The following is a 144,179-nucleotide window of genomic DNA, read 5'->3' as shown; positions in this document are numbered from 1 at the left end:
TCAATCTCATTTGCATCACCCCCCCCAATCTGAACCAATGTAGAGGCAGGCAGCCCCATAAAAAAAATGCAGATTGCCCCTCTAGACTAGAACATTCTGCCCAGGTATGTCAGGTCACCAAGTTACAAGCTGTTACTTACCGTATTCCCCCATGTATAAGACCTTAATTTTGGGACCAGAAATTAGAAAAAAATAAAAGTATTACATAAAGTTACTGAATTCAAGTTTTATTTATCATAAAATTCATACAACTCCTCATCACTGTCAAAACTCCCATCCATTAGCTTGTCCTCATCTGTGTCTGATTGCCTCGTCCTCAGTTCCATCTATGGCATTTGAAATGGCACCAGTCACTATATAAGACGCACCCAGTTTTTAGACCTCAAATGTTTTGAAAAAGGCTGTGCCTTATACATGGGGAAATACAGTAGCTGTGCAAACAAAATGTAGCTTCTTTATTATCTTTATTTGAGATCAGATAACCTCACCCTCCAAAGAGGGAAAATTTAAACTTGCTTATTAATCCAGCTTTTCTAGACAAAACAATCTCTAAACAATTCTGTCTCTTCGGATAAACAGCAGCTTGTTCACATTTCCTCCCTAACTTGACTCCTCTATATACAAGGGGGGTCTTCAGTGACTACCTAGCAATGGTGGCTAAGGGCTTTAGAAGTGTGATAAAGGGCATTGTTCTCCCTCTGGGTCCTCTGGGCTCAGCACAATTTCCTCTGTCCACTTGGATACTGGTTTCTGATAGATATGTGTATTCCAAACTGCCCTCTTGATATTCCGCTTATCTGTCAGACCTCACCCTTACTGGACTATTGCCCCTGAGACAGAGGAATTCCAAAAAGCTGACAAGCCGCCCCAAGGAGGAGCTCTGGACATATCAGGACTTTTGATTCAAAAGAACTTTTTAAATACAAAAGAACTTCGTGGATTAGTCTGCGGGCTGCACAAAATTGTTTGGCGGGCCGCATGCGGCCCGCGGGCCGCAAGTTTGAGACCCCTGCTCTAAAGGCTCCAGTGCCCTAAAGGGCTTCATAGAATTCCATCGGGGCCCTACTTCAAGAGTGGAAAAAAGGTCATTGAACTGAAGCCTGCCAAGCTTCCCAGCCCCATCAAGGGACACATCATTGCTGTGGAAAGAGGGACATAAGAAGGTAAGCTGCCCCCTTGCTCCATGGAGGGAGGGTTCAGTCTCTTCTAGCCCTGCTCCAGCTACCTGTGACCTGACCTTGCCCAGCGTGCTGGGAATTGCCACTGAAGGCCCAAGGACATCGCTTACGAGCCTAAGGTATTTCTTCCAAGTAGCAGATAAACTGATCTCATTTCTTGTAAACACAAGGGCCATCTACTATGCCTTGCTTGAATATTTGAGTTTTATTTATCCCTCAAAGATCTCTACTGTGGGTATTGACAGTCTGATTTTGTTACTTTATTTAATGTATAGCATCTCCTTTATTCCTCTTGTCTCAATGCCCCATGCCTATTGTAGGCTGGGACATGCTGCTAATTCCAGCTAGAAGCAGTGGTCTCTAGGACTTAAACTCTAACTGCAAAGTGTAGAAATGTAACCACCCTTTCCCTACGTACTTGCAGGATTTATAGGTTACTCCTCAAACTTCAAAGACTGTCCAAGAGGTGCTTCCAGTATTACATCACCCAAGGACTGACTTTCACATGGACAGGTCCACAGACCGTGATCCTGACAACTCCCACTGCTGCTAAAGTAGAAAAATGGCATAACACCTATATATGTCTCCCTAATAATTGGACAGAAACCTGTAACCTAATCTATCTCACCCCAAATATCAACCTAATCCCACCCCATGAGCCTCTTTCAATTCCTAGTACACTACCCGTCAATCTAAAGACCAAACAAGCTATACAGGTAATTTCTCTTCTTGTTGCTTTAAAAATTTCTATAAAAGTAGATCTAGGGACAGGGGGACTAGCCACACTGCCCTGTCTTATTCCTACTCTCTCCCTCCCTCCCTCTCTCTCTCTCTCTCTCTCTCTGAAGTCCAGCGATTTCGGAAACATGGAGTCAGTGGTTTCGTACAAACTGGGTGTCTTGACAATTGCCTTCCATTGGTCCACTCACTCTCCTATTTATTTTTCTAACTTTTAGACCCTGCCTCTTACATTTGTTCACTAGTTTCTTACAGAACCACATGCAGACCTTCGCCAATCAGAAAATTGGAAAAATCTACCTAACCCTACACACCAACCCTGAAACCTACCCTTGCAAAACAGTTAAATCTGAAACCCTATATCAGCAAACCTCCTAAATCCTATCTTTCAACCCCTATAGGTCCCCTAACCATAAAGCTCTCCCATATCCCTGAAGAACTAGGAGAATGAATAGCATTCACCTCTTAATGCTTCTCAATCTTTTTACCCTTCACATAGTAAGGGGACAAGATCGCTGGGTCTTCTTGGTGAAGAAGAGCCTACAAACGAACATGAAACATTTCTTTTAGCTCAAACTAACTGCTCTCTCCAGGGCTGCCAGGAAAAAAATCTCTAACTTTACCATGGAAGAACTTTCACCCCCCGCTATACAACTCTCCTTATCTCTGCATTCCTGATCTCCAAATACTTGCCTTCTTCTTTATCAAGTTCCTACAGGCCTGGATGAGAGAAATCTCTAGGATTACCTAAAAATCAAATGCTCCTACACTCCTATTCCCCAATACCCCAAGGAGAACTTCACGAGGGAAATATCAAATAGGTAGGGATGACAGCAGGAAGAAGCTGCCCCTCAGCCCGAGAAGTTCCCTCCTGAATGTTCTCCAAACCCCCTTCCTTTTAAACCACACATATTCAGTCCTTCTAAAACTTACACCAACAGGTTCCCTATCTCTAAAAATTCCCACATGTCCTCCCATTCGAGAGGAACCAGACCAGCACGTCTCATGAGGCTCATCCAGGAGACCATGTATCACCATATCACTCTGTCCACTCGGCACTCACAGCAAGCAATGCACAATTATTACCTTGCAAAATTTTTTTACTTTCTCACTCAGATTTTCCAAGGACATCTCCTGGTTCAGACCTCACAGCACGGAAACTGACGACCTCCTTAACTGGATGAGGGAATTGGCTTGGCAAGGTTCCCCTCTTGAGTTCTCTCCAGAAGAAGCAATAATTTTCCAATTTTTCTTCCTCTTTCTCCTCATCACCCCTCATCGTATATTATAAAATTAATAACTGCCTTTCTTTTATATGTAACCACAGAGTTGAGAAATGATAGATATGTGTATTCCAAACTGCCCTCTTGGTGTTCCACTTATCTGTCAGACCTCACCCTTACTGGACTATCGCCCCTGAGACAGAGGAATTCCATAAAGCTGACAAGCCGCCCCAAGGAGGGGCTCCAGACATACCAGGACTTTTGATTCAACACCCACATGCTTGAAATTCTTCTTGACCCCATATAATTTGTCCCCCTAGCTTGTACTGGTGCTCTTCTCCCTGGGAGAAGTGCCCGGCAGGGTTCCTTTCTTCCTTTCAATAAAGCCTGTTACTCTGGTCTTTCGGACTCCCATGGATTCCAACAGTTTCATGTGGACATCTGCCACTGTGGTCCATAGCTGGTACATTTTCAGCCCACTCTGGCTCAGGCTGGTCCTCGTGGTTCTAATCTTAGTGATTCATGCCCACCTTCATTAACCATGGTGTGGAACCTGCTGAATCTCCGCCATATTTCCAATTTGGCCTGAAGTTTAGACTGGCCATCTGCCAGCCTGTACAGTGACACCACATTGCCTCCCCCCAGTGGTGGCCCATTAATTTTCCACGCAGCTACCATGTACGTGCTGTGAAGCATGCAAGAACATCTAGGTCTTTTCCATTCTACATGGGGACCTGGAGTGCACCAGCTCAGGTCCTGCATCTAAGTAACTATCCCACGTGGACATTTGCAGGGTCTGTCCCCATTTGTCAAGGTCACCCTACACATCAGCCTCTTCCCAGAGTTCGACACAGGGAATAAGGTAGAAAGCCCTCTGCTTTCTCCTTAGCTACTGGTTTTCTCCTTAATCTACTTATTCTAGACAACGCTTTCACCAGATGTGGGGCAGGAAAAGGAAATGCAGACATACCTGTCTGACCTCTTGCTTCTCCTGTCTCTCTGTTATTCTTCCTATATCCCAGGGGCCAAAGAAGTGAGCTGCCTACCGCCAGTCTGGTTGAAATCCATCTTATATCCTATCCCCCTTCTTTTCTGGGGGAGCTGGGAGGGGATGCCGTGGACTGGATGAGAGCCTGACTTCTGTATGGGAGAAGCTTTCACGTGAGTTCACCGGCCTTGAAACGAGAACCAGAGGATGGCTAAGTAGAGGTTACCAAAGACACTGCTCTAAGCACTACCTTCATCCCCACAAACCAGCGGGATCTCAACAGGCCAGAGAAAATGGTCGTGGGTCAGATGAAGGACAGGTCAACTACTAGAATAACAACATGTCTTCCATCTTGGTAAATTTAAAGAAAGAGGAAAAACAGAAAATGAAAACAAAAAAAGTAAAATAACAATGAAAGCAGAGGTGAATTCGGTGAAGCCAAATGTCTTCAAAACTTCTGGGCCTGACTCTCCCTCGGGGTTGTCATGGCTGTCACTGAAATGAGATGATGGGAACAGTAGAGAAGCTGGGCTGGAACTGGTCCGTGTCTGCAGTCACAGGCCAGAGGTGCCAGCCCCCTGAAGCTCTGTTCCTGGCCTTCCCAGGATGCAGCCAGGACCACTCTTTGATGGGGTTTCTTAGCACTATCCAAGCCTCACCTCTTGTTGGGTTTCTCCTTCCTTTCAGAAACAACAGGAGCCACAGAGCGAGCTCAGCAAAAGCAAATGAAATGGATTAGTTCTATAGAACAATGTGGCTAAGCTCAGGGGAGGAATCCCAGTATCTAGAGGTCGGCAGGACACAGGGTGGGGCAGTGACTTGCTGCTAAAACCCCTGTACTGTTAGGTCTGGCTTCTCAAACTTCCCCCTGACCAGGGCTGCTCTCTGAGCCCAAAGGAGCCGGGGTTGCCCCTTCATTGGTCACCACTCCGAAGCTGGCCTCCGTGTGTATGTGCGGGGAGGGCTGGGGGGAGAAGGCAGGGCTTTCAGCCACAGCCTAACTCCAGGCAAGCACCCTGGCCCCCAACCAGAACTGGGATTTAAACAGAGCTGTTATTAGGATTTAAGCCCAACATGCCCCCTCCCCGACCAGGTTATTTCATTTTGTCCTCTCACTTGGAAAAACTTCGTCTTTCTTGGCCAGATTGTGCCTTTAGGCACATTGCTCAGATGCAGCCCTTCTGACCTGTGGTTGGTCACAAGGAACCTTTCGGGAATCACTGGGGACTCACATGCCGAGGGAAACAGGCCTAGGAGGGCTTCCAGGTGGGGCTTTCACGTGAGGTGGAATGGAATAGCCCAGGGACCAGCACTGGACCTTCAACACTCTTGACAATATTGAAACCTGTTATTTCCAGGAAAAATCCATTCAAGAACACCCTGAGACACAAGTAGTGGGAACAAGATCCTGCCCCAATTACTTACAGTTCTGTGGACCCACAGACTCATGAGCAAGCATGGGGAAGGGAGTGTACATTCAGAGATCGTGGTCCTGGCCCTTCTCTGGGCCTCGACATCCCCATCCATTCGAGTTGGGTACAGCTGGCCACTGTGTCTCTGTGCCTCAGCAAAGTAGAGCAGAGAAGAAGTATGCCTTGCCCTCTCCACAGAGCATGGCATCTCCCAGCACACAAGAGCCAGAGAAGTACAGGACTGAGTCTTGGGTGCAGAGCCCTAAGGGCCTTGGTGCTTGCGCCCCACACCTCCACCACCACCACCACCACCGGTGGAACGTGCACTGTGAGCTACTGCCCTCTAGTGGCCACAGAGGGAGGGAAGGTGAGAGAACTGGATAGATGGACAAAGTTGGGAGAGGGAGACAGGCCTCAAAGCAAAAGCCTGGTAGAGGGACATGGAGAAGGGATGATGGGGAAGATGGGGGGAGCTGAAGGAGAGAGCCCTTTCCCATGAGCATCCCCATCCCCTGGGAGGTGCTGCTTCTCACCTTGCAGTCGGTATCTCCACTTGCTTTGCATATCAGACACTGAGAGCTCTGTCAGGGTGTGTGTGAACAGGGTGCCCACTCGACTGCCAGCTGAGTTGGAATTCCCGAACCCACTGGATTGTGCTGATCCACATGCCCTGTTACCTGAGGACCCTCTATGACCCAGCTGCCCTGTGAATCAGCTCAGCTTTCATCTCTGACTCCAGCTGCCCCATCCACTCCCCTGACTTCCACTCTACTTTGGTGTTTTTGCTAAATCTGTACTTCTGTCCTTGACCTTCCTCCAGACCTTCAGACCTCTATACCCACTGTCCACTGGATAACCCCTCCTGCCTATCCCTTAGACACCTCAAAATCAGCATGTCCAAAGCAGAATTCATCACCTTCCCTGAACCCACTCCTCTATGAGCTCGACCACATCTCCTTACTGTGGGGGACACTGTGACAGGCCCCCGAGGTCCCCTCAGGAATGAGGAGTTTGTCCCCTGGCTGCTGGGAGTGCTGCGGGCAGAAAGCCCAGCTGTCAGGGTCCCTCTGGGGTTTATTTCCTCAGGTACAGAGAGCCGCCTCGACTAAGATCACTCCCTCCCCAGGGTCCCTCTGGGGTTTATTTCCTCAGGTACAGAGAGCCGCCTCGACTAAGATCACTCCCTCCCCAGGGTCCCTCTGGGGTTTATTTCCTCAGGTACAGAGAGCCACCTCGACTAAGATCACTCCCTCCCCAGGGTCCCTCTGGGGTTTATTTCCTCAGGTACAGAGAGCCGCCTCGACTAAGATCACTCCCTCCCCAGGGAGGTTCCCATCCAGAGGCCAGCCGGGCGGGGGGTGGACATAAAGGCCGGCCCGTTGCCCAAGCTGGCACAGCTCTGCAGGGCCACCCTGTAGGGTCAGCTGAGCTTTCCAATGAGGCTGAATTGTAGCTCAACCCCTTCATATTCCCAGTCTTGCTCCCTTCCCTGCCCTCCCATAGGGATCCCAAGAGAACTGCCTAATCAGCCTTTGGGATGTGAATCTTTTTCTCAGAGACCTCTTTCCATGGGACTCCATTTACAACCCCTGATAATCCAGCTCATACTCTGGATCATGGCTGACATCCCCTCCACACCCACCACCAGGAAGCAGGCTGGTCCTCCCTTGCTGTGGTCTCAGATCCATCCATACTCCTCCTGTAGTCCACCTGCGACTACTACCCAGGTCCCCTGGTAGCCACTCATCCTCAGTTCCGTCAGCACAGGAGCCGGACTCACCATCCAGAGCACTGCTCCCCTCTCCGAAGCTGCTGAATGCCTCACTTGGGGACCCCCATTATCTGAGCCGAATGGCCCTCACGTGACCCCACACATTCTCCCTGGACCACCAAGTCAGGTCCTATCATACTAGCTGGACAGGCCAGCCAGGAGGACGTCCCCAGTGATGGAGCATGGTGGTGGTGACTTTAGAAGGAACCGGTTGCCCATAGAAACAGGGTGGAATCTCCCTGTTTGAGGCTCACACTCAGGAGGCCATTCCCTGGGCTGAGATGATTAACAGACGTGAGTGGCGCCAGGATCAGTGACTCTCAGAGACGGGCCCTGCAGCAGGGTCGCCACACAAAGGCAGTAATTCAGGGTTTCCCAGTCCCCTCTGTGCCCCACATAACACCCAGGGCCTGTTGGGCCCGCCTGTGCCCAGTGAGAAGTGTGAGTGAGGCCAGGTGCTCTTCTCTGCCACGTGGCTCTTTGTTCTTCTCCCTCATCTAGACTTATCTCTAAGAGTGACTCAGCGACACTGACTAGGTGATAAATTTATCTGATTGTCCCTTATGTGAAATCAAACCCATAAATACTATTTACTCTTTTTTTTTCTTTTTTCTTTTTAGATTTCTTCAATTTATTCATTTTAGAGAGGGGAGAGAGAGAGAGGGAAAGAGTGAGAGAAGGGGGAGGAGCAGGAAGCATCAATTCCCATAGGTGCCTTGACCAGACAAGCCCAGGGTTTCGAACCAGTGACCTCAGTGTTCCAGGTCCATGCCTTATCCACTGCACCACCTCAGGTCAGGCGCTACTTACTCTTAAATTCAGAATGTTTCCCTCCTTTTTATATTTTTTAGTTTTTGAAATTTTTTTAGTTTCTAGCATCTGGTAGGTGTTTAAGTTTGTTTTTATTTTGCCCTTTCTGCTGTGTTTTTGAAAGGATGATGTATTTGTTCTTTGCTCTGTATATTTTGAGATAAAATTCAGACACAACTATAAAATTCTGCCCTTTTATTATTTTTTATTTTTATTTTTTTTTATTTACAGGGACAGAGAGAGAGAGTCAGAGAGAGGGATAGATAGGGACAGACAGGAACGGAGAGAGATGAGAAGCATCAATCATCAGTTTTTCGATGTGACACCTTAGTTGTTCATTGATTGCTTTCTCATATGTGCCTTGACCACGGGCCTTCAGCAGACCGAGTAACCCCTTGCTTGAGCCAGCGACCTTGGGTCTAAGCTGGTGAGCATTTTTTATTTGCTCAAGCCAGATGAGCCCGCGCTCAAGCTGGTGACCTCGGGGTCTCGAACATGGGTCCTCGGCATCCCAGTCCAATGCTCTATCCACTGCGCCACCGCCTGGTCAGGCTAAATTCTGCCCTTTTAAAAATTAATGAATATTTGTTTTTCACCTTCAAAAATTATCCAAACTTTCCTTTCAAATCTACACTTTATTTTAAAGTGATTTTCAAAGAGTTATGTGCCTCTTTATTTATTTCACTTTTTTAAATGTTTTAATGTATTTACTAACTTTAGAGAGAGAGGAAGGGGGCAAGAGAGAGACAGAAACATTGATTTGTTCTTCCACTTACTTAGGCATTCATTGGCTGATTCTTGTATGTGCCCTGACCGGGTATCCAACCTACAACCGTGGTGTATGGGGATGATGCTCTAACCAAATGAGCTATCTGGCCAGAACTATTTATTTAATTCTTAATGTTGTTCCTAAATATTTTAGATTTTTTCCCCCAAGAGCTCTGATTCCATGTTAAAATTAGGGGTTGAAGTGATCTGCTTAAGAAACCCAGTCATTAAAAAAAAGAAGACAGAAACTCAGTCATAGTCTTCCATTGTCACTTAGAAAAGTCACCAGAGAGAGAGAAGAAAAGAAAAAAGGAAAGTCACCCAAATAGAGCTCCTTTAAATCAATGAGCAAACAAACTAATATTCAGTGTGACCCCATTTGTTTTATACACATACCTACACATACACACAAGCTTGTATGTTTGTGTATGTTTGTAAACTTTCTGGGAGCACATAGGAGAAAATGTTAACTGCTGTTGTCTCTGAGGAGGGAGATTGGGAAGTGAGGACGTGCTGCTGTGGTTGCTGGCGTTCCTCTCGCACGCGTGGTCCAGGGGTGTTTGTTTTTTCTGTGGCTGCAGAAACAGAAATCTCAGTGGCGGGCGCTAGCTTTGTGGTGACAAAGAGACGGAGCACAGTTTTTTCATGTGAATTGCAGTGGAGGTGGTACATCCTCAGGCTGGGTGCTGAGATCATGGTTTCCGGGGCAGGGGAGCCATGCCTGGAAGCTCAGCCTCCTGCCCTCTCAACAACTTTTACTCACCTAAATCCCCATATCCTGTTTCGGCTTCAGTTGTCCCAAGTCATTTTCATTAAGTATCTTGAACCATACCTTACACTGACACAGGGGGCGGGATTACACATCTCAGAGCAGCTCTGCCTATGATATTACCAATGTCTTCCTTTGTTTAATTTACTCCCCAGGGATGAACTCAATGCCTTGACCCAGATCCTTTCTTTGCACAGCAATGCTGATCCCTTGCTCGCCCTAGTTTCTCCACCTCTGCAACCAGATATGTGTGTCTGCGCATTCACCAGGACTATTTGGGTGTAAGTGACAAACTGTTAATTCAATCTACTTTAGACTAGAAATATTACTAATATGTATAGTATTAGACACAACCAAGCAGAAGAAAGGATGAAATGAATTTGTCTTCCCTTCTCTGTCTCCTCCCACTCTGTTCCTCTCAGTCTCTCTGTCCCTGACTCTCATCATGCAAATTTCTGCATGTTAGCTGTCCCGGACCTAAGTGTAATTATGACTGCTAGCAGCTGTAGGCTCATATCACAATTTGTAAGAGGGACTTTCCTCCCCCAACTTCAGCTTGAAAAAAAAATGCTGGAGAAACATTCTGACTGAATTAGCTTGGTTCATGGGTTTGTCCTTTGGATAAATCACTGTCATTGAGAGTGGCTTGGCTTGGTTCAGGCAGGGTCTGTTACTGGAAAAGACCAAAGTATGCTTTAAAAAAACAATGAACAAAAAAAAAAAACCAATGACCACTACAGTGTGAATCCTTGACTGCCCTGCACATCCACAACCTATCTTTATATACATACATACCATTCCAATAATGGCTATGCTTGAAAACTGTTGCTCTCAAATATATGTATATATATACAGTGTGTCCGTAAAGTCATGGTGCACTTTTGACCGGTCACAGGAAAGTAACAAAAGACGATAGAAATGTGAAATCTGCACCAAATAAAAGGAAAACCCTCCCAGTTTCTGTAGGATGATATGGCAGCATGTGTGCATGCGCAGATGATGACGTAACACTGTGTATACAGTGGAGCAGCCCACGGCCATGCCAGTCGAGATGTGGACGGTACAGAGGAAAGTTCAGTGTGTTCTGTGGCTCGCTATATTCGAATCTGTGACCAAAGTGCAACGTAAATATCAGTGTGTTTATAACGAAGCGCCACCACATAGGAATAACATTACTCGGTGGGATAAGCAGTTGAAGGAAACTGGCAGTTTGGTGGAGAAACCCCGTTCTGGTAGGCCATCAGTCAGTGATGAATCTGTAGAGGCTATACGGGATAGCTACCTAAGGAGCCCTAAAAAAATCTGTGTGTGAGCCCACATCGAACTGCACTGAATAGGTATGAAACTGGGAGAGTTTTCCTTTTATTTGGTGCAGATTTCACATTTCTATCGTCTTTTGTTGCTTTCCTGTGACCAGTCAAAAGTGCACCATGACTTTACAGACACACTGTATAAGACCACATTCACTATGATAGTTTAAAACAGCTGCAATAATTTCTCTTTGTGTACCCATGTCCTCACATAGTTCTAGTGACATAATGGTAAACTGATTCTCTGGGGGGGAAAAAAAAGAGGGGGGAAAAAGCCCTGGTTTGTGGCGTTTGCCAATTTCTGTGTGTATATATCCCACCATGGCCAATTTCAAGCCATGAGCAGTTTAACAAGTGGCATGCACAATTCCTGGAAATGTAACAGTCAGCTCTGAAGCTCCTATACCATTTTCCCCTTTCATACTATGCCAGGGTTTGGTCTCATGTCACATCATGTGGCAATAGCAAATTTGAAGCAAGCAAAGACTTAAAAAGTGCTTGCGCAGTGAAGTTTGCCCTCTTTCTCTCTACTTGGAACCCTGATATCAACCATGTGAATGAGCTAGGTGAATGAGCTGGAGGGGGAGAGAGACATATAACCAATTGCCCTGTTCATCCCTGCCAACAGCTAGAAATGTAAGGGGGGGGTATAGAAATCATTGACTGAAAGCCTCTGAAACTGAAGGAGGCCACAGAAGCTTGAGTGAGCCCAGCCCAAACCAGTGGAACTCACCCAGCCCAAATTGCTGACCCAGAGAAACATGGACTAATGAATGAGTACCATGGTAAACCATGCATGTTAAGGTATTCTGTTATACAGCAAAAGCTACTTGATACACCTAAAATATTCCCCAAAGGGAAACCACCAAGGGTTATAGTCCGTCACTACATTCTGCTGAGTCCAGGATTTCTTTATGATCTTCATTCTTCTCTGAACATTTAAGATGTTGTTCTTCATCATACAGCAACCCACACATTAAGTGAGAAATTTAATCATCTCCAAAACACCTGGTAAACAACGCTGGAGAATACAACAGGACAACACAAAGTCCCTTTCAGGAAAGAGAAAAAACAAAGCCAAATATCTAGCATACTGACGTTGCCATTGTTTTTGGCTGCCCAGCATTTGAATGCCTTTCTGGCTATGAGACCCTCACCTGATGAAGCAGAACATGTATTTCACTGAAGAAGCTAAAATACACTTCTCAGACTCCCTTCCAGCTTGGGTGTGGGGGCACATGGCCTCGGTTCTGCCAATCAGATGCATTTATATTCTGAATCAGAAAATGGTGATGTAGAGAAGCAGAAAACCCACTTGGTTAATGAGTGTGGCAGTGATGGAAATTCTAGGGATCGTGGCTAGCGCCAGCATCAGTGGGATGAGAACACAAGCCTCAGGGTTTCTCCCACTGCCTTCACCTGTTGGCGGTGAGACGGCACCAGGTATTATACCTGGGTTCGCCAACCTCGGTACTTGAGTTCTGGCTAAGAAAGGATTCCGAGCCAAGACTCAAACTATAAGAGAAAGTTTATTTAGAAAGTTACAGGCCTGACGAGGTGGTGGCGCAGTGGATTGAGTGTCGGACTGGGATGCGGAGGACCCAGGTTCAAGACCCCGAGGTCACCAGCTTGAGCGCGGGCTCATCTGGTTTGAACAAAAGCTCATCTGGTTTGTACAAAAGCTCACCAGCTTGAGCCCAAGGTCGCTGGCTTGAGCAAGGGGTTCCTCGGTCTGCTGAAGGCCCACGGTCAAGGCACATATGAGAAAGCAATCAATGAACAACTAAGGTGTTGCAACGAAAAACTGATGATTGATGCTTCTCATCTCTCTCCGTTCCTGTCTGTCTGTCCCTGTCTATCCCTTTCTCTGACTCTCTCTCTCTGTCTCTGTAAAAAAAAAAAAAAAATTAAAAATTAAAAAAAGAAAGTCACAGAGATAGAAGAAGCGAGTGTAGAAGAAATGGGCTCAGGAAACAAATTATAGAGGCAAAAGAAGGGCCCTTGGAGCTAAGGGGAGAGAGAGAGAGATGCACGCCTTGAGAAATGAAATAGGGAGGGAAGGCGTGCCCTGGAAAGAGAGAGAGAGAGAGAGCTCTCAAGTGGAACCAGGGTCTAGTTTGTATGTTATGATCTGGAATGTTGTTTCCGCCTTCATATTCTCCAGACCTCATGTTTAGTCCTTCCTCCCTCCAACATACCCCGCACCCTTATCACCAGCTCTGTGGAGTGTGGTAGGCATTTACAAAGCTCTGAGGTTCAACTGCCTGGGTTTAAACCCTGGCTTATTAGCTGTGTGACCTTGGGCAAGTTTCTCTATTTCTCTGTGCCATTTTCCCCTCCAACACATAGGGTTAATCAAAATATCAATCGCAGAGGTACTATTATCATTGTTATGAAGGTTGTGAAAAGGATTACCTGAGTTTCATATATGCAAAGAATTTCAAACAATGCTTGACAAAGTGATGATTAATTAATATTAACTACTGTTATTTTATTACTTACCATATATTAATAAATTTCTTTTTCTGCATAAATCAGTCAGTTTTTCTTGCTTACTACTAAGAATACCGCCAGATACATTTAGTCACCAATATAATTTTATATCATGTCCTGCTAACCAGGAATTATAAGATACATTATATTCATTTCTTTTTTAATTCAATTTATGGGGGTGACGCATTAATTTCAAATGAAGCACTTTGGTTGCTAAAGTTCTTATTGACCATGGGGATTCGCTTTGTCCAGGTCCTCCACAGCCATTCTTGGAGTGTGTACCGCCTAACAACCAGCCCGCTGCTGGTACAGGCATAAGGAGCGTGGGGAACGGTTTGATACTCTGAACACCACTCTGGGGCCACGGGAAACCAGAGAGGGTGTCTTGAGGCACTTTGTCTAAAGATACCATGCCAATGTTTCTACATTATTATCCTACATTGTGCTGCCTTGCACAACAGGAGAATTCTAGGACCTGACATGCTTCCCAAGGGTCTTCGCCTTGGGTATAAGCACAGGTTTTTCTGCCCTCAAATCCCCAGATATATCTGGAGCTTCTCTTGTCTCTACATGACTTTTGTCATAACACAAGCACACCTCCTACACATGTATGTTACTGTGGGTCCTCCAAAGAGCAGACGCCAAGACCAGATTAAATGTGCAAAAAAAAGCCTGACTGGTGGTGGCACAGTGGATAGAGTGTCAGCCTGGGGCACTGAGGTTCCAGGTTCGAAACCCCAAGGTTGCCGGCTTGAGCACGGGCTCACCAGCTTGAGTGTGGGATCATCGACATGATCCCATGGTCACGGCTTGAGCAAGGGGTCACTGACTTGGCTGCCTGTCAAGGCACGTATGAGAAGCAATCAATGAACAACTAAAAAAAGTGCCGCAACTGCAAGTTGATGCTTCTCATCTCTCTCCCTTCCTGTTTCTCTCTCTAAAAAAAAAAAAAAGAAAGAAAGAAAAGAAAATAGATATTTTCATGACCTTTACAGAGAACTGTATGCAACTTTTTTTTTTTGCAAGGCATATGCAACTTTATTGATAATATTTTAGAACATACATAAATGGAGAAATATACTATGTTATTGTATATAAAGACTCAAAAATGTAAAGATGTCTATTTTCCCCAAATTAATCTGTAATTCAATGCAATTTCAGTCTAAAAAAGTTGGGGGGGGGGTGAGAGGAACAAGGTTAGGAGTCTTGGCTTGAATAGCAAGATGTATAGTAATTAAGAGTGTGCTACCTGACCAGGTGGTGGTGCAGTGGATAGAGAATTGGACTGGGATGCGGAGGACCCAGGTTCAAGACCCCAAGGTCACCTGCTTGAGCGCAGACTCATCTGGTTTGAGCAAAGCTCACCAGCTTGGACCCAAGGTCGCTGGCACGAGCAAGGGGTTACTCAGTCTGCTGAAGGCCCGCGGTCAAGGCACATATGAGAGAGCATCAATGAACAACTAAGGCAGGGGTCGGGAACCTTTTTGGCTGAGAGAGCCATGAACACCACATGTTGTAAAATATAATTCCGTGAGAGCCATACAATGACCCATGTACATTACACATTATCCAATAAAAATTTGGTGTTGTCCCAGAGGAAAGCTATGATTGGCTCCAGCCACTCGCAACCATGAACATGAGCGGTAGGAAATGAATGGACTGTAATATATGAGAATGTTTTATATTTTTAAAGTTATTATTATTTTTATTAAAGATTTGTCTGCGAGCCAGATGCAGCCATCAAAAGAGCCATATCTGGGTTGCCAGCTTGAATGTGGGATCATTGACATGACCTCATGGTCCCTGACTTGAGCCCAAAGGTTGCTCGCTTGAAGCCCGGGGTCTCTGGCTTGAGCAAGGGGACACTGGCAAGGGGAACTCCCTGATCAATGTACATATAAGAAACCAATCAACAAACAACCGCAACTATGAGTTGATGCTTTACATCTCTCTCTCTTCCTATCTGTCTGTCCCTGTCTGTTCCCCCCAACCCACCCCCTCACAAAAATAAATAAATAATTAAATTTTTTAAAAAAAGAGCCATATCTGGCTCACAAGCCATAGGTTCCCGACCCCTGAACTAAGGTGTCGCAACAAAAAACTGATGATTGATGCTTCTCATCTCTCTCCATTCCTATCTGTCCCTATCTATCCCGCTCTTGAGTCTCAATCTGTTCCTGTAAAAAGAAGAAAAAAAAAAAGAGTGTGCTGTTGGTATGAAGAAAGAAAGAACACAAAGGAACAGACCTGAGCGCCCAGAGATGGACATATGCATCCGTGGAAATGTAACATATATATCAGCAGTGCATTGCCAACAATTGGTGCTGGTAAATAGCTTAACCATATTTAAAAGTAAAATAAAATTCAATCCAGCTTCTTACCCATATCAGATGTCAATTCTACATGGATTAAAGCCCTGAATATGAAAAATTAAATTTTAAAATGTTAAGGAAAATAACATAGAAAAATAGCTTTCTAGCGTGCGGAGGACCTGGGTTCGATTCCCGGCCAGGGCACATAGGAGAAGCGCCCATTTGCTTCTCCACCCCTCCGCCGCGCTTTCCTCTCTGTCTCTCTCTTCCCCTCCCGCAGCCAAGGCTCCATCGGAGCAAAGATGGCCCGGGCGCTGAGCATGGCTCTGTGGCCTCTGCCTCAGGCGCTAGAGTGGCTCTGGTCGCAATATGGCGACGCCCAGGATGGGCAGAGCATCGCCCCCTGGGGGGCAGAGCGCCGCCCCTGGTGGGCGTGCCGGGTGGATCCCGGTCGGGCGCATGCGGGAGTCTGTCTGACTGTCTCTCCCTGTTTCCAGCTTCAGAAAAATGAAAAAAAAGAAAAAAAGAAAAATAGCTTTCTGACCTTAGGTTAGGAAAGTATTATTTTTTTTAAACAGGACCCAAACAGTATTAATTATAGAAGAAAAGATTGATAAATATTATTACATATTAAAATTAAACTTTTTTTTTTTTTTTGTATTTTTCTGAAGCTGGAAACGGGGAGAGACAGTCAGACAGACTCCCGCATGCGCCCTACCGGGATCCACCCAGCATGCCCACCAGGGGCGATGCTCTGCCCACCAGGGGGCGATGCTCTGCCCCTCCGGGGCGTCACTCTGCCGTGACCAGAGCCACTCTAGCGCCTGGGGCAGAGGCCAAGGAGCCATCCCCAGTGCCCGGGCCATCTTTGCTCCAATGGAGCCTCGGCTGTGGGAGGGGAAGAGAGAGACAGAGAGGAAGGGGGGGGGGGTGGAGAAGCGAATGGGTGCTTCTCCTATGTGCCCTGGCCAAGAATCGAACCTGGGTCCCCGCACACCAGGCCGACGCTCTACCGCTGAGCCAACCGGCCAGGGCTAAAATTAAACTTTTAAAATCAAATGGTACCTCCTCAGCTGTGGTGGTTCAGTGGATAAAACGTCAACCTGGAAACACTGAGGTTGCTGGTTCAAAACCCTGGCTTGCCTGGTCAAGGCACATATGGGAGTTAATGCTTCCTGCTCCTCCCCCTTCTCTCTTTCTCTCCCTCTCTCTCTCTCTCCCTCTCTCTCTCTCTCCCTCCCCCTCCTCTCTAAAATGAATAAATAAATAAATAAATAATTAAAAAAAAAACATTTAAAAAAAAAAAAATCAAATGGTACCAATGAAGAACAAGCCCAGACTGAGAGAAGATATTTCCAATTCATATAACTGACAACAAATTAGTATCCAGATTATGTAAGATATATAAATCAACATTCATAAATAAATAAGAAAAAATTAGCCCAAGTGAAAGTTCGGCAGTAAGTTATAAACAGGCTATTCACAAAATAAGGGGAGAGGGCCTGACCGGTGGTGGCGCAGGGGATAGAGCATTGAACTGGGATGCAGAGGACCTGGGTTTGAGACCCCAAGGTGGCCAGCTTGAGCACGGGCTCATCTGGTTTGAGCAAAAGCCCACCAGCTTGAACCCAAGGTCGCTGGCTCCAGCAAGGGGTTGCTCGGTCTGCTGAAAGCCTGTGGTCAAGGCACATATGGGAAGGCAATCAATGAACAACTAAGGTGTCACAAACGCGCAATGAAGAACTGATGATTGATGCTTCTCATCTCTCTCCGTTCCTGTCTGTCTGTCCCTGTCTATCCCTCTCTCTGACTCACTCTCTGTCTCTGTAAAAAAATAAATAAAATTAAAAAAAAAAAATAAGGGGAGAGGGAGAATGAATGGTCAATTAAAACTTAAAAAGATTCTCCACCTTAACAATAGTTATAGGAATGCAAATTAAACTTTAATGAAACAAGATTCATTTTAAGCATTTTTAAACTTTCCTGATGGAGACTGAAGAAAAGAACCACAACAAATGGAAACTCAAAGCATGATCTAGGTTAAGAGATTAATTTTTAATTAATTGTAATTAATTAGACATGCTGATTCTAAAGTTCTTATGGAAAGTAATCAAACAAATAAGAATGGCCAGAGAAATTCTAAAATTAAAAATTATAATAAGCCAGAGTGGGGAAGGTAGAGGAGGGTACAGAGGGATAAATGGTGAGTTGGAGGAGTGAACACACAATACAGCGTGCAGAGATGTGTTATGGAGTTGGGCACCTGAGACCTATATAATTATGGTAACCAGTGTCATCCCAATATATTTAAACTAAAAAGAAAAGAATATGATAGAAGATTAGCCTTATGGGATATGAAAATATATTATAAAGCTAAAATAATTAAAAATGTAATACTGACACATGACTAGACAATAGAACAAAATTAAAAATCCAGAAACATACAAATGTAGATGGAAATATAATGATAAAGGTGACATTTCAAATCAATGGAGGGAAGATGGATTCTTCCATAATTGGTATTGAGACATCTAGGTAGCCCTCTGGGAAAAAAATATTAAGATATATCCATATTTCAAGATGATTAACAAATCATCTTTTACCAAGATGATTAACAAATGAATCAAGGATTTCAATGTAAAAGCAATAATCCTAAAAGGACCTCAAGAAGATGTAGAAGGCTTCGTTTTTATATCACAAAACCCAGAAGCCATACGTATCTGTCAGAGTCCAACCAGGTGACAGAAACCACACAGCAATTTTATTAACATAAAAAAGCTAACATAAAGAATTGAGAGAAAAAAAGGAATTATCAACTGCAAAAAAAACAACGGAAGAGCAGAAACAAACGGCATATGTGAAATAAGACGAAATATATATATATATGTATATATATATATATATATATATATATATATATATATGTATGTATGTATTGGTCTCTGCCCCAGTGTCTGCTACTATTTGATCTTTGACCCCAGCTCCTGACACACGGTTCCTAAAACCTTCCTCATTTTCTGATAAAGGTGTTAGGAGCACCTTTTGTTCTAATGTCTGGTCTTTGACCCATTCCTGACACAGAACGCCTAAAATCCTTGGAATTTCCGGAGTGATGAGATGATAAGAGACTTAGGCAGAACTAACCCCCTCGGAACTTCTTGGGTGATAAGAGTCTTGTTTGCTCTAATGCAGTGACTCTTGGTGGGCTCTTGGCTGGAGGCCCTCACAGGAAGGACTAACGTGATTAGAAGCTGAGAACATTTATCCCCAGCCCTTACCCTCCAGGGAGAGAATAGGGCACAGAGATGGAGTTAACAATCCGTTAAGCCTATGTGATGAAGCCTGCATAAAATTCCCTAAATATGAGCTTCATAGAGCTTCTGGGTTGGTGCAGGGTGGCCCAATTCCATGGGGACAGAAATTCCTGCACTGGGAACCCTTCTGGACCTTGTACTGTGCACATCTTCATCTGGCTGTTCATCTGTATCCTTTCCTACAACCTTTATTATAAACCAGCAAACAGAAGTGTTTCCCTGCATTTTGTGAGCTGTTCTAGCAAATTATTAAACATGACGAGGAGGCCATGAGAACCCCCAATTAATAGCTGGTTGGTCAGAAGTACAGGTGACAACCGGGACTTGTGAATGGCATCTGGAGTGGAGACAGCCTTGTGGGACTGAGCTCTTAACCTGTGGGGTCTTTACTAACACCAAGCAGTTAGTAAAATAGAGTTAAATTGCAGGACAACCAGTTGGTGCCCACCGAAAATTGGAGGATTGCTTGGTGTGGAAACCCCTCACATTTTGGTGTGAGCCATAGTAGAACGAACCGGAGTTCAAAAGAGCTGGAGAGCAGAAATGGACCAAGTGTAGAAAATGAGACAGACCACAGCTTTAAAATTATCTCCTGAAGACACTGGGACACGGAGAAGACAGACAGTGGAGATGCCATAAGCACGAAAGTTGCAGGAAAACAGACGAGGGAACTGAACAGATAGTGCGAGAAAATGTTCCTAAATAAAACTGCGCACAAAATGGTTCTTGCCAAGACTTAATCAGATATTCAAAATATACAACCTCTCTTCCTCTTTCTCTTCCTCTTCCACCCCCCTTTCTCTTCTAATCCATTCAGTCCAAAAGTCACTTGGTGGCCCCAAGCAAATGGGCATGCATGAAGGGAATGAGGGACAGGGTTCCCAAAATACAGTAGTATTGAGTAGTCCTGCCATCGTTCCCAAAATACAGTAGTAGTGAGTAGTCCGGCCATCGTTCCCAAAATACAGTAGTAGTGAGTAGTCCTGAGCAGTAAGGAGGGCATGTGGGTAGAAGAGTGTTTGGACTGTCTGTGGCCCCTACCCCCACAAATCCTTATGTTGAAATACTAACCCCCAATGTGATGGATGTAGACTACAGGAACTTTCAGAAGTGATTAGGTTATGAAAGTGAAGTCTTCATGAATGGAATTAGTATCTTTATTAAAGGGATCTCAGCCCCAGCCTGGTGGCTCAGTGGATAAAGCATTGTCCCTGTGCGCCAAGGCCATGGGTTCGATCCTGGTCAGGGCATGTTCAGGAAAGAAACAATGAGTGCACAACTAAATGGAACTAAGTGGAACAAGTTGATGCTTCTCTTTCTCTCTCTCCCTTCGTCTCTCTCTCCCTCAAATCAATGGAAACATTAAAAAAAAAAACTTCTAAAAATTCAAGCAAATAAGCAATTTAACCTAATTTTTTTAATTTTTTTAAAGATTTTATTTATTCATTTTAGGGGAAAGAGAGATAGAGAGAGAGAGAGGAGGAGGAGAGGAGCAGGAAGCATCAACTTCCATATGTGCCTTGACCCGGCAAGCCCAGGGTTTTGAACCGGCAACCTCAGCATTCCAGGTTGACACTTTATCCACTGCGCCACCAAAGGTCAGGCCTAACCTGATTTTTTGTAATAATGAGATGCTCCTCTACCTCCTACCTCCCTCTTTCCGTGGGGGAAGCCCAGTTGACAGCTCCTCCCTTTAGGCATTTTAAGGCCCCCAGGAATGCTCATGCTGTCTGTGATTTATGCTTCCTTGCCACTAACCAGCAACCCCTGCTTGGAGAACTGCTGTTCAGGTACGTGTCTGCTGCCCAGACTCTGCAAACGCTGAACTCTGGCCAGCCCTGCAGTGTGTCTGGGTTCTCTCAGAAGTCCTATGTAGCCTGACCAGGTGGTGGCGCAGTGAATAGAGCGTCAAACTGGGATGTGGAGGACCCAGGTTCGAGACCCTTGAGCAAGGGGTTACTTGGTCTGCTGAAGGCCTGCGGTCAAGGCACATATAAGAAAGCAATCAATGAACAACTAAGGGGTCGCAAACAAAAACTAATGATTGATGCTTCTCATCTCTCTCCGTTCCTGTCTGTCTGTCCCTATCTATCCCTCTCTCTGACTCTCTGTCTCTGTAAAAAAAAAAAAAAAAAGAAGTCCCATGTACAAATATGCCCTGACAATGACAAAGGCTCGGAGTGTTCTTATGAAGAAACTGGAAAGTCTACATGCCCATGAGGTACATCACTCCTCTCGAGTCAGAGAACAGCAGCGCCGGAAACACCCCCAGAGGTGACCCAAAGCAATGCCAGAACTCAGGATGATTTGTGCGGACCAGGCATGGAGCAGAGAGCACCAAATTATGGAAACCAGATCACATCAGCCTCTGGGTGTTCTTAGCCTTAACCTCCCCCCGCCCCCCGTTCAGTTATACACCCAAGTGTTTGCAGGTGACTTCACCCCTTCTAGCTGCCAGAGAGAAGATCGTCATAGAAGTCCTGATAGTCCCAGAGCCCTGTAGGAAGCCTGAGCTGAGCCTGTGACCCTTGTGTCTCAGGGTGAATGGGCAGAGCCAGCCTGGAAGACCTCAGGCTTGTCAGCCCCCCTCCCCCACAAGATTCTGTGGCTCTCCCATTGCCCCGAGGCCTCCACACCCAGGGGACCTCTGCCAGTGTCAGATAGGCCCTGGGCTCAGTGCTCCTGACAGGGGCTGAGCTCCGTTCTAAACTCCCAGCACCACTGGTTTGTAATCTGGCCCCCTCCTCTCTGTCCTGGAGATTTCCTCACCCAAGTACTTTGCCCTGAAAAAATGTCTTCTTCTATTTTCTGCTTCCCCACTAGGCACAGCCATCCTCCTTGCCCCCAGCAAGCCACTGAGCCAGAGCCTGAGGGTGGCACAGGGAGTGATCCGTCAGCAGGTGGCGCTCTGGGTCCAGAGCACAGGGCAGCAGGTGGTAGAGACAGCCCTTCCTCCCTGGGGGAGTTAGCAGCCATTAGGAGGGGTCCTCCTGGTGAGGAACAGTGATGGGGACCTCCAGAAGCCACCCAGTGCCTCCTGGAGCCACCAGCAGCCTCGGCGACACAGGCAGTGTTGATCCGTGCTGCAGGTGCAGAGGCAGCCTGGCCATCCTCAGCTGCCTTCGCCCCTCCCACCTGGAGGAAAACGGGGTACCTGAACTGGAGGGGGTCGGGGCACTCTCCTGAGCCAACCTCGGCCCCTCCCTGGGGCCCTGTGGTCCCTATCCCAGGACTCTCAGCCCCTGGAACAGTCCTCTAAGGCCTGAAATCACGCGTGGCACCTACTCAGTAAATGTTGCTGAATGAATGGGTGATTGGGAAAGTAAGGCCTGCTTACCTGTAGCTGCTGGTTTCATGGCAAACCAGGGTGCAACTTGTGTATCCTTTTTGCATGGGGACGATGCCCCATTGCCCTCACGGTCTCATTCCCTGTCCCATAGCGAGGACTCTGTGGGTCTGCCAGGGTCCATTGTGCTAGTCTCACTCTGCTTGGGCAGAAGCAAGGCTTTGGAGGCCCCGGGATCCTCTCATTTTTACTAGTCTGGGCAGAATCCTGCCCTCACTCTTGTCCGACTGGTTTGGATGACTCCATTGCACGAGCCTGCACTTCTAAAAACATAAACATTTCTCCCACAGCTCAGCCTTCCTCCCCCGGGGCAGCTGCTCACCCTGGTGAGGACAGAAGCAGGGCCTGATAGCGTGCTCCTTGACTGTGTCTCCGCAGAGGGTCTAGAGCAGGGGTCTCAAACTCAACTCAGCATGTGGGCCGCAGAGCAAGATCACAGCCATTCGGCGGGCCGCACTAGGTCTACAAAAGGCAACTGTTACGCAACAGTTGAAACAAAAAAAATCAGTACAACAAGCACAATCATACATGCAGTTTACTCAGTGTCACAAAATGACCAGAAACTGTAGTTCGCATCACAACTGCTGTTAACTAAGCTAATATCTAGCTAGGATGCTAGAGAAATGAAAAATACAAGTAGGCCCCTAGGCTTACTTAATTTTATCCAAAATATTTTGAACTTTGTGGATTAGTCTGCGGGCCGCACAAAATTGTTCGGTGGGCCGCATGCGGCCCGCGTGCCGCGAGTTTGAGACCCCTGGTCTAGAGGAAATCCTTAGTAAATTTTTTTCCCAGAAATTCTTGGGCAAGTATGAGCAGCCACCTGCCTGTGAGGAGTTTATTCACTCATTCCATACATATTTCTACCTGCTCTCGCCATGTCAGGCTCTGTTCCAGGAGCTAGGGTACAGCAGTGGACACAACAAAGTCCCTATCTTCACAGAGCGTGCCTTCTAGGGTGGGAAGACAGACTATAAATACACGAATAAGGCCCTGGCCGGTTGGCTCAGCGGTAGAGCGTCGGCCTGGCGTGCGGGGGACCCGGGTTCGATTCCCGGCCAGGGCACATAGGAGAAGCGCCCATTTGCTTCTCCACCCCCTCCCCTTCCTCTCTGTCTCTCTCTTCCCCTCCCGCAGCCAAGGCTCCATTGGAGCAAAGATGGCCCGGGCGCTGGGGATGGCTCCTTGGCCTCTGCCCCAGGCGCTAGAGTGGCTCTGGTCGCAGCAGAGCGACGCCCCGGAGGGGCAGAGCATCGCCCCCTGGTGGGCAGAGCGTCGCCCCTGGTGTGTGTGCCCGGTGGATCCCGGTCGGGTGCATGCGGGAGTCTGTCTGACTGTCTCTCCCCGTTTCCAGCTTCAGAAAAATACAAAAAAAAAAAAAAAAATACACGAATAATACTCTGGGAGGTGCTAAGTGCCAAGAAGAAAAATCAATCAGAGTAAGGGGATACAGGGCAGTAGGGAGGGCATTGTGAGCTCCTTATCCGAGGAGGGGTCTTCAGAGAAGGTCTTCCCAATAAAGTGAAATTTGAGCAGAGACCTGGAGGAAGTGAGCTATGTGTGAATCTGCAGAAAAATGGTTCTGGCAGAGGGAATAACAGCACAAAGACCCCGAAGCAAGAGTGTCTGGTGTGTTTGACGGACAACCAAGTGTCCAGAGTGGCTTGAGTGAGGGTAGAGGGGTAGATCTGGTAGGCAGCAGGGAGCCAGCTTACAAAATTCATGACAAAGAATCTAGATTTGTTTCCTGTGGCATGAGAAGGCATGGACCTGATTGGAGGACAGACATGATCTGACTTGAGTTATAACAGGCTGCTGGGTGCAGAATAGATTAGGTCTGGGCAAGGCTGGGGGCAGGGAGACCAGGCTTCGCAGAGCTGAGAGCGGCTGTGATAGAAATAGTAGGAAATGAGTGGGATCTACAAAGCAAGACAGAGCCAACAAGATTTTCCAGTGGGTGGCACGTGCAGCAATAGAGAAAGCGAAAAGTCCCAGATGACACCAGGGATGACTCAAAATGTCAATCTGAGCAAACAGGAGGAATGAAGCTACCATGAAAAAAAAATGCTCACAAGGCCAGGATCTTGTATTTCTCTGAAGAGTAAATGAAAATCAGGAATTGAGAAAGGGACATGCCAAGGAGCTGGACATAGCTATAGTCAACTGAAGAGGTGACCTTGCAAAGGTGTGTGCTGATGTGCACGTGAGCACAGGAGGGGCATAATGAGGACACGACCCCGACAGTGGGCACGTGGGTGCACATGCAGGTGAGCCCGTGCCATATGGAGAGGATGACACTACAGGTGTGCATTGGGGTCCGTATGTGCCATAAGGTACAAGGCACACCCAGACGAGTGTTGGTGAAGTAGCAGCCGGGAATGGCAGTTTACTCATTTCACTTTGACCAATGTATGTACTAGATCTTTGATTTAAATCATCCAGTAATATTCAATCGGGTCCAATATCATCTATGGCAAAACCTTGAGGTTTTATTTGGGACTTTGTGTAAACATCAAAAGGATTAGTTGAGAATGAGAAGCACATAACCCTGGAATGAGAACCGCAATTTACTCTAAATTCTCCTGGACAATATACTACGTATAAATATGGTGCAGAAGGTTCTGATCTCAGCCTTCAGTTTCTCCTCACTCAGAAGCTGGTGAAAATCCATGAATTAGTGCGGCCAAGAGAACAGTCTCTTACTCTCAGGTTTCCTCATTCCAAGGAGTCTTTCATGTCCTGCTTTGTGGGAACCATGCTGAGATTGTCCCATACGGTGTAGTTTGCTCTGACATCTTTACTTCTTGCTTCAAACTATCAGTTACTATCCCTGGTCAAGAATTCATGGATTTTGCTTGTGTCTGTATTTCAAAGGAAGATTTGCTTCCTTCTAGTATGTGTGAGGCCATATGATGGGGCAGTTCTGTTTTCCATACCATGCTGCTTCCTCTCTGCGATCAACCCACTCTGGGAGCTTTGGTGGTGGGACAGACGTCATAAAGCTGTCCGACACATAACAGCACACAGGGGACCTCACATTGGCAGTGTGTGAATAGGAAAAACTCTCCATTTCCTCTTCTACACCAACTAAAGGGGAAAACACTCTTTCTCCCTTATCTACTCTCTATATTTCACTTCTGGTCACCAAATACAGTGACCACCCACATGAAGCAATTCTCCAGGTCTCTGTGGACATCAACAGGGCGTTCTACAACTCAATTCAAGTCAATCCTGACATTATCTCCCTGGGGTTACACAGAGCCCACAATTTAAGCGCTGGTCCCAGAGGACTTGTTCCCCCACCAACACACACACACACACACACACACACACACACTTCAGAGGCCAACACAAGTCCAGATTGTCACCTGTGCTTCTCACCTGTGGCTGTAAATTGTATTTGATAATTTGCTAGAGAGGCTCAGGGAAATAATCTACCCTCTGACCATCTCTACATGTTCACCAACCCAGACGCTCTCTGAACTGTGCTGTTTAGGGTTTTTATAGAGGCTTCATTATGTAGGCATGGTTGATTGAATTGTTGACAATCAGTGATTAATTCAACCTCCAACCCCTCCCCAGAAATGGGGGATGGGGCGGAAAGTTCCAATTCTCTAGTTACCTGGTTCGTTCCTCAGACAACCTGCCCCTATCCTTAGGGGCTTTCCAAAAGCCACCATATTAATATAAACTCAAGTGTATTAAAAAAAAGATTTGTTATGAACAAAAACACCTTTATCTCTCTTTCACAAAGGAAATTGCAAGGGTTTGGGGAATGCTTTGCCAGGAATGGCAATGAAGACCAGATATATATTTCTTCTTATTGTTGACATAAGAAACATCCAAACCCGTAGAGAATTTTTATAAGACTTTATTTGAGCCAAAATGATGACAATGCCAGGAAGCAAGATTTTTTTTTTCATAATTGAATTTATTACAGTCCGGAAGCAAGATCTTAAATGCTCTGGAGAATGACAATTTTGTAGTTCTTTTATACCTTTCAAATTAAGGATGGACCATAAGAAAGGTTACACGGAGGTGGGGTTATTTCAAAGGTGTGCTAACCCAGGTGCACAAGACAATGGACAGGCCTTGCTTAAACCTTTTACTAAAGAAGTTAGATGCCTGATACATGACTACCCACCATGACCTGCCCAGTTGGGAATTTATGATCAGATCACTCTGTGAGGTCACTTTTGGTTAGCTTTATTACTGCACCTCTTTTTTTGTCCACATTATAAATCCCAAAATCACAATGAGCCTGCTACACTACTGGCACATTTCCTCCCTCCCTCCCTCCCTCCCTCCCTCCCTCCCTTCCTTCCCTCCTTCCTCCTTCTTTCCTCCCTCCCTCCCTCCCTTCCTTTCCTCCCTTCCTTTCCTTTCCTTTCCTTCCTTTCCTTCCTTTCCTTTCCTTCCTTTCCTTTCCTCCCTTCCTCCCTCTCTTTCTTTCTTTCTCTTTCCTTTCTTTCTTTCTTTCCCTCCCTCCTTCCTTCCTTTCTTTCTTTCTTTCTTTCTTTCTTTCTTTCTTTCTTTCTTTCTTTCTTTCTTTCTTTCTTTCTTTTTTACAGAGACAGAGTCAGAGAGAGGGATAGATAGGGACAGACAGACAGGAACAGAGAGAGATGAGAAGCATCAATCATCAGTTTTTCGTTGCGACCCCTTAGTTGTTCATTGATTGCTTTCTCATATGTGCCTTGACCGCGGGCCTTCAGCAGACCGAGTAACCCTTGCTTGAGCCAGTGACCTTGGGTCCAAGCTGGTGAGCTTTGCTCAAACCAGATGAGCCCGCGCTCAAACTGGTGACCTTGGGGTCTCGAACCTGGGTCCTCGGCAACCCATTCTGATGCTCTATCCACTGCGCCACCACCTGGTCAGGCTACTGGCACATTTTCTATAATATTTTGTATATATTTTTTCCTGTGGGAATGCAACTCGAGTTTAATGACAAAATGAGAAAACATAATGTACTTTCAAAATCTCTATTCCTGGCAGTCTATAAAGTACAAGATACCAGTAGATTTTCCTTGACACCATAAACCAATGGTGATTTATTTTTGAATTTATGAGCATAATTTGACTCCATGACTCACCTTCTCACAGCCTCGGAGTCACCTCAATGGTATGCAAGACATACTCTGGGAATTACTAAAGAGTGGCATGTCTGACATAGTGTACTCTCCTGGTCCAGAGTTGCCCTTGTCTTAGAGACATTGGAAAGTCACAGATCTCCCTGTCTCTAGGATCTAAACTCTCTTATTTTAAGCCAAGAAAAGCCCTACTCTCTACCATACCCAACTTAGAGGAATAGCCAAGATTTTTCCCCTGAGAAACCATAACAAGCTGGAAGAACCCCACCCTATCTAGGTATGTTCATATTCAGGGAACTGCTGCTGGTTCTTCCTCTAATATTCAGTTAGTTTCTCCTTCAGGGGTCAACGAAACATTGAAGATGATGACAGCAAGCATTCAGAGAATACAAGCAAACAAACCCATAGCCACCATAGCTTATCTAAGCTAGAATAACTGTTCCCGGAACCCAAAACATACCACAGTCCAGATCACCACTGTTTCACTGCTTGTCACAGGAGAATAATAGTAGTCAAGGTTTAACTAACAGTAGGGTCTTTATTTTGCAAAGGCTCTAGAGCAAGGCAGTGGAATTCAAAGCTGCACAAGCTGTGCTGCTCCTTAAAATATCACCCAAATGACAGAAGGAAATTGTGGAAAGGACTTTGAGATGGAAAAGCTCTGGAGAAATGCTGTTTGAAACTGGACATTTCACTTGGGGTAGCAAGTGATGATTCTGTGTTGTGCAGTCACCAGGCTAAGAATATCTAAGAAAAAATTCTTAATGATTTTAACAATGGGAAATTAATACAAACCAAGCCTCCATAAACTTACAATTCCCTCAGAAATTGGGCTCAGTCTCTCTTGCAATGAAGAAACATGCATATGAGCAGTTGCTTCAGTTATTTCTTTTGTTAAATTCAACACTGTATTTTAAAAATATCACATACAGATTGAGCCTATTCCCGTTAGCATTGCTCTGTGTAGTTCTCTATCCATCCTCTACCTATGTCTATGCAGGTAATAATGGTGTTCACCAAATGTGGCTATTAGTATCTCAGTGATTTTAAAATTGGAATGATTTGAATTTTTCTGTATTTCTTGTTATAAAATAATTATAAAAAGAGCTTATAAGTCTCTTGGGCCCTGGCTGGTGGCTGAATGGATAGAGCGTCAGCCCAGTGTATGGATGGCGTGGGTTCGATTCCTGATCAAGGCACACAGAAGTGACCATCTGCTTCTCCCCCACCTCCTTCTACCCCTTCTCTCCTTCTTCTCCTCCCTTAGCTAGTGCCTCACTTTGTTTGAGCATGGCCCCAGGCTCTGAGGGTTGCTTGGTTGGTCTAAGCGTGTCAGCCTCAGGCACTAAAACTAACGCAGTACTCCAGCATCGGCCCTAGACGAGGTTGCTGAGTGGATCCCAGTAGGGGTGCATACGGGAGTCTGCCTTACTATCTTTCCTCCTCTTACCTAAAAAAAAAGCCTCATGGTAGTTCCAGTGGAAAGGGGGTATTTGCATAGGTAATATTGAAATGGCATTACACTTTACGATGCAATCTATCTAAACTAGTGGTTTTTATTTATTATTATTATTTTTTGTTTTGGGTTTTATTTTTTTTGTATTTTTCTGAAGTTGGAAATGGGGAGGCAGTCAGACAGACTCCCGCATGCACCCGACTGGGATCCACCCGGCATGCCCACCAGGGGGCGATGCTCTGCCCATCCGGGGCGTTGCTCTGTTGCAACCAGAGCCATTCTAGAGCCTGAGGCAGAGGCCATAGAGCCATCCTCAGCACCCAGGCCAACTTTGCTCCAGTGGAGCCTTGGCTGCAGAAGTGGGAGAGAGAGACAGAGAGGAAGGAGAGGGGTAGGGGTGGAGCAGATGGGCGCTTCTCCTGTGTGCCCTGGCCAGGAATAGAACCTGGGACTCCTGCACGCCAGGCCGACGCTCTACCACTGAGCCAACCGGCCAGGGCCTAAACTGGTGGTTTTTAATGGCTACATATTAAAAACCACTGAGGAGCTTTCTAAAAATATCAATATCCAAGCTTTAGCTTATACCCATGAAATCAAAATCTTTGTGGTGGGGCCTGGGAGTTGATATATTATTTTAAGTGTTCCACAGGTGATTCTGATATGCAATTCTGGGTGAGAACCACTTGTCTCAACAGGCCATGTAGACACATTCCTAAGATGCAATGCGTGATGCTGAAGAGTCAGGACACATTCCATCCTATATCTCCTCCAGCCCACAAGACCTACGGTATTGCTAAAGAAGGGAGAATGTATATTCTGGGTAGACTACTAGTATTTTTGGCCACAGTCTGGGCTCCTTGTGGTCATAAGAGGCCTGTCAGCAGGAACTGGGGAAAGGCAACATGCTTTCTTGTTTATATCCAAAAGGAGAGAGATTGGCTTTTTACCCTAGATCAGGGGTCAGGAACCTATGGCTCACGAGCCAGATGTGGCTCTTTTGATGGCCACATCTTTAATAAAAAAAATAATAATGTTAAAAATATAAAACATTCTCATGTATTACAATCCATTCATTTCCTACCGCTCATGTTCATGGTTGCAGGTGGCTGGAGCCAATCACAGCTGTCCTCTGGGACACCAAATTTTTATTGGATAATGCGTAAAGTACACAGGTCATTGTATGGCTCTCACGGAATTACATTTTAAGATATGTGGCGTTCATGGCTCTCAGCCAAAAAGGTTCCCGACCCCTGCCCTAGATGCTCTTAGTTGGCATGTCTGCATCTCACTGGCTCAAAAGGGATGACAGACTCATTATAGAGTCAGTTCCTATCAAGCCAAGTGGAATTACTGTGATCGGTTTACCAATGCTTCTTATACTTTATCTTGCAGAAGAATTGCCCAGGAATCTTGATAAAATGCAGATTCTGAATCAGTAGGTCTGAAGTGGGGCCAAGATTCTCCATGTCTGTTGGGCTCCCAGGTGATTTGGATAGCTGTTAAGCATCAATTACAATGTCCACCTTAACTATCTAATATTTATAGTAGCTGAGGAGTGTATTGTTACTTTGTAGATAAACCTATAAGAGAATCCAATTATAATCAGACAGTGTTTAATGAGCAAGGCCAGATTGCAAAGCATATGGGAAGGCTCAGGGCAAGAATCTGCTCACTGTGCAAAGAGAATCAAGAGCTAGAGATAGGTAGAGTCAGATCATTAAAGGGTTGGGCTTTAACCTGTGTCCTTCAGAGCACAACACCTCTAAGAGGTCTTCCATGAGAAAGGGCTTCTAAAGTCAAATTTGTTTGGGAAATGTTGCATACCATGTCCCTCATTTGGATATTTACAACGCGTATTTTTTTTTTTTTTTTCTGAAGCTGGAAACGGGGAGAGACAGTCAGACTCCCGCATGCGCCCGACCAGGATCCACCCCGCACGCCCACCAGGAGCGAAGCTCTGCCCACCAGGGGGCGATGCTCTGCCCCTCCGGGACATCGCTCTGCCGCGACCAGAGCCACTCTAGCGCCGGGGGCAGAGGCCAAGGAGCCATCCCCAGTGCCCGGGCCATCTTTGCTCCAATGGAGCCTTGGCTGCGGGAGGGGAAGAGAGAGACAGAGAGGAAGGAGGGGGGGGGATGGAGAAGCAAATGGGCGCTTCTCCTATGTACCCTGGCTGGGAATCGAACCTGGGTCCCCCGCACGCCAGGCCGACGCTCTACCGCTGAGCCAACCGGCCAGGGCTGTATTTTGGTTTTAAAAGGTGCAGAGAAGTATGGGAGTAAAAAAGCCTTTTCTCAAATAGTGATAGTATTTCATAAATAGAACGAGCTATATGCTTCCTAGAGCTCAGTGTAAAATGAAAATGAGGGGCCTCTTTTCCAAAAACGATTAAGACTTCCTAGACAGCAACAACAAAGCATTGAGTCAATTGCAGAACTCTTCTAAAGCTTGAAGATTGAGGCCTTGTGAGACTGACTGCACAGGTCACAAGGTCACATACATACCCATGAAGCTGCCCTGCTCATGGGAATATTGGAAGCATTAAATGAGACAGTGTATGGAAGTGCTAAATAACTAATAACACAGCTTTTAGTTAGTACTCTTGGTTGTAACAGAAACTCAATTCATCTAGATTAAACAAAACAAAACAAAACAAAAAAAAACAGAAAATAAGGACCCAGGAGTGTGTTACAAAATTGAAGGGTAGAGTCAGCCAGCAAGTTATAGGAAGAACGGGGAAGAGAAACATTATCCAGACTATCCTTTCCTCTCTCAACTCCACTCCTCTCTAGGGGTTCCCCATCCACCTGGTGGGACAAGTCGGCCCAAAGATTCCAGGTTCAAGAGACTTCCCAGAGGGAGCTTGGGGTATCCTAATCCCACTTTCAAATTCTGAGGGAGGGTCTCTAATGGCTCCATATATTTTCACAGGGAGTAAACAACTATATATAAACTCCTCTGCTATTTTCCATCCAATGGAGCGGGAAGAAGAAAGCAGGCAAAATTATGTACATCCCAGTATCTCCCATACTTACCGGTATTTCCCCATGCATTCAACAAATGATCATTCCTTTTCCTTTTCAACGCATGACTATTAAACACAGTACGATGACCCAGGCACTGGGAAACTCAGCATGGACAAAACATAACCAGTTCGTGTGGGCCCTTCCTCGCCCTAGGAAGACTAGCCAAGTAATACCAGGATACTCGACGTTTCCGAAGTACAGAATGTCAGGAGAGCCAGCAGTCGTGCAGACCACGGAAAACAGATCGGATACCCTGCCAGCGATCTACCCCATTACAGCTGTGTGGCAGGGAGAGGACACGCGAGTTGGGTCTCAAGCCCGGAATCATCACTACCAAAGCCAGGGAATGAGCGTCTCCAACTGTGCGCTTGGCCAGGACGGGCTGCAGGTGATGAACATGAGCCACGGGTGACAATCCCCGGCTGAGTTTGTGTTTATCCCGGCCGAGCATTGCGGGCCAGCAGTTTGCTGAGCTGGCTCCACTTGCCCAAGAGGGACAAGGAGAGGGACAGTTCACTTGAGGAGTCCACTTTTCCACCCAAAATGCTTCTCCATAGTCTTGCCGCGGGAAAAAGAGGTAAGGGTGAGATCTAAAAGTCTGGATGACTGTCCCGCTCCTGTGGGTACCAGCACCGCGGAAGAGAATGCGAGCACTAAGTACATACATCACAGTTGGGGGAGAAGGAGGAAGCGGCGGGTAAGCGATTTCGGAAGTAGAAGCCCCACGCGGGAAGACAGCCGAACGCAGCGTTCGGAAACACCACGCCCGCGCCTCCCAAGCCCCGCGCGTAGCTTAGTCAGGCGCGGCCACTGAGCCGAAAAGCAGCGACGAGGCTGCAAGGTGAGGGCGGGGAGCGCACGCCAGAGGGACGGCCGAAACGTGAGAGCGGAAAGAGCGTGCGCACGCGCAGAGCTCCCGCCGGCCGGCGCGGGGAGCGCGGGAGAAGCGTCGGAAGCCAGTGAGCAGACCCGCGCCTCGGTGAGTGCTCCCTCCTCCCATCTGTCCCGGAGTGCATTGCGCGCGCCCGGCGGGCGGGGGGAGGGGAGGGGAGGGGAGGTGGCGGCGGCAGCCATGTTGTTGTGAGTCTCTGTGTCTCACCCTCGGTACTTCGGCGGTTCGGAGGAGGAGGGGGAGGAGAAGGAGGAGGTGGGGTGGGGGGGAGGGAGGTAGGTGGAGAAAGAAGATATTGCCGCCACCGAGGGCGGAGGAGGGGAGGACGTCTGAGAGCGACGCCGCCGTGTGCCCAGCGGTCGGTGTCCCCGGCTGAGGCAGCGCGGCCGCAGCAGCCCCGTAAGTCCGTCGCGCTTGGTCCCTGTCTCAGTGCTTTGGCGCCGCTAGGGCTGCTCCCGGGCTTTGTGTGGCGGTCTCTGCGGGAGCAGCCCGCCGGCGGGAGGGCGAACGGGGCCTGCGGGATGCCCGGGGCGGCCGCGGCCTGGGGCCCGCGCGCACAATGCTGGGGGAGGGATGCCGGAAAGGGGTGTGCGCTGGGCGTGGGGGGCTCGCGGCCTCCCCGCTGCCTTCCCTCCCCCACGCCGAGCTTCGCGGCGCGGGGGCCTACCCGGCTCGGGGTTCCGGCGCGCTGGGGTTAGAGACCCAGCGGTGCGCCCCCCCAACCGCTGGGTTCGGAAAGGGGGGCGACGCCGGGTGGATCCGGAGAAGCGTGTGTGTTAGAAGTGGGCGAAGAGGAAGGAGTAGGTTTATGGAAACAAGCGTGGGAATTCTCGGGGCCCGAGTGTGTCCAGGAGAAGCTGGCGGTAGGCAGCTGTGCGTATGCGAGAAACAGCGATTTGGGTCCGACTTGTTAGGTGTCATTAGTAAGGAGTTGTGTTTTTGTTGTTGGAACAGATTTTGATACTCAAAAATATGTCAATTAAAATCAAAGACAAGAAGTATGAAACATTTTAGCAAGTTTTCCATCCGAATTGGCCAGATTTAGGGAAAACAAATTGTTTAAGGTTTTATGCCCAATCGCGCTTGTAAAAAGTTAGTGCTCCATCCGAGAATAACATAGCTAAGGAAAACCCACTTTTCATTCTAACACAACCTTGAGCGCTTTTTGGGGAGGGGCAGTCTGGTGGACATAAATGGGTATAATGAGAATCATGGCAATTAAAATCCGGAGTTGGTACTTTGTGAGGTTTTTAAAAATTGATTTGCGAGAGAGAAAAGAAACATCGATTTGTTCCAGTTATTTATACATTTAACTCATGCATTCATTGGTTGATTCTTGTATGTGCTCTAACCAGGGATCAAACCCACAGCCTTGGTGTAACAGGACGAGGTTCTAACAGACTGAGCTACCCGGCCTGGGGTGAGATTTTTAACTGAAGCAGAATGGTGACAGGGAAAGCTTTATTAGAAAAATGCGTTTAAACGCTTGAGAGAAATATAATACCTATAAAGGTATTGTATATCAGAAGTTTAATAAAAGGATTGCCTAAGGATTTTAAAAACTTGTTTACTGCTCAAAAAGCTTGTTCACTGCTGAGATTTCATGTTTAATAGATAACTACACCACATGACCCTGGAGTAATTAAGGATGATTTAAGGAATTCTGGCTAGGAATCTTGTTAAAATAAAGATTAATATTCTTAATGGCCTAAGCCTCTGTTCTTATTTAATATATTTGTTTAATTATTTGCTTCATCTTCACAGTCATCATAAATAGTTATTGGCATTTTCCTTATTGCAAGAATGTCTTTAAAAGTCCAGTTTTTGGTAAAATTAAGTTATTTAGAATCTTTTGGTGTCCTTGTGGGTGGTTTTTGTTTCAGAAAAGGTTTACTCTAATTTAAGAAATTAATCTGTTAAAATCCTAGTTTTTAAGCTTTTAAGTTTAGGTTATTTTAAAAGTTCAGTTTTCTTGCACAAGTCTAGCTATTTCATCTTTGTTAGGTTTGCTATTAACAAACCTAAATGTCTTCAAACAATATAAATTGTTTAATTTTAATATAGGTTTTTAAACTCATTTTGTCTGAGTCAAAGTGCTCTTAGATGTTCCAGTGCTTAGTACAATTTCTACTTTAAAAAAAAAGTCTGAATGACTGCCATATTTAAATCGGATTTATAAGGTTGTCACTTTAATAGGCCAATTTTTCTTTTCTTTTTTTTTTTTTATATTTTTCTGAAGCTGGAAACGGGGAGGCAGTCAGACAGACTCCCGCATGCGCCCGACCGGGATCCACCCGGCACGCCCACCAGGGAGTGATGCTCTACCCATCCGGGGCGTTCCTCTGTTGCGACCAGAGCCATTCTAGCGCCTGAGGCAGAGGCCATGGAGCCATCCGCAGCGCCCGGGCCATCTTTTGCTCCAATGGAGCCTTGGCTTCGGGAGGGGAAGAGAGCGACAGAGAGGAAGGAGAGGGGGAGGGGTGGAGAAGCAGATGGGCGCTTCTCCTGTGTGCCCTGGCCAGGAATCGAACCTGGGACTTCCGCACGCCATGCCGACGCTCTACCACTGAGCCAACCGGCCAGGGCTAATAGGCCAATTTTTCTTAGTTAAAAGTATATAAACCAAATAATGCAGTGTTAACACAGATATTAGGATTTTGTTTCTCTTAAACCTTTGTACTCATTCTGATGGTAGATAATTTGTCTTCCTGTGTAGGTACTTATCGTAGCTGGCAGGAGTAATTATAATTGTGATCAGAGATTTGGCCAGGTATGGATCCAAAGCCAGTCTTCTCAGTGATCACACTGGCTTCATTTTCAGTGACCAGACTGTTACCTTTTTATAGGTACTGACAGGATCTTCATAATTAAAAATAAATTTTTTTAAATATTTTATTTATTGATTTTTAGAGAGAGGGGAGAGAGAGAGAAGGGGGAGGAGCAGGAAGCATCAACTCCCATATGTGCCTTGACCAGGCAAGCCCAAGGTTTCGAACCGGCAACCTCAGTGTTCCAGGTCGACGACTTTATCCCATTGTGCCACCACAGGTCAGGCAAGATCTTCGTAATTTTAAGTGGTGGTTGGTTTCTGTCTCCTGAACTCAATTTCTACATGCTTCCTTATTCAATGACCTTTAACACTTGCTGTGTTTCTAAGTTAGGAAAGTATTCTGCCTTTTTTCATTTTCTTAAGATTTACCGATATTTTAGGTATCTGAACGTTTGTATCTCATAGCTTTGGCTTTCATTCACAGTTTGAGGCCATTTTTTTTGTTTTGTTTTGTTTTGTTTTTTGTATTTTTCTGAAGCTGGAAGCGGGGAGAGACAGTCAGACAGACTCCCGCATGCGCCCGACCGGGATCCACCCGGCACGCCCACCAGGGGTGATGCTCTGCCCACCAGGGGGCGATGCTCTGCGCCTCCGGGGCGTCGCTCTGCCGAGACCAGAGCCACTCTAGCGCCGGGGGCAGAGGCCAAGGAGCCATCCCCAGCGCCCGGCCATCTCCGCTCCAATGGAGCCCTGGCTGGGGGGGGGGGGGGGGGGAGAGACAGAGAGGAAGGGGGGGAGTGAAGAAGCAAATGGGCGCTTCTCCTATGTGCCCTGGCCAGGAATCGAACCCGGGTCCCCCGCATGCCAGGCCGACGCTCTACCACTGAGCCAACCGGCCAGGGCCGAGGCCATTTTACTTGACATGTGATTGAGATAAAAATTGTATTTATAACTGGGTGAATTGGTTTGTGACATATTAGGTTTCTTGCTGTTTTTAAAATGGCATAAAAATAGACTTACTTGCTCCTACTGACCCACCTCTCCTTCTCTTTCTCTTTGGAAGTCTGCCCCCTGCAGAGACTATTTTGTTTTGCTTCTTCCTGAAGTCAAGCCACCAGGAAGTGACTGCCCCTTTTTGGAGGACTATGGTTGTCCATTGCTACCTGTGGCTGGGTTAGGATAATTATGGGGTGTGGTGTTAGGATGCTTAGATGGCCTAGGTCTAAATTATGCTTTCCTGTGTAGCTATCAGTAATACAGGAACTATTTGGATTGCCAGCAGTCTAAATCCTGTGTCCTGAATTCTGATGTGGTTGTAAAAGGATTTCCTCAAAACTTTACCTCTTCAATGCTAATATTTAGTAGTGATTTTTGTTTAGCAATATAGATAGAAGAAAATTTTCATTTAAAATGTATTGCTTTTTTAGTGAAAAATGAATTTACAGAGAAATAATTTAAAGCTTTGCCAGTGAAACGCTTTATATCATTATTATGTAGGTTGGTACATGATAAATGCTTTTTCTTCTCAGTTCCAGGTAGCAGTATGTTTAGAGACATAAGGTTAGGACTATATTTTTTCCTTAGTGACTTTTTTCTTTTAATAACTCAAAATGAAAAATTGGGAGATTTGTGCAATTAAACATGTCACCTTCTAGAGTCGTTTTAATTCTTTTATTAAAATTTTTTGTATTGATTTTTAGAGAAAACAAGAGAAACTTGATTTGTTCCACTTATTCATGCATTTATTGGTTGATTCTTATATGTACCCTGATCAGGGATCAAACCTGCAGTCTTGACATATTGGGTTGATGCTTAACCAACTGAGCTACCCAGCGAGGGCTCATTTTAATTTTTTTGTTTGTTTGTTTGTTCACCACACCATCATTTGTTTTAATTCTTAATTGTGGAAAATTTTGTCTTTTGGTGACTTTTTAAAAACTTATTATTTTTATTGATTTTAGTGAGAGATAAAGAGGGAGGGAGTGGGAGAGAGAGACAGGAATATTGATCTGTTCCTGTGTGTGCCCTGACAGTGGATTGAACCAGCAACCTTTGTGCTTCAGAAAGATGCTAATCAACCAAGCTATCTGGCCAGGGAAATAATGAAAGGTTTGAAAATGTAATGAAAATTAGGGGATCAGAGAACATGTAGATACTCCAGTACTTTCAAGCCTTTTGTCTAGTGCATTTTCACCAATGAAATAAAAGTTGGTTTTGTATCTCATTTGCATAATTGAACAATTTTCTTTGACTTGTCATTTGCTTTTCTCTGTTCTTGTTTAATAAAAAAAATCAAATGCTTTTTTTATTGCTTCATATTCATTTTGAGATATCCCCTAATTTTTGTGAGCAATATATTTGATCTTTGCCTGGCTCCTTTTTATATTTTTCTAAAGTCCTTTAAGGAATTGAAAAGAATTGGTTATTGAAGCATGTTGACAAATGGATAGTTTCTTTATTCCATTTTTTTAGTATATTGCACTTGTGCAAATTTAGCCACTGCAATCCCATCCATTTTCAGTTCACATATCACAGGTTTTCACTTAAATTATTCTTACTATTCTCTTGTGGAGAGACAAAGGATTTTAGAGTAGACTACTGGAAAACATCCAAGTGTGTACACCTTCCGTTCATATCCCAGGATTTCACCGCAGCTGCCAAGTAGAAAGAAAGGGGACGAAGAGTGAAAGGAGAAGGGAGAGGTGGTAGTTGGAGTGTCAGAATACTTTGCAAATGGGACAGGGAAGGACAAAAGGGCAGTTATTATCACCTGTCTAGGATAAAAGGTGGATGTGAATTTCACAAATCTCCAAAAACCTTCTTCCTGGAAGGGATTTGGTGAATATGACTGTAAAACAACACTGCAAAACCATTTATTCAACACCTGCCTAGGAGAATAAAACCTGCAAGTGACTGCCAGAGTACGTTAAAAAAGGGATGGGGGCATTTGTACCTATTTTCTTTTAGTCCTGAAAAAGCATCAGAAAGAATGTAGAGAACCTATTTTGAAGGTAGGTCTTTCATTTCTGTTGTAATGGACATCTTCTGTTAGAGTAGCAAGTTCTAGCTCTCAAAAGTGGTGATCTCTTGATTTTAGGCAGTTTCTGAAAGACTTCTTAGTGATCAGTGGGAGATAATCTTAACTGATTAAATAAGATGTAGCTGGGTTTTGCCCGGGAGGAGTAGGTCAGTTGGTTAGAGCTTCATCCCCAGACACCAAGGTTGCAGGTTCGCTCCCAGGTCAGAACACATACAAGAAGCAACCAAGGAATGTATAAATAAATGGAACAACAAAATTGATGCCTATCTCTCTCTCTCAAAATCAATCAATAAAAAATTTAAAAAATAAAGAAATTTCAAAGTTTTGTACTAGAAATAAAGTGGCCTCCAAGGAATTGGCATGATTCTTTTCTATGGATAATAAGAATTGCAATTTATTATATTGCCTTTTATTTTTGTATCTTCAGAAGTTAAACTTAAAATTTCCTTTTGTTATTTAATCTTTGCTTCCTTATTTTCCAAAGATTAGTTTTTGTTTGAGTGTGTATCTCCTATGAAATACTTGGTGTGCCTTCAAATTTTTTATGTAAGTGAATATAAAATAAATTTCATTTTAATTATACTCAATATTTCTATTACTGATTCTTTTTGGGGTATGTAACTTAATGCTCCTTGAAACTAACATTTAATTTCTGTTTTCAGACTGCAGTTTAGGTGTTTTTAAATTTTTTATTTTTTTACAGGGACAGAGAGAGGGATAGACAGGGACAGACAGACAGGAATGGAGAGAGATGAGAAGCATCAATCATCAGTTTTTCGTTGCGACACCTTATTTGTTCATTGATTGCTTTCTCATATGTGCCTGGACCGCGGACCTTCAGCAGACCAAGTAACCCCTTGCTGGAGCCAGCGACCTTGGCTCCAAGCTGGTGAGCTTTTGCTCAAACCAGATGAACCCGCGCTCAAACTGGTGACCTCCGGGTCTCGAGGGTCTTGAACCTAGGTCCTCTGCATCCCAGTCTGACGCTCCATCCACTGCGCCACCGCCTGGTCAGGCTAGGTGTTTTTATTTTAATTTATTTTTGTTTTCTAAACAATTTGGAGTTTTTTTAAACTTTAATATCTTTAGGAAATCAGTTTGTCATCTCACTTAAAGTTATTGGGAAACATGGTTACCTACTTAAGGCTTATTGTTGAATATCTGAGGAATTTAAAAAATCACCGTTCATACTTATCACCTGGAAGATTCCTCTTGCTTAATTCAAAGATTTATACAGGTCATATTGTTCTTTCTTAGACTATTCATCATAGTGTTAATAAACTAACATTTTAAAGCTTAACTGTCATAAGTTATGGCTTTTCCTAAACAAAAGTTAAAGTTGAAATGTTACATAACTCATGCATACATTTTTCTTAATTTCCTTGAAAATGACTCAAAATACTGCTTCTCAAAATAACCTTTGTGTTAACATATTTACAGAAGAAAGTTATGGTACTGGGTTAAAGGTAAGCAGTATAATTGTAGGATTGCTCAGTTTTTACTATGCTAATAACATGGAGAGTGCATTCTAGAATAACCATGTGCTCAGCTTGCTGAAGAAAAAGTGGGTGCTGGGGATCAGCATACCTGAAATATATTGGACAAGGCACCTTTCATTTCTAAGAATACTGGGTTGGTGATTAAGGAACATACTTTGGAAAATTAAAAAGGAAAAAAAATTCTTTTAAAAGTGCTTTAACATGTACTGCTTAATGGCTCTTAATTTTTTCCCCAGGTTGTCTCAGACCATGCATTCAAATGACTTCCTTTAGAAAAAAAAGACTTCCTTTAGTTCTCTTTCAACCTAATTAACACTTCTTAAGTTATTTCTCTTTGATGCTATACTGATGTTAATTGATAATGTGTAATAATTAAAAATTAGAGTCTTCAGTTGGGCATTCATTCATCTAGTACGTATATGAAATGAAGATAACACAAGGTCACTTGTATTCTATTCTGTGATAAAAACTCTAACTGGTAATGCACTTAATTCATCTAGTACCTTTAAAAAAACTTTTTTTTTTTATTTTGCTAACGTCAGCAAGCCTTATAACAGTGAAGTACAAAGAGAAAGCCCTCTCTCTTACCAAAGTTGGGTGTTTATTTTTTTCATACTCTTTTTTAAGAAACGAAAATGGGATCATAATGATATATCTTAGGCAATTTGGTATTTTTATTTAATATTATGGATGTTTTACTATATTAGTACATATCATTTTAATAACTTGCAATATTTAGTGCATTGCTCTTTATTTTGGTAAACCATTTTTCTATTGTTGAACTTACATTCAATTCTTATTTTTTAACCACTATTAGCAATCCTGCAGTAAAAATAATCATATAGTGCATCCTGTCATGTTGGTGCTGTGGGGTTTTTTCTGTTGTGGTTTTGTTTTGTTTTTATTTTTGGTGCTGTTGTTTATGTAAGGTAAGTTCCCAGAAGAGAAATGACTGGGTCAAGGAATTTTTTTTTTTTTTTAAGTTTATTTATTTTTTACAGAGACAGAGAGTGAGTCAGAGAGAGGGATAGACAGGGACAGACAGACAGGAACGGAGAGATGAGATGCATCAATCACTAGTTTTTCATTGCACGTTGCAACACCTTAGTTGTTCATTGATTGCTTTCTCATATGTGCCTTGACCACGGGCCTTCAGCAGACCGAGTAACCCATTGCTGGAGCCAGCAACCTTGGGTTCAAGCTGGTGGGCTTTTTGCTCAAACCAGATGAGCCTGCGCTCAAGCTGGTGACCTCGGGGTCTCGAACCTGGGTCTTCCGCATCCCAGTCCGACGCTCTATCCACTGCGCCACCGCCTGGTCAGGCTGGGTCAAGGAATTTTATATTGATTTTTAAACAAATATATATGTATGGTGGGTAATTAATACTCTGGAAAACACTTATGTTTCCATTTCATATATTAATTTTGTCTTCACAGTAACCCTATGAGGGAAGCATTGTTATTCCCAGTTGCAAATAGAGAAACAGGACTAGAGAGTTCAATTGGTCTAAGTTCACTCAGCTAGAGACAAACAGGGAACTATAGTTTACGTTTTTGATTCTGGTTTCTGTTACTCTAATGAATGACACAAAAGTTTTTAATTGGAAAACCATTAGGATGTTTGAAGATCTATTGCTTAGCTATACAGGCAGTGGTATTGTACAAGGGTCTTAAATCAGTCTGCACAGGGAGAGTTTTAAAAATACTAGTAAAAATCTATTCCTATTTCACTGCCAGACAAATTCCAATAAGTTTGGATAGGTGAGATCTGAGTGTTTTTAGTGAAGGTTTGAGAAACAGTGACCAGTTTTAAAATTGGGGTGCTCGTATACTTGAGGGGTAGAGAGTCTCCAGAATGGTAGCACATTCGTTTTCTAGGACTCAGCAGGTCCTTACTATATGTACTAAGAAAGGCATACATACTTCTGAGCCATTCTAAACCTTAACCTGTGTTTTACCCCACGTGGTTACTTCAGAGCAACAGACTAGGTTTTACTTCCTTTAGTAATTAACCCTTTTTTCCCCCACATTGCTGTTAGGATTGAAACAGCACAGAACTGGAGCTTCCATTGGGATTTTCTGAGTTCAGACCGGTGATAGTATTGAGTGGTAGGAGTAATGAATGGAATTTTTTTTTTTTTTTTTTACAGAGACAGTCAGAGAGAGGGATAGATAGGGACAGATAGACAGGAACTGAGAGAGATGAGAAGCATCAATCTCGTATGTGCCTTGACCGAGGGCCTTCAGCAGACCAAGTAATCCTTTGCTCGAGCCAGCAACCTTGGGTCCAAGCTGGTGAGCTTTGCTCAAACCAGATGAACCCGCGCTCAAGCTGGCGACCTCAGGGTCTCGAACCTGGGTCCTCTGCATCCCAGTCCGACTCTCTGTCCACTGCGCCACCGCCTGGTCAGGCTGAATGGCAATTATTTATATATATTTTTTCAGAGAAGAGGGATAGACAGCAACAGACAGACAGGAACGGAGAGATGAGAAGCATCAATCATTAGTTTCTCGTTGCGCATTGCGACACCTTAGTTGTTCATTGCTTGCTTTCTCATATGTGCCTTGACCATGGGCCTTCAGCAGACCGAGTAACCCCTTGTTTGAGCCAGCGACCTTGGCTTCAAGCTGGTGAGCTTTGGCTCAAACCAGGTAAGCCCGCACTCAAACTGGCGACCTCGGGGTCTCGAACCTGGGTCCTCGGCATCCCAGTCTGACGCTCTGTCCACTGCCACCGCCTGGTCAGGCCTGAGTGGCAATTAAAAAAAAAATTTATTTATTGGTTTTTAGTGAGAGAGGAAGGGAGAGAGAGAGAAACATTAATCTGTTCCTTATGTGCTCTGACCAGGATTGAATAGGCAACCTCTGCACTTAGGGACCATGTTCTAACAAACCAAAGAATCTGGCCAGGGCATGAATGGCAAAATTTTTAACCCAGTTTACATCTTTCTTAACCTGTTGTTGAGAACACTTAAGCAAAGAACAATTCTACAAAATACGTGGAAAGCAAAAATAATCATGTTTTATCACCACATACTGTCAAATACATTGAAGAATTTAAATTTATAATTTGGTTGACTCCATTGATTTATTTTACACTGAGGATTATATCAAAGGGTAAGGCAGAACTAACCTAGATAAAATGGTTAGAAAACTAAGTGTAATCAATTCCTTTAAATCAGGTGATGAGGGAATATTTATATCTGCAAATTGAATATTGCTTTTTTTAATTTTATTTATTTATTTTTTACAAAGACAGAGAGTGAGGGATAGAGAGGGACAGACAGACAGGAACGAAGAGAGATGAGAAGCATCAATCATTAGTTTTTTATTACACGTTGCAACACCTTAGTTGTTCACTGATTGCTTTCTCATATGTGCCTTGACCGTGGGCCTTCAGCAGACCGAGTAACCCCTTGCTGGAGCCATTGACCTTGGGTTCAAGCTGGTGGGCTTTTGCTCAAACCAGATGAGCCCGCGCTCAAGCTGGCGACCTCGGGGTCTCAAACCTGGGTCCTCTGCATCCCAGTCCAACGCTCTATCCACTGCACCACTGCCTGGTCAGGCGAATTTTGCTTTTTTTTTTTAAGGTTTTCATAAACAATTTGCAGGCATCCCCAAACTGCGGCCCCCTGAGGCCATTTATCCAGCCCCCGCTGCACTTCCGGAAGGGGCACCTCTTTCACTGGTGGTCAGTGAGAGGAGCACTGCGGCCCTCCAACGGTCTGAGGGACAGTGAACTGGCCCCCTGTGTAAAAAGTTTGGGGACACCTGTTTTAGAGAGAAAGAAGCATTCATTTGTTGTTGTTACACTTACTTGTGCATTTGTTGGTTGCTTCCCATATGTGCCCTGACCTGGGATAGAACCTGCAACCTTGGCATTTCAGGATGTTGCTCTGACTGAACTAACCAGCTAGGGCTGGATTTAATATTTTTAAAACCCAAAGTGTTATAAAGATGTGGCTAGAGATATATACGATAGTAGGTTTTGGGTGTACATAAAAGCTCTTAGAAGTTTACCAGTAAGACTATTCAGAATCTTTCTCTTTTAAGGTTTAGGTTATGTCATAATACCTAGGCATCGCTTAAAAGAGAGATATTCTCAGTAAGTTCCTGAGTTACAGACATCCAACTTAGGTACAACTTGTACTTATGAACGGAGTGCCATAAGGGCTATTGGTAATGCAGTGGGACATCAGTGAAAATGATATCATAGTTACTCGACCCCATGGGAAAGAACTAACCAATGAAGACCTTACAGAACTAAAGCAGCAGATGATAGAGTTTAGGGAAGAAAACTGGGACTGAGAAACTGCAGAACCGAAAAAGTTTTCTCAAAAGAGTTAGCTGATGCTTTTCATCTTATTGAAGCAGGAATGGCAAAGTTAGAGGAGCAAGATCCTACACAGAGAGGTTCACCAGAGTTGACCGTACAGTTACTGAAGGCCTGAGATGCTACAGGGCCATTGATGATGAGAAAAAGAAAAGCTATGTACACACCTCCCCTGATGCCGACTTCAAGAAACTGACCCCAGCAGCAGAATCAAACCCTGACTCTCTAACACCAGTCCCATCCTTTCCAACAGGACCATCACCTTCTGCATCATCCAAGATTGCTTGAGGTTGTATTTGAAAATGGTTAAGTATTTATATGCACAGAAAGGTAAAAACACTGTTAGACAAACATCTAAGTTGCATTTAATAGGTAAATGTACCTGTTCCAACTTACATACATATTCACCTTGAGAACAGACATATAGAACCTATCTTGTACGTAACACGGGGACTGCCTGTATAGGTGTATTTATTAAATATTTACATTCTACAATATATAAGGCCATTGATTTCTGAGCTCACTTGGCTATAATAAGGACTGTATAAATGTGTTGAGTGACTTTTAAACGCATACATTTTATTATTTCTATCCTCTACTGCCTTTCCTTTGGCAACCATCAGTTCTCTGTATTTTTGAGTCTTGTTTCTGTTTTGTTTTCATTTATTTTGGCTTTGTGTAGAGTTCACATATATAAATGAATTCATATAATATTTGTCTTTCTCTGATTTCACTTAGCATAATACCCTCTAGGTCTATCCAAGTTGTTACAAATGGCAAGATTTTATTTTTTCTTAATTAAAATTGATATACAATATTATATTAGTTTTAGTTGTACAACGAATTTCATTCTTTTTTTTGCTGAATAATATTCCATTGTGTGTGTGTGTATACCTGCAACTCCTTTATCCATTCATTTGTCACATGTATTTTAAATATTTTCAAAAATATAAGTAATGAGTGGGAAATATTCAAGAAGTATAGAACTATAAAATGTAAAATAAAAATCATATGTGTTCTTGTGCCAGATGTGACTATAAGTGTCATTCTTTATAGGTTTCCATTTATGCATAAATATGTATGATTGTATTCTGTTTTTACCAAAGTGGGTGATTCACATAGACTGTTTTTCACCTTGCTGTTCTACTTAAGTATCCTGGAATTTTTTCCCATATATGCATAAATACGTCCATCTCCAACTTTTTAATGAGTTCATAGTTGATAACTATCATTTTCCTCCCCATTATAATATTCTTGTATACTTCTGTTTGATCATGTTCCTTATAACTTAACATTTCATAAAACTCTGGTGTAACCAGAACAGGTTCCAAAATTGTGTTCCATGTTTTTTCTATCCTAACTCTGATTTAGAGAAGTAATGGCCATGTCATAGATGATGTTATTAATACATTGAGAGATACCAGCTAAAGGCCATGGTAATTAAGAAGATTGCTTGCACCTGACCAGGTAGTGGCGCAGTGCATTGAGTGTTGATCTGGGACACTGAGGACCAGGTTCGAAACCACAAGGTCACCGACTTGAACAAGGGGTCACTGGCTCGGCTGGAGGACCCTCACCCCCATCAAGGCACCTATGAGAAAGCAATCAATGAACAACTAAGGTGACGCATCTAGGAGCTGATGTGTCTCATCTCTCTCCTATCTCTCTCAAAAAAAAGAAAAAAGGAAGATTTTTTTCATTCAATATTGAGCATTTAGGTGGCTTGACACACTTTCTACCCTCTCTTACCCCAGAGTTTAACTTCTACTATGTCCTTAAAATAAAACAACTGTATTTTTCGCTCCATAAGACACATTTTTTTGCCTGACCTGTGGTGGCGCAGTGGATCAAGTATCGACCTGGAATGCTGAGGTCGCCAGTTCAAAACCCTGGGCTTGCCTGGTCAAGGCACATAAGGGAGTTGATTCTTCCTGCTCCTCCCTTCTTCTCTCTCTCTCTTTCTCTCTCTCTCTCTCCTCTAAAATGAATAAATAAATAAAAACAATTTTAAAAAGACGTTTTTTTCCCCCAAAAGTGGAGGGGAAAATGCCTGCGCGTCTTATGGAGCAAATGTTCATTTTATTTTATTTTTTTAGCTGCTGTGGGTTCCCAGACAACTAAAAGAGTATTTGAACATTAAAGTCTCTTCTCATTTGTTAATAACAGTGCTAATGGTTGTTAAACTGCTGTTGAGTTTACAGTGTTGAAACATTGTGGTATATTTTATTAAATATTTTAACACCATTTGGTTCATTTTTTTTTTCCCTTAAAACCCTAAGTGTGTCTTATGGTCAGATGCTTCTTATGGAGCAAAAAATATGGTAATTATAATATCAAAATGTAATTAGTGTCATACAGTGGTAGACAGTGCTTTAACACCATTTAATGTAGCTCTAAATTAATCACCCCCAACTCATTTTTTATAATAAGCATACGATGAGGAATTGGATCAGATGTTGTCTCAGAAAAATTAGTACTCTTGGCCCTGGCCAGTTTGCACAATGGGTGGAGTGTTTGCCTGCCGTGTGGATGTCCGGGTTCAATACCCAGTCAGGGCACACATGAGAAGAAGTGACCATCTGCTTCTCTTCTCTTCTGTCTCTTCCTCTCTCGCAGCCAGTGGCTCTGTTGGTCTGAGCATTGGCTCCAAACACGGGGCTGGCCCAGTGGATCTCGGTCAGGGCACATGCAGGAGTCTGTGTCTCTATTTCCCCTCCTCTTACTTAAAAATATATATGTATATATTAGTACTCTTAATGATATAAGTGTACTTATTAATGCATATTGGTTCTTCACAGAAACTATGTATTTGTAAACCTTTTGGCTATGTACATTTACTGCATATGAAAATTCACAGTTATTTGTTGTACTTTGTCTATTTTTTCTCACACAATTAGTAATAATGCTGCTTACAGAAAAATTAGCTTCAGGCATACTTTGGAGATATTTTGGGTTCCGTTACAGACCACCACAATAAAGCAATTATCAGAATTGAACAAGAGGTAATCTCTTTGTTGATAAAGGGTCTTGCCTTCAAATTTGTAAAAAAACAATATCTGTAAAGTGCAATAAAGGAAAGCGCAGTAAGATGATACATGCCTGTAATGTATTTTAGAATTTAATAAAACACTTTTTTTGCTAGGAAGCAGAATCATAACCTAGAAAAGTGACTATAATTCAAATTTACCTCGAGATAACACAGGTTCTTGGTAATAGAAAAGTATCTATTATGTATCATCTATTTAGCAAATTCTAATTGTTTATTAAATGAAATAATGAAGTTTTATTTATACCCCAAGTAGTACTGTATACTGTAACTCCTGGATGTATTATCTCTAAGTAAACATAGTTCAATATTATGTAACTGATTACTAGATACTCTGTTGCTTCTTAGAAGAATCTTCCCTGGGATCTAAAGTTGTTAAATTTATGTCCACATTCTGTTCCCACTGTGCACACACACCCTGCCTCCATCAACATTGATACCAACATTTGTAGCTGCATAGGACATAGCAGATTGGCATTTTGCGAAAATTTTGGAGTCCCACATGGTGGCATGTGTGCCACCATGCCCCTTCAACTTTATTATGTGAATATGGAGGTTATTGCAGGAGAGTTGAAACAGTGTATTTTCTTTCTATTTTTTTCCTACTTTGTTCTCCATTCTCTTCCTCATGTTTGAAATGAATGCACGGTGACACCCTAAACCAGCGATTTTCAACCTTTTTCATCTCATGGCACACATAAACTAATTAATAAAATCACACAGCACACCAAAAAAGGTATAATTTTGATTTATTCATACCAGATGGCCATTGTTGTGTCGGCTGTTGTCAATTTTTTTATTTGACTATCTTAAGAGAAAAGAGGTTAGTGCTCCAGACTAGTCAGGTATTGCATGTTTTAAAAATTCTTGTGGCACACCGATTGAAAATAGCTGCTTTAAACTGAGGCTGATTGAGTTTTGTTTTTGTTTTTTGGGGGAGAGGTTGGCGGAGCGGGGGAGAGGAGAGATGAGAAACATTAACTCGTAGTTGCTTTACTTGTTGATTGATTGCTTTTCATATGTGCCTTATGGTGGGGGGGGGGGGTTGTCAAGCTGAGCCAGTAACTTTTGGGTTTCTAGCCAGCGACTTTTGAGCGCTAGTCAATGACCTTGGGATCATGTTGATGATCTGTGCTCAAACCAGCAACCCTGAGTTCAGGCTGGCAAGCCCATGCTCTAGGTAGTGACCTTGAGGTTTTGAACTAAAGTCCTCAGTGCCCCAGGCCAACACTCAGTCCACTAAGCCACCATCAGTTAAGCTGATTTTGAATCTTGTGGAGGTTTTTTTTTGTTTGTTGGTTTGAAAGTCTTTTCTCTGTAACATAACCTACTTGGTCATTTAAAATAATAAAGTCATCTTTGGTTAAATGTGAATCTGAAGTCCTCATTCATTATTATTATTATTTATTGATTTGAGAGAGAAACATTGAATTTGTTCCATTTATTTATTCATTGGTTGATTATTTATTTATTTATTTATTTTTTACAGAGAGAGAGTCAGATAGGGACAGACAGACAGGAACGGAAAGAGATGAGAAGCATCAATCATCAGTTTTTCATTATGACACCTTAGTTCATTGATTGCCTCATATGTGCCCTGACCATGGGGGCTACAGCAGACCGAGTAACCCCTTGCTTGAGCCAGCGACCTTGGGTCCAAGCTGGTGAGCTTTGCTCAAACCAGATGAGCCAGCGCTCAAGCTGGCGACCTTGGGGTCTCGAACCTGGGTCCTTGCATCCCAGTCCAACTTTCTATCCATTGCGCCACCAGCCGGTTAGGCTCATTGGTTTATTTTTTAATGTGCCCTGATGGAGGATCAAACCCACAACCTTGGCCTATCTAATAACACTCTAATCATCTGAGCTACCTGGCCATGGCCCTCATTCATTATTTTTAAAAATGTGTATAGGTTAGTATAATTGAAAAAATGAAAAGCAAAGCCCTGATGCTTAACCTTTGGCTTCTTCACATATGAGAGTGGATTGTCTACTTTTCCTTGTGAAGCAGTCAAGAGAGTAAGTAAACTGTAGATGTCAGCAAACTGACCAACAGGCCAGATGTGGTCCACTGTCTAAGATTGATTTTTATGGTTTTAAAAGTTTGGGGGGGGAAATGGAAAGAATAATTTTGTGACACCTGAAAAATATATGAAATTCAAATTTCACTGATAACATTTTATTAGGACACATCCATGCTTATTCATTTCATATTGTTTATGGCTGTTTTATGCTAAAAATGCAGTTTAGAAGCTGCAACAGAGATCTACAAAGCCTGAGATGTTTAATGTCTAGCTCTTTACAAAAAAAGTTTTTTGACCCCTGCACTGGGCAAACAAAAAGAATTGATCCATGGTGGTAAGAGATCTCTCACATTTAACCAGAGGTTCTTTATCTCATGACTTCATCTATTTGGACCACAGGTGAAAACATGTATTAAGCAAAAAAGAGCTTCAGTAAAGTTTTAATGCTTTCCTCTTGAGAAAATTTCTGAAATCTACAGGGGGTTCTTGGGTTACGCCACAGTTCCATTCCTGCGACAGTGACATAACCAGAATTTTGGTATAAATTGAAACACACCCTAGCCTAAGTCATTTACCTATCCTAACACAGTTATAAAATCATAATCTAGAACATAACACAACTAAGCCACAGAAAAAGGAAAAGAACATAAATATAGGAGCCATGATAAGGGCCAAAAAGTCGCCAAAGCAACACAAAGGGAACACGTGCTTTAACAGTCCAGAATGGCATAGGTAAGTGCACTAGGGGACACCAACTCCCTCCCTCACTCGCCAAGTTACTGCATATTCTTCTGCTGCTTGCAACCAAGCTAGTTTACCCACGTAGTATGTATGACACTAACAGTGTAAGCCGAAACATGTTTCCATTTTTTAAAGTTTTTATGGGAGCGAGCATCATAAACTCAAAACATTGTTATGTATGGATTTTATTTCCTTTCAGTATTTCTTAACATTACAAGCTTTTTTCTTAATTATAAATTCAAATATTTTTAATAGCTTTTAAATTGATTTGAGAGAGAGAGAAAGGGACAGAGAAATATTGATTCGTTGTTGCACTTAATTTATGCACTCATTGGTTGATTTTTGTATGTGCCCTGACCAGGGATCTAACTGGCAACCTTGATGTATCAGGACAATGTTCTAACCAACTGAGCTACTCGGCTGGGGCTTATAAACTTTTTTATATTTATGTTTTATTCTTAGGATTGATTCCTAAAGTTGGGAAGACTGGTTCAAGAGATACATGCATTTATATATATGATGCCAATTGCTTTTGTATGAAAGGATTGTAACTTTTGTGTTTTTGTGGTTTTAGAGGTAGCTTCCTTCTTAGAGCCTGTTTATTCTTATAGGTCTACTATACTTGGATATCTAAGGCTACAGTGTACTGGAAATTAAAAGTAACTTAATTAGAACTGCTAGAAGTGCTACTATTTATTACTTTCAAGTCAAGTGATAGTTAATCTGACAGCAAGGCAGGAGGCTGAAATATTAACAAAAGCAGACTCGACAAAGACAAACATTGAGCACCTGAAGAGCCTCAGAAAGTATCAGTTCTTTCTAGAGTAGTCTAATGATTTGTTAATGATAAGTAGTATTTTGCTGAGTACTTTTTATTAATAGCTGACCACAAAAAGCAAAAGAAACATTTTAAAAAATAACTCACAAAGCACTTTTGAATACATTATCTTTACAACAGATAAGTAAATTAAGACTTAGGGGTTAGACAACTTAATAAGTCAAACTGTGAACCTTTATATTATGAATCTAAATCACATACTGTTTCTACTCTACCACATTGTCTTTGTTATGCTTTTTTTAAGTTGTGTTGATATGGTTTCAAGTGTCCCACTCAATATAACACCCTTTGTACCCCATATCATGTCATTATGCCTTCTTTAGAATAACAATTCATTTTTGAGCCATTCTCACCCTAAATACAGGGAGTCTTCATGTTACGACAGTCTTGACTTACGACATTTCGAGTTAATGATACTCACTCCCATTACTTTAAAAAACTGAAAGGGGGCCCTGGCCAGTTGGTTCAGCGGTAGAGCATTGGCCTGGCGTGTGAAAATCCTGGGTTCGATTCCTGGCCAGGGCACACAGAGAAGTGCCCATCTGCTTCTCCACCCTTCCCCCTCTCCTTTATCTCTTCCCCTCCCGCAGCTAAAGCTCCATTGGAGCAAAGTTGGCCTGGGCACTGAGGATGGCTCAGATTGATTGCAGTGGAGCAATGCCCCAGATGGGCAGAGCATCACCCCCTGATGGGCATGCCAGGTTGATCCGGGTTGGTTGCATGCAGGAGTCTGTCTGTCCTCCCTTCTCACTTTGGAAAAATACAAAAAAAACTGAAACAGGTTTCAGCTTATACTGTTAGCATATTACTTATGGGCTACATAGGCGAACTAGTTTGGCTGTGTGCGGCGGAAAAATACACACTATCTCAGCATATGAGTGAGGGACTTGGCGTCCCCTAGTACACTTACCTATGCCATTCTGGACTATTAAAAGCACAAGTATTCGCTTTGTGTTGCTTTGTTTGGTGACTTTTGGCCCCTATCATATGGCTCCTATATTTATGTCCTTTTACTTTTTCTGTGGCTTAGTGGTGTTTTTATGTTCTAGATTATGATTTAACAACTGTATTAGGTTAGGTAAGTGACAGGCGAGGGTGTGTTTCAACTTACACCAAAATTCGTGTTATGTCACTGTTTTAAGAGTGGAACTGTGTCATACCCAAGGATCCCCTGTAATAGAGAAATTACCTTAAATAAGGACAATCTGTTGTCATGATACAGATAAATGTTACATGGAAGTTTCTTTGTGTTGTTTTTTCTAAGTGATAAGATCTTTGTACATTGAGCCCAGATGTCAGGGGTTATTATCATTTAATACATGTTTGTAAATTGAATTATGAAGTCAGAACTCTGTGGCTGTATTGTCAAGCTGTTAGGATTTAAATTTGTAGCATTCTTTAAGAAATTGGGTCAGTCTTTTAGAGTGTCGTACCAAAACAGCAAGGTTGTGGGTTCAATCCTGGTCCAGGCACAAATGGGAAGCAACTTGTGAATGCACAGCTAAGTGGAACAACAAATGAATGCTTCTCTCCCTTCCTCTCTCTGTCTCTAAAATCAATCAATTTTAGAAAAGAAAAATAGAAAGTTATATAAACATTAGGTGATTCCTGATAACATGCTAACAGTATCTGGAAGCTTTCATCTTAGTTGTCATTAGATTTGGAAAACTGAATACCCTTGAATAAATTGAGGCTGTAATTGAATGAGAGACCTGGAAAATATAAGGTATAAATATAAGGTTTAAGAGAACATGAAATCTAATGTAAACCTACAAAAAAGAAATGTAAAGGGCATAAGGTCAAGAGCAATATGAAATCCCATGATGTATTTGTAAGATAATGAATGGACTTTCTCCACATTCAGGGAATTTTAAAGGAACAGTTAGAAATCAGAGATGGTAAAAGCAGACTGTACTGACATTAGTGTGTTATTAAGATGGGAAACTTAAGAGTGTATGAATGTGAAATGATAGGACACATTTGGACCAAGATTTCTTTACTTATCTTAATAATTGGGCTGGGACATAAAAACAAAACTAAGAGATGTGGACAAAAGTGTAGTGGTTATGGGGGGGGAGGGAGAGAGAGGGGAAAGGGAAGGGGCACAAAGAAAACTAGATAGAAGGTGATGGAGGACAATCTGACTTTGGGTGATGGGTATGCAACATAACTGAATGACAGGATAACCTGGACATGTTTTCTTTGAACATATGTACCTTGATTTATTGATGTCACCCCATTAAAATTAATAAAAATTAATAAAAATAATAATAGGGAGATTATGTATAAATATCTAAAATCTGTATGTATATATATCTGTATGTGTTGGTGTGATAAAAGACTATTTTAATCTTAAATTGTGTTTTGCTTTAAAACCCAGTGTCATGATGGTATGGCTAGAGATATTTATTATAGTGGATATTGAATATGTGTATAAATTAGTTCATCTACTAATGTTATAAAGTTCATAGTACAGTGTTGAACTCTTTGCTTTAAATGGGCATATATGTATTTTGAAGAAATTAAGAGGAAACAAATAGTCCTTTGTACTTACTGCACATCCATTTTTGGTGCTCTTCATTCCTTCCTGATGATGTGAATTTTCATCTGGTAGAATTTCCCTTTAGCCTGAAGTATTTTTTTAAAGCATTTCTTGAGGTGGAAATCTGTTGTAATGAATATCCTTTTTATTTAAAAATGTCTTTGTTTTAGCATTTATTCTTCACTTGGTCTTAGCCAAAAGGCCGAGAAGCGATGTTTTAGCATTTATTCTTTTTTCTTTTTTTTTTTTTTTTTAATTTTATTTATTTATTTTTAGAGAGGGAGAGAGAGAGACAGAGAGAGAGAAGGGGGGAGGAGCTGGAAGCATCAACTCCCATATGTGCCTTGACCAGGCAAGCCCAGGGTTTCGAACCGGTGACCTCAGCATTTCCAGGTCGATGCTTTATCCACTGCGCCACCACAGGTCAGGCTAGCATTTATTCTTAAAGGATATTTCCACCAGATGAAATTTTAGTTTGGTATTTTTTCTTCTTTTAGCATTTTAAAGCCTGGTCCTTTCTCTTCTGGTCCCCATTGTTTCTAGTGCAAAGTCAGTGGTCATTTATATCTTTTTCCCCCTTTATATAAAGTTGGGGTTTTTTCCTTCTGGCTGCTTTTAGGATTTTCTTTTTCTGTTTGGTTTTCAGCATTTTTATTATGATGAATATGGATTAGGGGTGTTTGTTTGTTTGCTTGTTTTCCCCTATTTATCTTGCCTGGAGTTCACCAAGTATCTTGAATCTGTAAATTTTACTTTCAAGAAATTTGGGGGAATTTGAGGCTATTGTTGCTTCAAATAATTTTTCCACCTCGTTCTTTCTTTTTTTCTTTCTTCAGATTGATTGATCTATCCTCAAATTCACCGACCTTTTTTTCTTCATCTGCTGTGAAGTGCATCCACTGAAATCTTTTTTATTTTTACTTTTGTTTATTTTGTCCAGAGTTTATTGTTGCCTGTAGGAGGGTTTGGTCTGATAGGAGCTATTCCTCCAATCACCAGGAAACATTTTAGACTCATTTAAACTCCTTGAGAACAGGGGTAATGTTTTAACTTACTTTTTTCTTTACAAAATCTTGTACATTGAAGATGCTTCAATAGAGGCTTCCTGAATTAATGGAAGGATGAATGAAATGTTCATTTTGTGGTAACTGTTAATGAACCAGCTTTTCTAGTAAATTAGAAAAGAATAGTTTATTTGCTGCCACATACCTTTGATGTAGTTATCTGTTCAGATCTTTCGTCTTTTTTTTTTTTTTTTTTGAGAGAGACAGAAGAAGGGTGAGGGGTTAATTGGGGAAAGAGAGGCATCAGTTCATTCTATTAGTTGTACCTCCATTGATTGCTTCTCATATAGGGCCTTACTGGGCCTCAAACAGGGACCCTTGAAGTGGAGGTGGCGTTCTCGGAATGAGCTGGCGATCCCAGCATCGGTGACCCCAGCGCTCCAGTACGACACACTGCACCACTGGCCAGGGCTCTTTTACCCATTTTTAATTGGGTTGTTCTCTTATTTTTTAAAAAAGTTTTTAATGTATTCTGGATACAAGTTCTATATTATTGGATTTGTGATTTGTAAGTTTTTTTCCTAGTCTGTGATTTTTTTTTGGTAGAACATGTTTTTATTGAAGTAAATTTTTTAGATATCAGTTGTTTTTTTAATGGACTCTGCTGTTGACCTTGATCTAAAAACTTGTTACCAAACACAAGGTCATACAGCTTTTCTCTGTTTTTCTAGAAGTTTTGTAATGTCAAATGTTACATTTAGGAAGGTATGTGATCCATTGTGAATTAATTTTTATGTTAAAGTGTGAGGTATGTGTTGAGGTTCATTTTTCTGCATACAGGTAGAACAAAAGTACGATTACAGTTGTGAGTACACGAAACAGTTTATTCTTATATTACTATTTATTAATTATTTTTAAGTCCAGGATTAAAGCATAGGGGTCACACAGTCAGTACACTCAGAAAAATGACTACATTTTGGGATTAGATTGTAGGATAGGAAGACAGGAGAGGATTGCAGTATTTTAGGTTAGAGGTGATGGTGGTCTGAACAACCAGACAACGGGTTAATGGATAGATTTAAGTAAAATAGAAGTTTGACCTCAGTGATTAGATATTGGTGTGAGAAAGGAAAGAATTAAGTTAGAACTGAGGAAGAAGGAAGAATAAAGTTGGAATTTCCTGAGGTGTGTCCAGGGATGGGAGGAAGAAGATAATTGGAAATTTTGCAGAGGAGAGAGTTTTGGTTTATAAATGCTAATAATGAGGATGAGGGTCCTAAGCATATATATGTATACATACATTTCTCAAAGTAATTGGAGTGGATGAGATTACTCAGGACAAAGGGTAGAGAAGATAGTACCTTGGATAGAATACTAAGGGAATGCTAGCATTTATTTACAAGTAATGAATCCTGACAAACAGCTAGACACATAAAAAAGAATTACATCTATCTTAAGGAACAAAGTAGCAACAGTATTACAGGAAGGAAGGAGTGCTTTTAATATCAAAATGGTATGGGATTTTAAAGAGATAGCTGACTGGGGAAAATAATAGGATTATGTTGTAAGGCCCAAAACTTTGAAGGCTGTGAATTTGTTTCAGGCTTACATGGTTTCTCCAGCAGTATTTAAAGTAGGAGGCAAAGGATCTCTGAGTCAAGAACACATTGAAAGATAAAAAGCAATTTAAACTTCATTAGAAATGGAAAAATAGAAATATATGCTCTAGTTTTAGTTTCAGGAGAAGGGAAAGGGATGTATTCTTAAGGAAACCTGACTTAATATAATTAGTCACAACGGATTAATTTATATGTTGCTTTGAGGTAGAACTGGATCATCTCTTAAACTATTTTAGTGAAAAAAAATTTTTTGAGAGTATGTTTATTAAAGCTGGGTAATGTGAAACAAGGAAGGGCCTCGGATAGAAGGAGCTACAGGAGAGCCTAGGTGGGGCTCCTTGTGGCTCGCTGAGAAGTCAACTAAAAGGGGCCGTGGAGACAGGTTCAGGGGGTTAGCCCAGTACTAGCTGCCACTGCCCATTGCTCCCCTGGTTGCAAGTCTCGTGGGGACCCTTCGAGTTTAGGAGATGCACGCCTAGGAGGAAAGAAGAGGAGGAGGGGCAAGGTAGAGCACACCGAAGTTTTATGATGGGTATAAGATCTACAAATAATGAAATGCTGAGAAATTTTGAAAAATCTTAACCGAAAGACATAATGCAAAATAATTTTATAATAGTAACTCCAACATAAAAAAACAAGGTAACTTTTGGGCTGACCTGTGATGGCACAGTGGATAAAGCGTCAACCTGGAAATGCTGAGGTCGCCGGTTCGAAACTCTGGGCTTGCCTGGTCAAGGCACATATGGGAGTTGATGCTTCCAGCTCCTCCCCCCTTCTCTCTCTCTCTCCCTGTCTCTCCCTCTCCTCTCTAAAATGAATAAATAAATAAATAAATAAATAAATAAAAAGATTTAAAAACAAAAAACAAGATAACTTTAACTTTTTAGTTCTTGAGCTCACTTCCTCAGTTCTTTGCTTTCCATCTATTTTTTTGCTCAAAACATTAGTAGGGTTTCTTTTGGCGCACAGAGTAACCCAAGAACCGGTCACCAGGCTTTCCCACAAATTTTAATGGAGACGGCTCTCTTGTGCTCTATTTATAACAGCAGAACTTGTCTTCATAGAGAAGTCTATTGTCTGGCTCAGCTCATGCTAACATCAGTAGTAGCTTTAATATAATACAAAAATAGTTGATGCAGTCTATTATTTAAATTTTTCTTTCTGCTAATTTTTGTTTTTGTTATTTAACAGGTTTGATCTGTGGATGAAATGAATCATGATTTTCAAGCTCTTGCATTAGAATCTCGGGGAATGGGAGAGGTAAATATTTATGAACACTAAGACTGTAACCCTCACTTTGACTATTTGATTATTTGAGCCATTGAGACTTTTTAACTGTAAATCTTGAAAATGGTGGGTGGTTAATGATGCAGGTTTTAAAATTTTCAGATTACGTATACATGTAGTGATTTTCAGCTTTTTTTAGTGAGATTTGTGTCTAGTTGATTTGATTGACTTTGTTAAATAATGTATTATATTTTGGTAATGAATCATAATGACTTTGCTCAGAAAAGAGCCTTCTGGATTCCTGTCCTTCTGTTTTATATATGTATGCTGTTTGCTTTAGCCATACTTAATTTAAGTTCACTGTTCTCTCTTCCAAAAATCTCTCGTTTGCTGTTTGCTTTAAAAATTTCTAATCCTCTACAAGACTCTACTGAAAAAGATGCTTATCTATTGTCCCATTGCTATCTGCAGTGGAATTACACTTCTCATCTGACTTCTTATAGGTCTTTATATATACTTTATTATATTTCTGATTACAGTTTACTGTTTATATATAAGTCTCCTTAGTAGATTGATAGCTTTGAATGACCAGCACACAGTGGGTACTCTAAATTTTTTAATGCTTTTTATCAGTCCTATTAATCTATGACTCATTGGGGTGTCCCATTTATATAATGTAAGGCATCAAAAATTCTATTTTCCATATACCTAATGAATATTTAGAAAATTTTATTTGATGATGGAAACTCTTGTCACATCTTTGTTATGTCATGTTCTGTAGTACTAACAAAATGTGGACTTTGATAAAAGAAGATGCTGATGAACTGACCTAAGATGTGTAATTAATTGCTTGCTCCTGGAGATTATTTTACTTTGGTAGATTAGAGACCTTCATGAAACTCACTCCATCCAATGCTGTGCTCTTCAGATGCAGAAAGAGAGTCCAGTCACTCTTCTGGACCACAAGAGGGCACCCTGCAGCTAGCTAACCCTCCCCTCTCCAGAGCAGCGTTTTCCAAAGAGTTTGTCATTTTCAAAGGACTGATTAAGGGTGAGTTAAGGTGCTTAAGCATAAGTATTGCCAAAATAAACTTGTTAGTTCAGTGCATAACATAAAATTCTGGGCCCTAAGAAAAATTTGAGAGGGAATAATTTTTTAGGTAGAACTGTAGGTTCACTACAATGCAGTGGAGGCTGCTTAGGCATTGTTCACCCTGTGGCTGAACAAAAAAGGAAGCAGTTGAAAAGGGCTTTTGTTTTTTCCCTGCTGCTTGTTTTCTTTGGTCTTTAGAAAGCAGAATAACTTATCTCAAAAGCATAATTTAAATAATATTTCAGCCTACTCAGTGACAAACTTGAACTTAATGATTTTTTTAAGTGTGAGTCAAGTTGAGAGAAATTTGAGATTTTTGGAAAAGAGAGAAGCCAGGCTGAATAGTATGTTAAATAACCTAAGCTTAAATCTAGGCTTTTCTGAATGGAAATGTAGCTAGGTTTAGACTGCCCGAGTTTTGGTGGATAGTAGCAGGTCAGTGCTTCTGTGACCTTCATCTCGTAAAAATGTATTTTTAAATAAGCTGTTACTCACTAAGTTTTTTTCTTAACAGTTTACCAACTAATTCTGTTACTTTTACGAGATAGCTAAGAACCGACTCGGGTTTCTGTCTCTGGGTTCTCTCTCCCACAAGCCTTTCTATCTTTCCTCATCTCACAGGCAGCAGGGAACCTTCTGAGATTTCCTTCTTTGCCTGTCTCTCTCTCACCAGTCTTCTCCTCCTTTCCTGACAGGTGAGGTGTTTTTTTTGTTTGTTTGTTTTATCCCAGAATTCATTCATCTAATAAATTAAAGCAGCCTTGAGTTTCTGGTTCTTGAGTTTTCTAAAGTTGCTTTTATATTTTTTTAACGCGACTTCCTTTTTTAATGGATTGGCCTGTTCTTGACCTTTTCTTTAAAAAATAAAGTTGTCCTTATTATGTCTCTTAAATTGTTGTAAATTTCTAATGTACAAAGCACTGCATTACATATAGGCCTCTTGTCACATGTACTGTTTTTATAGATCATGCCCATCATCAGCAGGGCAGCCCCTCCTGGTTGTTTATCTAGAAATAGAAACAGATTTGTATTCATTTGTTCATTCATTCATAAACTCATTCTTTTCACAACACAGCTTCATCAAAAGACCTATTTGCTTTATGTCATGTGGCTTAAAAAGAGCAAACCTAAAATCCATAATAGAGTTTTCCAACTCTACTGCAGGAGCACACATGTATTATTTTACGTATCTTATACCTGTAAATGCTTACATAGGTATATAAAACAAAGTTTCTGTTTACTTTTTAAATAGGGGGAAAGAGTCCCCTACATGAAATTCTTTAGGGAACCCAAAATTTAAATTACTGAGTTAATTTGTTAATGCTCTGTCCTTTCTTTTCTGATAAAATAATATTTAAAGTAAACATATTTTTAAATGTATGTACCTAGGATCCCAGGTAGCATGCTGAAGCAGAAAACATACTGGGTGGAAGAGTAAGATTTCTGTTTCATCTATCACTAGAGCTCTATGACCCTGAGTAATAAGATTGACTTTTTTTTTTTTTGTATTTTTCTGAAGTTAGAAGTGGGGAGGCAGGCAGACAGACTCCTGCATGCACCCACCAATCGGGATTCACCTGGCATGCCCACCAGAGGGCAATGCTTTGCCCATCTGGCACTTTGCTCCTTTGCTGCTGGAGTCACTCTAGCGCCTGAGGCAGAGGCCATGGAGCCATCCTCAGCACCCAGGCCAACTTTGCTCCAGTAGAGCCTTGGCTGCAGGAGGGGAAGAGAGAGACAGAGAGGAAGGAGAAGGGGGGGAGAGGTGGAGAAGCAGATGGGCGCTTTCCTGGTGTACCCTGACCAGGAATCGAACTCAGGACTTCCATACACTGGGCCAGTGCTTCACCACTAAGTCAACCAGCCAGGGCTAAAATTGACTTCTTTGATGGTAGTAATTAGAGTATTATTTTGTATGAATAACAAATCTCTCTCAAATGTTGTAACTCTGATGTGAGATTTTAGGGATAAGTAGAATAGAAACTGGCTGTTTCAAAGAGTGTTTAAATACCTGAGCAAAGTTATGTCTGCATAAATCCCTAGATTCTATCTTTTTTTTTTTAACAGACAGAGAGAGAGTCAGAGAGAGGGCCAGATAGAGACAGGCAGGAACAAAGAGAGATGAGAAGCATCAATCATCAGTTTTTCGTTGTGACACCTTAGTTGTTCACTGATTGCTTTCTTGTATGTACCTTGACCGTGGGCCTTCAGCAAACCGAGTAACCCCTTGCTCAAGCCAGTGACCTTGGGTCCAAGCTGGTGAGCCTTCCTCAAACCAGATGAGCCTGTGCTCAAACTGGCGACCTCGAGGTCTCGAACCTGAGCCCTCCACATTCCATTTCGACGCTCCATCCACTGTGCCACCACCTGGTCAGGCCCTAGATTCTATCTTAAACTTTATCTACTGTAACGAATACCCATATGTGGGCTGAATATCATGATAATGTCTTATACTGTTTTATTCATTCATATCTAGCGGTGGCCTATTACTAGAAATTTTCAGAAACATTGATGAATTATATATACTATGATTGGAAAGGAACATCTTCTGTGGTAGTTAAATGTAAAGACAATAGGCCTTAGAATTAAACAGATGGGTATAAATCTTAGTGCTGCCATTTACTATCTATATACAGGGTGGGACAAAACTAGGTTTACAGTTGTTCATATTGGAAGTAATGCAGTAATTAATAACAACAAAAATAAACTTTGTTTTCAGTACTTGCAACTATAAACCTAGTTTTGCCTCACCCTGTATTAAAGGATTATGTGTCTACTGCATGCTAGATGCTGTTCTAAGCAGTTCTGTTACTTCATTCTAGCCTCATAGAAACTCTTTGATAGTAGCTTATGTGCCCTGACTGGAGATCAAACCTGCAACCTTGGCATATCTAGATAGCACTCTTAACCAACTGAGCTACCTGGCCAGGGACTGTGCTTTTATGAATTCCCATTATAGTCACCTTACGTTCCAGTTGCCCAGACAGTCCAGATACATATCTGTTTTCATGGCATAATTATTAATAACACCTCATTTTTCAAAACTGTCCCTGATTGGATGTTATATGAACACCTTCATTTGAAACACCACAATGTAGACATACAGCCTGTAAGTACTTTTAATTCTTAGGCTCATGTTATTTTGGTTGGTTTGGTGATTTTACATAATAGTTTGTAGTAGAAAAATCTGAAGTTGAAGTATACCCCATAGTATAGACATTAGCAGGAGTATATTTGTTTACTTTGAGACCATATGCTTGAGTGTTGACTGATTTCTTTGGAGTTGGAGAGAACAAGCTATAAATGCTTCTTGAAGAAAAGAATTTATAAAATGGTGGATCATGGGCTTATGAATTTGTATGTCCACCCAGTCATTCCTGAGTTGTAAGGACAGAGGAGCAGGTTTACAGGAAATGCTGACTTGCCTGACCTTCCTTTCGAGCTTTTTAAAGATCTCTTAGCCCTGGATTCTGTAATGTGCTTCCCCGGATCTACTTTTACCGTATCTACAGTAAAAGAGTCTCCAGGGGCAAATTTGTTTCTACTGCAGTCCCAACCAGTGTACCACTTAATCTTTTATTTAACTGGTTTATCCTGAATTGTTGCCTTTCTCTGCATTTAGTTCTTTTAACTTATTGTTGGTCGCCAGCTAGTAGTTTCTCTAAAAGTATTTGAAATCAGTGTCACAGAAAGCTGTTTCTAGAATGTTGGTAAAGGCCTTTGCTAGAAGTATTAATTTTATTAACTACTAAATTGTTTTCCTGTGTGTGATAACTTAGAAATGTTTGCAAAATGAGCTACTCATAGCACAGTGCTTGGCAAAAAGTAGGCACGCTGGGTTAGTGTTGGGTGTAGATTTTTCCCCCTAGTTGTGTAGTTTGCATTTTACAGCAGTGATCTCTGGGTAAAGTACTACACTGAACCCTATTTCCAGACTTTTGAAATAGTCTTCTTATAGAAATTATATTATTTCTAATACCTTAGAAGATTTGTTTTAGCTATTTCTATGTCAGCAATTAATGCTTCTTTAAGTTGTTACAACTTTATTTTCAATTTCTTGTTTTCTTATCTTAATATTGAAACATTTTTCTTCATGAAGTATGAAATAAAAGCATTTATTCTCTATTTGTCATTTTCTTCTTCCTGAAATGGCTTATTTATACAGTATTTTTAAAGGCTTACCTTGAGTTTTACTGTGAACAAATGTTCAATTATTTAAATATATTAAGTAGAATGTTTTAGTGTTGTATTACCAGCTTTTTTTTTTTTCATGTTTACATGAAACTTTTGTAGTGAGATTTTTTAGAAAGCAAAAGAACAGAGATTGTACTTAACTAAGATTCTTGTTAGGACAGATTATTGTTTAAAATACCTGGATTTTATTTTATTCATCCATCCAACCATTTATTCATTCATTCATTCATTCATTCATTTTAAATATCTGAACTTTAAATACACATTATTTGCAACCCAGGAACATGTGAACGTGCAGACACTTACCTTTTTAAAAATTGCAGAAGTTAATTTCCTTTATAATTAAAAATAAAAAAAGATCTGTAGTTTCATGCCCAAATTGACTTTTTCCCACTCTCTTCAAAGCAACTTCATGTGTGTGTTTCTGTTTTGCTCAGCCATTTACCTTTTTACCCAGATTTTAAAGTTTTATTTTTCTTATCAACCCTCTCCCATTGCATTTATATTTTATTGACACTCCTAAATGTTTCTCAGATCCATTTTATTTTCTCAGCTCTTTCTGACAGTACCTTTTCAGTTCTTACCATCTTTGCCCTGTTGTTACAATTCTCCTGAACTGATCTGTTGCCTCTAGTCCAGAATATCCATTATTCTTATAACTTAGAACTTCAGTAGTTTTCTAAAACACAGTGTCACTCTTGCCAGCCTCTCTTTGGCATCAGTGTAATAGCAGTTTCTGTAGCATGTCTGTAAGGGTCCTCAGAATCTAACCTGCGTGGCTTTACCAGTCTCACCTTTGCCCTCCCTGCACTTGTTCCTCTGTCTCACACGCTGCATTTTCTCAAGCTGTGCCTTTGTTTATGATTTACTTTGTCTTCCTCACCTTCCACTGACACTTTAAACCCCCAACACACAGTCTTATCTCTCAGACCCAATTCAGGTTTTACTGTTTATTTTATTATAGTTAATTTATATGTTTCTGAACTCTGAAGAAAAAGTCTCCATGCCCTTATGGAGGGAAATTGGTAATTTAGTATGTAGTAATAGAAGTATATACAGTTTTAATTATGAGCACTGAAAGATTGGGCTCAGAGGGATGGGAGTCTTACAAATGCTTATTTAGAATGACAAATGCCCATCTCAGAAAACCAATCAGTTCTTTTCAGATAAGCATATCCCCAATCCACCTCCTGATTGACAGGGAAGGTAAAGAAGACAGACCTGGATGAATATTAAAGTGTCGTTAGGAATTGGCCAAGTGTACATTTTGAGTAATCAGTGAATGATTGTATCAACACAACCTTTATGTGCTGTATATGTTGTAATACAGGATAGCTAGAGCACAGGGCATTGTTTCTATGTTTTTCATCCACTGGCTGTAGCTTCTTGATTTGGAATTGATGGGCTACTAGTATTCACACTTCTATTGATTAAGTGAAGTAAGAATGAAAATATATTTTCTATCAAGGCAGTTATAGGATAGGAGATGACCCAAAGACAGTATTTGGAAGTAAGTGAAAAAAATTTTATTATATAGATATTTTTATTGTATTATCTGTATTGAGTAAGAAATTAGTAATTCTTGTGAAAAGTTTATAATCATAATCATATGACATTCAACCAATATGTATTTTGAAAATGGTTGAAAATCAGGAAGAATCATATGTTGACTTTATGTAATATTTAGGTCTAGAATTGTTAGAATCAGTACTCAAACATAAGTAGGAAGTTATTTTTATATAGATAAATTAGGTAATAGGTTATGAATTTTTATTAGCATTGAAACTAACTTATACATATTGGTGGTAAGTTTGCTTTCCTCTACATATTAATTTTTTATGATTAGAATAAAATTTTTAAATGTAATATTTTTCTCCTTCCATATAGCTTTTGCCTACCAAAAAGTTTTGGGAACCTGATGATTCAACAAAAGATGGACAAAAAGGCATATTTCTTGGGGATGATGAATGGAGAGAGACTGCATGGGGAACTTCTCGTAAGTTTTTGGTGTATGTGTAAGAATTATAAATTTATTTGAATTTTTAAAAAACCATGCCTACTATTAGACAATAGTTAAAATAGTTGGAGAAAATATGTGATGTCTCTGTTGAAGATACCATTAATCGTTATAATGCACATTTTTGGTTATAAATTGACCCTTATCTAACAGTTCACTTATTGATTAGAAGTGCTTGTCACAATAAGATTTTATTAAGTTTTTCTTTGAAGTGAAAAACTTTTGATTATAAAATTCTGAATTTCCATTAAAATAAAGAACACATTAGGCATAGAAGTTTTCAGTTTTAAATTGTATTAGAGGACAGTGACTGATTTATCTATATAATTGCACCTCATTCTAGCTTTATTAGACATTAGCCACACCCAGAAAGGAAGTAAACTCCCTTAGTATGGTAGAATTCCCAGAAAGGGTGTAAAATTTGAATGTTTTTGATATCCCTAAGTAGCGGAAAGAGGCTTAAGTCCAAGAGGGACTGGTATGTATGGAGTGTAACTCACAGGGATGACAGTATTTTTTATCTTTAATCACTTTTTATTTTTCAATTCAGTTGACATACAATATTAGTGTCAGGTATACTAGCCAGTGATTGAACATTATATAACTTACTAAGTTATCATCCTGTTAAGTCAGGAATAACAGTACTTGATGGTAAGGTAAAGAGCATAGTTATAGTCTTAAAATAGTACTGATCATATTAAGTGTTTCTGATTAGTAAAATTTGAGAGCTCTACACATGGAGCTATCAGAATGTGTATTACCAATAACTTTTCTCTTTTTATAACTGAGTTTAATGTCACTTGCTATAGCTATAAAAAATGACCAGAGTAACATAAAAACAAATTTGTGGGTGATAAAATTAACCTTATATTTTGAGTGTAAATTGCCAGGTAGTTCTTTGTTCTCCAAATCATTATATATTAAACAATTTTAATGTTCTATATCGTTTTAAATTTTGATTAAAATAATTACCAAAAGTTAGGAAATACTAGAATATTTTAATGATTAATGTTCTTTCTGGGGTTTTGTTTGTTTGTTTTTTAGTTTTAGGTGTATGGTGTAGTAGCTAGACCCGTGATGGTGAACCTTTTTATAAAAACCGCCCACTTTTGCAGTGCTGGTCAACCTGGTCCCTCCTGCCCACTATTATTTTCAAACAAATAAATGAGATTGGACCCTTGTCTTCAAGTAGTTTTAGTTTTATGTTTTTGTTTTGTGTGTGTGTATTTTAAGTAATGTATACTATGTAGATTGGGCTCTTAATTTAAATTATTCAGTTAGTTTGACTGGGATACAATTTTTCCCACAAAAGTCACTTACTTTGCTAAAAATCAGATGTTCTTTAAAACTTGGTTGATTGACATGCTTTGATTTTTGTTTTGGGTATTGAATGGTTAATTACTTTATTAACCAGAACCCCAGTTTTTAAAAAAAATAATTTTTAGAGAGGGAAAGAGAAAGAGAAACATCAGCTTGTTGCACTCATTCATTCATTCATTGGCTGCTTCTTGTATGTGCCTTGTTTGGGGAATGAACCTGCAACCTTGCCATGTTGGGACCACACTCAAACCAACTGAGCTACCATGCCAGGGCCAGGCCAGAACCAGATTTTTTATTTTTTTATTTTTCTGAAGTTGGAAACGGGGAGGCAGTCAGACAGACTCCCACATGCGCCCGACCGGGATCCACCCGGCATGCCCACCAGGGGGCGATGCTCTGCCCATCTGGGGCGTTGCTCTGTTGTTGCATCCAGAGCCATTCCAGCACCTGAGGCAGAGGCCACAGAGCCATCCTCAGCGCCCGGGCCAACTTTACTCCAATGGAGCCTTGGCTGCGGGAGGGGAAGAGAGAGACAGAGAGGAAGGAGAGGGGGAGGGGTGGAGAAGCAGATGGGCGCTCCTCCTGTGTGCCCTGGCCAGGAATTGAACCCGGGACTCCCGCACGCCAGGCTGACGCTCTACCACTGAGCCAACCGGCCAGGGCCAGAAAGTCTTTCTATGACTGCAGGAGACTATTAAATATACTTATTCCCTTCTAGCTGAACTGAACTACCTGTGATGGTTAATTTCACTTTGTTCTGGCACTTCCAGGTGTTTGAACATGCTGGTTTCTCTTAACTGAATTTTTGCCCACTTTAACTCTTGCCCTTCTCTTTATAATTCACTCTTTAAGACTGGAAAGGATTGACCTCTCTGTTCTATTCTTATAATGTATTGTTTTTATTGAAGCACTTTTGATTGCCTTATATTAAACCTGTAATCTCTTGAGGACAGGATCTGTCCTGTTTGTTCTTGCTTGTAAGAGATAGTATTTGAATTGGGTGAATGAATGGGTGAATGATTGAAAATACAATGACTGGCCCAGGCTGATTGACTCAGCGGTAGCTGGCATGTGAAGCCCCAGGTTCAATTCCGGGTCAGGGCACAAAGGAGAAGAGACCCACCTGCTTCTCCACCCCTCCCCCTTCTCTCTTTCTCTTCTCTCTATCTTTTTCTCTCTTCTCCTCCCACAGCCATGGCTCAAGCAGTGTGAGCGAGTTGGCCCCTGGTGCTGAGGATGGTTCCATGGCCTCCACCTCAGATGCGAAAATGGCTTCGTTTCTGAGCAGCAGAGCAAGGGCCCCAGATGGGCAGATCATCGCCCCCAAGTGGGCTTGCTGGGTGGATCCTGGTCAGGGCACATGTGGGAGGCTGTCTCTGCCTCTCACATAAAAAAAAATTTTTAAAAAGAAAAGAAAAGGGAAGAAAAGAAAATATAATGACTAATCTCATGTAAAAGGTACTAAAATAGAAATGTTTTAATATTACACAAAAGTAGCAATCATTTAAAAACTATTACAGTTAATGAAATGATAACTGAGTACCTCTATGATAGTTCAGCCCTTTAAGGAATAGACCTAATATTGAGGATTGAACATGTTCACAAAAAAGCCAGAGGTAGCTGACAGCTTATGGGTTCCTTTAAAAATATTTTTTGGGAAATCTGTATGAAGGTTGCCTCAAATGTTTTATTATATTTGTATATTCCATTTGCTCTCAGATCTTAAATACTGCCTTTTGTCACAGAAATACATAGAAAAGGTATCTGTACCAGATGAATACTTTTTTGTTAAATAAAAATGGAAAAATTTTTAACTAGAAGGGATTTTTAAAAATATTGTTTAGAAAAAAATATATTGTTTAGGTGGTACTTAGTTTTTACAACAGGAATAGAAAATTCTGTGTTATCACTGGTTTTTCTGAACTTAAGTGTTTGTGTTTCAGGTAGTTCAGCCATGTGCTCTATATCCATCCAGGACATAACTGAGCGTGAGCAGTGCCTCTGCCAATTTAGAACTTACTTTATTCTAGAATTTATCACTAAAGGTTTTTGTTCTAAATTGTGAATCACCACAAGAACTTTTTTTTTCATTACAATTGACATACAATATTATATTAGTTTCGGGTATAGAACATAGTGATCAGAATTTATATAATTTGCAGTTACCATTCCACTAAGCCTACTATCCATCTAACACCATACGTACTTATTACATTATTATTGACTATATTCCCTGTGCTGCGCTTTACATCCCTGGTACTATTAATGTAACTGGCAATTTGTACATCTTAATTTCTACAACTTTCACCCATTTCTGCAGCCCCCCTCCCATCTAGCACCCATCTGTTTGAAGAACTTTTCTTTTTTAAAGAAAAAAAATTTATGGATTGATTTTAGAGGTAGCAGGTGTGTGGGGCAGGGAGAGAGAAACATCCATCTGTTTCTGTATGTGCTCTGACCAGGGATCATACCTGCAACCTCTGCATAGCAGGATGATGCTCTAACCAGCTGAGCTATCCGGCCAGGGCAATTTGAAAACCTTAATTCTTTTAATAAGATGTTTGTAGGCAACTGAGCCTTCAGATTAATGTTTGTCCATTGACCTGTTTTGGTTGCTATTTAAAAAAAATACTTCTCATAGGCTTTTACCTGTTTTTTACCAAATGGCATTTTTAATCTAGATTATCAAGATGTGCCCAGGCTAGTGAGTCACCACAGAATGAAGAGCTTTTTAAAAAGATTATAGTAACATGTATATACATATATATACTGATTTTTCATACTTTAATGTATTAATTTTTATAAGTACATTTGATAAGTCTAAAAGTACAAATATGTAATTGTGTTCTTTCTTCCAAACAGACCATTCAGTGTCCCAGCCTATTATGGTACAGAGAAGATCTGGACAGGGTTTTCATGGAAACAGTGAAGTAAATGCAATACTGTCTCCGCGATCAGAAAGTGGAGGCCTTGGCGTGAGCATGGTAGAATATGTGCTGAGTTCTTCTCCTGCTGATAAATTGGATTCTCGATTTAGGAAGGGAACTTTTGTGAGTATTTTGAATAAAGAAATAATTACTAATTGCTCAATGGTTATTTGGTTATCTTTAAGTTATTTTTATAGACCCTTCCTAGAGCTAAAGGGAATGGTGTAGCTATTACAAGCTCTTGTCTTTTTCTCTTGGCCACCTCTTGAACTACATAAATAGTAGAACCCTGGGAGGATTTATACTCTTAATCATGTTACAAAAAATCAAACCATATTAATTGCAATACGTAATTTGCAAGATTAAAATTGCTTATTTGTGTTAGTGCTCAATCTGAAAGTCACTAGACAAAACCCTCTCTGCAGTAAGTGGAATTTTAATCCCGTTTGTGGTGTTACTGCTTTTCAGCACCGCTATAGTTAAGGTTGCCTTAGCCCTTCTGTTATAAATCATTGGTTTGTGCTCAATTTTTTGGCCTTTGATAAATTAATTAACTACAAAATTAAAATAAGTTTCAATGCTTTTATTGTTTACATGTACCATAGAGTAGTTTTAGGTCACCTTTGGTGCCCTTTTTTTGTGTGTTCTATTAAATATTCAGAATCAAACAGATTCTTTTTCCTCAGGGCACTAGAGATGCTGAAACAGATGGACCTGAGAAAGGAGATCAAAAAGGCAAGGCTTCTCCATTTGAGGAGGACCAAAACAGAGATCTTAAACAAGGAGATGATGATGATTCTAAAATAAATGGCAGAGGTTTGCCAAATGGAATGGATGCCGATTGCAAAGATTTTAAGTAAGATTTTAACTTTCTCAAGAACAAAAGCATATCTCTTTAGGGATTATTACTACTAGCTAGCTGATGTGACTGATGTAGACATTTTTCAAATTTTGGTTTATTTTATTTCCCTTTGTACCTTGTGTTAATCTGGAGGAAAATATAATTTTTATAAGAAATATTAGTCAATGATTATGAGCCATTTTTTAAAAAATCTTCAAAATAGTCTCTCTAATAGTGTATATCACTGAAAGAGTAACCTTAGAAGCTGTGTTACCTTTCTGCTCATGTGGTAGTCTAAATTTTAACTTTTTCCTCCCTACTAAAATGGAGTGAATTTTAAGTTTAATCTGTGATTTTTTTCTGGCAGACCTTTGGAGTTGCTCTTGAGCACACTTCTGTGGCATTTCCTCTTTTTATCCCTGTATTGAATCTCCTATATCCCGTTTAAGTCTGAATCTTGGAAGTGAAGAATCATAATTAGCGCTTAGGATCTGTGGCCTATATAGGAGTTTGTGTTAATACTTAACATTCCTGAAATTAGGAAGTGGGGAGCATGTTAGAGACTTTGAAAAGTTAGCTTTAAGCTCAGAATTCTGTAAGTTGTAGCTTTAGTTGTCTCTTGATAGCACTTCAGTATTTTCTGCTAGCCTTTGGTCTTAGATTCGGGGGCACACCTTTGTCTAAGTATTGGGGAGTTTTGCTTCATACTGATTTCCTACACTTTATACTTCAATAGGCAGATGCTTTGAGGCCTATGCCTGAAAATGAGCCATTTCTTGAGATTTTGTGAACCATGGGATCTCAGTTAACTGGGTGTAAATATGTGTGGCTGGTATACTTTTACATCCATTGCCTTTAATTATCAAAATCAGAGTAACAATGGCTCTTAAAAAGTATCATTTATATTTGTTCTAAGTGCAAAAAAGCATCCAAAAACTAGTAAACCTCTTTTAACAAGAAATTTAATGCTAGTTAATTTGTTTTAGAACCTTATCCTGATTTTGCTCTTCTCCTGTTACCTATTCTAGGTTTTTAGTCAAGGGCATGCATTTAAAACTGAGTTGATTATAAACCCTTCAGAGTATACATTTATAATTGAAGTGTTAATACACCATTAACTATAGCAAGAAAAGAGCACCACTGATAGTACAATGACTGGTTTTCTCTTGTATTCTGTGCTTTTTGTTATAGTAGAGTTCTATGAAAGGATATACTTTTCCATATTAATATAACTTTTTATTTATTAGCATTTTAATTTTATTCTGTTAAATTTAAGTATTATTTAAACTGTTTATTTTTGACAGTGTTATACTTAGCAGTATAAAACCATTTCAGGCTAATAGCTATGGTCATATGGTCACTATGCTGCATATTATTAATATGTACATTAACTGCTAAATCATCAATATATACATTGTAGGAGTAGAACTGAAATTTATGAAAGAACTGTATTGCAGGCTCGCTCACTCTTTTTTTAATTGGATAACTTCAAAGAACATCCTTTCAGTGTTCTCTCCCCTCCCCCCATATATTCTGAATGATAAGCCTTTGGAATATTCACACAAAAATTTAGTTATGGTTAAAGGGGAAGGAGTGAAATTTCTTCTAATATTGTATAGATAATGGTTGATTTTAAAATTCAAGTTGACCTAAATATCTGAGGAATAATTCTTATATCCTGGAAATGATTCTTACTATTATTCATTAATTGCTTGTAAAATGTTCTGTATATATCACCAAATTTATTCCAATGTGATACAAAGTACCTGAAGTTGGAGGCAGAGTCACATTGGTGTTAACAACTGGCATTGAAAGCAGGTAAATACAGTGTGTCCATAAAATCATGGTGCACTTTTGACCGGTCACAGGAAAGTAACAAAAGACGATAGAACTGTGAAATGTGCACCAAATAAAAGGAAAACCCTCCCAGTTTCTGTAGGATGATGTGGCAGCATGTGTGCCAGCGCAGATGATGACGTAACACCGTGTATACAGCGGAGCAGCCCACGGCCATGCCAGTGGAGATGTGGACTGTACAGAGGAAAGTTCAGTGGCTCGCTAAATTCGAATCTATGACCAAAGTGCAACGTGAATATTGGCGTGTTCATAACGAAGTGCCACCACATAGGAATAACATTACTCGGTGGGATAAGCAGTTGAAGGAAACCGGCAGTTTGGTGGAGAAACCCCGTTCTGGTGGGCCATCAGTCAGTGACGCGTCTGTAGAGGCTATAAGGGATAGCTACCTAAGGAGCCCTAAAAAATCTGTGCATGAGCCCGCATCAAACTGCACTGAATAGATATGAAACTGGGAGAGTTTTCCTTTTATTTGGTGCAGATTTTACATTTCTATCATCTTTTGTTGCTTTCCTATTACCGGTCAAAAGTGTACCATGAGTTTACGGACACACTGTAGTTACGGCCATTTAATAATGCACTTATATATTAATATACTATGAACTCAAGATTTCTCAAAACAAACTTCTTGTGAGGGAAGGGATTTAAATAAAATTTCTGTGGAGAAAACAGACTATAAATGAGGATTGATTTTGTTCAGAAATAAAGTAAAAACAAAGTCTAGACCCTGAGGGATGTTAAGAAGAGTCATTACTTAAAACTTAGTCCAATATTAATTAATTTCTTGGTAAAGTTAAGGAGGCAAGTCAGTAGAAAAACATTTTTTATAAATGTTACACAATTTTCTTTCTGATAATTTAATTAAACTGGAACTACCTGGTGTTATAAAGATGATACTAACTTAGAGAGCTGTCACAGAGAGTTTTCACAAATAGTTTTTGGGGTTTTGTTGTTGTTTCTGTAATTTGGAATCCTCAAGGTCATCTTTTTAGTCTTTTCAGTAAGGAAACAGAGGCCTGAAAGATGAAATTATTTCCTTAAAATCATACCCAGAGTCAGGAAATTAGACTTTTGTCTTAATTCAGATGCCTTTTTGTATTCTGTGTTTTATATCGTTAAGTCATGAAAGCCATAGTGGTCTTTTGTGGCCAGTTTTCTGAAATACTATTAAGCAGGTTATTATGGTGGGCAGGACAGGAGTGTGGTGAGAAAGTTTTGGTTTTGAGCTTTTCTATATTTGTCACTTACAGTCTGCTATTCATACCAACTATTAATTTTGTCTAAATTTGAGAGAGAAGTTTTAGGTAATACAAGCCTAAGTTGTGGTATTAGACAATTTTCTTTTTCTTTTTCTTTTTTTTTTTTTTTACAGAGATGGAGAGAGTCAGAGGAGGGATAGATAGGGACAAGAACGGAGAGAGGCCTGACCAGGCGGTGGCACAGTGGATAGAGCATCGGACTGGGATGCAGAAGGACCCAGGTTCGAGACTCTGAGGTCGCCAGCTTGAACGTGGGTTCATCTGGCTTGAGCAAAAAGCTCACCAGATTGGACCCAAGGTCTCTGGCTAGAGCAAGGGGTTACTCGGTCTGCTGAAGGCCCACCGTCAAGGCACATATGAGAAAGCAATCAATGAACAACTAAGGTGTTGCAACGAAAAACTAATGATTGATGCTTCTCATCTCTCTTCATTCCTGTCTGTCCCTGTCTATCCCTCTCTCTGACTCTGACTCTGACTCTTAAAAAAAAAAAAGAACGGAGAGAGATGAAAAGCATCAATCATCAGTTTTTCGTTGTGACACCTTAGTTGTTCATTGATTGCTTTCTCATATATGCCTTGACGGTGGGCCTTCAGCAGACCGAGTAACCCTTTGCTCAAGCCAGCAACCTTGGGTCCAAGCTGGTGAGCTTTGCTCAAATCAGATGAGCCCACACTCAAGCTGGTGACCTCGGGGTCTCGAACCTGGGTTCTCTGCATCCCAGTCCGACGCTCTTCATTGAGCCATCGCTTGGTCAGGCTGGACAATTTTCTTATCTGTAAAATGAAGTTATGCTATTCAGGTGCGGAGAATACTGATGATTTTTTTAAAAACAAAATCATGTCAGTTCTTAAAAGGAATTTAGATTAAATCGAAAGAAATGTTATAAAGTGAAATGGTTAGTGACCAGCGGTGCCTAACTTGCCCTCTCTATTTTACAACTTTCTGTTTTTTATGGTTTTCCTACTTTCATGTTTCAGCTTATGACATTATTTTTACTCATATGCCTTTGTTTTCTCTATATAGTCGTACTCCTGGAAGTCGTCAAGCCTCTCCAACTGAAGTAGTTGAGCGCCTGGGCCCCAATACTAATCCCTCAGAAGGATTGGGGCCTCTTCCTAATCCTACAGCTAATAAACCACTTGTTGAGGAATTTTCAAATCCTGAAACTCAGAATCTGGATGCCATGGAACAAGTTGGTCTGGATTCCTTACAGTTTGACTATCCTGGTAATCAGGTACCAATGGACTCTTCAGGAGCCACTGTAGGCCTTTTTGACTACAATTCCCAGCAGCAGGTAAAGCATGCCCCTCCTTTAAAAACCTCTTCTGAACCGTGTACTGGTGTGGCCTGAAGTGCTGTGAGGCACTGACAGGAGTGATGGGGCTGTCCTTGAACACTTCATGTTTTATTGAATAAAATGTCCCTGTAGATGAGAAAGTGGTTCAAATAAGTGTTTAAAATATTCTGTTTCCAGTTTTCTAAATAGAAGTGTAATCTCTGACACTAATCTTTGTATGAAATCTTTTCCCTACTAGCTCTTTCAGAGGACTAGTGCACTGACAGTTCAGCAGTTAACCGCGGCCCAACAGCAGCAGTATGCACTAGCCGCCGCTCAGCAGCCGCATATAGGTGAGTCTTTTGAATTTACCATTTTGATTGGACTGTTAGAAAATCCTGTTTTAAAGTAGTTCGATGTCACGGCCTGGCCAGGTTGCTCAGTTGGTTGAGTGTTCCAGTACACCCAAATTGTGGATTCAGTCCACGGTCTGAGCACGTACAAGAATCAACCAATGGGTGCATAAATAAGTGGAAAAACAGATCCATGTTTCTGTCATTCCCTTTGCCCGTCCTTTCCTTCCTTCCTACCTACCTTCCTGCCTCTCTCTTCTTCTTCTCTCTAAAATCACTAAATTTTAAAAAATTATTTAGATATTTCATTTTCTTTTACTGAATGATGTTATTTCATTACTTTTTGAGACATCTCATTGAGATCAAAGATGAATAGATTACATGGCAGTAGTAAAGATATACTAAGGAGAAACTATTCCTGACTATTATTTGTATCCTTGGCTAAATAAAAATCTATAACTCAGTGAAAGCTCTTAACCACTTACAGTTGTTTTTTTCACAATAAGAAGTTGAGAGAGTTAAACACTTGGGAATTCAAATGTAATTACTATATTTGTGTCCATTATTGAGTCAGAATGTTTATTTTTAAAATGGTTTAAAAATAGAAATGCCAAGAGATTTTTTAAAAATATTTTTTTCTTTACTTCATTAAAGTCTTTTACCTTTAGTCTTTAATGTGAATTATTATAGTGATACATTTCTTACTGCTAGAGTTCAAGTTTGTGTTGTCTGTTGAGGGTTGTTTTTTTGTTTGTTTGTTTTTGTGGCAGAGACAAGAGTCAGAGAGAGGGACAGATAGGACAGACAGACAGACAGGAATGGAGAGTGATGAGAAACATCAATTCTTCATTGTGGTTCCTTAGTTGTTCATTGATTGATTTCTCATATGTGTCTTGACTGGGGGGCTACAGAAGACCGAGTAACCCCTTGTTCGAGCCAGCGACCTTGGGTTCAAGCTGGTGAGTCTTGCTCGAACCAGATAAGCCCCCGCTCAAGCTGGCGACCTCTGGGTCTCGAACCTGAGTCCTCCTCATCCCAGTCCAATGCTTTAGCCACTGTGCCACCGCCTAGTCAGGCTGTGTTGAGGTTTATTTATTTATTTATTTTTTGTATTTTTCTGAAGTTGGAAACGGGGAGGCAGTCAGATAGACTCCCGCATGCGCCCGACTGGGATCCACCCGGCACACCCACTAGGGGGTGATGCTCTGCCCATCTGGGGCGTTGCTCTGTTGCAACCAGAGCCATTCTAGCGCCTGAGGCAGAGGCCACAGAGCCATCCTCAGCCTCTGGGCCAACTTTGCTCCAATGAAGCCTTGGCTGCGGGAGGGGAAGAGAGAGAGACAGAGAGGAAGGAGAGGGGAAGGTTGGAGAAGCAGATGGACGCTTCTCCTCTGTGCCCTGGCCGGGAATTGAACCCGAGACTCCTGCACACCAGGCCAATGCTCTACCACTGAGCCAACCAGCCAGGGCTTGTGTTGAGGTTTTTAAGTCACAAAGAGAGTACAAAGTTTCCCCAGCTATATACCTCACATAATTACAGTACAGTATGAAAACCAGGAATATGACATTGATAAATGTCCATATATTGTTTTATATCATTCTGTCATGTATGTAGATTACTGTAACTATTTTTATGTCTATCTGGTTTTGGCTAACCTTAATTTTAAGCTATGAATACTTTGATTATCAGAATATCCGGAGTGAGTGATATGCTAAATTGCTTCTCTGCCCTTGACTTTGTCTTGTTCTCTGAGAGGCTTCATAGGTTCCAAATATTTATTTTTGGTTTTAATCAAAGATAACCACACTTTTCTAGATGACTTCTTTTTTTACATATTTTTTTCTGTATTTATTTATTTATTTATTTATTTTTTTCAGGGACAGAGAGAGGGATAGATAGGGACAAACAGGAATGAAGAGAGATGAGAAGCATCAATCATCAGTTTTTCCTTGTGACACCTTAGTTGTTCAATGATTGTTTTCTCATATGTATCTTGACCACGGGCCTTCAGCAGACCGAGTAGCCCCTTGCTCCAGCCAGCGACCTTGGGTCCAAGCTGGTGAGCTTTTTGCTCAAACCAGATGAGCCCGCGCTCAAGCTGGTGACCTCGGGGGTCTCAAACCTGGTTCCTCCGCATCCCAGTCTGAGGCTCTTATCCACTGTGCCACCTCCTGGTCAGGCTCTAGATGACTTCTAATAGCAGCACACATGCAGGGCCTGGTTTTTTATTTTCTCCCAGCTTCCTTTACCCTGAACTTAGTTAGTCCTTCCCTGTCATTCTTAGAAATGTTCTCATTCCTGCCTGTTCATGGGCTAGCATAACATTTTTTATTTCTTAAAGTTTTATGGTATGTTCTAATATATGCCAGGCTAGTGCAGCCATTATCGCTCTTCCTCTTTGGAGTTTTAAATGTTCGGGTCTTGCTTATGAACTTTAGAATCCATTTATTTTACTTCCAAAAGATTAGGTTAAAATTTTAAATTAACTTAGGGAAAGTCAACATCTTTATGACATTAAAAATATTCTTATCCAGGACATGTGTACATTTACTTTTGTTTAAGTCTGCTTTGCATTATTTATGAGCGCTTTTAAAATTTTTTCTCATATGTTTGCAATTTTTTTTTTTTTGTATTTTTCTGAAGTTGGAAATGGGGAGGCAGTCAGACAAACTCCTGCATGCACCCGACCGGGATCCACCCAGCACGCCCACCAGGGGGCAATGTTCTGCCCATCTGGGACGTTGCTCTGTTGCAACCAGAGCCATTCTAGCGCCTGAGGCAGAGGCCATAGAGCCATCCTCAGCGCCTGGGCCAACTTTGCTCCAGTGGACCCTGGCTGCAGGAGGGGAAGAGAGAGACAGAGAGGAAGGAGAGGGGGAGGGGTGGAGAAGCAGATGGGCGCTTCTCTTGTGTGCCCTGGCCAGGAATCGAACCCGGGACTCCCGCACGCCAGGCCAACGCTCTACCACTGAACCAACCGGCCAGGGCCTGTTTGCAAATTTCTTGATAAGTTCTTAGGTATTTTATTTTTACTATCATTTTAAATGACCTATTTTCATTGTATCTTTAAATTGGTACCTATTAAAGCTCTGAATTAGTATATATTAACTTTATGAATGCTTTTTTTTTTCTTTTTTTTTAAGTGAGAGGAGGGGAGATAGTGAGACAGACTCCCACATGTGCCCCAGGGATCCATTTGGCAGCCCTCCTCTTGGGCCAATGTTCAAATCAGTTTAGCTATTTTTAGCACCTGAGGCTGACATTCTTGGACCCCCGAGCTATCCATAGCGCCTGGGTCCAGCCCTCAGACCAACCCAGCCATTGGTTATGGGAGGAGGAGGGAGAGAGAAGCAGATGGTCGTTTCTCTTGTGTGCCCTGACCAGGAATCAAACCTGGGACATCCATATGGCAGGCCCATGCTCTATCCTGAGCCACCAGCCAGAAACATGAATGCTATTTTTTAATAATTGAATTATTTTTATGTCTATGAATAAAAAAAGACTTGATTTTACCTCCCTTGACTGACAGCTGTTTAGAAAGTTTGATAATGTTTTATTTTGGTGGAGTATAAGTAGCATTCTCATACTTTTGACAGGAACATAAATTGGTACAACTTTTCTGGCAGATTATCTGGAAATGTGGATTAAGAATTTATATATATTTGTCCATTGAAGTGAATTTTTATAAGGACCTTATGATAATGCAGAGACCTATGTATTTAAAGAATAATAGCAGCATGAATTACAGCAAAAGATTGTGAACCATCCAAATAAATACTTGTATTCATAGTAGATTGGTTAAATCATATTCTTTGTATACAGTAGAATACAGATTATGCAGCCATTAAAAAAAATGAACGAGGTAGGTATCTGTTGACATAGAAAGGGAGCTGTGGTTAGTTACCAAGTGAAAAAAGTTTATTAAAATACTGTGGTAGCCTAGAATACAAAATGTATGAGTGTGTGTATATATGCATTTAAAATTTTAGAAGGATGTGTATGTTTCTACATACATGCATATATAAACTTAGATGCAAACATATGTATATATCTCTGCAAACACACACTTATCTATATTTGATTATACTCACAGGAATATTATTTGGTGTCTGATATGTTATAAATATTTCTAAGTGAATCTGTGAGCTTAAAATACGTGTTTCTCCATTTTTTGGGCAGAAGTTTCAAAATATATCCATTAGGTCAAACTAATTCCTTGTTTTTCAAATATTTGAAACCTTACTTCATATCTGCTTTATAATGTAAGTATGGAGAGAGCTGTATTGAAAAATCATTTCTAAAATTGAAAAATAATTTAAAGTATATAAACCAGCTGTCAGTAAAGGTTATATGAGGGCTTTTCTCTTTGTGCACTTAAATACTATTGAGGTTTTTAAAACAATCTTGTTTTGTATGTACTTTTTTAATCATAAACATAGTTTATAAAAAAAATTATGTCCTGGCTTTTAGATTATTGTAGTGTTATGAATAAACCATGAGTACCAATACGTCATTTGCTGTTCTTGTGATAAAGATAATTCATGAGAAAGGAACTGGAGGAATATCTTGAAACCCTTGACCTTGGACATAGTTTAAGAATTTAACCCTGAGCAAATGATATATTGAATAATACAATGATCTTAGTGAACCCTCTGTTTAGTTCTTATTTCCTTTGTTAAAAACAGATTTTTGAAATAACCATGTTGTGCCTGAGCATGAAATGAGTAGTGTAGGTTGTGGCCGGTAGTTTATAAAATTAATTAGATTTCAGACATTAATAGAGAGAAAAGTTAAACAGAAAATAGAGTGTGTGAGGATAAATATCTTTGAGATTTTTGTGGTGTATATATGTGTATTTGGATAGGAGACTAGGTCAGTGTGAAATACATGTCATATTATTGGTCACTGTCAAAATATTTGATAGTCACTATAATACAGTTAGAATTAAGTTTCTGAATCTTGACTTTAAGGTGTAAATGCTTCTTTTGAATGCTTTTTTAAAAGTTACTTTATGTTCATCTGCTTTTATATCCATTTCCTCCCTCTTAAGTATCTTTTAAACTTGAACCATTTTGCATTCTTTTGACTTCAAACATGTTCTTTTTTTATTTTATTTTATTTTTACCTCTACCTCTCTGAGTTCATTTCCAGAAGAGGCAACCCTAACAGCACATTTTCAAAGCGATATTTTTGTAGTTTATGGTAAAAGATCTACACGGTGATTCGCCAATATCAGCAATTCTCTCTAATAAGTACTGTATATGAATATTTTAAAAATCTTAGCCTTTACTGAATCCTTACTGGCATGTATTAGACTCAGAACTGGCTTAAATTTATTCTTCTGCTTAAAATGTTATTGTTCTCCTACTGCTTTCAGAGTCAAGTCCAGGAGGATCCTTGTTCTTATAATAGCTCCAGGTTTTTTGTTTGTTTGTTTTTGGTTTTTTGTATTTTCCTGAAGTTGGAAACAGGGAGGCAGTCAGACAGACTCCTGCATGTGCCCGACCGGGATCCACCCAGCATGCCCACCAGGGGGCGATGCTCTGCCCATCTGGGGCATTGCTCTGTTGCAACCGGAGCCATTCTAGCGCCTGAGGCAGAGGCCATGGAGCCATCCTCAGGGCCTGGGCCAACTTTGCTCCAATGGAGCCTTGGCTGCGGGAGGGGAAGAGACAGACAGAGAGGAAGGAGAGGGGGAGAGTTGGAGAAGCAGATGGGCGCTTCTCCTGTGTGCCCTGGCTGGGAATCGAGACCAGGACTCCTGCATGCCAGGCCGATGCTCTACCACTGAGCCAACTGGCCAGGGCAATAGCTCCAGTTTTATTTTATACACTATAGCCCCAGTTTTATTTATACACTACTGCCCCTTCCAAAGCTTGTTAGATGCCCTTCCTTATGCCCATAGCACTGATACCATGTTTCAATTGCCAATTTCTTGTTTTTCTTACTAGGTAGTGTTCAGATAGATCATATCTATCTGTCGCTATTGAATCTCTAGTTCATAGCATGGCTGAATAAAGATTGAATGTAAAACTGCTATTGGACAGTAGTAATTGCTAGCTCTAAACATTTATTGTGTGCTGATAGTCATTTTATATTTGGTACACATTCAGTATCCTATAAGGTGTACCTGTTTCATAAATGAAGAACCTTATAGTCAGGTTGTTATATGCCCAAGATCACTTAGTAAGAATTTAAACCATTATACACAGTGTCCTCCCTTACCCCAAGTTTAGAGTAGAAATTTTTTACCTAAATGAAGAAAATAATACTTTACATTTCCATTCATTATTTTCCCCCTTTTTAAATACAGCGAGTGTATTCTCAGCAGGCCTTGCTCCAGCTGCTTTTGTGCCAAATCCGTATATTATCAGTGCTGCTCCTCCAGGGACCGACCCGTACACTGCAGCAGGGCTGGCTGCAGCAGCAACATTAGCAGGTAATTTATTGTTCATCCCTGTTGCTTATTATGGATTTAGTTTTAATCTCGGTGTAAGCTTTTTTTTCCCTTTATTTAAAATTTTTTTCCATAATCTGAGAGGGAGGGAGGTAGGGAAAGATAGAGAGAGAGAGAGTGAGAGAGAGAGGGAAAGGGAAGCAAGAGAGAAAGCATCAACTCGATGCTTTCCTTAGTTGTTTCTTTTAGTTGTGCAGTCATTGGTCGTTTCTCGCATGTGCCCTGACTGGAGGTCAAACCAGCGACCTCAGCACACTGGGACAGTGCTCTATTCACTGAGCCGCCCAGCCAAAGGCGTAAGCTTTATTTTAATACACTTGGGCTATTGGAAGTTCCTAGGAACAACTAAAACATACAGAATGAGCTGAAATTTCCAGAGTTAGTTTATTTTTCAACTGTAACGCTACTAGAAAAACACAAACCCAATAAAATTTGACACCTGCACAAAATTGGTTTACATTTTAGTTTTTTAGTTTTATAAATCTTACATTGTCAAATAAATCCTCATTGTTACCAATCCCATTACCCACAGAGACAAGGCAAAATAAAGTTACTTCAAAAAAAATAAACTAGGTTAAAATAAAAAAACAAATCAAAAAAATAAACTGGATAAGTGTAAATACCCAGGTCAAGAAGAGTGTAAGGTAAAGTGCTTCTGCAATCTTGGGAATATGAGTATGTAAAAGTAAAGTTCATTTAGCAATGTTAAAATGTGTAAGCAAGCTGAGGGACAAGGGATGGGGTGAAGTTAGAACTTATTAAAGTTGTCAAACCCTGAAACCATCACTCAACAACTGAAGTGAGCACCAGAACTATATATACAGTGTTACATGGCAATTGTATTGCAGTTGAGCTGGAAGGAATTTTTTTTTTAAAGGAAGCTGTTTTATTGCTTATTTAAGTGAGAGTTGTGCTGGTTAGGCACAGTCTTACTGGGGAAAGCAACTTGCTGATTTATTACAGGGTTTTGAGGGAGGATGTTGATTGAGATGGTTACAAAGACAGAAATGAGTTCATCTTAGGCATGGGTTATGTTGGTTACCAAACCAGGAACTGGCTGATGTTAGCCACAGATATGAGTTCACTAGAGCGAGTCTGTTGATGGGCTGACTTTCATACTCTAACCTGTCACTGTTTTTGTTGTTGTTGTTTTTTAAGATTTTCAGAGATGAGTTCACTGAAGTGAATTGTAACTGATCAATTAGACAATTTAAGTTCGCTTCTGATAGTTTTTTTTATCATAACTAATAGTGTTTGCCTAGGAGTTTGGGAACTTTCTTTTTAATACTCAGAAGTTTAAGAAGTGAAATGTTAATTTTATATTGTTGTTTAATATCTTAGTTTGCAGACTGAAACTAATCTGTCACATTCAGTAGTTTTGGGTACATATCTGCATGTAATCTCATAAGCATGTGAACTTGTTTGGTGGCCTTTCACTAGATGTTAGTTTGTAAAGTGCTGATAAATCACACAGGAAATCATTAACCTATGGAACTGATAGAAGCAACTTTTAAGAGGTCATTAGTGTTGAGATGTGCATGCCAGGCATTCTGGACTTTGGCTTTGTAAGACCAGTGCTATCTAGTGCAACTGTAGTCTGAGCCAGATAATGTAATGAACATTTTTTTTGTAGCCACATTACAAAACTAAAAATAAGATGAAATTTATTTGTAATATGTTTGATTTAGCACAACATACCTAAAGTGTTATCATTTTATTATATAATCAATACGTAGTTTAAAATTATTAATAGATATTTTATACCTTTTTTCACACCAAATCTTCAGAATCCTGTGTCTATTATATATTTACAACACATCTCAATTCAGGCTATCTACCTTTTAATTATTAAATAACCACAAATTATTAATAGCTATTAAATGGTTTTTGGCTACTGTTTTGGACAAAGAGGTTCTAGGTAGATGTCTGACTCCTGTTCTACACTTCCTTTATAAATCTTTTTCACTGTTCAAACAGTCCTCGTTGTAGATTGTGCTTAAACTATATTTAGAAATATATTTTACCTTTAAACTTTTTTAAAGCTTTTCATTTTTGTGATTCAGTAGGTTAAACTGGGCTTTATTTTCTTCTAAAACAAAATAAAACTAAGAATTTGACTTTTAAAAATCTACAAATTAGATATACTTACTTTCATATTGGTGGAATTTTAGGACATGTTTGTTAATCAGTCAGGAATCATGACATTTTGTTTATTCATTTAATGAGTGACTTATTGTACATGATGCTGTTGACTCTCCAGGAATCAGGCATTGTCTTGAATTAAGTAAAATAGAGGAAGAATGATTCTATTTTTCCTGGTTGCTTTCTTATTTCTTTGTGCTTATATTAAATAGTTCTTCTTGTCTTGACTCACTAGTCCCATTTTCCTAACCACATAAACACTGATGTTTCATTTGTTTCTGTGATTTTTTCCATTGCCTTGTGAGAATTGTGACTAAGTCTATTTTAAATATGAAAAGTATTTTAAAACTCAAGGTTTGCAATTCAAATATAGTTGTTGCAAGCTTGGTACTAAAATGTTCCCTAACTTTGTTATAGGTTACAAATCAAAAGATGAGAGTGTTTAGTTTTATTTTTGTAATTCTTTTCAATAGAAGGTATTTTTTAAGTGGAGTGATGAGTTGAGTAAAGAGAATCTCAAAGTTCTGTGGCATTCAGTGTTTTCTAATATGTTATCTTGTGTTTGCCAGTATCAAACCCATAAACTGGCATTCAGTAAATGTTTGATAGTTAAGGATCTTGTCATTGGTCCTCTTAAGTTTAGTTTCACATCTCTCCATTTGTCACTCCTGAATAGTTATTATCTTTTTTAATAATCAATGCTTTAATGAGACTTTCTGCCTATAGAATAGGAAAAATTAAAAGGGTATAGCAGATACAAGTGGATAGGATTATGAGGACATCTCTTAAGTTTTATGCACTGTCCATTTTTATGATCTGGTAATAACTGACCTCATTTATCTATAAAATGTAATGACTTTTTTTTTTTTTTGCGTGGGATGTGGGGTTTAGGTCCAGCAGTGGTTCCACCTCAGTATTACGGTGTTCCGTGGGGGGTGTATCCAGCCAATTTATTTCAGCAACAAGCTGCAGCTGCTGCAAACAACACAGCAAATCAGCAAGCTGCATCTCAAGCTCAGCCTGGACAGCAACAGGTAGAGGCCTGCCTTCATTCAGTTAATACTGGAAGTCTCTTTGAAATTCTGTGAGCTCCTTGTGTTCATGATCTGTGTCTCTTCTTTTTATTTTCTTCAATATGTAATCTATAGCATATGTGGGGGAGGCAACAGTCGGTTTACTATGCCATTGTCATTCTTTTGAGTTAAAAGAGCTGTTGTAATAATCATAATCTGCATGTCTTCCATACAGACCTGCTTTTGCCTGCTCCTGTATAGTTGGTAACACAAGTTTTGATTATGTGATTGTTTTTATCTAATTCATATTATATGAATTTAAAGATTTAAATGTATTCCATTTCCACATTTCTGTTGAAATCTCTAGCAATAAGTGTCGCTTTAGTTTTTTCCAGTTTTCATTTGGTTACTTATAATCAATTACTATTTTCAATATTAATACAGTTTTGACCAGAAGATTTCTGGGTATTTTATATTTTTAAGCACAAAAATATGAAATATTTTCACTAAAGGTTAGATTTATTCTTCAAACAAATTTTTTTTTAAGCAGGAGACAGAAACAGGAAAGAGCAGACATGAGAAGCATCAACTTGTAGTTGCAGCACACTTTAGTTGTTCATCATTTGCTTCTCATATGTGGCTTGGCCGAGGGGCTCCAGACAAACCAGTGACCTCTTGCTCAAACCAACAACCGTGGGTTTATGTCGATGATCCCATGCTGAGGTTGGATGAGCCTGTGCTCAAGTGGACAACCTCAGGGTTCCAGGTTGATGCTCTATCCACTCTGCCACCGTTTGTCAGGCCAAACAAAACGTTTTATCTCAAAGATTTTTTTTTATTTCACTACCTTTCTAGTACTGTTTTTGGTAAATGTAGAAACTATTGATAAGTATAATATTTCTATATATCAAATTCAATGTATTTCTTATACCGAAGAAGCAACTTAATGACAAGTATAGTGTTACTTATTTGTAAGTTAAATTTTATTCTTTATTGCCTTTAATATAGTTTAATACTACATTCATGTTTATTTGAAGCTATTTTCTGATTCAGTCCTTATAGATACATCAGTTAATAAAGTATTTTTTAACCTAATTTTTTTTTATCTTTAGGCAATCAAAAATATCACACTACCTGAATAATACACCTACGTGTGATACTTACTTATAGGATGGTCTTACAGTAAATTCCCCATATCCTGAATTACTTAAATATTTATTTTTGTGAAATTAATGTGTATTATGCTTTTATATAATTACTAAAAGAACTACATATTGCATACTTGACCAGCCTTAAGAGTTTTCACCTTGTTTTGATATAATCTTGTATTCTTTTGTTCACCCCAAGGTTTTCCCCAAAAAAGCAGGTTTTACTCACTTTTATTAAAGCTTCTGAATTCTGAAAAGTTGGTTCAATTTGAAGTTTTCACTCTACTACAAACTCATAACAGACTGTGTTTGTTTTCAGCATTAAAGATTAGTAAAACTAAAATTAAATTTTTTGTTTTCATCTAAGATTTTGCCATATTCCCCCCCCCCCCCCATAAAAATCTATCTTCTTTTGGTAACTTAAAGAGCATAAATACTAGAAATAACTTTTTCAAAAGACCTAGAGCAGGGGTCTCAAACTCAACTCAGCATGTGGGCTGCAGAGCAAGATCACAGCCGTTAGGCGGGCCGCACTAGGTCTACAAAAGGCAACTGTTACGCAACACTTTTCAGTGTCACATAACGACCAGAAACTGTAGTTCGCATCACAACTGCTGTTAACTAAGCTAATATCTAGCTAGGATGCTAGAGAAATGAAAAATACAAGTAGGCCCCTAGGCTTAATTTTATCCAAAATATTTTGAACTTCGTGGATTAGTCTGCGGGCCGCACAAAATTGTTCGGCGGGCCGCATGCGGCCGCATGCGCGAGTTTGAGACCCCTGACCTAGAGCCTCCATGATGCTTAATAGATTGCTCTAGTTGGCAAGTCCGTGATTATGTGTTTGATATTAAGTATTTTGTATTTTTTTGTTGTGAATCAACATTTCATTGCATGTAAATGTGTTCAAAGAATAATCAAAGGCTATTTGTGGTATATACAGACTTGTCCAAGATAAATTTATTTATCTCTTATTTTATAATTTCATTTTTAAGGAAATCATTTGTCCTTTGTAGGTTCTCCGTGCTGGAACAGGTCAGCGCCCTCTTACTCCCAATCAGGGCCAGCAAGGGCAACAAGCAGAATCACTTGCAGCAGCAAATCCAGCTTTGGCTTTTGGTCAGGGTCTTGCTACTGGCATGCCAGGTATATAGTTGGTTAATTGTAGAAATTTGAATAGATTTAAAATATTAAATGTAGACTGTCACACTGAAGAGTGAAAAAAATCAAGAGAAATTTTTTTAAAATCTTGTCTATCTTGCATTAAATTATTTAAAATTCAGATGCCAAGAGTTGAAATTAATATTGTTTATGAGACTTAATGACAGAGATGGAAAATATGTATTAGAATTCTCAACACAGCCATTTTTCTTTCTTTATGGAGTAAACTAGCATCTTTTCAATGCAGAATTCTCAAAGCAGCCCTTCAAGAAACAAAAATACGGTATTTCATTAAATATTTTAACATACCATTTGGTTCAGAAAATTTTTTTTCTTATTTTCCTCCTTAAAACCCTAGGTGTGTCTTATGGTCAGGTGTGTTTTATGGAGCGAAAAATATGGTAGTTGATTATAGAGTTGACATATGAGATAAAAACCTGTACCATTTGTGCCTTATAAGAATTTTTTTTTTTTTTTGAGATAGAGAGGGACAGACAGGAAAGAAGAGAGATAAGCATCAATTCTTCATTGCAGCACCTTAGTTCATTGATTGCTTTCTCTTATGTGCGGGGGGTGGGGGGGCTACAATAGAGGGAGTGACCCCTTGCTCAATACAGCAACCTAGCAACCTCAGGCTTCAAGCCAGCGACCATGGGGTCATGTCTACGAGCCCATTCTCAGGCTGGCAACCTTGGGTATTTGAACCTGGGTTCTCTGCATCCCAGTCTGACGCTCTATCCACTGTGCCACTGCCTGGTCAGGCAAGAATAGTTACTTAATTAATATTGAAAAGCTTGAATGTAATATTTTTTACTTTGAACCTTTTTCATTCTTATTTAGCCCATTCATAATATTTTAAACTATTATGTTTATAATCTAATAGCAACAGTGTCCAATATACTTATGAAAAGCTAATATAGAGGAAATTTTTAAATTTCTGCTCATTGCCACAGTACAACTTTTAGAAGGGGCCAAAAGATACAGTTTTGTTAAGCATTATTTTGTAAAACTAAATACCAAATTACTACTTTAATAATAGAGGAAATTATTTTTCTTAAGTCAGTAAAAGCAGCACTGGTTATGTTTTTAAAGTGAGATGTAAAGGCTACATTTGAACATCTGTAGATAATGCATCATTTTCTATTTTACTCCTTCATTCACTCTCTTTCTGAAGACTCATCTTTTAAGTGTTCTATTTTTCTTTACTTTTAGTATATGAGTAGTTACTCCAACTATACAGATAATCAGTTACCATTGAATTGTAATGTAGTTAAATTTTCTATTCAAATCATTTATGAAATATGTTTATTGTGTTGGAAAACATCCTGCCTTTGATTGAGGGTTTCCTTTATGTGTTAAGTGCTGCTGAATACTTCTGTTGTGAGGATTTTTGTACCAATTGCATTCATTCTGTTCTCTTTGAAATCTTTTTTTTTTTAAATATGGTTAACATGCATTTTTATTTTTCCTGGGTTTTTTGTTTTTGTTTTTGTTTTTTTTGAGACAGAGAGAGAGTCAGAGAGAGGGATAGATAGGGACAGACAGACAGGAACAGAGAGAGATGAGAAGCATCAATCATCAGTTTTTCGTTGCGACACCTTAGTTGTTCATTGATTGCTTTCTCATATGTGCCTTGACTGGGGGCCTTCAGCAGACCGAGTAACCCCTTGCTTGAGCCAGCGACCTTGGGTCCAAGCTGGTGAGCTTTGCTCAAACCAGATGAGCCCGCACTCAAGGTGACGATCTCAGGGTCTTGAACCTGGGTCATCTGCACCCCAGTCTGACACACTATCCACTGCACCACCGCCTGGTCAGGCTCTTATTTTTTTAATTGAGTTTATTGGGATGACATTGGTTCACAAAACCTTAGGAGTTTCAAGTGTACAGCTCAGTAAAACATCATCTGCTCATTGCATCATGTACTCTTGCCTTAAGCAAAGTCTCTTTCTGTTCCCATTTCACCCCTCTTTACCCCCCTCTACCTGGCCCCCACTCCCATTCTCTCTGAAATACTAAGGTTTGGCTTTACCATCTTTTCTAGGCCTGTGGATAAAGAAAAGATGTTAATACTGCTGTCCCTGAAGTACAAATGATAATCGAATGGGGGCATTCTCATTTTCTCTTTTTTACCCCAGCTTCAGAGGAGCTACTGTCCTGAAACCATTATGGTTAGAGACCCTGGCAAAACAGCCCTTTGAGAAGTGGACTATGAAACTTAAGTTGTAGGCACATTGAGGGACATGGAGATGGAGCTAAAAAGAAATGAGCTAGGAGTTAGTGCGAGCCATTGCTAAAACTCCTGGGTTTCTTTTGGGATTGTGCTACTGGTAGAAAAGGGGGAAGAGCCATGGAGTACAACAGTCCTGCCTTAATAGATTCTAAATAGGACCTTAATTGAAGAGAGTGCTTCTGGCCTATTTGCTGCTGCCTGTAACTATTGCTAATCTTTTAGGCTCTTGTTGTTGTATTTATTATGCATTTCTTATAAATGCTTTTGCTCCGTTTCTTCATGTTCAGCTCATTTTTTTATTTATCAAAAACATCAAAATATTTTGTTCTTAATTAACTTCGGTCTCCTCAAAATTCTTATATTCTTCTCATTCTATGAGAGAACCCTTTATTGCTTTTTTATTTTGTTCAACAGTGAACTCTGTTGATAATCCTAAAAGAAAACCACCTTTGATGCAGTATTTGTCTAAAAACAGTTGACTATATTTTTAGAGGGATGATAAAATTAAAAACAGGTAGAACGTTAGGGGGAAAAAAACATTATTTTACCTAACCTGAGCCACAACATTGAGTCCCTTTATAAGTATAAATGTAAAATCTATTCTCATAAAAGGGGCCTTGCTATAACTAGTCTTTGTATGCTCGAGTGACTTGATGGCTGTTAATGTGATTTCCTCACTCTAAAACTTGACCTGATGCCTTGTTTACTTCATTCTGCCCAGGACTATGATGAACTACTGTATTTCCCCCATGTATAAGATGCCCCATGTATAAGACGCATCTTAATTTAGGGGCCCAAAATTTTGGGGAAAAATGTATTACATAAAGTTATTGAACTCAAATTTTATTCATCATAAAATTAATACAGTTCCCATCCATTAGCTTGTCCTTATCTGTGTCTGATGACGAATCACTGTCTTTATGTGTTGCCTCGTCCTCAGTTCCATCTATGGCATTTGAAATGCCACAACCACTGTATAAGACGCACCTGGTTCTTAGACTCCAAATTTAAAAATAAATAAATAAATAAAAATGCGTCTTATGCATGGGGAATACAGTAATTCTCACTTTCTGTATTTAAATTGTAACATTGATATAAAGCTTAATGTGCTGATAAAAGAGCTAACTTGAGAAAATTAGGGTTTTTTTTGTCTCAGACAGTCCTTAACTTTTCTACCTTTTATCCTTCTTTAGCTTTCCTATGCCTTCTCCCTGGTCTTCCTACTGTATTGATTATAGACTTTAATCCACGGGTCCCCAAACTTTTTACACAGGAGGTCAGTTCACTGTCCCTCAGACCATTGGAGGGCCGGACTATAAAAAAAACTATGAACAAATCCCTATGCATACTGCACATATCTTATTTTAAAGTAAAAAGCAAAACAGGAACAAATACAATATTTAAAATAAAAAACAAGTAAATTTAAATCAACAAACTGACCAGTATTTCAATGGGAACTATGGGCCTGCTTTTGGCTAATGAGATGGTCAATGTCCGGTTCCATATTTGTCACTGCTAGCAGTAACAAGTGATATGACGCGCTTCTGGAGCCGTGATGCATGCGTCCCGCATCACCGGAAGTAGTACTGTACGTGAGCGACGCTGCCACATACAGTACTCCAGGAGCACAGGATGCTTCACTGACCACCAATGAAAGAGGTGCCCCTTCCAGAAGTGCGGTGGGGGCCAGATAAATGGCCTTGGGCCGCAGTTTAGAGACCCCTGCTAATCGTTCTGCTTGATCCGGTGTGCCATCTGTTGTTGTCAGTCTTATATCTTCGTCTTTTCTCTCTGCCATCTTCTTTCCTACAACCACTGTGCTGATTAATCTGCCTCTTCATCCAGAAAGCTTTCTATGTTCCTCTTGGGTTCATTGTCAAAATTTATATTCTACCCCACAGTTCTTTTAAGCCTTGCCTCCGTGATTCCTTCACAGTAGCTTTACTGTTGACTCAGTTACAACTGCAAAGTATGACCTCTCCTCTATCCTTATTTTTCTCAGTTTTTGTGGTATTTTACCATATTGACTATGTCCAACTCTCTGCAACTCATCTCCACTGTCACTTGTGTGATACTTGACTCTTGGTTTAGTCACCTTTCTCCTTGCTTTTTACCAATGAATCTGCAGATAAATATTAGAAACTAGAATTAATATTTTTGGATACAAAAAATCAATTGGAAACTCTTGTTAACCAAAAGCATAAGTTTGAACATTAAAGATTTTAAAAATAATTATTTACAGCAGTAGCAAACACCTAAGAATAAATCTAACAAAAAAAGGTGCTTGATTTCTATGGGAAACAACTTAGTTCACCTAAATAAACAGATACCGTTGGACAACTCAGTATTTTGAGCATGTCAGTTATTCCCATATTAACTTGTAGTTTCTTTTCTTGTGTATTTTTCTGAAGCTGGAAACGGGGAGAGACAGACAGACTACTGCATGCGCCCGACCGGGATCCACCCGGCACGCCCACCAGGGGGCGATGCTCTGCCCCTCTGGGGCGTCGCTTTGCGGCGACCAGAGCCACTCTAGTGCCTGGGGCAGAGGCCAAGGAGCCATCCCCAGCGCCCAGGCCATCTTTGTTCCAATGGAGCCTCGGCTGCGGGAGGGGAAGAGAGAGACAGAGAGGAAGGGGGGGGGTGGAGAAGCAAATGGGCACCTCTCCTATGTGCCCTGGCCGGGAATCAAACCCGGGTCCCCCGCACGCCAGGCCAACGCTCTACCACTGAGCCAACCGGCCAGGGCCTTAACTTGTAGTTTCAATGCATTCCCAAATAAAAACTTTTAACAGTTTCTTTCTATAGTATTTTAACAGCTTGTGCTAAAATGTAATGAAAATGCAAAGGATCAAAAGTAGGTTTACTCTAAAGCTAGAGTTAAATTACTATATAGAGACACAAACAGAGCAATGCAACAGAATAGAAGCCTCTAAAGAAATGGGCACCTAACAGTAAAGAAAATAATACTAAGGAGAAGAGTGACTTGTTTTATAAGATGAAACACGACTAGTTGACTCTGAACAATGCAGAGGTTAGGAGCCGACCACCTTCCCAGTCAAAAATCCACATAGAACTTGAGTGTCCTTCAGCACACACTGATTCCCACTCACTTTAGTTGATTGGGAAATAAAATGAAGTTGAACCCTTGCCCTAAACTGTGTTTAATAGTTCCTTTTGGATTTTAGACCTATAAGTGAAATATGGAATTCTAAAGCTGTTAGAGATAATATAGAGAAAAAATTATAAAGGAAATAATAGGTTTGACCCCATTACCTCAGAAGCCCTCATTAAGGGTGATTGAAGGTCAGGCTAGGGATAGAAGAAAATATTTGCAATACATCATCACTCCTAAATAGTTGTAACTAAAATCCAAACTGTTCCCATTTTGCATCGTTTTCATTTTTTGGCAAGAGATTCAAAACAGTCATGGGTTAGGAAACACTTATTCACTCATGGTCTTTCTTTTTGCAAAATAAATGTGTTTTGTAAAAGGATTTGCCAACATGCCTGGTTTATACGTATTACTAAATAATTATAAATAAGCAAAATATTATGGCTTTTTTGACTATCTACTCCTAAAGCTTTGAGTTGTTCAGTCTCTTCATCGGAGAGTGCAGCCTTTGAAGTGGTCAGATGGTAAGCTTCAGATGGCTGATGGAGCTTTGGCCAGATTGCCAGAGATTTCAATTCCAGGTTCATCAGGAACTTGAGTCACAGTACCTTGGCTTTCTTCAACAGCAGAGCCATCAAAGATGTCATCAAGTGTGTCATTGGTCATTTCTTCAGTCATTTCCATTTCATGTTTTCCTTCTGGAAATTGTGCAGTGTTTATAATATCTTCTGTGGATGGATCTGAACCACCTGCGTTGTGTGCTGTAGTAGACGTTTTGCCAGCCATGTTCGTCTGGGAGTTCATCACTTCTGTTGGTGTGGACAGAGAAGTGACTTTTGAACTGAAAGCAGCAGTTCCTGTTTTCTGTTTCTGTAATTGTACAAGCTGTTTGGCTAAAACTGCAAACTTCTTTATCACCAACTTTGGCCATTTTCTTAATTTCTGATTTCAGCTTTTTTTCTCGTTTCTTTAAAGGTACTGCATCTCTGTGTATAGTCCTCTGTGTACATGGAATCTCTCAATTCTCTTCCTTTATTATATCATTTATAGTTTTCTTCTTGAAGAGAGATGCCCAGGGATCTGCCCAGCTCAGTCCGGGTCACACAACTAGGAAAGGACAGGCCTTGGAGGGTTTGGGGTGGTGAAGCCAATGGATAAGAGAAAAGGGCAGGGTCTCCAGGCAGGACCTGCAGAGGGCAGTGTATGCAAAACCTGCTGGAGCCTAGTTGCCCAGATTGGCCAAATTTAACAAGTCTGACAACAACATCAAGTACTATTAAAATCATGAAGCAGTGGGAACTCTAATACAGGATCCTCGGGTTACGATAGTCGTCATACAGTGTTTCAAGTTTACGACACTTCCACAAAAACTTTTAAAAATTTGAGACGTGTTTCGCTTACGCGGTTAGCATCGTATTTATGGACTACGTGGGTTAACTAGATTGGTTGCACGTGGCCAAAAAATACACAGTAACACAGCGAGCATATGAGTGAGGGAGTTGGCTTACCTATGCCATTTTGAACTGTTAAAAGCACAACTGTTGCATTTATGTTAGACTGGGTTGTTTTTTGACTTACACCAAAAGTCAGGTTACCTAACTGTCCTAGGAACAAACTGTGTTGTAACCCGAGGACCCCCTATGCCAAGGTGGTAACTGTATAAATTTGCAAAACCACTTTGAAAGTGGCTTGGCCTTATTGACCGTATTTGAAATTATATGCATACTCTATGACTCCGGGTCAACTATTATAGATGTATATGTTAGATGAGAGAAATAATGCACACAAACACTCCAGGATACACGTACAAAAATATTTATAGCAGCATTGTTGACAGTAGCCACACATTAAGAACAGTGTAAATGTTGAATGAATAAATGCATTTTGGTGTCTATCCAATGAGGTGCTATATAATAATGGAAATGAAAACTAGGAAAGTTTATAGACAACCACTTAAATGAATCATACATAAAAAATTTTAAATAAACTAACTGATTGCTTTTGTTGTAGATAATAAAATAGTGTGTAACTAAGGGAAAGAGAAGGTTGTGGTAGAGCCAGGGACATAGGAGAGGTAGGTCTTCTCTATTTCTTGACTTGGATGGTGGTTATAATTTTTTGTGTCATAATTATTAATACTGTATTATTTTTTTTTACTGTGTTTTATTTCACAATAACAAAGTTTTAAACAAAAGGTATTGTGTTCTGCTAATAAAATACATTCTCTAATTCAGAAAAACATTATTTTTGCCCTGGGCGATTAGCTCAGTTGGTTAGACTGTCATCCCTAAGTGACAAGGTTGCAGGTTCAGTTCCCTGTTAGGGCACCTACAGGAAGCAACTGATGAATGCCCAACTAACTGAACAGCAAATGGATGCTTCTCTCTCTCTACGCCCTTCCTCTCTGTCTCTCTAACATCAATAAATAATAATTTTTTAAAATTATTCTCAATACCCCCTTTTTTCTAGTCCCCCCCCTCTGGCCTTTTTACAGTAAAGATCCTCAAAAACATTGACTGTACTTGTTTGTGTTCTTTCACTTTATTCTTCACTAAACTTGCCAGTTTGGCCTTTGTCCGATACCAGAATGACTTCCATGTTGCTTAACTCCATTGCTCAGTTCTCAATTCTTTTTTTTTTTCCTCTCTTTTTTTTTTTTTTAAGCTGGAAACGGGGAGGCAGTCAGACAGACTCCCGCATGCACCCGACCGGGATCCGCCCTGCACGCCCACCAGGGGGCGATGCTCCGCCCTGCACGCCCACCAGGGGGCGATGCTCCGCCCATCCGGGGCGTCGCTCCGTCACAACCAGAGCCACTCTAGCACCTGGGGCAGAGGCCAAAGAGCCATCCCCAGAGCCTGGGCCATCTTTTGTTCCAATGGAGCCTCAGCTGTGGGAGGGGAAGAGAGAGACAGAGAGGAAGGAGAGGGGGAGGGGTGGAAAAGCAGATGGGCGCCTCTCCTGTGTGCCCTGGCCGGGAATCGAACCCGAGACCTCCACACGCCAGGCCGACGCTCCACCACTGAGCCAACCGGCCAGGGCCCAGTTCTCAATTCTTAATGGCTTTAACAGCATTTGACATTGTTGATCACTCAGCCTTCGTTGAAATTGTTTTTTATTTGGCCTTCAAAAGATCACATTAATTTGTTTCATACTGGCTGTTCCTTCTAAGTCTCTTTCCTTCTTCCTCTCCTCTCCAACCTCTTAATGTGAAGCACCCTCCGTCTGTAGATCCCCTTTTTATTTTCTTGGGGATTTCATTCTGTCTTATAGCTTTAAATATTATCTTTATGTTGACAACTCCCAGATTTATAATTCCAGTGTGGACCTCTCTTCTAAACTTTAGAGTTGTATATCCTATTTGGCATCTCTAGTTGGATATCTTATAATCTCAAATTTATTGCTCCATGAGGAATTCATTAATTGAGGAAGGGGCTTGGAAACTTTGCATTCCTGCTTATATTTTGCTGTGTGTATCTATCTCTTCATTTGATTGGTCCTCCTAATTTATATTTATCATAATTAATTACAAAAGTCAGAATTATTGTGTTTAATTAAAAACAACCTTTGCATGTGAAAATGCTGGTCTTGGTGGTCTTAGTGTTTCAACTTTATCTAAGGTTGTCAGACTGTTGATCTTTAGTTCTTATTACTGTATAAGGCAGCCTTTCTCTGAGTTCTGGGAAAAAACTAAGCCCTGTTGACTTAAAGTATCAACTGTATATAGTTAATTCTCTCCTATGCATCTGCAGTGATACTTACTATGTATCATCCTTGGGGGAATTGGCAAAATAGTCATTTTCTGTTCTGTGGTTCCAATGAGGAAGCCCCACTGTGAGAAAGGTTGTTAGGAGGTAAACCTCATTCTCCTCTAATTCGGAATAATGCAAATTGTCACCTGCCTTGTGTTCAAGGCTATGAAAACCTAATGTCTACATGATTTTTGTTCAGATTTTAGCGGGACAGCCTTTACAGATAGACTGTTACCTTATGATTTTAATGTATCTGTTTATATCATGATTTAAATTTTCAAAGGAATGCTTATGAAAATCTAAGAGAATGTTGGTTATGAGGCATTTAATATAGAATTTAACTAAAATTGTTTAATAATCATGTTTTTCCATAGTCTTTATTCATCCTCTTTTCAGAACTGACTAAATATAGGAATGTTTTTAATTTTGTGGTCCATAAATCAGAGGCATCTTTGTTAAAATTTACCTATACTTTGTTACATTTCATATATTTAGTAATACCTTCTCAAATGTGTTTGCTTGTTATATGGTAACTAAGGGTTTTATATTAATAGCTATTAATATATAATAGCTGTGTTTTCTGGTTGATAAAAACACAAATGCAGGGGAAAATAAATGTGTTTTTTACACTGGGTCTTTTCATTAGTAACATTTATTTTTATATTATCTAGGCTATCAAGTACTAGCTCCAACTGCCTATTATGATCAGACTGGTGCCTTGGTGGTTGGCCCTGGAGCAAGAACTGGCCTTGGAGCTCCAGTTCGATTAATGGCTCCAACACCTGTTTTAATTAGTTCAGCAGCAGCACAGGCTGGTAAGTGGAATTGATGTTTTCAGGGATAATGTTTTTCTGGTGGTGTCTGAGATGTTTTAAAAACAGAATCATTTTTCTTGGTAGTTTTAAGAAAGGTCTGAAATTTATTTCACAGCAGCAGCAGCAGCAGCAGCTGGAGGATCTGCAAATAGTCTCACAGGCAGCACAAACGGGCTGTTTCGGCCACTTGGCACGCAGCCACCGCAGCAGCAGCAACAGCAGCAGCCCAGCACTAATCTCCAGTCGAATTCATTTTACGGGAGCACTTCTTTGACTAATAGCTCCCAGAGCAGCTCTTTGTTTTCTCACGGACCTGGCCAACCTGGAAGTACATCTCTTGGCTTTGGAAGCAGCAGCTCTCTGGGCGCTGCTATAGGCTCAGCCCTCAGTGGGTTTGGTTCATCAGGTAAGTTTCTTTTTAAGATGAGTGTGCTTTAAGTGGATATGAGGTATATGTATTTTTCTGATATTAAAATAGGCAGTAATAAATAGCTGGTAGTATAGAAAGGACAGGATTATAATACTGATGGTTTATTGGTTTTTGTGGAAGGAAACCTACTTCCTATAAATTTTTAAATGTCTATGAATGTTTAACTCATTTCAAACAGCCCATTCTTTTCTCAAATATAATACTTTTCCCCTGGCTTTAAGAACCATACTGTTGTAATTTTTTAGGAAGGTTTACACAATGTATTTTATGCTAATTACTAGCTCTTCCTTACTCTATATCATGTTGGAGGAAGAAATACTTTTGCCATCTTAAATTTCTGGTGTTTTAAGATAACTGTCTTTGTGTGCTTATCAGATGATTTAGTTTTATTACATGCTACTGATTAAGACTTTATTTTATATTATATATAAAAGTAAAACATAAATGTTCTAAACAGAAGCAAGCCCATAAGAAACTACCAGTACACTTATATTTATTTTAGATTAAATAGTTTAGCCTTTATCACTAATTCATTTAAAAGGATGTTTTTCCCATTCTAGTTTTATTTATAATACTTGAGAAATCCAAATGTTAAATAGCTTCACAAAATAAGTGATTGACCCACACAAAGTGATTTTGTAACTGAGGAAGAACTAAGTGAAATGAGAAGAGGCGCACCGTTGACGCCTTACAGTAATCGTTCTCTGAGGTTCCCGGGGTATTCAGGAAGCAATGGGGAGGATAGCTTCCCCTCATTTGGTACAGTTGACAGCCTTCTCTTCATGAGGGTCAGGACTATATAACATTAAGTTATATTCTTTTCTGGTGTGGAAAATGGCAAAACTAACGTGTCAGTCATACTTGCCAGTTTTCCAAGGAAGTGTCTTCTAAACTTTTAATATTTGTAGCTAGAGGAATGGTCTTGAACAGCCATAAACTTTTAGATGCAAAATGCTTTTTTTGTTATAATGAAATACAATGGGGTATTATTATAGTTGCCTAACAAAATTACCTAAAGAATGGGCACAAGAACTTCTAAGGGAAAATCTAGTGAACATGCAGACTGTTCAGTCTTTTAATTTAATTTTCTACTTGTAGTTTGGGTGGTTTTTTTTTTTTTTTTATTCTTTTTTTGAAGCTGGAAACGGGGAGAGACAGTCAGACAGACTCCCGCATGCGCCCTACCGGGATCCACCCGGCACGCCCACCAGGGGCGACGCTCTGCCCACCAGGGGGCGATGCTCTGCCCCTCCGAGGCGTCGCTCTGCCGCGACCAGAGCCACTCCAGCACCTGGGGCAGTGGCCAAGGAGCCATCCCCAGCGCCCGGGCCATCCCTGCTCCAATGGAGCCCTGGCTGCGGGAGGGGAAGAGAGAGACAGGGAGGAAGGAGGGGGGGGCGTGGAGAAGCAAATGGGCGCCTCTCCTTATGTGCCCTGGCCGGAAATCGAACCCGGGTCCCCCGCACGCCAGGCCGACGCTCCACCGCTGAGCCAACCAGCCAGGGCCTGGGTGGGTTTTTTTTAATTGTTGTTTTGGTTGTTGTTTTTTTTCATTGCTTTTGGAGTTTAGTATTTTATCTCCAGCCAAGCACTCTCATAGGACTCATTTTTTGCTTCTAACACAATTGACAAGCATTTTCCCCAAATAACTAAATAGGCTGAAGAAAATCAAAGAACATATAACTTTAAAAAAAAAAAACTTTGTGGAAATAACTAGCTTCTGAACTGTAGGGTATAGATCCTAAATAAGCCAGGGAAAATAGAGAAGAGCTTTGATAAACCTCGTGTACCCTTTTCTAGTAAAATGTCATTAATGATCTGGTATTGTAGGCCTCCTTACCCAAGTCTTCCAAACTCCCATTTGTCTTGTAGTTTTGAACAGCTCTCCCCCTGCATTCAGGAATTGGTTGGCATGAATATTTTGTTTCCTACAAATGTTCCCTACAGATGCCTCTTTCCCAAAAACTTATCTTCTTCATGCCTCCTTTATAAGCATTGCCTACTCAATTCTGATTTTCAGTCTGGGGTACCTCTGTTTTATCTTGCTTCAGAGGGTTTTAACGATTACCACCCCAAATCCAGTAAATAGTCTTACATCTTCTCTCTCCTCTTGGACATTTTGGTGAGAATTCACTCAAGTGCTACAATATGTACACTTAGAACAAACCTATGGCTGTTTCTCATTATGGCAGTTCCATGCCTATATGAAATCTAAAGTGTATTGTGGTTATGTGTACATTTCCACAAGCAGTAACATATACACAGTCATTCTCTTACTTATATGATGAAATTATTCCTGCTTAAGAGTGTTAAATGCCCTAATTTATAAAACAGCTGGCTAAGATTATTATGATATAGTGATTAAATCATCCTTTTGATACCATTATTTAGAAAGCGCTATTACAATAGAAAGTTTATAGTTTAACATTCTACACACAGTTGATAAATAGCGACTATTGTCTGTCTAGCTTTTTAGATATTTTAAATAAACTTTCATATTTCATAGTCATACTTTTGCAGATAATTTAGGCATATAGTAAAACTTAAGGAGCCAGTTTGTTTTGCTTAAGCTATTTTGAATTACTTTTAAATGTTTGGTTTGGCTTTTCCTTTTTGGAGGAAAATATATTGCATGTGTCAGAATTATGGTTTATTTATTTGCCAGGGAGTGATAGTGTTACTGCTCTCTGATACTAGAGAGCTATTTATTGTCTTTGTCAGTTAAATTGTTTCTGAAATAAATAGGACTTTAAAATGTAGCAGTGTCTTACAAAAATCACTTTGACAGTGTCCTTTTAAATTAACATAATTAATGTAGCATACATTGACAATTTTTGCCAAAACCAATTTAAGAAGAGCTATTTACTATATTAGTGTTTACTTTTTTTTTTTTTTTTGCTATTAAAATGCATATAGTTACCTAGTTTTTCTTTATTATAATGCTATCTTAAAATAAAAAATTTTCAGTAAAACACATTGTCAGTCTTTCAGGAACTGCACTGACAGTTAATAAAAGGTTGAATATTGTTACACTATTTTGCCTAATATAGCAGCGGGAGCCTGGTATTTTTCCTTTACAGAATTTTGAATTTGGCAAGAGCCAATGTAATTAAAGTTTCTTACCTGTATTGTAAGCTTAACTTGGTCTACCCATCAGGTGCTCTGCTTAATTTTTCTCTTTAATCTATACCTATATGACCTACTTATAATTGACTTGAGGTTAGAAAACCAAGTCCAAATAGAAACTTTGAAAATTCTCTTGAAACAAATTACCACATTGGTCCGAATATAGAATGTGTCCTTAAAAAACTTGACAGCTTAAGAAATTCCCATAGACGAAAAGGCAGTCTTAGAAGTAAGAAAGATGCATACTTGAAAATATGGGTACTGAGACAAGAATTGGGAGTTTTTGACAGCCCCTTCAAACACTTGGTAAAGGATTTAATTATCCAGATATACATTAACAGCTAAAGTCTTGGGTTGCTTTCTGAGCATTGGTTGCACAGCTACATGGTAATTTGATTCTCCTGTTCTTTTATGATTTTTGTGGAGCACAAAAGGGAAAAAGGACTAGGAGGTTAATAGTTGAATTTGGAATTAAGTAATAAGAATTCAGTATGTAGCCTGGCCTGTGGTGGCGCAGAGGATACAGCGTCAACCTGGAATGCTGAGGTCACCGGTTTGAATCCCTGGGCTTGCCTGGTCAAGGCACATACAACAAGCAGTGAACAGCTAGAGCGAAGCAACTGCTTCTCATCATCCCCCCCACCACATAAAATCAATAAATAAAATTTTTGTTTTTAAAAAGAATTCAGAGTATGTAGGACAATAAGGATTGTAATATTAAATAATTATATATTATCTAAGGAAAAAAAAGGCTGATCAGTTTTCAATTGAGCAAGGGGCTAACGGGGTAAAATCTTAGGAATGGAAGATCCTAAGGGGTAAGTGAAAGCATGTTTTTGGTGTGATAATAGTTACAAGAGCTGTTTTGTAAAAGAAGGTTTAGTTTTTTCATATACATTTTGTAATTTAGTTGTTGAAGGATAAGGAAAATTTGTAGTGTGAAAAGTACTGAGGAATAAGCTGCCATGCATATTTCACAATTGACTAGTATTTGGGCCAATATGGACGTAAAGTATTATGGTTTGAACACAGGTAGAAACCAAATTAAGTAAATGGTGAGGAAAATATATTATAATAATCTCTTTATCAATATAGTCTTTTCTTGGCATTGAATTGAAGTCTTAAGAACTGGTTAGGACACTACCAAAATTTAACCGATTGGAATTTACTCTCTAGCTTATCATAAAGCAGACAACTTAACAATGCCAGGGTTTATAAATCATACCAGGGTATTAAAGCACAGAAATCATATGTGTCAATGGTAAATATGTGTGAAATAATGAACATATGACTGCTATGTTAAGTATTTGGTTACTTTATTGGGGTGCATTTATACCCTTTTATGATTAATAAGTTAGTATATGTAGTTATCACAGTAATTATCTTCTCCATTATATTTTTAAAAATAATTATTGTGATCACTTCTGTTATTTCCCAGCAAGAGTTGGGGATAGGTTTTATTCAGTTAACACTGTATGTAATTAGGGTTTTTTTTATTTCTTCTTCAGTTGGCAGTTCTGCAAGTAGTAGTGCCACAAGGAGAGAGTCTCTATCTACTAGCTCTGACTTGTACAAAAGATCTAGTAGCAGCCTAGCACCCATAGGGCAACCATTTTACCATAGTCTGGGATTTTCCTCCTCTCCAAGTCCAATAGGCATGCCTCTGCCAAGCCAAACTCCAGGACATTCACTTACGCCACCGCCATCACTATCATCACATGGATCCTCATCCAGTTTGCATTTAGGTAAAAAAACAACCCAAAACCCTTTTTATTTGTATGTATACATGTAAGTGTGTTTGTGTGTATGTTTTTAATATATGTAAAATATTTAATGTTGGGTAAAACATGCCAAATTGCTTTTGCTTTTAGTTATTAGCCTTTTGAAAAAGTTCTATTGTCATGAAAATTTTAAATGAGGGTCTAATGTACAGTAAGGTAAAGACCCCTATTGTATCTTGTTTTCTTTTATGAAATACAGTGGTGTTTTTTCTTGTCTGTGCTTTTGATTTGTGTGTGTTTCAGATCATCTGAAAAGTCAACTATTTATGAATGATAGTGAAAGAAATTTTCACTAGTAAGAGTTTGCACACCAAAAGAAAAACATTAGTCACATAATTTTTTAACTTTAAATAATTTCATTTAGTACAGTGGGTTTTACTTTGGCCTTTGAATGCCTGGCCATTTTACCAAAGGGTTATGTCAGGGTATATGAATATAATATGTTTGTGAGTTAAAGAATCTTAAGGGTTTGATCCATATATTTCTCTTACTTTTAAATATGTTGTTAGTTTAAGATAAAAAATGGTTTAGGCTTGTTGTACCCTTGAAGTTGGAGTATTCAGAACTTTTGTTTATCTCTGGATATTAAAACTGCCCCCACCCTAAGATTACTGAATTGGTTACCTTTTTCCCTTTCTGGGAAATATTTATCCATGTAATGAACAGTATATTTTGAAGGGTTTTTGGAAATGAGAGGCTTTGTATAAATCTCTGTCTCCTCTTAAAAAATATTTTCATTAAAATTAGAATTTGTATTTTTGTAATCCTAGTTACCTCAACTAAAGGGAGAGATTCTATTGCTGACTCTTATGTGCTTGGAAAGATTTAAATTAGCTTTCAATTTAAGAAGTAATATTTTCATTGTAAGCAGGTCTTTTGATCCCTCCCCCATCATAAGGTTATAGCTCTCTTTTTTTAAAGCTCATTGTCCATGAAACAAAGGTATCTTTTGTAGTAATTAATTATCATTTAGAATTTTGTCTTTGCAAAGTGGGCCAGATTCCTTTTTTAAAAACTGGTCGTACACCTCAAATTCTTGACCTCTGCTCTTTGGGGGATATTGAATATATATATACATAAACAATGAGTTTATCCAGGGGGTTCCTATGGCCTGTTTTGCCAGCACTATTTGTGTAAAGGTATCAGTGTTTAGTCTAACATGTTTCTTCATTTATCATCTTAGTCACTGGAGTTGCTCAGTTCCTGAATTCTATGACTTCTGTTTAGACCTACTTCACACCTTTATATAAGACATGCTTTTGAAACTTTGAAATGGACACACAAATATGGAACATAACAAACCTAAGAATAAACATTTCATAGTAGTTTTGTGTTTTCTTCGTTATGGTTATATTTGTTCTGTCCTGTCATTTTTTTTATAGGTAAGTTTCAGGTCAGATTTCTGTCAACTGTTACTATGTTGTACTTTAAAGCTTGTATAAATGGCATTAATTATTTTACACAGATTGCTTCGAATTTGATTATAGATGACTTTTTTAGATGGCTCTAAGATTAAAGAGCAATCTAGATTTTTTTTTTTTAGACTATAAAGAATCCATGTAGATGCATAAGGAAGGAATTATAGTCGGTTATGAAAAATAATCAGAACTTGGGCCAGCAATTCTTCATCACCCTGATACTTCATACCCGTAGTTAAACTCTAGTTTAGAATCTGATATTTTAGTGCACCTCTGATTGGAATTATCTGTAGATTTTTTTTATATTCTTTCCTTTTTAAGCTTTAGTTGTAATATGACAGGTTGTGTTGTTAACAAGAAATAGACTCTGCTGGGTTGAAGATAATAAGTTTTATAAATTTGCTCTTGATATAGTATTCATGGAAATAATTGAATCTTTGCTTTCCTGTGACTCACTCACAATATAAGACTTATATGCTCTAAAAAATATTTTAATCTTTGATCTAAAAAATATTTTAATTGTATGTCCTTGAAGTAGATTTCTTCATGAATCAAGTTATCAAGGCTGATGATTTAGATACATATGGAAATGAATTTGCATATTCATTTAAAAAATAATTTTACTGAACTCACACATTAAGATTATAATATCATGAGATAGATATAAGTTCTCAGTTTCATTAGAATTGGTTGGGATTAGTTCCAAGTTATTTTCTTGTGATATTTTAAACATGTAATCATTATCATTAATGATAGGCTTTGATGCTGCACTCTTCAAGTACTGGATAAAACATGTTAATTTTGGGGGGGGGGGTTGTTTGTTTGTTTCTTTCTTTTTTCTTACCAGCTCTTCCTTTGTTCATGCTATATAATTCACAGAAAGGCCTATTGGCAACATTTTGTGCTTCTGGCTTTCCAAAAAAGGATAATTCACTTTAAAAAAAATTATTTGAGTAACATAAATAGTTTTAGCAGAATGACTAGTAATTCACCTTTTAATTAAAGAAGGAGTATTTCAGTTGATAGGTTTTGATTGTTCAGTTTTTGTAAACTAAAATATTTTGTTAGGATTTTCTATTTTTAATATATTGAAGTTAGGAACAGGAAAAAAAATGTTTCATTCTTCCATTTTCTTGTACAAAATTTCTAAGAGAAACCCCTTTTTTTAAAAAAAAGCAATATAACCACAATATCATCATACCTTTTAAAATTAATTTTTATTACTCTAATTTCTTAAATGTCTTTTTGCAGTTGTATCGTTTAAATTCAGGGGCCAGATAAGGTTCATACATTGCATTTGTTTGATATATCTTTTAATAGGGAACCATTTCTCCTTTGTCTTCTTTTTTACCTTCCATGTATTTGTTGAAGAAACTGTCCTGTTCACTTTCCCATATTCTTGACTTTGCTTACTGCTTTCCCATGGTAGTGTGTAATACGTCCCTGTATTAATTTCTCTTCATATTTTCTGTAGAATGGAATTAACCCAGAGGCTCAGCCTGGTTGTTTGTTGCTTGTGTGTGATTTTGCACAAGAGGAGGTTCTGGACTTGCTGCTGCACCACCATGTCTGGCATCCCCGTTGTGAGGCTGTCAGTCTGCTCATTGCTTGAATATTTCTCCAGCAGTTATAAAATGCTGATGCTCTTGATTTTTTCATTTCTTCTGCATTTATTAGCTGAAACTTTTCTGTAAAAAATAAATTTTCCTCATCGATTGAGAGGTTACTTTAAGATATATAGTTTCTATATGTTAGGCTAATGCTTGATTTCTTTTTATTTTCTAACTTTCAGAGTGAGCTGATTTCCTAGCAACTTCTTTTTTTTTAAATCATCATTGTACCTGTAAAGTGATGAATTTTATGATTTTATCATTTCATTGCAGTCTGAGACATCAATTTTACACCTTTTTATTGCCCTAAAAATTTACCATTTTTGGCCATTTGGAGTTCCTTCAGATTGACTCTTATGTTGACATTAATTTTTTTTTTTTTTTCATTTTTCTGAAGCTGGAAACGGGGAGGCAGTCAGACAGACTCCCGCATGCGCCCGACCGACCGGGATCCACCCGGCATGGCCACCAGAGGGCGATGCTTTGCCCCTCTGGGGCGTTGCTCTGTTGCGTCCAGAGCCATTCTAGCGCCTGAGGCAGAGGCCACAGAGCCATCCCCAGCGCCCGGGCCATCTTTGCTCCAATGGAACTTCGCTGCGGGAGGGGAAGAGAGAGACAGAGAGGAAGGAGAGGGGGAGGGGTGGAGAAGCAAATGGGCGCCTCTCCTGTGTGCCCTGGCCGGGAATCGAACCCGGGACTCCTGTACGCCAGGCCGACGCTCTACCGCTGAGCCAACTGGCCAGGGCCGACATTAATTCTTTAAAAGCAGCAGTTAAATTACTGGGGGTTCAGAGAAGTAAGTGTGAAGGGACCAAGAAAAGAGAACTTTCAGCTTAATGATTTTTATCTTGAAATGCAAAGAGTGATGTCAAATTTTGGGCAGCGTTGGATAGTAAGTGAATTAGATTCTCATGTTGTATTACTCATTCTCTCTGGTAAAAGCATCTTGAGCCTGACCAGGAGGTGGTGCAGTGGATAGAGCGTCAGACTGGGATGCCGAGGACCCAAGTTCGAGACCCCGAGGTCGCCAGCTTGAGCGCGGGCTCAACTGGTTTGAGCAAAAGCTCACCAGCTTGGACCCAAGATCGCTGGCTCGAGCAAGGGGTTACTCGGTCTGCTGAAGGCCCGCAGTCAAGGCACATATGAGAAAGCAATCAATGAACAACTAAGGTGTTGCAATGCGCAACTAAAAACTAATGATTGATGCTTCTCATCTCTCCGTTCCTGTCTGTCCCTGTCTATCCCTCTCTCTGACACTCTCTCTGTCTCTGTAAAAAGAAAGAAAAAGTCAGCATCTTTTTTTTTTTTTTTTTTTGTATTTTTGTATTTTTCTGAAGCTGGAAACAGGGAGAGACAGACAGACTCCCACATGCGCCCTACCGGGATCCACCCGGCACGCCCACCAGGGTCAACGCTTTGCCTACCAGGGGGTGATGCTCTGCCCCTCCGGGGCATCGCTCTGCCGCAACCAGAGCCACTCTAGTGCCTGGGGCAGAGGCCAAGGAGCCATCCCCAGCGCCCGGGCCATCTTTGCTCCAATGGAGCCTTGGCTGCGGGAGGGGAAGAGAGAGACAGAGAGGAAGGAGGGGGGGGTGGAGAAGCAAATGGGCGCTTCTCCTATGTGCCCTGGCCGGGAATCGAACCCGGGACTCCCGCACACCAGGCCGACGCTCTACCGCTGAGCCAACCGGCCAGGGCCTCAGCATCTTATTTCAAGATATTTCAATCCTGCCTGATCTGTAGTAGATAAAAGCGTTGATGTGGAATGTTGAGGTCACAGGTTCGAAACCCTGGGTTTGCCAGGTCAAGGCACATATAAGAACTATGAATTGATGCTTCTTGTTCCTCCCCCACCCCCTTTCTCTCTCTCTCTCTCTCAAATCAATAAATATTTAAGAAAAACAAAAGATATTTAACTTCTTGTAATAGAACATTAAATATTTGCAATATTATTTTAATCTGCCTGGGGCTAGCTAACTAGTTTGTTCCTTCCTTATTGCCTTTATTTTTCTTATTTCAGGAAACCTTTAAAATAAGTTAGTGATTTCTTATTTACTCTGATCGTTATGCTCATAGTAATTAGATTGATACTGGGTATAAAGCAGTATTCTGTATTTTTATTTAATTTAGGGTATGACAAACTAATGGATTTTTCCCTTGTACCTTTTCATTTTTGAATTGACTTGTTTCTTAAGAAGAGGGCATTAAAACGTCGAACTCAGACTTTGTACTTAGTGAAATTTGCTATTGAAAGGTGACTATCGGTTCTGAAGATTTGTTTACATGATGGATTTAGTAATCAAACAGTACATTAGCTTGCTACGGATTAGAAAATTGTATAACCTGTTTTCCTAATAACAGCAAATTTTATATTTATTAATTGTCATCAGGATAATACTAATTTTTAGGATCATTTTTCCTGTTAAGTAGTACATGTATTAAAATTGCTGATCTTAAAAAAATAAAATTGCTGATCTTTGCCAGATATAGTCTGCCGCTTCTCTAGCATGAAATGTTTAAGAATTAAAACAGGTCGCCTGACCAGGCGGTGGCACAGTGGATAGAGTGTCGGACTGGGATGCGGAGGACCCAGGTTCGAGACCCCGAGGTCACCAGTTTGAGCACGGGCTCATCTGGCTTGAGCAAAATGCGAACCAGCTTGGACCCAGAGTCGCTGGCTCGAGCAAAGGGTTACTTCAGGGGTCGGGAACCCTTTTGGCTGAGAGAGCAACGAACGCCACATATTTTAAAATGTAATTCCATGAGAGCCATACAGTGACCCGTGTACATTACACATTATCCAATAAAAATTTGGTGTTGTCCCAGAGGACAACTGTGATTGGCTCCAGCCACCCACAACCATGAACATGAGCGGTAGGAAATGAATGGATTGTAATACATGAGAATGTTTTATATTTTTAATGTTATTATTTTTTTATTAAAGATTTGTCTGCGAGCCAGATGCAGCCATCAAAAGAGCCACATCTGGCTCGCAAGCCATAGGTTCCTGACTCCTGAACTAAGGTGTCACAACGAAAAACTGATGATTGATGCTTCTCGTCTCTCTTCGTTCCTGTCTGTCTGTCCCTATCTATCCCTCTCTTTGACTCTCTCTCTCTGTCCCTATAAAAAAACAACAACAACAAAAAAAAAACAGGTCAGATTTGTTGTAAGGCCGTGCCCAGTTTTTCTAAGTTTCATAGATGGTCCTTGAAGCAGAAAAACTGATTTTTGAAGCTTTTGTTGGAAGTGCTGTTACCATTTAAGTAGTAAGTTCCCTGTAACTGAATAGCATTTGATAGTTTCTAAAGCACCTTCATGTTCATTATTTCATTTCATCCTGACTGTTAACACAGAGTCGCTGAGTAATATGCCCATTATAGGTGAGAAAATTATAGGTCATATGAGCCCAAGAGACACTAAATGACAGAATTGAGGCTAAAACATAGTGCTGACTCCTGTTACGAGTCTTGCTTTTTCTGTTATGCTGTTCTATAATGAACAACTTCACAAAGTTTGTAAATAATAATATTCTAATCAGCCTCTCAGAAACTGTTTATCTCACAATGGCAGGTCATGTTTTTTTTAAGTTCTCTCTACTAGACTTCTCGATACCTTTTTTATTTTAATTACTCTTGAGATTTCTAGAAAAGTTCTTGTCTAGACATTTAAAGTGCAAATATATTATCTACTCCATGAAATAAGAATGTTTGCTCAAGCAGGTGATACAGGGACTGACTATAGAACAGCATATCTAGCCCTCAACAAGATATTATTTACAGGTTCTCATGGTAGTATAAATTTAAGCACTGCCTCAACCCTTTGGTTTGTTTATTTGATTATTGAGTGTGAAACATGTTGTGAAGAAATTTTAAAATTCTTGTATGGAGGTATTTTATATTTTGCTTCTGTATACAAATTCATTGATCTTATACCTAATTCAGGGTCACAGTGATTAATTTTCACCCTTATGTTTTACTTCCTGTTCTTTAATAATGTTAGCTGTGATTTTGTGGTTCTAATAACAGTGTTTTCACCAGTTAATTCAGTCAAGATAATCACAGAGTTAGGAATAGAAAATACTTGATCTGATTCAGTGGTTTAGCATCAGAATCACCTGGAGCACTTATTTAAAATATCTAATAAGAGGAGGTGGACAGTTTGGAAGTGTGTGGCAAGCTAAGAATATTTTCAGCAGAATGTGAGAAGGTACTTGGGAATAAGTCCAGTGGAGCAAGGGCAAGATGACACACTGACTAGTAAGAATCTTGAAGAACATCAAGAACTTAGTAATTTTGCTACATATCAAAACTTAACATAAAGCTACAGTAACTAAGATTGTGGTCCAGGCACAAAGATAGATAAATAGACCAGTTGAGTAGGAGAATCCAGAAATAGACCTACTCATTTAGTTACCTGATTGAGTGGCCAAGGTGCCACTCTTATATATTTGGAAATAATAGTATTTTCAGTAAGTTAGACTGGAGCAATTGAAGATCCAAATGGGAGATAAGAACTTCTGACTGTTCTTTTACAATACACACACACACACATTTCTTTTTTTTTTTTTTTTTTGTATTTTTCTGAAGCTGGAAACAGGGAGAGACAGTCAGACAGACTCCTGCATGCACCTGACCAGGATCCACCCGGCACGCCCACCAGGGGCGACGCTCTGCCCACCAGGGGGCGTGACGCCCCGACCAGAGCCACTCTAGCGCCTGGGGCAGAGGCCAAGGAGCCATCCCCAGCGCCCGGGCCATCTTTGCTCCAATGGAGCCTTGGCTGCGGGAGGGGAAGAGAGAGACAGAGAGGAAGGGGGGGGGGTGGAGAAGCAGATGGGCACTTCTCCTATGTGCCCTGGCCGGGAATCGAACCCGGGTCCCCCGCATGCCAGGCCGATGCTCTACCGCTGAGCCAACCGGCCAGGGCCCACACACACATTTCATTCCCAAAGAAATTAAGTAATGTGCTTATAGTGATGAAGTTAAGAAGGAGCAAAATTTTGAGGCCAGTTCTGTGTGGCTCATTCTGAAATGGCATTCATCCAAAGAATGTTTTATTTCTATATAATACCTATCTGGATATATAAAAGATCTTTTCCTGTCTTTAAGTGTAGAATTTTTGTGAACTTTTAATAAAATTGTGGTAAAATAGAATTCAGCCTATTATGAATTGGTGAGAAAAGTGAGTTTGAAAAAAAGGATTAAAGCAGTGAAAGTCTAGACTTCTTCCACAGCTGTAAGAGTATTCAGATCTCAACAAACATTTTTGTAAATTAGTTTTAGTGGTTTTTCCCTTATATTTTATTGATGAATCTGCTACTTTCTTGTTTAAAAAATTATTTTATACCCTGCATAGATTTCTACATTAAAACCTTATTTGACTGCCTCCATTCAGTGTGCTCTTGATCAGTGTATTGAGATCATACCCTTTAGAGTACTATACTTTGAGAAGTTTTATGACAGTTGTTTGTGGAGTTTTTATTTTTGCATGTGTATGTTTCGTTTGGGGATATTTTTGGAGGGGGATATGTTCTTCTGTGTTAAATGCTTCTTTCACATCACCTTCCCAGTTCAGCCCTCTTACCACCATCATAGCAACCCCATCAAGAGAGAAAATGAGTGTGTTTATAATGTGCCTAGGATCAAAATTATTCTCAGTATTTATAATTTGTGAAGCAAAACTTATGATTGCATAAATCCTTAGTAATCATGACTTAAGATGGGGGTCGGGAACCTATGGCTCGCAAGCCAGATGTGGCTCTTTTGATGGCTGCATCTGGCTCGCAGACAAATCTTTAATAAAAAAATAATGTTAAAAATATAAAACATTCTCATGTATTACAATCCATTCATTTCCTACCGCTATGTTCATGGTTGCAGGTGGCTGAAGCCAATCATAGCTGTCCTCCGGGACAACACCAAATTTTAATTGGATAATGCGTAAAGTACATGGGTCATTGTATGGCTCTTGTGGAATTACATTTTAAAATATGTGGCGTTCATGGCTTTCAGCCAAAAAGGTTCCCGACCCCTGACTTAAGAGAACAATTCCAGCACCTACAGTTTTCCTTTCCTCCAATCAGAAAGGGCAGCTGGGTATGAAATCTCAACAGGAATATTCAGAAGGCAGTGCAGATACAGCCTGATTTGCTCACTGTCACCAAAAGAAGTAACTAGAGAAAGGCATTCAGGTCAAATCTGAGAGGGTGATTTGATACATACAGGGAAGTACTTTTGCTCATTTGTTCATATTAGGCAGCCAGTCAAGTTCAGCCCACTGCTTTTTCTTTTGGGTTTTTTTTAAGTTGTCTTCATATTCAACAGCCATAGAGATAGTTTTCACCAAAGATAAAAGATTCAGACAATTTTCTAACCGTACATAAAGTAGTAGCCTTTCTTAAAGGAATAATGGAAATTGGTAAAGTTAGTCATAGAAATGATATAATATTAGTCTGAAGACAGTAGTTTACATGTTAAAAAACTCGGTCTGTTTAAATGTTCTTTGATGAATGAGGGGAGAGTATTGTAGTAAATGTCTTCTGTGCAGATGGTGCCTTCTTCCTTTTATATCTTAAGTATTAATATATTTTATATATTAAGTAATTAGTGATTACTAGTGATCTTAGTAATCACTAGTTAACATAATCACACTGGTTTCAGGTGCCCAATCCTACAAGACATCACACATCTCTGTACACCATACTGACCATACTGTGTGTTACAGGCACCGCCAAATCAAGTCTTCATCCGTCACCATTTATCCCTCCCACACCCTCATCCATTTGCCTCCCCACCCCTCTGTCACCACACTGTTTGTGTCCATGAAGTGTTTGTTTTTGTCCTTTTTTCTTTTTCTTTTTTTTTTAGTTTAGGCCGTAGAGGCTAAAAGGTAAGATTATTTAATTGCTTTTAGGAAAAAATTACAAGCAATAGAAATGGAAACACAGATTCTTTCATCTTAATGTAGTTTGCAACTTAATGTTGTTTGGTCATATATTGCAAAATGTCACATTCAAGATAGAACACTTAACATGGTTATGTGTTTTGATTTTTATATTATCCTATTAAAGTCATATAGAAGATTATAATTTTAACTAAAATCACGTTGGTTTTTAAATTCATTGAATGAAACCTCATTCTTTCCCTCAATTAAATTTTCTATATGACACATATATAGTTAATGATAATTAGAAGTATATATTTTATGTGGTTTACTTCCCATGTAACCTCAAGCATATCCTCGATTTTTAAAATTACATGGCTTTAAATGTTCTTCATAGTAGAATATAACTGAACGCTCTAAGGGAATTATTCAGACATAATAGTAAAAAGAAAAGAAAAAACCCTCAGTCTAATTATTAGCTATGAATCCTTAAATAAGGTATTTTAGCTTGTGTAAGCCAATTGTATCATAAGTAAAATGGAGATAATACCTTTGTCTCACAGGGTTGTTAAGAAGATAAATAGCCTGTATATTGGTTTTATAGAGCTACTGTAACAAATTATTACAAGTAGGTGGTTTAAAACAAATTTATTGTCTCACAATTCTGAAGGCCAGAAGACATGAAGGTATTGGCCAGGCCCGTGTTCCTGTGACACGGTACAGCACAGTTCTTGCAGCTTCTTGTGCTGGCTGGCAGTCCTTGGCATTCCTTGGCTTGTAGATATATCACTCCATTCTCTGCCTCCATTAGGATGTGGCATTCTCCCTGTGTCTGTCTATCTTGATTTTCCGACTCTTAAAAGGATACCAGTCTTTGGATGAGAAACCAACCTAATTCAGTATGACTTCATTTTATTTATTACATCTGCAAAGACTCTGTTTCCAAATAAAGTAAAACTCACAGGTACCAAAAATTAAGACTTAAACATATCTTTTGTGGAGACACAATTCAACCCATTACTGTTTACCTTTGATCCCCCAAAATTTATATTTTGGCCCATATACAAAATACATCACTCCATCCCAGCACCCCCAAGAGTCTTAGCACATTTTAGCATCAACTTGAAGTTCCAGATTTCATTTTCTAAATCAGGTGAGACTCTGGGTATGATTTGGCCTGGGTCAAAATTCCTCTATACCTATGGACCTGTGAAACCTAGAAAATAAGTTCTTTGCTCCCAAAATACTGTAATGGAGCAGACATAGGATAGACATTCCCATTCCAAAAGGGAGAAAATAGAAGCAATAAAGGATTACCAGTCCCAGACCAGTTTGAAACACAGCAGGGCAGAATCTGTTTGGTTTCGAGCTTGAGAATAATCACTTGTGGCCTCTTGTGTGCATGACTCTGCTCTCAGAGTCATTCTTCACTGTCTCATCTCTGTCCCTCTCAGTGCCGGCTGACAGTGTTTCTGCTGATAGAAGATTCTCAAAACCATGGTTGGTTTTCCGTTAATGTCTGGGGGATTTCTGACCATCTTCATTGTTTCTGCTTCCTCGGCACTCTCTCTGGATAAGCTAAGACTTTGTCAGATCTTCAAGTGCTGGTTTCCTTTTGCTAAACAATTCTTCAAATTTTTTCTTATTTTTACAATAAGTAAATAGGAGAAACCTTGGCCATACACCTTTTAACACTTTGCTTAGAAACCTCAGCTGAATGTCCCAGTTTATCCCATACAAGTTCTACTTACAACCCAGCATAACATATTTCAGCGGAGTTGTTGCCACTTTATAACAAAGATTGCCTTTCCTCCAGTTTCCAATAGCATGTTCTCATTTCCTTCTGAGGTCTCACTTGGAGAAGCGTTAGTATGCATTTGTGGTTTTACCAACATTATTCATGATGATATGTGTATTCTCCAAGATAATAGAATCTTTCTTTATTATGTTTCTTCTATTTATCTGAGCCCTCTCCAGAATTTTCTTCAATATCCATGCTTCTACCATACATGTCTTCAAGACAGTCTAGACTTTTTCTGTTATGAACCCCAGAATCCTGCTTATCTCCACCCATTACTCAATTCCAGAGGCACTTCTGCATTTTTAGGTTGTTTTTTGTTTTTAATTTTATTTATTCATTTTTAGAGAGGGAGAGAGAGAAACAGAGAGAGAGAAGGGGGGAGGAGCTGGAAGCATCAACTCCCATATGTACCTTGACCAGGCAAACCCAGGGTTTTTGAATCGGCGACCTCAGCATTTCCAGGTCGACGCTTTATCCACTGCGCCACCACAGGTCAGGCTTTAGGTTATTTGTTAACATAGCATTCCACTCTTAACACCAAAATCTGTATTAGTTTCCTGAGGCTATTGAGGCACATGACCACAGCTGAGTGGCTTAAACAAAAGACAGACTTTCGGGGGGACATAGTTCACCACAGCACAGCATTTTATGCAGTTTACTATCTCTGCCCAGTAAAGAATGCTCGGGTCCTGGCTGGATGGCTCGCTTGGGTAAAGCATTGTCTTGCAATGCAGAGGTGGCTGGTTCAGTCCTTGGCTGAGGCACATACCTAAACAGATCAATGCTTCTGTCTCCCTCTTACCCCCTTCCTCTCTCTGGATTCAATAAAAATATAAAATTTGAATAATAAGAATGCTCGGTACACGGACTGACCAGCTTGAGCATGCTTGAGCATGGGATCATATACATGACCCCATGGTCGCTGGTGTGAGCAAGGGGTCACTGGCTCACCTGGAACCCCATGGTCAAGGCACATAGGAGAAAGCAATCAATGAACAACTAAGGTATCACAGCTATGAATTGATGCTTCTCATCTCTCTGCCTTCTTGTCAGTCTTGCTCACTCACTCACTAAAAAAAATAAATGCTCAAGAAATGGTAACTGCCTTTTTTTTTTTTTTTTAACAGAGACAGAGCAAGAGTCAGAGAGAGGGATAGATAGATAGGGACAGACAGACAGGAACGGAGAGAGATGAGAAGCATCAATCATCAGTTTTCACTGTGACACCTTAGTTGTTCATTGATTGCTTTCTCATATGTGCCTTGGCCGTGGGCTACAGCAGACCAAGTAACCCCTTGCTCAAGCCAGCAACCTTGGATCCTAGCTCGTGAGCTTTGCTCAAACCAGTTGAGCCCGTGCTCAAGCTGGCGACCTCGAGGTCTTGAACCTGGGTCCTCTGCATCCCAGTCCAACGCTCTATCCACTGCGCCACCGCCTGGTCTGGTGGTAACTGCCTTTTTTAAAAACAGTTCTTGTGTGAAGGAGGATAGCAGGACCATATTAATGTGCAGATACTTAGGTTGAGTTAAGCTCACAGATCAGATTGTTGCTTTTTGTTTCTCAAAATAGTACATAACCATGGATCCTCAGAATCTAGCACATAGTATCAATTTTGAATATTTTTTAAATGGGCTTTGTAAACTATGTTAAGAAACTGATTATGTTGAACACATAAAACCTATTTAAAATGAGATGCCATGACTCTGGACAGAGGTTTGACCAGTGTTGTCCTTTGAAAATTACAGTTTTTATTGATTGATTGATTGATTTTATTGATTTTTAGAGAGGACGGGAGAGAGTGAGAGACAGGAACATCAATCTGTTCCTGTATGTGCTCTAAACGGGGATTGAACTGGCAACCTCTGTGCTTCATAAGGATGCTTAAGCAACCGAGCACCTGGCAAGGGTGAAAACTTATAGTTTTTAATATTAGAAATGTATACTCAGTATTCCACAGTGATTTGTGTGCCTGTTGAGAAGCACTGCTATGAAAAAAAATTTCCCCATTGAAGTCTAGCAACATATAGATAAATGTACTAACAACGCAGATTATCCTAGGCTGAATTCAGTTCTATATACTTCTTTTTGGAAACTTATCAGAGAAGAAATACTAAACTAAAAGTACTAAATGGATCTGTTTATGGGTTAGAGGTGACTAAACTTAATGCCATAAATTAAAATAGACTGTCTTCTTTTTTCAACTTTTTTCAGCTGCCAAGTTCATTTTATACCATTGATTCTTTTCCTGCTCCACCTAACTGGTCATCTTTCATTAGCATATTTCCACTTCTTGACCTTTCCAGAAAAGCCTTGTCTTCTGAAACAGGCTCTGCTTAAGCCTGTATGTTGTTGTTCTCTTTTCAGAATCCAAGATATACTCAGATTATAATTTTTATTTGAAATTAGTAGTTGACAACTTGCTATAACATGAAACCTTAAAGTATCTTGATTCTAATTCATTAACCTCCCAACTCCTCTATCAGAATAACCCTTGGATATATATATTTTTTAAATATTCACCAATAATAAATTCAGTAGGTCTTAAATAAGATTGAGGAATCTATATTTTTCAAAGAATACACAGATCTGGCAGGTTGAGAAGTTATTTCATATCCTAGGGAGGTGGAATATAATGAAAAGTAAAAAGATTGGTCAAGTTAATTTATTTTGTGTTTGTTTCAGTTGTTGCATTGTTTTTCTCCCCTGTTTTCCTAGTATTTTTAAATCTTTTAAATCCTGATATTTAGTAGAAAAGGATTCTAAAACTTGCCAAGGGAAGTAAATGAAAACTGATAAAATAATATTATTTGTACTAGGATAATTGTAAGGTATTTACCTTCCTTCAGTTTTATAAATGAGCTTGAAAGGTAACTACATAAATAGCATATAAGGGACAGTGTACTATTGTCTGATAAGCTCTGGCCTAAGAGTCCTGGCTGACTAGCTGAAAGTCACATCACTATGGATCATAGTCACTTCATCTGTGAAATAATAGTACAGATTTTCATGTCCCATACATTTAATCAGATAGTGGTTAAGATGTGGTGACTGATACGGGGTGTCAGTGATGAACTGAAGGGCTCTTACCCCTTTAACACACTCTATGAAGAACATGTCAGCATTTCGACTACCAGCAGCAGTGGTATGAATATAGGGGCCTGTTTTTATGTTTGTTTTTAACAAATTTTAGAATAATTTCAGACTTATGAGAAAGTTATCATACTAATATGAAAAAAATTCCAGCATACTCTTGACCTAGATACTCCAAATGTTATTTCCCACATTTGTATTGCCATTTTTCTCTCCCCTCTCTGCATCTTCCTCACCCCTCACACCCAGTTTTTACTTATATTTTCAACAGGGAGTTGCATAATGTTTCTTACAAATCAGTATATGTTTCTTGAAAATAAGGACATTTTTAAAAATAGAACCACGTTTATCAAAGGGGGCTAAGGAAATTAACAATGATATTCCATAATACTATCAAGTGACCTCAACATATTTGAAGATTATAGACTGGTTACTTTGTAGAATGCCCCTCAATCCCCAAATAGATTTTGGATGACATACTTTCAGTGTTTAGAAAACCAAATTTAAAATGTTTAATGTATATTATAAATTGAGTTTTAACTGCTTCTTAATTTGTAAGGAAAGGAAGATATCCTGTCCTGAGTGAAATTTTTTTAGTAAATGAAAATGCTAATAGTCTTCTAGAAGTGAAATTTTGAGATTTTTCTTAAAACTCAAGGCAGTTTTACAGTATTATATGTTTTAAGTTGTCACTGTGTATTCGGAGTTTGCTGTTAAGAGCTGATAGAATGTACCGTATTTTTCGCTCCATAAGATGCACGGGCATTTCCCCCTCCACTTTGGGGGGGGGGTGCGTCTTATGGACTTAAAAATACAGTAATTATAAGAATATGTAGAAGTGAGAAATTTCTGTTGGATATGGCTAGGAAAACTTGGAAGGTACCAAATGAAATTGGCAATTTACTGTGGTAAGTATGTGTTTTGAATTTGGTGTTGAAAATCTTTAGTGCATTAAAAATACAGAGATAAAATTAGGCTTTATGTTTGAAGTAATTATAAGCAACAGTACAGAGATAATCATAAGAAGGTGAAACATGAACTATTAGAGTACTACTAGGACATTTGTGTAAGAAACAGGTTTGGAATAATGACATGAAAACTAGGCTGGCCCTGGTTGGGTAGTTCAGTTGGGGTAAAGTGTCATTCTCCTAAGGTTACAGATTCATTCCCCTATCATGGCACATATACAAGAATCAATCAATGAATGCATAAATAAGTAGAATAACAAATCCATGTTTGACACTCTACCTTCTTCCCTTTCTCCCTCCCCTGCCCCCCTTTTCTCTCTCTCAAATTGATAAGTTAAAAAAAAAAAACTTGCCCTGAATACTGTAGAGGATATACTCTAGCACAGGGGTACCCAAACTTTTTACACAGGGGGCCAGTTCACTGTCCCTCAGACCGTTGGAGGGCCGCCACATACAGTGCTCCTCTCACTGACCACCAATGAAAGAGGTGCCCCTTCCAGAAGTGTGGCAGGGGGCCAGATAAATGGCCTCAGGGGGCCGCATGTGGCCCGCAGGGGGCCGTAGTTTGGGGATGCCTGCTCTAGCAGGATGTGTAAAGGGACATCATCAAAGTGGCCCTTTGAGTGGAAAAATATAATTGTAAAAACAAGTTGAAATGATAACTATAGCACCCCTATCCTGCAAAAAGGTTAAAGAGTTGTTAAAGACTTGAATGGGCTAGTGATCATTTATTGTTGTGAACAGTTAATGCAACTGTATATAGTAAATAGAAATAGTAATAGCAAACTAGAAAGGTTAATAGTGAGGAACTTGAGGCAGTACTAAGACACTGAATTCTTTCACTTTTTTGAGATTTCACATAGGAGCACTGAGATAGTTGTGTAGAACTGGAATGAGCATGAGAACTTGAGATTTTGGTGTATAAAATGGCTTGCTAAACTACACACTTCTAAGGAAAGATAGAACTGGCCCTTAGGCAGTTGATGCTACATAAAATATTTATGAATATTTATTGTATACTTATGGTAACTGTCAGATACTGTGTTAGGCACCAGGTTTCTGACATGTAGGTGAACAGAATTTTATGGCACTTAAATTGGAGTGGGGGCTGAGGATTCAAATAAATTATACACACACACACGCACGCACATAATGGGCAATTCAATGAAGAATAAAACTAGGGCAGTGGAGACTGAAAATAAAATGGAGCGTTCTGACCCAGTTCATTCCAGGATCATAACCTTTACTGCTCCTTGTCCCTTCAACTCTTTATGGCCTTGACGCCTCTGTATAACTTGCACCGACAGTGTGTCCTTGACATCCTTGCCCTGTGGCCTGGCTTGTGCATGCAGCACTGTTCTGCACAGAGGTGATATGCAGTAGCATAAAGCTGGTGGTGGGTTCTGTTTACCCGAACCATTAAATCTGCAGTGTGCAGTTTTCTTTTTTAAAAGGACACTGTCAAGTACTTTTAAATGGTTATATATAATAACAATTTTCTTCTTTTATTTACTTTTGTTTCTATTGATTACCCTTTATTCTTGTTTGAAATGGATGTAAATTAAAGAGGATTTTTACTTGTTGTCTTAAATGATCAGTATTAGACCTCTAGGAATAATAAATGCTACTAATTACTATGATTTTTTATCTGTAAAATAGTATTTTATGGATACTTTTAAATAAAATATTTTTAAGTAGTGTGTAATTTGAATTTATTGTCTTAAATTGTGGGAGGTGTTTAACTTTATTAACTAATCAGTGTGTTAGCTAAGAAATGATAATTTTTTTACGTATAAGTATATACAACTTGATGCATTTTTAAATATAGTCCTAAAAAGTACAGAGAGCCTTCAGAATTCCATTAACACTATGAGTAAATTTTAGTCAAACTCTATTTCATGGCTTAGAACCTGAGTTGACTAGTTATTTGTAACTTGCTTACTAATGTAACCAGGAGTTTTGTTGGTGGTTTTGGTAGTTAGGTATTGATATTAGTATGTAAGATACTAGTTATAATTACATTTTAAACCCAGCTTCCAAGAATAAAGACAGGTAGTCTGTATGATGTTATCCGATGTTATAATTATGCTGTAAACTAAATTGCTAAGAACAAATACAGATTTTTCTCATGTTTTCTAGTCTTTTTATCCCTGGATCTCCTAGACACACATTAAGTAAATGAGTGAGATTTCTCCTCTGTAGTTTTAATTTCCTTTTATAACATATAGGAAGTAGTAGAGTGAATATTGCTTTACTAACTGAAGTTTTAGTGGAAATTTTATTTGAGGAGTGACTGTCAAAGCTGTTTGCTGACCACAGCTGCTTTCTTGTAGGAGGACTGACCAATGGTAGTGGTCGCTATGTCTCCGCAGCGCCTGGAGCGGAAGCGAAGTACCGGAGTGCCTCGGGCACTTCCAGTCTGTTCAGCTCCAGCAGCCAGCTCTTTCCTCCCTCTCGGCTTCGGTACAACAGGTCTGATATTATGCCTTCCGGCCGCAGTAGATTACTGGAAGATTTCAGAAACAACCGCTTCCCAAACCTTCAGCTTAGAGACTTGATTGGACACATAGTTGAGTTTTCTCAAGACCAGCATGGTTCTAGGTAAGTGATTATAATTTTAATACTTTCCATGGCATTTTTGTTTTAGAAATTGCTACCTTGTAAAAGCCAAAATTTTTCTTGATAAAAATCATTTGATCGGCCCTGGTCGGTTGGCTCAGTGGTAGAGCGTCGGCCTGGCGTGCGGGGGACCCAGGTTCGATTCCCGGCCAGGGCACATAGGAGAAGTGCCCATTTGCTTCTCCACCTCCCTCCTTCCTCTCTGTCTCTCTCTTCCCCTCCTGCAGCCAAGGCTCCATTGGAGCAAAGATGGCCTGGGCGCTGGGGATGGCTCCTTGGCCTCTGCCCCAGGCGCTAGAGTGGCTCTGGTCGCAGCAGAGCAACGCCCCGGAGGGGCAGACATCACCCCCTGGTGGGCAGAGCATCGCCCCTGGTGGGCGTGCCGGGTGGATCCCGGTCGGGCGCATGCGGGAGTCTGACTGTCTCTCCCCGTTTCCAGCTTCAGAAAAATACCAAAAAAAAAAAAAAAAAAAGAATCATTTGATCTGCATAAAAGTTGGAAGCTTTTAAAGAATAAATACCCAATATGTTTTATATCTTTCATAGTAAGATAAATGATAAAATACAGATTTAAATTTTTTTTTTAGATTTTCCAGTTTTCTATAATGAGTCTTTTTTATAATATAGCAGTGCCTTTTTATTGGATTCTTTTTAATACATTTACTGTCTTTAAATTTTTCTTAAAATATTCTGAATTGCATTTGTGGACTTGAAGCATCCCTGATGTATATATATATTGTCTAAAAAAAAGTAAGTTAAAATCATTTCATAGCTTTTGGGCTAAGACCAAGTATAAAAAAAGTTTAAAACCAGTTAAATACTTTCGTGTTCCTTTATAGATTTGTATTCAGTGTGACAATCAAATTGAAACTTTTTTTATTAAAAAGATTGGTGCTTGAGGTAGATGTGAATTAGTGGTCTGAAGATACAGCACGGAAAGGAAAATAGTAGTAGAATTCTAACACATTTATGAACTTTGAAATGTTTTTCTTTTTATAGTTTTAAAGTAAACCTGAAATTTTTAGTCTGTGTGCTGCCAAAGCAAGCACTAAACCTGGAAAAAAAATTTTTTTCTTTAATTTTCCCATTGATTTGAGAGAGAGCAGTGGAGGGAGAAAGAGAAGCATCAACTCGTTGTTCCATTTAGTTGTATATGCATTGGCTGCTTCTTGTATATGCTCTGACTGGGGATTGAACTTGCAGTCTTGGTGTGCTGGGACAATGCTCAATCCACTGAGTCACCTAGCCAGGGTAAAACTGAAATTAAAAAAAAAAGTTATTGATTAAATAGCTGCATATAAATTTTGTCTCTCTGTAGTTGAAAGTTCCTTAAGAGTAGCAAATGAACCTCTATCACTCACAAAGGGTAGCTTATAAGGAATTCAGTTGCATTTAATGAACTTTATTTCTAAGTTTCTTTTATTATGTTCTAAAAAGATATTTAGTAATATTGTATGTATATTATTAAAAATACATGAATAACCGGATAAAATGTTTGTAATTGTCTTTTTCATTGATTATAATGCAACTGGAACAAAGAAGGATTAAGCATCTTTATATCCATACTTTTTGCCAGTCTAACGGGTAGTTATTTTAAATTAAGGTGTTGGAAAGAAACACTAGGTCTCTTATTCTTTTTGTGTTACTTTGGCTGTCAACAGTAGAAAATGTGTTAGTCCTATTTCTGGGAATGATTATTGTGTGGATTGGAGTGTGCAGTACTGAAGTCAGATACAGATTTTGCAGGGCTTCTTTCCAGTGTGCTCACATGGCATTGAAAATTTCTTCCACACAGGTTCATCCAGCAGAAGCTAGAGAGAGCTACTCCATCTGAGCGCCAGATGGTGTTTAATGAAATTCTACAGGCAGCATATCAGTTAATGACAGATGTTTTTGGCAACTATGTTATACAAAAGTTTTTTGAGGTAAGCACCCATACATTTGTTTATCTGTCCAAGTATATGCTTAATGCTTCTGAAAGCTCTAGAAGTTGGGTAAGAGTCATTTTCACATAAATATATATGAGCTTGGCAGGAAATATTACAAATCATGTAAGATAAAGATTTTATATCTACAATATTTAAAGAACAACTAAAACTCAAAAAAGACAACCCAATTAAAAAGCGGACAAAGGACTTGAATAGACATTTTGCCATAGAAGATATATAAATGGCTAGTAAGCATATGAAAAGAAGCTCAACATCCTTAGTTATTAGGGAAACACAAATCAAACCATACTGAGATTACAGCCTGTTAGGATGATTGTAATAAAAAAAATGGAAGTAACCAGCATGTGATGTGAAGAAGTTGGATCCCTTGTACATTGCTTGTGGGAACATAAAATGGTTCAGCTGCTATGGAAGACATTTTGGCAGTTCCTCAAAAACCTAAACATAAAATTACCACACAACCCAGCAGTTTTGCTTCGAGGTATATACAAGATGGGGCAAAGCAGGTTTATACTGGTAAGTATGTGAAACAGAGTTTATTCTTGTATTATTCCTTACTATTTTATTATTTTCCATATGAACAACTATAAACCTACTTTTACCCCACCCTGTATGTACCCAAAAGATTTGAAAAAGGAACTCAGATACTAAGTGTTCGTTTCAGCATTATGCAGAATAGCCAGAAAGCAGAAATAACCCATATGTCCAACAGATAAATGAATAAACAACATGTGGTATATGTGTACAATATTAGCCATAAGAAGGAATGAGGTTCTGATATGTGCAACGACATGAATGAAGCTTAGAGTGAAATAAGCCAGATACAAAAGACATTGTAGGGTTCCTTTTATATGAAACATCTAGGCTAGGCAAATTCATGAGGACATAAAGTAGATTAGGGTTTACCGGGGGTGAGGAAGCAGGGTAGGGAGTTATTGCTTAATGCATACAGCATTTCTCTTTGGGGCAGTGCAAAGATTTAGAACAGATTGTGGTTGGTGGTTGTACAACAGTGTGAATATAAATAATGCCACTCAAGGATACACTTAAAAATGGTTAAAATGACATTTTATAGTATATAGTTCACCACAAAAGAAGTTTTTGATAAAAGTATTGACATACAATATTAGTTTCAGGTGTACAACAGTAATTTGATTTTTATATACCTTATGAATTACAGAAATATTTTTAAAACTATGTGGGCCTACTTTAAAAGGGAAGGTTAATATAATCCTGATCAATATTTGAAACTATAAAGCATTGAGAGGAAGTCTTAGGTGAGGCAGTGAATTATATAATCTTTATTTGGATTTTTAGGTGTCATTTATTTTGTGTTACCTGATTATTAGCTTATAATTAAACATATGTGTTGTAGTTTATGTCAGAATATAATTGAGAATGAACTAGTCTGAATGTATAGCTTAGATTCATTTATATTAAAGATGAGGGTTTGTTTGAAATGAAAAGTGAAGATTTATGTTAGTATCAAGGAAATTTTTGATAATATGACTTAACCCCAAAGAAAGCAATACAGTTACCATTTCAAGCATCTCTGGGCCTATCTTAATTAGCTTTACCTAAATAGCTCCGCTCCAGTGTGCTATTTTAAAAATCAATTCAATAGGCTGTAAACAGTAGGTTAAGTTTAACAAAGTAACTTTTTAGTAATATTACTTTCACTTTTTAGTAATATTATTTATTTTCTTCTCTGTCAGTTTGGGAGTTTGGATCAAAAATTAGCCCTGGCTACTCGTGTTCGTGGTCATGTTCTACCCTTGGCTTTGCAGATGTATGGCTGCCGTGTTATTCAGAAAGCATTAGAGTCTATTTCATCTGACCAGCAGGTAATTGTAAGTTAAGACAAAATTTCTGTATTACTTTATTCAGTTTCTAAATTACTTTATTCTTTTTATCTCATAATGGTCTTGGAGTAAAATATTAAATGTTTCTATAGCTAGGCTAAAAGATTGTTTAAAATCTGTCTCAAATAGTAAATTATTAATTAAAAGTTACACAGCAGACCTTAGCTCTGCCCTTTATTCGTCTCTTCACCTTGTCATCTCTAGATGCAGGTGTCTGAGTGCCTGCTGTGGGCAGGCAGAGTGCTGCAGGGTGTTCTTGCTGTCACTTCTTACTCGATTTTCCATCATCCTGGGAATACATTTTACTATTTCTAATGTTTATTTGGATTGTATTTATATTTCATCATAAGAATAAAAATTTTTAAATCAAGTACAAATTTATATATATAAAGTTTTTAAAAATCTCACTCAACAGGAAAATAACCTGTTCTTTACAGTTCTCTAAAAGAGAGAAAATACATACAAATTAAATGGGAAATATACCATGTTGTGGGATAGAAAAGTCTTTTAAGTTAAAAGGATTAATTAATGTAATTTGAATTATATACCTGTGGGAATTTATCTTGTCACTGATCAAAATAATTTTTTAAATTATTTAAAATAGGGGTATTAAGGAGAGTAGGGGATGAGGATAAAATGATCTACTAGATTTTTAAAATAAACTGAAACCGCTAATTAGTATGATTCTCTTATGAGTTTAAACAGACTATTAAAATGAAATTCATAACACCAGATACCATTTTGTATATGACTGGTTTAAGTACTACAATGAAACATAATAAGAGTAATGAAGTAATTATTTTATTGAGCCATATTCTTAGTAAGCTTGAAAAAATGAGCTTTGACTCTCAACCCACATAAATAAATTCTGGAATTCAAAACAATAATATGTGGTGGATGTGGATGTTTAAGCATTAGTTACAGCAGGGGTCGGGAACCTGTGGCTCTTTTGATGGCTGCATCTGGCTCGCAGACAAATCTTTAATAAAAAAAATAATAACGTTAAAAATATAAAACATTCTCATGTATTACAATCCATTCATTTCCTACCGCTCATGTTCATGGTTGCGGGTGGCTGGAGCCAATCACAGCTGTCCTCCAGGACAACACCAAATTTTTATTGGATAATGTATAACGTACACAGGTCGTTGTATGGCTCTCATGGAATTACATTTTAAAATATGTGGCATTCATGGCTCTCTCAGCCAAAAAGGTTCCTGACCCCTGAGTTACAGCATTGACAATGTATGAGAAAATAACATTTCTCTGGTGGAAATTCTGAGTTTTAAAGAGTAATTGAGCCTGACCAGGTGATGGCACAGTGGACAGAGTATGGCCTGGGACACTGAGGACCCAGGTTTGAACCTTGTGGTCACCAGCTTGAGCACAGGCCCATCTGGCTTGAGCGCAGGGTCACCAGCTTGAATTTGGAATCATAGACATGACCTCATGGTCAGTGGCTTGAGCCCAAAGTCGCTGACTTGAGTGAGGGGTCACTGGCTTGGCTGGAGCACCCCCGGTCAAGACACATGAGAATCAATCAATGAACAACTAAGGTGCCGCAACTGTGAGTTGATGCTTCTCATCTCTCTCTTCCTATCTCTCTCTCAAAAAAAAAAATAATTGAAGATATGTTACAATGGAGAAAAATCAACAAATTTGATTATATACAAGCTTAGACCTTCTCTGCTGTCTTAAACTGCCATAGATACTTTAAATATATTTTAAGTTTTTTTAATATTTGAAAATATATTCGATCCCCAGTCAGCACACATGTAAAAGTGACCATCTGCTTCTCTTCCCTCCTGCTCCCCCATCTCTCTCTTCACCTCTCACAGCCTGTGGCTTGATTGGTTCCAGCGGAGGCCTGGACACTGAGGAGAGCTCGGTTGATTCGAGCATCCTCCCAGGTGGGGGTGGCCAGGTGAATCCCCGTTGGGACACATGCAGGGAATCTGTCTCTATCTCCTCTCCTCTCGCTTAAAAACAATTTTTTTTAAGAAAGAAAATACAAAGTACTTGGAGTAAGCTTTAGATGAACCATTTAATGAATAATATTATTATCTATTTGAGTTCTTAAGGTACATTTTATTTTGTAGTTTAGTTTCTAAGAAAACGTCTTTTGTATCTCGACTTAACAGGATTTCTTTACAATTATGTATGAATATAGTTGAGTTCTTCATGTGAGAGATTTTAAATATGAATGCCTTTACACTACTGTGTATTTAGTTTCTTCACAATACTATTTACTATTGCACTGATAAGGCACAGAAATTGTGTGGCTACCTATAAGAAGAAATGTTAACCTTAGCTTAAAAAAAATGCAGTTATGCCTGACCTGTAGTGGCGCAGTGGATTAAGTGTTGACCTGGAATGCTGAGGTCACTGGTTCAGAGCCTCGGGCTTGCCGGGTCAGGCACATAGGAGAAGCAGGTACTACAAGTTGATGCTTCCCACTCCTCCATTCTCTTTTTTTTCTCTCTCTCTCTCCTCTCTTCTCTCTCTCTCTTCTCTCTAAAATCAATAAAAATCATTTCTTAAAAAAAAAATGCAGTTAGTAAGAAAGGTTTAACCTTATTAGTGATTAGAGAAATATATATTGAAAAGGGTCCTTTTTGTCCATTTTATGAGCCCAAATCTAAAATCTCCTGAAAATCTGTTCCTGTAAAAGTTATTAATTTACTAAGTAAAAGCTATATTGAGGATGGAGGCAGCGGGTGAGAGTTCAGAGTTCAGCAGCTGAGCCCATGACCCCCATAGGCCCTGTAGTTTCTTTCACCTATGTGCCCAGCCGGCTGGGGGAAGATGCCAAAATGGCGACCGGCAACTATTTTGGATTCACCCACAGCGGGGTGGCGGCGGCAGCTGTTGCCCAGTATAGGCAGTGGCACAGTGGATAGAGCATTGGACTGGGACGTGGAGGACCTGGGTTTGAGACCCCAAGGTTGCCGGCTTAAGTGTGGGCTCATTGGGTTTGAGCAAGGGATCACTCTGTCTGCTGTAGGACCCCCCCCCCCCCAGGTCAAGGCACATATGAGAAATCAATCAGTGGACAACTAAGGAACCACAACGAAGAATTGATGCTTCTCATCTCTCTCCCTTCCTGTCTGTCCCTGTTTCTCTCTCTGACTCTGTCTCTGCCACAAAAAAAATAAATACATAAATAAAGATAATCATTTTTAAAATTAAAAAAAGCTATATTAAAATAAATTATTATAAGATCATTAAAAAGAAGAAAAATGTCCAACAGTAATTTCTTTCCATAATTGAGATGTGAAAATCACATATCCCTATTGTAGAGTCATGCACCTGAAACCTATATAATTTTATTAACCAGTTCTCACCCCAATAAATTCAATAAGAAAAATTTTAAATCACATATTCTACAAGAGTTCAATTTCTTACCATTTTCCACGCACTTGATAGACTCATGCAGTACACTTAAAATAATTATGGGCTCAGGTAGTGCTAATAGAGAAAAAATTCTGAGTGAGTTCTGTTATCAGCTGAGAAAGATGAGTGGAAGATGCACACGGTGAACACAGTAGTTTAAATATGGCCAGTTAATCACTAGGTGATATTTCAGCAAGTATAATTCTCATTACAATCTTACAAAATGTTTAAATAATTTTCAACTTCATTGGTTTTGTCTAATCATGCTTTGGGAGAGGATTTTAAACTTGTTTATGTAAAAAAATTGCAAACAAAATTTTGAGTATATCTTGTGTTCTCATCTCAGTATTTTTTTATCCTGTTACATTGTTTGATGTGGCAGTTATTTAAATGTCATTTTTTTTGCAGAGTGAAATGGTAAAGGAGCTAGATGGTCATGTACTCAAGTGTGTGAAAGATCAGAATGGGAACCATGTTGTACAAAAATGTATTGAATGTGTTCAGCCACAGTCACTACAATTCATCATTGATGCTTTCAAAGGACAAGTAAGAGTTTTGGCTTCTATCTAGTTAGCAGGGCATTTTAGATGTTGAGTGTTAACACATTTTTCGTAATTCACACGATAATACCTAGTACTTATATACAAATTTACAAAATAGTGAATGATACTAACTTCTGCCTCTTTCATAGAATCAGTCAATAGCTTCATTTTTTTGAAGCTGAGAAGTAGAACTGAGTTGAATTATGTTACTTTAAGAAGTAAAGTGCCTGACCTGTGGTGGCGCAGTGGATAAAGCCTTGATCTGGAATGCTGAGGTTGCTGGTTTGAAACCCTGGGCTTGCCTGGTCAAGGCACATATGGGAGTTGATGCTCCCTGCTCCTTCCCACTGTCTCTCTCTCTCTCTCTCTCTCTCTTTCTCTCTTCTCTGAAATGAATAAATAAAATAAAAATAATTTTAAATAAAAAGTAAAGATAACCTTACCTGACCAGGCAGTGGTGCTGTGGATAGAATGTCAGACTGAGACCCAGGGGACCCAGGGTCGAAACCCCAAGGTCGCTGGCTTGAGCATGGGATTATAGACAACGACTCCATGATCTCTAGCTTGAGCGCAAAGGTCCCTGGCTTGAGCCCAAGGTCACTGGCTTGAGCAAGAGGTCACTCACTCTGCTGTAGCCACCGGCCAAGGCACATATGAGAAAGCAATCAAAGAACAACTAAGCAGCCACAATGAAGAATTGATTCTTCTCATCTCTCTCCCTTTCTGTCTGTCCCTCTCTCTGACTTTGTCTCTGTCATAAAAAAGAAAGAAAGAAGTAAAGATAAACCTCTATTACAGTTGTAAACTCAACGTTATCCAAATTTCTTGGGAAAGGAGGGAAGAAAACTTAAAATTATATAATAAAAGATAATAAATACTAATTAGTAACATACATAGTAATTAATAGTTTCTAATTGTGCTGTGTGCAATATCCTCACCCCACACTATGTTTTTTCTTATTATTACATGCCCTCCATCTTCTATTTAGGTCCTTTTAATCAAAATATTTGTGTTAACCCCTAAATTGAGCACTCCATCGTATGGTCATATTAAATGTGAATTCCCTGCTCTTCTATTTTAAATTAGTTCTGCATGTCATCAAAAACCCGTCTACGGGCCCTGGCCGGTTGGTTCAGTGGTAGAGCATCGGCCCAGCATGTGGAAGTCCCGGGTTAGATTCCTGGCCAGGGCACACAGGAGAATCACCCATCTGCTTCTCCACCCTTCCCCCTCTTCTTTATCTCTCTCTTCCTCTCCTGCAGCCAAGGCTCTATTGGAGCAAAGTTGGCCCGGGCACTGAGGATTGCTCTATGGCCTCTGCCTCAGGTGCTAGAATGGCTCTGGTTGCAACAGAGCAACAGCTCAGATGGGCAGAGCATCGCTCCCTGGTGAGCATGCTGGGTGGATCCCGATAGGGTGCATGAGGGAGTCTGTCTGCCTCTCCACTTCTCACTTCAGAAAAATACCCCAAAAAACTCCAAAAACAAAAACCTGTCTATGCCTGGCTAGGTAGCTCAATTGGTTAGAGCGTCGTCCCACCATGCCAAGGTTGTGGGTTCCATCCTGCATCAGTGCAACAGATCTCTCCCTCCCACGCTCCCCTCCCCTCTCCTTCACTTTCTTCTCCTCTCCCTCCCCTCCTCCCCTCCCCTCCCCTCCCCTCCCCTCCCCTCCCCTCCCCTCTCCCTCTCCCTCTCCCTCTCCCTCTCCAAAAATCAATAAATAATTGTTTTTTTAAAAACCCGTCTTTTTTATAGATCTTTTAAAAAATGTCAGAGAATGGACATTTAATTCTTCCGATTGTTTTAAGGTGTTTGTACTTTCAACGCATCCTTACGGCTGCAGAGTGATCCAGCGCATCCTGGAGCACTGCACCGCGGAGCAGACCCTGCCAGTCCTGGAGGAGCTCCATCAGCACACGGAGCAGCTGGTACAGGTACAGACTCCTCAGGGTTGAAAGGGTTTATATCGTTTTGAAAATGATTCCAGTTTTTTATTTTTATTTTTTGTAAATAATAATTTCCTTAACGCACTGTAGAGACACACAGGCAAAAGCATAGTGTTGTCTCCTGATTATATACTACTGAGTTTGTAGAAAAATTATTAACATCTTAAAGAATAATCATTATTCTTAAGGAAAATAACTTTTAAATATCTATACTTAGGATCAATATGGCAATTATGTCATTCAGCATGTATTGGAACATGGTCGACCTGAAGACAAGAGCAAAATTGTTTCTGAAATCAGAGGAAAGGTCTTAGCCCTGAGTCAACACAAATTTGCCAGGTATTGCAATATTTTCTAATTCCAAAGGTCTGTTCTTTCAACTCTTTGGCTTTTATTAGCACAGAAATGCATATAGAATGTAATGTTGGACTATAATTTTTTCTTTAGTAGACTCAAAGCACGTACAGAATGTTGATTTTGTTCTTAAACAATCTGTATGACAAGCCTGACCTGTGGTGGCGCAGTGGATGAATCGTTGACCTGGAATGCTGAGGTTGCGGGTTCAAAACCCTGGGCCTGCCTGGTCAAGGCACATATGGGAGTTGATGCTTCCTGCTCCCTCCCCCCTTCTCTCTCTCTTTCTCTCTTCTCTAAAACGAATAAATAAAAAAAAAAAATTTAAAAAAAAAGAAGAATCTGTATGACAAATTAGTTTGCCCACATATTCTGTTTTTGAAATCTGTAGTTAGAAAATTATTTGTCCCCAAGATCTGTTAGTAAATGCAGATTTAATTTTTTTAGTGCATGTTGGTGAGTCTTAGACCTTGTTAATGACCTAGTTTCCCTTTTTTTTTTTTTTTTTTTTTTATATTTTTCTGAAGCTGGAAATGGGGAGAGACAGTCAGACAGACTCCCGCATGCACCCGACTGGGATCCACCGGCACGCCCACCAGGGGCGACGCTCTGCCACGACCAGAGCCACTCTAGCGCCTGGGGCAGAGGCCAAGGAGCCATCCCCAGCGCCCGGGCCATCTTTGCTCCAATGGAGCCTTGGCTGCGGGAGGGGAAGAGAGAGACAGTGAGGAAGGAGAGGGGGAGGGGTGGAGAAGCAGATGGGCGCTTCTCCTGTGTGCCCTGGCCGGGAATCGAACCCGGGACTCCTGCACGCCAGGCCGACGCTCTACCGCTGAGCCAACCGGCCAGGGCCTTAGTTTCCCCTTTTAAAAATTGTAATTATAATTATAATTTAGTTACAATTTTAAGAGGCCAAAATTAAACTTGCAGAAGTCCAATACAGGTTCTCCTATGGTATTAATTTTTAAAGTAATTGTAAGAGATTCCCGTCTTGATTCTTGTGACTTTCAATGTATTGAGCAATTTCTTTCAAAAGTCAAGGAAATTGGCTATAAAGGAAAAAGCAGCAATACCATTTTTTGTGTGTACTTTAATTCTCAGCAATGTAGTAGAGAAGTGTGTTACTCATGCGTCCCGTGCCGAGAGAGCTCTGCTGATTGATGAAGTTTGCTGCCAGAATGATGGTCCTCACAGTGCCTTATACACCATGATGAAGGACCAGTATGCCAACTACGTGATTCAGAAGATGATCGACATGGCTGAACCCGCTCAGAGGAAGATCATCATGCACAAGGTAGTACATTTCACAGCAATGCATCTGATTTGCCTAGGCCTTCACTTCTTCCTGTTCCGACTGGGAAAAGACTCTAAAATCAGCGGTAGCCTTGAGCAGCTGTGGGCATTAAATTCTTAAGGTGATCTGCTCAGTAAAATCACACTTTTCATCGGTTCATCTGTCTACCTTTAGCATTGCCCTTTGCTTTCCTGCTTATTTAGGTATACTTGATTTGACTATTACACGGGTCAAACATTGATTTTAAAATCTAACTAGATTTTCTCACTAACATAATAAATTTTCAAAGATAGAATTTATGTTAACTTGATCGGTTTTTGTTTTTTAATATTGTATTTATTGATTTTCTTAGAGGGATGGGTAGGGGGAGCGGGAAGTATCAACCCATAGCAGCTGTTTCTTGTCTGTGGCCCTCACCACGCACATCCAGGGTCCCGGCGACCTCAGCGTTCCAGGTCAGTACGTTAGCCACTGCACAAGCCACCACAGGTCAGGCAATTGGCTTGTTTTAAATCAGTTAAGCTGTTTTTCTATCTTTCTCCTAGAATGATTTTTTTTTAAGATATTAAGTTCTATAGGAAAACCTACTGTTAAAAAGAACACCAGAGGAAAGAATATTTAAATACTCTTAATCTTTTTCAAATTTATTCATTTAAGAAATGGGACAGGCCCTGGCCAGTTGGCTCAGCGGTAGAGCGTCGGCCTGGTGTGCGGGGGACCCGGGTTCGATTCCCGGCCAGGGCACATAGGAGAAGCACTCATTCGCTTCTCCACCCCCCCCCCCCCTTCCTCTCTGTTTCTCTCTTCCCCTCCCGCAGCCAAGGCTCCATTGGAGCAAAGATGGCCCGGGCACTGGGGATGGTTCCTTGGCCTCTGCCCCAGGCGCTAGAGTGAGTGGCTCTGGTCGTAGCAGAGCGACGCCCTGGAGGGGCAGAGCATCGCCCCCTGGTGGGCAGAGCGTCGCCCCTGGTGAGTGTGCCGGGTGGATCCCGGTCGGGCGCATGCAGGAGTCTGTCTGACTGTCTCTCCCCGTTTCCATCTTCAGAAAAAGACAAAAAAAAAAAGAAATGGGACAAAGTACATCATGTATTTGCACCTCTCCTTATATAGAGAGAAAGTGATCTTGTAAAATTATAAAAGTGCCTGCCTGACTTTATTCTGGTGGCTCAATGGATAAAGCATTGACCTGTAACACTGAGGTCGCTGGTTCGAAACCCTGGGCTTGCCAGGGTTGCTCATATGGGAGTTGATGCTTCCTGCTCCTCCCCCCTTTCTCTCTCTCTTTCTCTCCTCCTCTCTTTCTCTCCCCTCTCTAAAATGAATAAATAAATTTTTTTTTAAATAAAATCATGTAAGTATTTTTGGCCTTCTGATTTCTAAAATTCTTCAACTTGATGTATTAATTTTCTATCTTTTTAAAAATTTAGTATTTCCGCCTGGCCAGGCGGCGGCACTGTTGATAAAGCATCAGACTGGGATGTGGAGGACCCAGGGTTGAGGCCCTGAGGTCTCCGGCTCGAGCACGGGGTCGCTGGCATGAGTGTGGGATCATAGCCACCCATGATGGCTGGCTTGAGCCCAAAGGTTGCTGGCTTGAGCAAGGGGTCACTTGATCTGCTGTAGCATCCTCTCCCCCCCCCCCCATCAAGGCACATATGAGGAAGCAATCGATGAACAACTAAGGTGCCGCAACAAAGAATTGATGCTTTTCATCTCTCCCTTCCTATCTGCCTGTCCCTCCTGTTTCTCTCTCTGTCATAAAAAGAATAATTTTAGTATTTCTGCTTAAAAATATATACCTAAAAGACTTTCAGTCTCATTTTTAACAACTACACACTTACTCAACCAGTGTCATATGTATATTTCTGATTTTTTAACTATAATCATCAGTGCTTTATATGAATGTCTTTGCGTGATTGTTTTTGTAGGGTAAATACTTAGTTGTGGAAGTGCTGGTGCAAAGTATGCACACACTTACATTTCAACAGATACTGCCAAGTTGCTCTCAAACGGTACAAGGTTGCAGATCTGTTCAGTGTATGAAAAGAGTGCCTGCTTTACATGATCTCATAACTACCAGTTATTAGTTATAAAAGTCTTTGCCAGTCTGAATGTGAAAGTAATGATAGAATTTCTTTCATTTATATGTTAAAACCTATTAGTGAGATACTGACTACACATCTAATTGCTTATTTCTGTTTTTTGCTTTATTTTGTATTAAATTTTTTTTTTGTATTAAATTTTTGTCCAGCTATCTCAAGTTGGTAACTTGTGCCTTCATAGTCTGGTCGCTCACTAGTGACCCTTTCCTGCTGTGCTCGGAGCCCCTCCCTCCCACTTGCATGTGGCAGTTCACGAGCAATGGTTGGCTTGGTTGCTGGACAATGTCCAGAGGAGGGCTTTGGAGAGATTGCATGGAACAGAGCTGTTTTTGCAAACAACTTGGGATTTTAATTTGGAAATTCCAGTTCTTCTAAATTACTTATATTTGGGGTGCTTTTTTTGTTTTGTTTTGTTTTGTTCAGGAAATTAAATTTAATAGGATGACATTAATCCATGAGTATATAGGTTTCGGGTAAACAGGGGGCCCTTTTTTAAGAAGTCAGAAACTAAAGTAACTATTTCCTAAGCAGATTATTTGTTTTTCAGATTCGACCTCACATTACTACTTTGCGCAAATACACATATGGGAAGCATATACTGGCCAAGTTGGAAAAGTATTATTTGAAAAATAGCCCAGATCTAGGGCCTATTGGAGGACCACCAAATGGAATGCTGTAAAGGGAAGAGAAGATAATGTAATCATGTGAAGAGAGCGTTTCTTGTGAATTATCAAAACACAACTCAACTATGAATCTTCAAAATTTTTTTTAAAGCAAACTATTTATTGAATTTATTCATCCATTTGTAAATTTTTTAAGGTTTTTGTGTATATTTGGGGGGTGGGAGTGCTGAATTATAAATTGTATTTCGCCCTGAGTGGAGACCTATCAGATTTGATTGCTGGCAAAGCACAGAATGCCTGTATATGATGTAACTGTACCAAAAAAAAAAAGCTGTCACATATTTTGTAAATTTTTACCTTGTAAAGTCACAAAAATAGTTTTTAAAGGAAAAAGTACAGTATTCTTTTAGTAAACTGGCTTGCAATCTGGTAGGTCTATGGACCCCATAGCACAACGGGTTTATAGAGATGTATATAGAAATATAGTCATTTTTTTGTCCTTTGTGTGAAGCCTTTTATAACAGATTAACAATCAACTACATAAATATTATTAATATTTTAAAAAGAAAGTTAAGTTGTATTTTGGTAATTCACAAACTATCATGCAAGAAAAGTCAGCGAGTAAGACAAGAATTAAATGATTTGAGATGAAAAGAACTTACATTATTTATGGTGGATGTGGTTTTAATACAAAAACTGCCCTAAAACGTCTCTGGCAATGTACAGAAGTATTGTATATACTTACATATGTAATTGTTGTAAGAGGTAGAAAAAAAATCAAAATCATGGTGACACTTCCATCCAGTGCACTAAACGGAAAGTTAAGTCTCGTCGTAACTTTTTGGTTTGGTTTGCAATGAGGAAGAGTGGAAATTTGTATATTGTTTTGCTTATAGAATTACAAGGACATTTTGAGAAAGTGTTGAGCTTTATTTTGCTTTTTTATAGTAGATTCAGAAAGTAGGAATCAGAGGTGAAAAGGGAGCCACTGAACAGAGAATTTGATAGCTCAACATTTAAGCATGATTACATATTCAGATAGCTTTTTTTGCTTCCTATAAATATATGCATTGTGTGTGTAGTAATAGATGGTAAGTTTATACTTTGAAAGCAAATCTTGTTTCAATGTCTGTTATAAAAGCCTTGCTAATTTAGTAGTACTGCTTTCCTTGGTTGTACAGGTGTACATTTGTAAACCTTCATGCTGTAAATGTAATTTGTTTGATCTCTTTGGGAAACACATTTGCGTTTTAGTGTACATTTCTGTCCCTGCCCTCTTTGACCTGGCATATAGTGTTGTATAATGTAAATTTATTTCTCCAAATCAAGAGTGATTTTTTAAAAATTTTTTATCTTTATATGGTTTCAGAAGTATGAACCAGCTTTCTTTTTATCGTGAGAATCATTTTCTTTTATAACATAGTTGACTGTTAATATGGACATGCTAGGGTTTGGATCACTTTCAAGAAGTCAGGGTAATTGTGCATAATAGAAAGTATTGGACAGATACTTGGTTACCATGGAGGCCAATGCTTTTTCCATCTTATTAAATGTGCTGTGACTTTTTTCTTTGTACAGAAGAGTACTGTATTTTTGGATAGCCTACTCCCAAGTAAGAGCAAATCTGTATGATAACATTTTTTTCTCTGGACATAAGACATAACAGTAACATGATGTACATTTACAAGCGGCCTTATGTACATTTCCCAACAATCTTTTTAAGGCAAAATTGTGATCATATGTGTATAATTAAAATCATTTTTAATCCTTTGCCTATGAAAATATTTTGGAAAATACCTTGCTTTGTATATTCAGTTTCTGAAAGATAAAGAAAGTGCTTTGTATTTTGTTGAAGTCAGTATTTTGTATAAAGCATTTATGTTGACCCACTTATGCTTAGTGCTGAAAACTAATGAGTCGTGCTCTCTCTTTAGAGTGAACATGTAAGGGATTTTTTATTAGCAGTCTTCTGAGCACAATATTGAACATAAAGGTTTTATCACTTAGCTGTTCACGTCATGAACCTAAAAATAATGGCATCGAGTTTGGGGTGCCAGGCATACTTTTTTATATTTAATGTTGAGTTACTCTAGTTTTTTAACCCAGCATTCCACAGTGAGGCCATTAAATCCCACAATCATCACTGTCACTTCTCATGGTCACACTGGTTCCTCAGCATGTCCAGGTCGCAGTGGCAGTGCCCACCCCAGTGCGAAGCAGCTTTCTTCCCCTCCCCCCTCCTCGGCTCTGTTCTGCTGGCCTCGGACTGTCGGCCCGTGGCGAACTCTTGTTCCCACATCACTCAGCTCATGGTTTTAGACTCAAAGTTGTCCTTGTTGGAGATTGGTAGTGACTTTCCTGGATTTGCACAGTAGAATACTACCTGGTTTTCCTTTATCCTTACCTGATGGCACAGGCAATTACCTCTGCAAACTTAAGAAGTCCTAGAGGATAGCACACTGGGAAACTGAACCCTCCTCCTGGGATCCTGATGGTCCCGTGTGTCCTAATACTGACAACCCAGTCATCCCCACGCTTCACGGCCTATTCTAGAAAAAGAAGTGGTATTGTAGGGATTCTGTGGACTGCCAGTTTTGGTGCCCACCTCTGATTTCACCTTTTGATAAGTTGGCGTGGAGTTTTGATAAATCTGAAAAGGGCAGTTCAGAATAAAGAAACTCAACTGGGCAGAACCACTTCGGCTTTGCTCTTGAATGTCTTTTTCTGACATGGATTGTTTCTGGACCAGTTTGTCTACGTCCTGGCTCTTATTGGTTCATATGAAATAATGTTATCTTCACTTCTTTGTATATTATGTATAAATTAGAAAATGAAAAATGTGTGAATAACATTGTATGAAATAAACCTGGTCTTGTGTTTTTCTCTAGATAAATACCCCTTTGTACCTCAATTATAATTCAGGTTGCCCATTCAAGTTGATTCTGGCTTAAGGAAAACATTTTATGCTCTCACATGGACACTAGTCTAGGGCCACTGATTACTCTGATGGTATTAATCCTAATTACATAGAGTGATGACACACTTCATGGGATGAAACTTTTCATCCCATTTCCTTATTGTGAAAATGATTTCTTCAAGGTTATTTTGAGGATGAAACCAGATCGCTTCTCTTTCCCCATAGGTGTTTGTTTCCTTTCCACATGCACGTCAGGAGACAGTGTTGTCCAATGAAAAGGACAGTTGGGTTCAGGCTTGGATGTAAAGTTTACCTCCTTACTTACAAAACCTTGTGAACTTGGATATGGTAACTCCTCTAAGTTCAATGTCTTCAGCTTTACCATGGGAAAGTACTGTTTTTAAATCCTCAGTGATCTTAAAAGGTGAAAATAAAGATGCCTAGAACCTTATTTATAACTACTGCTAATATATTTTCATTTTCTTGTTCCTCTTATAGCTGTTTAGAATAAAAGCCACACAGATCATTTGATAGCATCCAAAATGGAAATTACATAAATGGGAAAAGGAATTTTCATCATACATTGTTTATCTTTAATAATTTTATCCTTTTTAAATTTTTATTAATTTTAGGGAGGAGGAAAGAATCCGCTTCATTGGTTGGTTTTTGTATGTGCCCAGACCGGGGCTCGAACCCACAACCTTGGCATATCAGGACAATGCTCTAAACAACTGAGCTACCAGATTGGGGCTAGTTTGGTCCCATTCTGAACTGAAATCGACCCTTCTGGAATTGTTTGACCTCCACTTTGTAGTGATGGGTTTAAAATATTGTTAAAAGGAAATACCACATCCTCCCACTTGCTTACCAAACTAAGGAGAAGTGACCTGGGTGGTATTCAGTTTGCCCTCATGACTGGTTTCTCAGAAAGGTTCAGGGGAAGAGGACAAACTTCTAGGGAGCAATAGTCGCTGTCCACCTTACCTACCTAACTGGAAAGGACCACACTCAGTAATACTCATCTGTGAACGCAGGAAAGATGGGGTGGAGTTCTATGGCATCCAGAGCTCTCTGAAAGGGAGGCACGCAGACCAACGTTGGGACCTGAGGAATGTGGGCTTTGTGGTCTTGGGCAAACGTAAGCCTCTAGGCCTCAAAGTTACCTATCTGTAAGGTAGGAAGAATTCCTTACTGCCCACAGAACATTGACCTGAGGGATACTCGACACTATGAATCTAATTACAGTATTGATCATACAAGCTTAAAGTTTGTGTTGAACTTCATTACCTCCAAATTCTATAGACAATTTCTCACATTTATGTTCCAGCCATAGAAAATTATTTTCTAACTTTTTAAACAGGATCTTAAACCAAATGAAGTTGCCCTTAATCGACTTGGTTGTAGAAATTGCCTAGTTAACATTAGTTCAGATGTTCTTGGACATCAGAGCGTAATGCAACAGTTTGGACTATGGAATGGGACTGGCCAGGTTCCAAACCTTTTAGCTTTTACATCGTTAGGCAGTTTTATCTTTTAAGTCTTAGTTTCTTCATGGTGTGAGGGAAATGAGACCCACCTCCTAAAACTGTGGGGATGAAATGAGAATATATGCGACATGCAGGGGCAGTGGGTACTCGGTGACTCCTGCTATATAGTGCGTTAACTAAAAAGTTTGTTTTAAATCTGCTACATATTCATAAATGAGCTGGTTTGGAGCTCATTTACGTTTCTGCAAATGTGCTCTTTGATTCAAGTTGCAGATAAATCCCTGAATGAGTAAGAAAACTATTGAAGATGTGATTAACCTGACAAACTTGTAGTATTTTTTCTTGGTACTAATATAATTGCTTTGAGGTGCGCAGCTGCCAGCTGGAGATGGTAGGGAGATCAAAGGCAACGTGGTCAAGAGCTACGGCACGCGCACACACTAGGAAAGCAGATGAGACTCAAGCTGCTGAAATTTTGTGAAAGTCCGACTGGTTGCGGACCATCGGTTGATTTCTGCCCTTCCTCACACCTGCCGGCCCTTGCATCATTTTCACTGAGGAGTTTGAGAGTCCTTTTTTTTCCCCCACAACTTTGCCCAACTTTTATAAATATGTTTAATAATACTTATTCTTGAGACCCTTTTTTTTTTCTGTGATTATGCTTCAGTAAAAGGAGAGGCCTGCCAACAAATCAGTGTTTTTGCTGAGTGCCTGAATTAAGTTAGAGCCACCTTGGATCACTGAGAGGTGTCTGCTCTGAAGTTGAGCCATTGTGTGGGGGGGAAACATTCTCTGTGGGTTTATCCCACGGATGCACAATGTGAGGTTCACTAAAGGAAGCCATAGTTAACATTCCTCTAATTGCCAATTTGGCTTACCACAGGGAAAGTGTTCAGAAAAATTTGCCTATTGGCCTTTGAACTATCTCCTCTCAGCCATCTGTCTGGACAACAAAGTTAAGGCAACAGAAGCCTCCCCAAAGCAGTGGGTTTTTAGAGATCAGAAACCAGAGGGTCTCACCCAACGCTTCACAACAATCACAGGAGTCCACCGTCAGAGTCTGAAGATACAAAACACTGACCAGTAACTCCTGGATGTGGCCGTCTCTGACTTCCCAGACAAATTAAGGGCTGCTTGAGAAAGTCCTGTGATTTTTCACCACAGAAAAAAAACATTTTAGGAGCCTTGGTGCCCATGCAGTTGATTAGGTTTTCTTCCAGTTCGGGACCATAACTACTCTGTACCCAAAACCCAGGTCATGACCAGACAGAGCTTTTGGAACAAATGGTAATGTAGGTGGAACAGGGGGGATTTAAAGGAATTTTTTCATGGAGATGTAATTGACATTCTAGCTGTACAAAATGATTTGATACACAGGTAAGCAAAAGAAGGTTCACAGTAAATACTGCAAGAATAAACCTGCACACTCAAACTGTAAACCTACTTTTGCCTACCCCTCTTGTAAAACGGTCGCTACAATATGTCTATAGTTATCCATCACCACACAGAATTACAAAATTTTTTCTTGTGATGAGAACTTTTAAGATATACTCCCTCTAGCAAGAGGGAGAGGGAGGAAGGGGAGAGATGAGAAGCATCAACTCATAGTTGCATCACTTTTAGTTCATTGATTGCTTTCTCATGTTTGCCTTGACTGGGGGGGCTCCAGCCGAGCCAGTGACCTCTTGCTCAAGCCAGCAATCTTGGGCGTCAAACTAGCAACCTTTGGACTCAAACCAGTGACCCTTCGCCCAAACTGGCGAGCCTGCACTCAAACCAGCAACCTCAGGGTTTCGAACCTGGGACCTCAGTGTCCCAGGTCGACATTTTATTCTATTCACTGTGCCATCACCAGTCAGGCAAAATATACATACTCTTACCTTTCAAATATACAATATAGTATTAACTATAGTTATAAGCTATACATTACCACCCCTTGTTTAGAGCAGTGAAACTATTCTGTGTGATACTACAAAGGTGGTTACATGACATACACTTATCCCAGCCCATAGAATGTGCAGCACAAAGAGTCAACCCAGATATAAGTGCTAGGCTTCAGTTAATAATAATGTGTCGGCCTGACCTGTGGTGGCGCAGTGGATAAAGCATTGACCTGGAACGCTGAGGTTACCGGTTCAAAACCCTGCACTTGTCTGGTCAAGGCACATATGGGAGTTGATGCATCCTGCTCCTCCCCCCCCCCTTTCTCTCTCTCTTTCTTTCCTCTCTAAAATGAATAAATAAATAAATAAAAATTAAAAATAATAATTGTCAATATTGGGTCATCAATTGTAACATATAACATATCCATGCAAGATATTAATAATAGAGGATATGGGGCAGGAGAAGGGGAAGTACCTGGGAGCTCTCTGTACTTCCTCCTCAATTTTTCTATAAACTCAAGGTTCTCTTAAAAAGAAAAAGTCCACCTGGCCTATAGTGGCACAGTGGGTAAAGCATCGGCCTGGAACGCTGAAGTCACTGGTTAGAAACCCTGGCTTCCCTGGTCAAGGCATATATGGGAGTTGACACTCCACCCCACCTTTTCTCTCTCTCTAAAATGAAAATCTTTAAAAAAAAAAGTTTATTAGGAGGAGTATGGCCAGGGACCACCATCATCATGGCGTCATGGCCATGCACACGCAGGTTCTCACTGAATTCGGACAGACGGTAAGAAATAATGGAGTCAAAAAATGGCAGGCCATTCCTTTATTAAAGTCTTGCAATGACCAGTGAGCAAACAGGCAGAGAAGATGTCTTCCCTCTCTTTCAGTGGCTCTCAAAGCCCTGACACATTCTCCAGTTCCACAACCAGTAGAATCTCTGGTTCCTTCTAGAACCAAAAGCCCCACCAGTCTCAGTGGAGCTCTCAAAGGCCCTCAGCATTCTGCATTCTCTCTCTCACTCTGCAAACATGGCTTCTTTCTGCCTCCTCTCTGCAAACAATGTCCCTTCCCAAGCAGAAAAGTAATTTGCAATTTCACAGACCACATATACCTGGTGCTGCCCAGCCCCCAATGTAAACTATAAGCAAGCAAACATAAAAATCATATTTTACAAACTAATTTGACCAACAGGGGGGAAAGAGAGGGGGAAGGAAGGGAGAGAAGGAAAGAAACCCTCTCTTCATACAGGGCCTGGCTCAGGTCTCTTAGTAGACAGGAGTTCAAAATGGGCATCCATCCTCTTCTTTCCTGGATCAGACTTCATTGTGTCTGCAGACACTGAATACTTAACTTACATTATCTCACCCTCTTAACAGCTGTGTGAGGAAGGTACTATTACTATACCCATTTTACAGATGAAGAAACTGAGGCTTAGAGAGGGTATGACTTGTCCAGGGAGGCAGGGCCAGAGTTCAAATCTAGTCTGATGACAGAGTCAACACACTAAAGGGCTGTGTCAGGTCTCAGTCTTTCGAACTAAGACCACCTTGGGGCCCAAGAGGTGGTGTTTGAGCCGGAAATGCACAAATTTTATGACCAGTGGCTCAGCTGCTCTTCTCAAGAAGGGATGTGGGTCCAGGGTTATTAGGTCCTGTGATTCTGTGATAAGGTACCAAGGAACTGTAAAACTTAGTATTGGCAACACCATTTTAAAGAGGAAAAGTCAGGCTTCTTGTCCCCTCCTTTCTTTAGAGAATGGAGGGAGAAGGATGTGGGAGCTTCCTAGCTTACAAGGATGACTAGGTCATCTAGTTCAGTGGTCCCCAACCTTTCTTGGGCCACGGACCGGTTTAGTCACAAAATATTTTCACAGACCGGTCTGTAGGGTGGGAAGGATAAATGTATCACATGACCGAGACGAGCGTCAAGAGTGAGTCTTAGCATAGGTACTAAACTCATGGACCTGGGTTTTAAAGAACATTTTATGAACTTGACTCCAATGGCAAGAGAAGTGAAGGCAAAGATAAATGAATGGGACTACATCAGAATAAAAAGTTTTTGCTCAGCAAGAGAAACTGATATAAAAATAAACAGACAGCCAACTAAATGGGAAATGATATTTTCAAACAACAGCTCAGATAAGGGCCTAATTTCCAAAATTTACAAAGAACTCATAAAACTCAACAACAAACAAACAAACAATCCAATAAAAAAATGGGAAGAAGACATGAATAGACACTTCTCCCAGGAAGAGATACAAATGGCCAACAGATATATGAAAAGATGCTCAGCTTCATTAGTTATTAGGGAAATGCAAATCAAAACTACAATGAGATACCACCTCACCCCTGTTAGATTAGCTATTATCAACAAGACGGGTAATAGCAAATGTTGGAGAGGCTGTGGAGAAAAAGGAGCCCTCATTCACTGTTGGTGGGACTGTAAAGTAGTACAACCATTATGGAGGAAAGTATGGTGGTTCCTCAAAAAACTGCAAATAGAACTACCTTATGACCCAGCAATCCCTCTACTGGGTATATACCCCAAAACCTCAGAAACATTGATACGTGAAGACACATGTAGCCCCATGTTCATTGCAGCACTGTTCACAGTGGCCAAGACATGGAAACAACCAAAAATCCCTTCAATAGAAGACTGGATAAAGAAGATGTGGCACATATACACTATAAAATACTACTCAGCCATAAGAAATGATGACATCAGATCATTTACAGCAAAATGGTGGGATCTTGATAACATTATAAGGAGTGAAATAAGTAAATCAGAAAAAACAAGAACTACATGATTCCATACATTGGTGGAACATAAAAATGAGACTAAGAGACATGGACAAGTGTGTGGTGGTTACCAGGGGTGGGGGGAGGGAGGACAGGGGGAGAGTTAGGGGGAGGGGGAGGGGCACAGAGAATTAGATAGAGGGTGGCGAAGGACAATCTGACTTTGGGCGAGGGGTATGCAACATAATTTAATGACAAGGTAACCTAGACATGTTTTCTTTGAATATATGTACCCTGATTTATTAATGTCATCCCATTACCATTAATAAAAATTTATTTAAAAAAAAAAAAAGAGTGAGTCTTAGACGGATGTAACAGAGGGAATCTGGTCATTTTTTTTTTTTCTTTTTCTGAAGCTGGAAACGGGGAGAGACAGTCAGACAGACTCCCGCATGCGCCCGACCGGGATCCACCCAGCACGCCCACCAAGGGCGACGCTCTGCCCACCAGGGGGCGATGCTCTGCCCCTCCGGGGCATTGCTCCACTGCGACCAGAGCCACTCTAGCGCCTGGGGCAGAGGCCAAGGAGCCATCCCCAGCGCCCGGGCCATCCTTGCTCCAATGGAGCCTTGGCTGCGGGAGGGGAAGAGAGAGACAGAGAGGAAGGAGGGGGGTGAAGAAGCAAATGGGCGCCTCTCCTATGTGCCCTGGCCGGGAATTGAACCCAGGTCCCCCGCACGCCAGGCCGACGCTCTACCGCTGAGCCAAGCGGCCAGGGCCAATCTGGTCATTTTTAAAAAATAAAACAT

At 40.0% G+C, this 144,179-nt stretch overlaps 1 protein-coding gene and 1 pseudogene across 12 annotated transcripts; one reads left to right on the top strand and one right to left on the bottom strand.

The window, feature by feature from the left end:
* Nucleotides 1-33,162: 33,162 nt before the first annotated feature.
* Nucleotides 33,163-136,186, top strand: PUM2 (pumilio RNA binding family member 2). Of its 12 annotated transcripts, XM_066386245.1 has the most exons (22): nucleotides 33,186-33,295; nucleotides 57,540-57,608; nucleotides 58,504-58,626; nucleotides 64,750-64,858; nucleotides 69,062-69,249; nucleotides 69,813-69,982; nucleotides 74,108-74,378; nucleotides 74,620-74,713; nucleotides 81,028-81,153; nucleotides 84,205-84,347; nucleotides 86,491-86,620; nucleotides 96,404-96,547; nucleotides 96,660-96,953; nucleotides 101,612-101,848; nucleotides 119,990-120,257; nucleotides 122,071-122,200; nucleotides 123,940-124,074; nucleotides 127,888-128,025; nucleotides 129,832-129,957; nucleotides 130,187-130,308; nucleotides 131,425-131,617; nucleotides 134,267-136,186. In XM_066386245.1, exons 5-22 carry the CDS (start codon nucleotides 69,085-69,087, stop codon nucleotides 134,396-134,398), a joined length of 3,018 nt encoding a protein of 1,005 aa, XP_066242342.1. In that variant the 5' UTR covers nucleotides 33,186-33,295; nucleotides 57,540-57,608; nucleotides 58,504-58,626; nucleotides 64,750-64,858; nucleotides 69,062-69,084; the 3' UTR covers nucleotides 134,399-136,186. The 12 variants fall into 12 exon arrangements, with proteins under 12 accessions (XP_066242341.1, XP_066242339.1, XP_066242340.1 ...); XM_066386244.1 differs by lacking the exon at nucleotides 58,504-58,626 and having other exon boundaries at nucleotides 33,163-33,295; nucleotides 96,666-96,953; nucleotides 123,940-124,068; XM_066386242.1 differs by lacking the exon at nucleotides 58,504-58,626 and having other exon boundaries at nucleotides 33,163-33,295; nucleotides 96,666-96,953.
* Nucleotides 92,077-94,578, bottom strand: LOC136405630 (charged multivesicular body protein 2b pseudogene; annotated as a pseudogene).
* Nucleotides 136,187-144,179: the final 7,993 nt, after the last annotated feature.

This window comes from Saccopteryx leptura, chromosome 5, assembly GCF_036850995.1.
Source record: "Saccopteryx leptura isolate mSacLep1 chromosome 5, mSacLep1_pri_phased_curated, whole genome shotgun sequence".
Lineage (NCBI taxonomy): Eukaryota > Metazoa > Chordata > Mammalia > Chiroptera > Emballonuridae > Saccopteryx > Saccopteryx leptura.
This window is presented reverse-complemented; position numbering and strand designations above follow the sequence as displayed.

Bases quoted from the DNA above. Each gene is read 5' to 3' on its own strand.
- PUM2 (XM_066386239.1), top strand. From the start codon at position 57,558: ATGAATCATGATTTTCAAGCTCTTGCATTAGAATCTCGGGGAATGGGA. The intron at 69,983-74,107 runs GTAAGATTTTAA...TTCTCTATATAG, and splicing joins GCCGATTGCAAAGATTTTAA to TCGTACTCCTGGAAGTCGTC. The intron at 124,075-127,887 runs GTAAGTTAAGAC...TTTTTTTTGCAG, and splicing joins CATCTGACCAGCAGGTAATT to AGTGAAATGGTAAAGGAGCT.